The sequence below is a fragment of the Platichthys flesus genome, chromosome 18, assembly GCF_949316205.1.
Source record: "Platichthys flesus chromosome 18, fPlaFle2.1, whole genome shotgun sequence".
In the NCBI taxonomy this organism is placed as follows: Eukaryota; Metazoa; Chordata; class Actinopteri; order Pleuronectiformes; family Pleuronectidae; genus Platichthys; species Platichthys flesus.
The window spans coordinates 4,789,987-4,901,567 of record NC_084962.1 but is presented as its reverse complement, the minus strand read 5'-3'; the positions used below and the strand labels follow the sequence as shown (position 1 = coordinate 4,901,567).

General features: G+C 40.3%; 6 protein-coding genes, 2 long non-coding RNA genes and 1 other non-coding gene across 11 annotated transcripts; 5 read left to right on the top strand and 4 right to left on the bottom strand.

Moving 5' to 3' along the window:
- Positions 1-13,561: 13,561 nt before the first annotated feature.
- On the bottom strand, positions 13,562-15,551 carry LOC133973698 (uncharacterized). Its single transcript, XR_009924594.1, has 4 exons — positions 15,398-15,551; positions 14,692-14,778; positions 13,848-13,995; positions 13,562-13,608 (listed from the first exon to the last, which is right to left on the bottom strand). It is a non-coding gene; the product is annotated as an uncharacterized LOC133973698 (long non-coding RNA).
- Positions 15,552-26,056: 10,505 nt separating this feature from the next.
- On the top strand, positions 26,057-29,449 carry si:ch73-91k6.2 (alpha-1,6-mannosyl-glycoprotein 2-beta-N-acetylglucosaminyltransferase). Its single transcript, XM_062411191.1, has 2 exons — positions 26,057-26,137; positions 26,247-29,449. Exon 2 carries the CDS (start codon positions 26,485-26,487, stop codon positions 27,721-27,723), a length of 1,239 nt encoding a protein of 412 aa, XP_062267175.1. The 5' UTR covers positions 26,057-26,137; positions 26,247-26,484; the 3' UTR covers positions 27,724-29,449.
- Positions 29,450-29,950: 501 nt separating this feature from the next.
- Positions 29,951-43,261, top strand: brox (BRO1 domain and CAAX motif containing). The gene is made up of 13 exons (XM_062410907.1): positions 29,951-30,028; positions 30,537-30,638; positions 30,927-31,033; positions 32,068-32,164; positions 35,421-35,516; positions 35,658-35,730; positions 36,351-36,456; positions 37,145-37,234; positions 37,411-37,496; positions 37,596-37,677; positions 38,026-38,176; positions 38,480-38,639; positions 38,729-43,261. The coding sequence occupies exons 2-13, from the start codon at positions 30,538-30,540 to the stop codon at positions 38,810-38,812; spliced, it is 1,233 nt and encodes a 410-aa protein (XP_062266891.1). The 5' UTR covers positions 29,951-30,028; position 30,537; the 3' UTR covers positions 38,813-43,261.
- Positions 43,262-43,684: 423 nt separating this feature from the next.
- LOC133973199 (protein FAM177A1) lies at positions 43,685-46,871 on the top strand. The gene is made up of 5 exons (XM_062410908.1): positions 43,685-44,443; positions 44,675-44,833; positions 45,115-45,169; positions 45,285-45,379; positions 45,973-46,871. The coding sequence occupies exons 1-5, from the start codon at positions 44,420-44,422 to the stop codon at positions 46,177-46,179; spliced, it is 540 nt and encodes a 179-aa protein (XP_062266892.1). The 5' UTR covers positions 43,685-44,419; the 3' UTR covers positions 46,180-46,871.
- A 304-nt stretch (positions 46,872-47,175) lies between these two features.
- trnas-gcu (transfer RNA serine (anticodon GCU)) lies at positions 47,176-47,257 on the bottom strand. Its single transcript has one exon. It is a non-coding gene; the product is annotated as a tRNA-Ser (tRNA).
- Positions 47,258-49,774: 2,517 nt separating this feature from the next.
- mep1a.1 (meprin A, alpha (PABA peptide hydrolase), tandem duplicate 1) lies at positions 49,775-54,949 on the top strand. Of its 3 annotated transcripts, none has more exons than XM_062412059.1 (13): positions 49,775-49,942; positions 50,032-50,056; positions 50,147-50,191; positions 50,322-50,362; positions 50,614-50,689; positions 51,003-51,120; positions 51,409-51,584; positions 51,769-51,990; positions 52,092-52,238; positions 52,358-52,573; positions 52,866-53,330; positions 54,235-54,408; positions 54,543-54,949. In XM_062412059.1, the coding sequence occupies exons 1-13, from the start codon at positions 49,790-49,792 to the stop codon at positions 54,590-54,592; spliced, it is 1,908 nt and encodes a 635-aa protein (XP_062268043.1). In that variant the 5' UTR covers positions 49,775-49,789; the 3' UTR covers positions 54,593-54,949. The 3 variants fall into 3 exon arrangements, with proteins under 3 accessions (XP_062268043.1, XP_062268044.1, XP_062268045.1); XM_062412060.1 differs by having other exon boundaries at positions 49,832-49,942; positions 52,869-53,330; XM_062412061.1 differs by lacking the exons at positions 49,775-49,942; positions 50,032-50,056; positions 50,147-50,191; positions 50,322-50,362; positions 50,614-50,689 and having other exon boundaries at positions 50,737-51,120.
- Positions 54,950-60,980: 6,031 nt separating this feature from the next.
- mep1a.2 (meprin A, alpha (PABA peptide hydrolase), tandem duplicate 2) lies at positions 60,981-69,408 on the top strand. Its single transcript, XM_062411970.1, has 14 exons — positions 60,981-61,113; positions 61,212-61,236; positions 61,325-61,378; positions 61,481-61,518; positions 61,601-61,676; positions 61,764-61,881; positions 62,050-62,225; positions 63,748-63,969; positions 64,541-64,687; positions 64,969-65,184; positions 65,295-65,741; positions 66,807-66,980; positions 67,232-67,436; positions 68,960-69,408. Exons 1-14 carry the CDS (start codon positions 61,051-61,053, stop codon positions 69,108-69,110), a joined length of 2,112 nt encoding a protein of 703 aa, XP_062267954.1. The 5' UTR covers positions 60,981-61,050; the 3' UTR covers positions 69,111-69,408.
- A 122-nt stretch (positions 69,409-69,530) lies between these two features.
- Positions 69,531-71,207, bottom strand: LOC133973890 (uncharacterized). The gene is made up of 3 exons (XR_009924619.1): positions 71,179-71,207; positions 71,023-71,093; positions 69,531-69,764 (listed from the first exon to the last, which is right to left on the bottom strand). It is a non-coding gene; the product is annotated as an uncharacterized LOC133973890 (long non-coding RNA).
- A 2,301-nt stretch (positions 71,208-73,508) lies between these two features.
- LOC133973904 (adhesion G protein-coupled receptor F5-like) lies at positions 73,509-88,620 on the bottom strand. The gene is made up of 12 exons (XM_062411981.1): positions 88,567-88,620; positions 88,246-88,258; positions 87,371-87,517; positions 85,973-86,125; positions 85,707-85,768; positions 85,545-85,606; positions 85,293-85,411; positions 84,113-84,343; positions 81,673-81,906; positions 81,106-81,290; positions 79,252-79,431; positions 73,509-74,876 (listed from the first exon to the last, which is right to left on the bottom strand). The coding sequence occupies exons 1-12, from the start codon at positions 88,618-88,620 to the stop codon at positions 73,509-73,511; spliced, it is 2,808 nt and encodes a 935-aa protein (XP_062267965.1).
- Between the last annotated feature and the right edge of the window lie 22,961 nt (positions 88,621-111,581).

The following is a 111,581-nucleotide window of genomic DNA, read 5'->3' as shown; positions in this document are numbered from 1 at the left end:
GGTACAGGAGTTTCATTAACGTCAATAACTTGGACCGAACACTTTGTTTTGCTTGATGAAGAGCAGGAAGGGCAGCCTGGAGAGAAAGAGAAGCCGGGTTGAGCCCACTACCATCATGTAACAGTCCTTTACAGATCTGGGACTCAGCTGCAGAAAAGAAGCACGAGAAGCAAAATAAAGTATAAAAAAATAAAACTTTACTTCAAAAGTCCATTCAGGGATAAGGCAAAATCCAAAGTCATAGATCCAGGCAGAGTCAAAAAGCCGGTTGTCCAAAACACGAATGAAAGAGCTGGAGAGCATGCACACACGGTGGCGACAATGACAATCTGGCAGAGGGTGAGGGGAAACACAGGGTACAAATAGAGAGTGCTTAATGAGAAACAAGGTACAGGTGTGTGGGGAAACAAACAGGAAGTAAAGCTAGACACAGGACACAAGAACCCGGACAACAAAATAAAACAGGAAGTGGATACCAACAAACAGACTGCACAGATGTTACAGTACCTCCCCCTCAAGGGACGGCTCCAGACGTCCCCGGTTGGTCCGGGTGACGCTTGTGGAAATCTCGAATCAAAGTCTTAGCAAAAATGTCCCTAGAAGGAACCCAGGACCTCTCCTCGGGCCCATAACCCTCCCAGTCCACGAGGTACTGCAGTCCACGGCCCCTGCGGCGGACCACCAGAAGACGCCTTACGGCGTATGTTGGCCCCCCATCAATGACCTGGGGGGGGTGGAGGGGGTCTGGTGGAGGGAGCCAGCGGACTGGTCCTGACAGGTTTGACCTTGGACACATGGAAGGTCGGATGGACCCTCATTGTCCTGGGGAGCTTGAGCTGCACTGCAACAGGGTTTACCACCTTGGTGATGGTGAACGGACCAACGAATCTGGGAGCTAACTTGCGGGACTCCAAGCGGAGAGGAAGGTCCTGGGTGGACAGCCAGACTCTCTGGCCAACCCTGTAGTGCGGAGCTTGTGAACGGTTCTTGTCAGCCACACGCTTGTACCGACTGGAGGTGCGGAGGAGAGCCGCCCGTGCTCTTCTCCAAGTAAGATGGCAGCGGCGCACCAAGGCCTGAGCAGATGGCACCGAAATCTCCTCCTCTAGCTCAGGAAACAGGGGTGGTTGATACCCATAATCACACTGGAACGGGGAAAGTCCTGTGGCTGAGACAGGGAGAGAATTATGAGCATACTCAATCCATATTAACTTTTTGCTCCAAAGAGAAGGATCTTGTGAAACTACACAGCGGAGTCGTGTCTCCAGCTCCTGGTTGTAGCGTTCCGTCTGGCCGTTTGACTGGGGGTGAAAACCAGAGGAGAGGCTGGCTGTGGCACCAATGAGCCTACAAAATTCCTTCCAAAACCTGGAGGCAAACTGGGGTCCCCGGTCCGACACCACATCCTGAGAGAGTCCATGTAAACGCAAAACATGAGACAACATAACCTCTGCCGTCTCTTTGGCAGAGGGATGCTTCGGCAGAGGGACAAAATGAGCCATCTTAGAAAATCGGTCAACAATAGTTAGTACGACTGTGTTACCCTCAGAAGGAGGCAGTCCAGTTACAAAGTCGATAGAGATGTGCGACCAGGGTCGCCGGGGAATAGGCAAAGGGTGGAGCAAACCGTGGGGCCGCTGGCGAGAGGTCTTATTCTGGGCGCAGACTGGGCATGCAGCGACGAACTCCTGGACATCCTCCTTCAGTGTGGGCCACCAGAAACGTTGTCGGAGGAGACTTATGGAGCGAGCCACCCCTGGACGCCCCCTGCAGTGCCTGTCTGACCTTATCCGTAATGCCCCATGTCACAGCTCCAATGACGCACGCTGAAGGCAGGATGGTGGCATGGGTTCCGGGGGTGTTCTCCAGCTCAAATTGGCGGGACAGAGCATCAGCCTTGACGTTCCTGGAGCCAGGGCGATAGGACAGTGTAAAGTCAAAGCGGTTAAAAAACAGTGCCCACCTGGCTTGACGAGAGTTTAGTCTTTTAGCAGTCCTTATATACTCCAGGTTCTTGTGGTCGGTCCACACCAAAAATGGCTGTTCAGCCCCCTCCAGCCAGTGCCTCCACTCCTCTAGAGCCAACTTCACAGCCAGCAGCTCCCTGTTGCCCACATCATAGTTCCTCTCAGCAGGAGAAAGCTTCCTGGAAAAGAAAGCACAGGGGTGAACCTTGTTGTCCTTGGAACAGCGCTGGGAGAGGACTGCCCCCGCCCCCACCCCAGAGGCGTCGACCTTGACGATAAACTGCAGCTTCGGGTCTGGCAAGGTGAGGATGGGTGCAGAAGAGAACCGCTGCTTAAGAGACTGAAAGGCCTCTTCTGCCTGGAGACTCCATGAAAACCTGGTTCCTGGGGACGTGAGGACATGGAGAGGGGCTGCAACAGAGCTGTAGTTCCTGATGAAACGTCTGTAGAAATTTGCAAAGCCCAAGAACCTCTGCAGCTGCTTCCTGTCTGTGGGAACAGGCCAATCCAAAACTCCACTGACCTTACCAGGGTCCATCTGGATGCTGCCGGGTGCCACAATGAACCCCAGGAAGCTAACAGTTCGCTGATGAAATTCACATTTTTCAGCCTTAACGAAAAGCTGATTCTCCAGCAGCCGCTGAAGAACCCGTCGGACATGCTGCACATGCTCCTCCTCTGACTTGGAAAAAATCAAGATGTCATCCAGGTAAATAAACACAAACTTATTTAACATGTCCCTCATAACGTCATTGACCAATGCCTGAAAAACTGCTGGGGCGTTTGTTAAACCAAATGGCATGACCAAATATTCATAGTGGCCGCTAGGGGTGTTAAAGGCCGTTTTCCATTCGTCCCCCTCCCGTATGCAGACTAAATGATAAGCATTTCTTAAATCCAGTTTAGAAAAAATGGATGCCCCTTTTAATAGTTCAAAAGCAGAAGATATGAGTGGAAGAGGGTACCTGTTTTTGACCATGACATTGTTCAGACCTCTGTAGTCAATGCAAGGATGCAGGGATTTGTCCTTCTTACTGACAAAAAAAAATCCAGAACCAGTGGGAGACGATGAGGGACGGATAATCCCAGTAGCCAGGGAGCCTTGAATGTATTTATTCATGGCATCCGTCTCAGGAGCAGACAAGGAGTAAAGACGACCCTTCGGAAGCGAGGCACCAGGGAGGAGGTCGATAGTACAGTCATAGGGCCGATGGGGGGGTAAGGACGTAGCGCGGGATTTGTTGAAAACCTCCTTCAAATCCAGGTAGACGGGTGGGACCTCCGAGAGATCAGGAAAATCTGGGGAAGAGTCAGAGTTCTGGGGACAACAACTAACCGAGGCAGACACAAGGCAGGATGAGAGGCAAAATTCACTCCATCCTAAAATCAACCCAGTTGACCAGTCAATGTGAGGGATGTGTCTTTTGAGCCAAGGCAGGCCCAAAACAAACGGCACCTGAGGTGAGTCAATGAGCAAAAAGGATATCATCTCAGCGCGGTTACCTGAGATCGTGAGACTCAAAGCAGGAGTACGGTGAGTAACATGACATAACAGGCGGCCATCCAGGGCGTTGGCCTCCCGGGGAACAGGGAGTGGTTCTGGGATCAGCTTGAGCTGCTTAGCTAACTCCCGATCCAGGAAGTTCTCATCGGCCCCAGAATCCACAAACACAGCCAGTTCCAGGGAAACATCAGGAGATCTCAGACAGGCATGGGTTAATGGTCTGAAGGGACTAGAGGAAGTTGAGGTTTGGCTCACCAATACACCTCTCCTTATTGATGAGCCCGGTCTTTTAACGGACAAGCCGCCAAGAAATGGCCCAGCTTTCCGCAGTAGAGGCATCTTCCCTCCCTACGGCGGCGCTGACGTTCCTCAGAAGAGAGGGGAGTGCGCCCGAGTTGCATGGGTTCCTCCTTCCCACAGGGAGACACTGAGGCACTGTCCGCTGGCCTCACTGGAACAGAAGAAGGTGCAGGAAACCGGAATGGCGAAGGCTGCCCCCATTGGGCCGGCGGTCTATCGTTGCATCGAGCCTTCTCCATCCTCCTCTCATGGAGTAGATTATCAATCTTTATAGCCAGGGCGACCAGAGAATCGAATTTGGATGGCAGATCGAGTGGGGCCAGGTGGTCTTTAATGTCCTCGGATAGACTGTGCAGGAAAGTGTCACACAATGAATTCTCTCCCCACTCACTCTCCGACGCCAGGGTGCGGAAGCGTATAGCATGATCGGCGACTCGACTGCTTCCCTGTCGCAAGTCCAACAGTCCACGAGCCGCCTCTCTGCCTGGTGTGTGATGATCGAAAACTTTGCGGAGGGCTTCCGCGAAACTCCTCGCTGAAACACAAGTTAACGACTTCTTGTCCCACTCTGTGGTAGCCCACTCTCGGGCCCTTCCAGAAAGGTGAGTAATCATAAACGCCACCCGAGAGCTCTCTGAGGGGTAAGAGTGAGGCTGCAGTTCAAAAGTCATTGAGCAGAGTGACAGGAAGGAGCGACAAGTAGACGGATCACCATCATACCTCTCGATACTAGGGAGACGGGGGTCTGGGTGAACAACAGGATGAGCCTCCCTAGGCTGAGGAGCAGGCTGAGCAGGTGGATCCGAAGCAGTGGTTCTCAGGCTAGCGAGCATCTGTTGCATCTGGTTGGAAAGATCTTGGAACTGAACTGACAGGGAAGTTTGAAACGCATCCTGTCTGGCTTGCAATTGCTGTACGCCACCCACCAGAGAAGACAGCTGCTGCTCATGATCGTGAAGCAAACTCCCTTGTGCACGGAGAGCCGAGCGAAAAACGTCTTCCTCTGCTGAGTCTGTCATGGCCAGATTGTACTGTAACAGTCCTTTACAGATCTGGGACTCAGTAGCAGAAAAGAAGCACGAGAAGCAAAATAAAGTATAAAAAAATAAAACTTTACTTCAAAAGTCCATTCAGGGATAAGGCAAAATCCAAAGTCATAGATCCAGGCAGAGTCAAAAAGCCGGTTGTCCAAAACACGAATGAAAGAGCTGGGGCCTCATGTACTAAGGTTGCGTACGCAGAAAAACGTGGCGTACGTCCTTTTCCACGCTCACGTTCAGATGTACAAAACGTGAAATGACCGTAAAAATGTGCGGTCCCCACGCCAGCTCCAGAGCTGTCGTACGCACGTTTCTACAGCTATTGTTCCTTTGGCGACACTTAGAGGTGACGCTGGGAAACTGGGAAAAAAGGTGAAAACAATGACTCATCAGAGTGATTTGCAAATCAGAGACACACTAATGAACAATTAACACACCTTGCAATTATATGGGTGGCTATAAAAGCATGCGCAATGGATGAAGAAAATAGTTTTAACAATGGCTGTGTTAGCATTGTTAGAGGACATCGCAAATGGTCACATTAAAGCGCAATTTGCAGCAACAGCCGGTTTCCCTAATGTAATTGGAGCTGTTGACTGCACACATATTGCCCTAAAAGCACCATCACAGGATGAATTTGTTTACGTTAACAGGAAACACTTTCATTCTATCAATGTCCAAGTGATATGTGATGCGCAAATGCAGCTCCTTAACATCGTGGCAAGGTGGCCTGGTTCAACACACGATTCATTCATTCTGACCAAGCGGTGACGCTGGAGACGCCGGGGCCGACGGAGGAGACGCCGGGGCCGACGGAGCAATCCGTGCCCTCTCCTTGCTTGTCTATTCAAAAATAAAAGATTTAAGTTAATAAACACGAGTCAAAGTCTTTAATATCCTGGCATCTTTACGCACGACTTATGTGTATTGTAAGCAGCCAATTGTATGACCAGTATAATTACAGCATTTATGAATTCAGCATATTTACCTTGGGGATGATCGGTGTCCCCTTCATGGGCTCCCACCACTCCGGTGAGAGCTGTGTCACCGATCAAAGCGGCCACTCTCAAATCGAAGGGGGAGAGTTCCCCCACTCCCGTCCCCCCACCTGTTGTGGTCACGCTTCGGCGGTGGGCAGAAACCCTCCGCTTCACCTCCACCTTGTGGTCTGACCACTTTTTTTTAATTTCAGAGTGTGTGCGCTGCTGAGACCCCACTGCATTGACGGCCTCGCAAACACGCTCCCACTCATTTGTCTTTTGTTTAGCATTTATCCCTGTTGACAGGGTACCAAATAACATATGCTTGCGCATTTCTACCTCGTGGAGCAAAATCTCGAGCTCGGACTCCGTGAAGTTGCGTTTTTTAACTCTGTTCATGGTGCCAGGTGATCGGATTAAGAGGTGAATCTCAGGTCCAGGGGCCTATTTAAATGAAATTGCATATTTAAATGAGGGCGTGGACAGGGAGGAGTTTGGCACGTCGGCATGTGCGCTCAATTCCACGTTGATTGAGAAGTACAAAAGAAACGTGCTTGGATCCATGCGTTCGCACACTTTGATACATCTGAATTTATTTGTGCGTAAGACAGTTTCTGGGTTTTGGCGTACGCCAAGTTTCAGTATGAAATCCACGCAAGTCTTAGTACATGAGGCCCCTGGAGAGCATGCACACACGGTGGCGACAATGACAATCTGGCAGAGGGTGAGGGGAAACACAGGGTACAAATAGAGAGTGCTTAATGAGAAACAAGGTACAGGTGTGTGGGGAAACAAACAGGAAGTAAAGCTAGACACAGGACACAAGAACCCGGACAACAAAATAAAACAGGAAGTGGATACCAACAAACAGACTGCACAGATGTTACACATCATCCACGTACCACGAGGAAGATGAGGGAGAGAAATGATCCTACCATTAAAGAGGTACTTTTAAGTTACATACCAGAAACACCATTTTATATAATATGCCAAATATACATTTTTATAAAATCCCCAAAGTACGCTTGCTGACATACAAGTTAATATCACACTGAAAGAATTTTGATCAATCATGCTTCCCTGCTGTGATTGTTTAACTGGGAAAACAACTTTTTCCACAGGAAGGCAAGTCAATTTAAGGAATACATGTTCAAAGTTTTCCTCTGTTATGTATAATGATGACCCCCATCAAACATAATGTTAGCAATCTTTACACCTTTTAATTTATTCTGATTATTTCTGTCTACATGTGTGAATTTGCCTTCATTAGTTTCAGAAAAGAGCGATGATGTATCGGTCAGTGGGCGGCAGCACGAGACTCCGCAAACTAGTCTGTAAGCAAAGTAGACGAAGGCATCAAGGTTGCGGCCTGCCATCATTGTTATTTTGCTTAAGGGACTGAATGTGTATCATGTAGAAATATTAGCATTTCCCTTATATCTACCAAAACTGCTTGTTTCACAGACTGCAGTTTTGTTTTGGTCCGATGTGGTGTGCAAATACAACCGTATCTGCAATGGGTTGTTGGGCATTAACATTTGTAACTCTAATTTTGTTTTGACAGACTGTGAAAAGAGCGTTGAGAACATCACCACTCTACAGGAAGACACAGTCCAGTAATGGGTGTCAGAAGTTCAGTAGTGAACGACAGGTACTGTGGAAAAATGTGTGTCATTGTTGTACAATGTCCTTTGACTCTGTTTACACAAGGTTAACACAAAAAGGTTTGATTGTAAACTGATATTGGTATGAATTCATGTTATTCTCCTCTTCACAAGAAACAAACAATCCAAATTACCTGCAGAACGCCCTTGATGGAGGCTTCAGCTGCATCGTCAGATTGGCGAGACAGCAAGATGCTGTGATGGCAGATTTTATATTTAGTTATGTTTCATGCAAGGAATGACAGTTATAGATGGGAATGTTATTCTGATGTATTTCTGTGTGTTTAAGACTGAAAACATGTGGGGTCAGCTTGGAAGACTCAGATGTGTATTCGTTGGAGATTCCTTTGTGCCTCTGATGAAACAAAAGGTCTTAACAGCAGGGTCCATCCTACTGTCTGCGATAGAGTGCATAGGTGTTACAGTCAGAGACAGGGGTCTCTGGGAAAACAGGTTTTAACACTTGGAGTCTAAGCAGATGCCTGATGTTGATGTGTAGTGAGACCTTCGAAGGGGTCCTTCATTCAGATTGGAGGTGACCAAATCTAAGCCTGAAGACAACACGCAGAGAGCTGATTGGATAAACATTCTACCTCTTTGAAAGGAGGGACTTATTTAGTATAAATCAAATGTGATTCCATTGTTCTGTGCCATTGACCCCAGTCTGACTAAGTGACAGGGTGCTCTGGTCCCTAGCTGCAGCTAGGTAGAATTGTATGAACCAGAATTGATAATTGTCTTTGCTGTGAAATGTAATAAAATGTGCCATTACATTTGGCGTTGTTGGCAGGGTCCATCATATAGTGAACTCTGGCTCTTGGAGCTGACGGTAAGTAACTGCATCGGGGCAGTACGTCTCGGACTAAACCTTCATTTTACAGAGGGCCTGATGTCCTGAGAGCGAGGAGTGCTCACTAAGATGACCGAAAGAACCGAGGGGGATTGGCAAGCAATTTCGTTCTGGTGAGTAAAATTCTGATTTCGAAAAATAAACTGGGTTTATAAGGGTTAAGAGATTCACTCATTTGTCAAAGTGAGGAGCAGACGTGCTTACATGGCAAGGTTTTGGAAACCGGTGTAGAATCCAAGAAGCTTCAAGGTTTGGAACCAATAAAAGTTAAACTGGGTTTAACAAAGTCAGGGTTTGGAACCACTGCAAAATAAAAGTTAACTGGGTTAACAAAGTCAGGGTTTGGAACCACTGCAAAAAAAAAAAAAAAAAAACAAGTTAACTGGGTTTAACAAAGTCAGGGTTTGGAACCACTGCAAAAAAAAAACAAAGCTCAACTGAGTCAAACGAAATAGATATAGATATATGGAGTGTTTATTAATTTAAACACAACTTTAAGATTGAGCTCTGACGTCGAGTTTCATGATAATTATAACTATTTTCATAAAATAGTAATAGCATTCTCAAGTATTTAGTACCTGGAGGCGTATAACTGGAGAGAAGTGTGTGTGTAGAGATTTGAATGATATTTCTCTAAAGGTATTAGGATGCACTAAGGGTATTTTTTCTCATTGTCTCTTAGGGGAGTGTTTTTTTTTTTTTAGATTGGTTGAAGGTATAAGGTTACAATAAACGTTACACAAGTGTTGCTGGTTTGATTACGAGTGTCTGTACAAGTAACCTGTAAAATTTGATGAGACCAGTCTGAGAATTTACAGCTGACAAAGAAAAAGAGAGGAGTGAGAGGAGTTCTTGAAATTCTCAACACTGGAACAAGGTGAGTATATGTGTTACTTTGAAATAAGACTTTACTAGTGTCATATGCTGTAACAATGATATTGCTTGAGAAAAAATGATCACTTTTCAACAGCTAGGTGGTTCAGCTAGGATACAGTATTGTTTTTTAGATGATAGACATTACTATTATAGATAGAAAGTGTTTAACTAGGAAACTCTTAGCTACATCAGTAGAAGAGGTTTTAGACTAAACTAAAGCTTTTCTCCTGAATTAGGATTTAAATGGTAATCAAGCTGATAAATGTAAACGTGAAGTGTTTTGTGACTGTTTCAGCTTCAAAGGTTTCCGCAGTGTGATAACAAAGTGGGTTACGACTGTGGGACACAGAGGAAAATCAACCCCCTTCACATTATATGCATTGACCAAAGAGATGCAAATATGCTAGAGACGAGAGTGTCAAGATTTACACTGGTTGCAGGGTTGCATGGGGTTTTGCATGTGAGGGGGGGCGGAATAGACATTCATGAACTTAACTTTAACACCATTGTTTTGGCTTGACTGTGGTATTTGTGTTTTGCAAGCAGTATGCAGTTGGCCGAGAACATGGTTTACGGTTTGAAGATTTGAATATTGACATTTAATATGGCTTATAGGAGCTGTAAGCAAAGTTACATAGGAACTTAAATTTTTTAGAATTTAGACTTAATACATTTAGGAATTAAGTAGTTTTGATTAACGGGAGTTTATTTGGTTGTTGATTAGTTTAAATGTGGGTCATAAAGATGATTTTGATAGTTTCATTTTGAATATGTTTCTTCATTAGGTTGGATTGACACAAGACTGGTGTCTAAGTGTCAAAAGGGAGGAGTTACATATGAAATGAAATTAGATATAGGTATATTGAGTGTACAGACAATACACACTTAATAATATTCACTAAAACTTTTTAACTTTTTAGAAGAGTTGTGTGACTTGAGTTACAAAATGAAGAGGTAAAACAATCTGGATTCCACAAGGTGAACATCCACCTCCAAATAAACAACTTGATCATTCATAAAGAGATTTGATAAAGATAAAAATTAAGTAAGTTAGGGAAATGAATAAATACTTTTTTATTTTCATTGAAATGTTTTCTATGCAAGCAGAAGTTTCCCAACATCTAAACAGGATTCTTCAGCAGTGAAGGAGTCACTGCTCGGGAGAACTTATCCATGATGGGAGAGTCTAAAAGGATGTCCACTGATAATTGTACCCAATTTGTAAGCGCAGCATTAAGGATGCTGGCAGATGAAGGAGAATCTATTGGAAATCCATGGAAAGGGAGCTGCATGCGAAGGAACCAGGAGACTGGATTGTACTGAAGGACGTGAGGAGAAAAGATTGGAAGAGGGCGTCGATGGAACGAGTGCAAGCCAAATGCCTCTCACCAGACGGATGACAAGTGAAGGTTGCTGAGAGGGCAACCTGGAGACATGCGGGCCAACGCAGGAGGATTTCGATAGCCACGGGTGGATTCTACAGGACGGATAGTGCTTTGTGCCAGTGTGTGAGCCTTCAATTGATGGGTGTTGCAATGTGAGGAAAACACATTGAAGAGGGTCACTGCTGTCACAACCGCACAGACAGGGGAACAACGACAGATGATTTGGACGACTGAGGAGCAGTTCAGGGAAAAATGGTTTCCCTACTACGGATGCTTTTATCATCGTCTAGCCACCAACATGTTAAATGTGTTACTTTGGCAGGAGGAATAATACATATTCCTGAGCATCTATGGTCAGAGCAAATAGAGCTTATGTTTAACTTTCCTGATGAACTGATAGAGCCTGGAGAGCTTCATGGTAGGCGACCATGATGATAACAGACAAGATTCAACTCATTGTGTGCGAGATAAGCATTCCACAGTGTGGGAGTCTCCACAATGAATGGTTTGGAGAGCTTGTCCCATGGGGGGGCACTGTGAAGAGCACACACACAGATGAGCTGGCTCTAAGAGTTAGTTCAAGGACATTAGGAAATTAAACTTTGCATCTACAGGAAGCTCGGAAACAAGATGTTCGTCAGCTGAAGGAGGACTTCGACACATATGAAGTGTGGCACAGTGAACAATTCGATAATATGGTGCATATTGTTAAATGTAAGGTAAAATGATCTATTGTCCAGAGAGAGAACAAGGACATATTCCTGATGGGTGGGAGTTAAGGGTCATGGTTTCTTTTTAATAATTGCTAAATATGTTATTGATTTGTTGAGACAGATTCTGATTTTTACAAGTGTTACAAACTGTTATATTGTTTTTTTGTTAAGACTGTGGTTACTTCCTTAACCAAGTCCATGATTGGACAAAATGTTCGATTTCTTGAAACTCATGTATCCTGGACTCTTTCTAAATATAATGATAAGATGTTATGGAGATGTTTGAGACAATAGTCTCAAAAGGGAGGATTGTGATGGCAGATTTTATATTTAGTTATGTTTCATGCAAGGAATGACAGTTATAGATGGGAATGTTATTCTGATATGTATTTCTGTGTGTTTAAGACTGAAAACATGTGGGGTCAGCTTGGAAGACTCAGATGTGTATTCGTTGGAGATTCCTTTGTGCCTCTGATGAAACAAAAGGTCTTAACAGCAGGGTCCATCCTACTGTCTGCGATAGAGTGCATAGGTGTTACAGTCAGAGACAGGGGTCTCTGGGAAAACAGGTTTTAACACTTGGAGTCTAAGCAGATGCCTGATGTTGATGTGTAGTGAGACCTTCGAAGGGGTCCTTCATTCAGATTGGAGGTGACCAAATCTAAGCCTGAAGACAACACGCAGAGAGCTGATTGGATAAACATTCTACCTCTTTGAAAGGAGGGACTTATTTAGTATAAATCAAATGTGATTCCATTGTTCTGTGCCATTGACCCCAGTCTGACTAAGTGACAGGGTGCTCTGGTCCCTAGCTGCAGCTAGGTAGAATTGTATGAACCAGAATTGATAATTGTCTTTGCTGTGAAATGTAATAAAATGTGCCATTACAATGCCAACTTTAATGCCAATTTATTTGTGTAACATTCTGTGACCAAATGTATAGATTACTTTTTGTAGATTGTAAAAAAAGAGAACCGATTTATTAAAAAAAAAACTACACTAGAATTACCGCACTGCGTTGTATGACTCCGCTAACCAGCGCAGTGTCCGTCTACATATTTCTACATATTTTCTCTCGTATAAATGACACTGTGTCTCTTGACAACTGAAACCATAAGATGAGGTCAGTGTGGCCTTGACCTTTTGACTTTAACACAAATACACAGTTAGACAATCCGAAAACATACAGTTATGCCAACATATCTTTGGTTTCACATACTAGATGGCATAAGCAGAGACTTCAACTCAGGAAAAATATTTCTGTAGAAAAGAAAGCCCTGTACGTGTGTATGTATACATCAATCATGCTTCCCTGGAAGCATACGTGTGTATGTATACAAACGCACTATTGAGACGTTTTGTTTTTGATCATATATTCTCAGGAAGGACTGATGCATGTACTGAGACGGGACGTGAGGGCCTACTCTGCGTGCTCAGAGTTCAAGCCCAGCAGGCTGCAGCGGGCCTGACATATTCCGGAACAGCAGCACAGTCTTTGGATGACTCCTCTGAAGGTGAAAACATGGCGAGGTACTTCTCCACTGATGAAGAACAGTGAGGGCTGTGATTAGCTACACTCTCTTGCTACAAGGCTACTCTTGCTACTCCCTGGCAGCCTTAGGAAGGCATTAGCTTGCTGTTGGGTAGCTGTTAGCTGTAGTATTAATGTGTTTGAATAAGTCAGGCTGCTGATCATTTCTTTAATGTTAAGAATGTTTCTCATAAGACCTTATCAGATGCATTGTGAAACATCTGGGTCACCTAAATTTAGTGTAAACAAGAGTGAACTCTTGACTAATGATGGTATGTATTTTGCACTGATACACAAACTTGATGTTACACATCTTAAACAATATGATATGGGTGTCCCTAGACAACCGGACCTGTATGCTTTCCTGTGACTATAATGAATGGAACCTCAGATAAAGAAATTTATTTTCTGACTTCAATAACTGAGGAATTCTCTACAGAATGTAATGTGCCCATTCTACTTCAGATCCATTGCATTCACTGCTTTAATGTAATCAGCATCTTATCTGACAATATCATGGTGTAGAAGTGCAAGGAAATACCAATATGTTATGATCAATGTCATTTATTGTTCACAAACATTACATTAAGGCATCTGCTGGAAATGTTATGATCAACAATTCTCATGCAAATAAGACTTTAAAAACGCCACAAATAGTGTTTTGGAGAGGGGGGTTTCAGAGGGAGGGGGCAGCTCTGGAGAAAGGTCTGTCACTCCAAGTCTGCTGCTTGGTGTGATGGAGACATGAGAAGGGACCGTGGAGCTGAGGCACACCTGTACTGCTTCTCTTGAGAAGAACTGAAGGACACACAAACAAACCATAGTGTTAAATTATGAGGATGGTCCCCTCAGATTTTTTTTTTTAAACATAAACGTCAGACAGGCCGCTAAAAACAAGCTAAAAATGCTGAAGCTAACAGCTACCCAACAGCAAGCTAATGCCTTCCTAAGGCTGCCAGGGAGTAGCAAGAGTAGCCTTGTAGCAAGAGAGTGTAGCTAATCACAGCCCTCACTGTTCTTCATCAGTGGAGAAGTACCTCGCCATGTTTTCATCTTCAGAGGAGTCATCCAAAGACTGTGCTGCTGTTCCGGAATATGTCAGGCCCGCTGCAGCCTGCTGGGCTTGAACTCTGAGCACGCAGAGTAGGCCCTCACGTCCCGTCTCAGTACATGCATCAGTCCTTCCTGAGAATATATGATCAAATCAAAACGTCTCAATAGTGCGTTTGTATACATACACACGTATGCTTCCAGGGAAGCATGATTGATGTATACATACACACGTACAGGGCTTTCTTTTCTACAGAAATATTTTTCCTGAGTTGAAGTCTCTGCTTATGCCATCTAGTATGTGAAACCAAAGATATGTTGGCATAACTGTATGTTTTCGGATTGTCTAACTGTGTATTTGTGTTAAAGTCAAAAGGTCAAGGCCACACTGACCTCATCTTATGGTTTCAGTTGTCAAGAGACACAGTGTCATTTATACGAGAGAAAATATGTAGAAATATGTAGACGGACACTGCGCTGGTTAGCGGAGTCATACAACGCAGTGCGGTAATTCTAGTGTAGTTTTTTTTTAATAAATGGGTTCTCTTTTTTTACAATCTACAAAAAGTAATCTATACATTTGGTCACAGAATGTTACACAAATAAATTGGCATTAAAGTTGGCATCTTGCTGTCTCGCCAATCTGACGATGCAGCTGAAGCCTCCATCAAGGGCGTTCTGCAGGTAATTTGGATTGTTTGTTTCTTGTGAAGAGGAGAATAACATGAATTCATACCAATATCAGTTTACAATCAAACCTTTTTGTGTTAACCTTGTGTAAACAGAGTCAAAGGACATTGTACAACAATGACACACATTTTTCCACAGTACCTGTCGTTCACTACTGAACTTCTGACACCCATTACTGGACTGTGTCTTCCTGTAGAGTGGTGATGTTCTCAACGCTCTTTTCACAGTCTGTCAAAACAAAATTAGAGTTACAAATGTTAATGCCCAACAACCCATTGCAGATACGGTTGTATTTGCACACCACATCGGACCAAAACAAAACTGCAGTCTGTGAAACAAGCAGTTTTGGTAGATATAAGGGAAATGCTAATATTTCTACATGATACACATTCAGTCCCTTAAGCAAAATAACAATGATGGCAGGCCGCAACCTTGATGCCTTCGTCTACTTTGCTTACAGACTAGTTTGCGGAGTCTCGTGCTGCCGCCCACTGACCGATACATCATCGCTCTTTTCTGAAACTAATGAAGGCAAATTCACACATGTAGACAGAAATAATCAGAATAAATTAAAAGGTGTAAAGATTGCTAACATTATGTTTGATGGGGGTCATCATTATACATAACAGAGGAAAACTTTGAACATGTATTCCTTAAATTGACTTGCCTTCCTGTGGAAAAAGTTGTTTTCCCAGTTAAACAATCACAGCAGGGAAGCATGATTGATCAAAATTCTTTCAGTGTGATATTAACTTGTATGTCAGCAAGCGTACTTTGGGGATTTTATAAAAATGTATATTTGGCATATTATATAAAATGGTGTTTCTGGTATGTAACTTAAAAGTACCTCTTTAATGGTAGGATCATTTCTCTCCCTCATCTTCCTCGTGGTACGTGGATTATGGTAGTGGGCTCAACCCGGCTTCTCTTTCTCTCCAGGCTGCCCTTCCTGCTCTTCATCAAGCAAAACAAAGTGTTCGGTCCAAGTTATTGACGTTAATGAAACTCCTGTCACTTGGATCTTTCTTGATTAAAAAACAGAACATAGGAATTGTTTTATAAAATGAATTGCAACTCCATAACATGGAAACATTATTGTCATATTGCATACTATACATTAAACCAAATTGATCTGATATTTTGGAATAATGGTAGAGAAATACACTCCTTATTAATCTAAAGCATTCATAAATCAAATTCATGTTTATATTTATATTGTAGCGTCCCTCAATGATGAGCTAAGCGTCTTGAACTGGTTTCAACAACCATGTATTCACCTCCCAGGTAGCACAGGCTATGGTGGGCTGTAGCATGTGGCTAACAATGGCGTATTAGCTGAAGATTAGCATTGTGTGTATCAACGGACTCCGCATCCGCTGTCTCAGCACTCGGACTGTAAACCTAGATCGTAACGATCTTTAAAAACAATAAACTACTCACCTGACAGAAGGAAGATGACATCGTTTGTCTTCCAAGAGCTCGGTGGCTATTACGCAGCCCAGAGTTAAAGGTCCGGATGTTTACTAAAAGCCACACGTCAGTTCCGCTCACCCAGTCGGTCCGTGGCGCAGTCGGTCCCCCTTCGGGATGAACGGTCTTGCAGGATCCTTCGCATTAGAGGTGTAATCTAGCCTCAAATATTAATATTATATAACGTGAATAACATTCACGATCACTGAAGGACACTACGCAGGGACGGTGATTTTAACAGCACGCTGCGCCGTGCTGGCATGGCAGCGTCATAGCAACCCTCATAGCAACGATAAAAACATTCGTGATAACTATTAAAATATTTATCATAAGCACGAACTGGGTGAAGACTGTGGAAGCAAAGAACACATTTCTCGCTAGAAATGGTGTCAGAATGTATTTTTATGCCCAAACTAAGTTACAAAACTATATTTTTATCTGCGAAAACAAGGAATATCCGCCATGTTTTCCTCTCAGCAGACGGGAGCTTGTGAGTCAGGTGACGTGAGAACACGCAAATGCAAAACAATGGGCTGACAAAATGTTACCATCTCACACTCTGAGAGGCCAGAATGTGAGATGGTAACGTCGTTCCAAGTGGACCAACGTTGCCACTGAACGTTTTCTGATGAGACTGGGTTGTCCTTCTGGATGCTGCCTTGAACAATGAATCATGATGGGAAAATGTTTTAAATCACTGAAAAGATATCAAATCTGCTTGAATATAAATATGATTTAATTAAATGCATCCATAACTAAACTATTCTCAAAAAAATATAGTGACCCATTTAAATGATAAATGTATTAATAAACTCATACACATGTTCTGATTGTTTTCTATTGATACGAAAGTAAACTTTGTGAGCAGGAGCAATCATCCCACTGTCAAATCAATAACATTTCTTATTTCATCAATGATTTTTGCCTCAGCAATTCTACAGCTTTACGGTTGCCTGCTGTAATGTTGGTTTATGGGTGTTTGATTATTGAGACCAGAGTAATTTCACAACCTCGTCCGGGATGTATTGGTGATCTGCTTCATCTGGAGTACACAGGAATGTGTTCATTCATGGCCCAATAGAAAATATCCTGTCCTTGAGGGAAGTATCCATCATGACATTATGACATTTTCATCATCTGTATAATGTGGGTAGATGTTGTGTAAGCTGGAGAAAATCTATCATGGTTTTTCCTGCCAAGAGAAGAGGAAGACTTTTCATCTTCCATTCAAATGGAATAATCAGAAAACAGGAAAACCTGTGGCTGTTGCTGGAGCAGAACTTGACATATGAAATAAAATTTGCTTTAAAGCACAACAGTTGTGTATGAGAAGGAAATACATTTAAAAGCATTGTAACATTTTAATTGGAAATCTACTGAAAAAACTCATCATGTCATTGTTGCACATTCACTAACTACTAATAAAGTGAATCAGTCCTGACTTCAGTTATTAAATCCTGAATCTAGTTCTTCTTTTAAATCGCTACGTATTGCTACTGCTGCATAGCCAACATGAAGATTAACACAAACATGTTGCAGATTCAGCTTCAAACTTAATTTCTTCATTCACCCAGCTGTCTCCAGATACAGAAAGAAACACAAATGTTGCTTCAGATTCACAAAAAAGTGACCTTCCTAGGCCTGGCTCATCATTTTCCAATAATGAGTATGCTAACTTTCATCTATAACCATCATGCACCCAGCAAATAAACATGCTATGCATATAGCTACTTAATTGGATTTGTAACCATGGAGATCTACAAAAATAATTGTCAGCACCCAAATCAACGCCTCCCATCCGAGGTCAATACAGACCCACTGACTCCAACAAAAACCTTACCCTATATCACCATACACAGATTTATAGATCCCTGAGGCTTCTAAGTAACAACCATTTTCCTAGGTGGAATTGTCAGCGCACAAGCCTATGTTCAAACCCCAAAGATGTTTAATTAACAGTGATGTAAATCAGAAAACAGCAAATCTATCATTTGATTCACAAATATCACTTAAAGTATATAAACTATGGGGCACAGTTGGTTTTACCAAAACAGAAACTTGCAGGAAGCCTGTTTGATTGTTTCTGTATTTTGGATTTGTCTGCTTTCATTTTAGATTTGTCATTAAAAGTGTTGGATAGTTTAACGAAAGGTTTCTGTATCTGCTACTCTCGTTGACCTGAACTCCCCTTTTTCTTACTTCTATGAGCAGCATGAAGAGAATTATAACTTCCTTTCCCAACAAACCAGCCAGGGCTGCTTTAATTGGTTCTGAACACAGAAACCAACACAAGTACATGATCCAAAAATGATTTCAACACACACATACTGTTTTTTCTTTATTTTCCATCCGAAGTTTATTACAGTCATGTGGTAGAATTTCTCTCTGCAGCAGAAGGAAATATGTGCAACAGGATAAGTGTTCTCTTGTTCATGGGGGCATTACGTCCAGTTTACCTGAGGGCTCATTGCAACAATTACAGAGGCCTGTGTCTTAAACAATGTAGAGGATGTATGGTAACTCTTCTAAGACTGTTGAAAATGCACATTGCTCAAACAGGCTGTCATAACAGTTGGATCCAGAATGATTACTTATTTTGGGATGGCCTGTGAGAGGACGCCTTCTCAGACCCCGTTTTTCCTCCAGATGTGGGAACTGTTTTTTCTGTTCAACGTGTTTACTTACAGCTGCATTATACATTCGACCAAAGGATTGAAATCCTAAAATACAAAAATGCGTCTAAAGAGGGTCTTTTCAGCTGCCTCCTTCATGAAAGTCAAGTGTCCTTATACCTCCCAGGATGATGCACATGTGGAGCATTTCAACAATGTCATATGGTAAACCACACTTACATGTGGCCAAGGGGTAACATAAGAGGATAATCCACTAAATGTACAAATGGATATTGGTTTACGCATCATGAGGAGCACCACCCAGCCTGTTTGACATCATCTGTGGCTCGGGAGGAAGCTTTCTGAAGAAAATAATCCCAACTACGTAATCCTTGTTTATACCTGACCCCATGACACAGACATGCAAGACTCTCACTCCTTCGTTTTATACAGACAAGACGCCTGCATGAGTTGAATTTCTTTACTCAACTGTCATTTTGTCTCCTGGTCAGATACATTTTCTCACTTTGTAGTTGTTTTGCTTCTCATTTTGAACAAATCTTATTCGTCTTTTAATGTTTGCACTTGCTGTATTTTGGTTCTTTATGTCCATTATTGGTCACCTTACGTCTCTTTTTAGTTGTATTTCAGATCTGAAGTAATTTTGTGTCCCTTTAAATCGTTATGCATCTCTTTTTATTTTTAAAGTGTCTATTTGTGGTTATTTTTTATCTCCCTTTTAATTATTTTGTAACTTATGTCTTAGTCAAGATTATCGTTTTTGTTTTTACATCTCTCTTTAGTTATTACAGGGACATTTTGCAGGTGAGGCTTGGGGCTGAATTGCAGAACTGTGTTTTGCTAACACTTGACATGAAGAGGATGTCTGAAGCCCTCTACCACTGTAGATCTACAATTAAAGTCTTCAAGACTGTTTTACAAATTTCCCTGTATTTGAATGAAATGTAGTTTATATGCTGCAGCTGTAATATGAAGGAAACAAAAATCTACTCAAACAAACATGGGATTGGATTTTTTGCCAGCTACTTTGCCAGCTAATATTAAAAGGTAAAAATAAGGACACTGTATTTCATTTTACTCACAATATATCTAGAAAAAACCTACAAATAAACTTATACCTGATAATTGCACATTTTGTGTAATCTTGCTGACTAACAATCAAATGTATACAAAAACACATAAACTCCATGGCAGAGGGAACCATTTTGTGTATTGAGGGGTTTTACAAGTTATTAAAATACTTTATCATCCTATACAAATGTGAGAGTGTTTACCCTCTAAACCTAGCTTCATGTAAATCATGGGTGTTTTATGGAAGAAAAAGATAGAGGCCATCAACTGGGGGAACACCCCTGACTAAACCGTCTATACAGTAGTTTCACTGCGCATTCAAAAGTGGGGGGTTGTGTATTTGCCAAAAAATACACCAGAGATCAAAGCAGAACATTTGATTGAAATTGTATTCACATGAATGAAACCATATATTTGAGGTAATCATAATACAAAAGGATGACTTATAAAAAAGTATTTTGAGTCTAACCCATGACCAATGGCTCATTTCCTCACTTAACTGCACAGAAAGAAAACTGATGCCATCTACTGCTGAGCTCCAGTCTCTTGTTGCGTGTGAGAACATAGTGTACTTTTTAAACATGCAGAATACAGATAGAAGCTTCCCCTGCATTAGAGATATATTGATGATGTACTGTAGGGCCATCAGTATCGTCTGTGCCCCTCCAGATAAGTGTTTTTTAAATGTACGCTGACTCTCGGCCTCATGCTGAACCTCTTGAAATGCAGCCATCTGCAACTCACAAGGAAGGACTCACTGGGCTTGTTGGATGAGACTGCTCCAGAATTTCAGACTGGAAAAAGCTGTTGCGTGAGGAATGTATTAGAGGCTCACAGGGACCTTCAGTCTTTTTTAGTATCCTTGCCTGTGTGCAGAAGGCAAACTTTCAGTGTCCAAATGTGGACACAAAAACGAAGGAAAGTACACAAAGATGGATGACTTGTCCGCACTTCCTGCCAATGTCCAGGAATGAAGCAAAAATATAATGAATATGAACGCTGCCATGTTGCAGCAAAGACGCTATTTGGACTCTGCATAGCAACGATTGGGGGAATGGAGCTGGGTGTGTTGTTAAACATGCTCGTACAATTGTGAGTCAGTCTCAGCTGTCATGAAATTTCACCCTGTTGTTATGGCATAAAATAACAAATTAAAACCAAACTTACTGAATAAAAAATACACTTATCCGTGATAAGAACTACAAATTTCTTTAAGACAAATTTCGAGTTGAATATGAATGTCGGGGGTGTGGTCCCTTGGATGCCAACACACAAGCAGTTTTGAGGCAAGTCGTGTTTTTTTTCTGTTGTTTTATTACGTCTGAAGAAGATTTTACTTTGGCTGAAACACTGTTTACCCGTGAGACAAACACGTCATCCACCCCTTCATTGGCATAGTGGTGAGTAAATAATGGGTGAAAAATCCCTTTAAGTCTTATCTCTGGTCAACAACTAGATGAAAGGTACATGATGGAATGATCAAGTGTTCTGTACAAGACTGCTACCATCTAGTGGCTACAATCAAAAACTGCAAATGGATGACTCATTCATTTGGAGCGTGTGACTCATGTCCACTTCCTCAGTTAATGGTGTTTATCTGCTTGTAATTAACCTGCTTTATCCAGACAGCTTCTCACAATAAACCCAGTTCACAGTTTTATATGAAGTGAAAGATACAAAGCTTTATGTCATGTCTCATCCTTTGCAGCTTCTGTCGCGTCAGGATTAAGTTGGAGGGAGAATGAGCTGAAGAAGTCTGGCACATTTCTTCAATCAGATGTAATCAACATGTGGAAGTAAGATGGCGTGCGGTAACATTTTCCATTGAACTGATCTGAGAATAATTTAACTGTGATTAGTGAGAGACTGGTCAAAATACGCATGAGATTACATTATAATGATCAGTGCATAAACATGGACCCTTTTGAAATGCGATTCTCAGCAGGGCTGTTACCGGATCCACACGACGGAGATTTACCAATCCGAATGTATGCCTCTAAAAAATAAAATAAAAAAAACGGAACATTGTTCACCATCATCTCAAGTAGAGGAATGGTCATTAATATGTCACACAAGTGTCAAATAGAAGAAAGAATAAAGCTCAAGTGGCTGCCTGACTCATTCTAACCAAGCTACAAAAGCAGATAAACAAGATTCTCTCCTATATTTAAAATACCTATCAGTTGAGTAAATCCATAACAAAATTACAAGTCAAAGTGAAAAGTACAGCACACGGTCTACTGTGTCATGGCATAGGTGTGGTTGATAATTTGAATATTCACATTCTCCTCATTCCCTTTAGGTGAGTCTGCTCCAGCACTCCAGCTGGAGCATCAAGAAGAAGCATGAACCTGTTGAATTGCACCAGACAACACACTGAATCACTGCTTTGGGTTTACCGTTTGAGTGTTGGTGGAAGATGACCCTGTTCATCCTACATGAATGTCCACATGTAGCGTATTGCTTTACAAACTCGGAAGGTTGTAGTATCTTATGCTTCTTAGATGCTATAAACAATTTTCACTGTTAAAAAGGAGGAGAAGAACCACACAGTTATTTTTAGACCACAGCTGGAGAGGCAGAACAAGAAGTGCAAGCTGCATCTTAAAGCAGGAACATGGGGGTAAGCGGATTTTTAAAAATGAAGCATACTTAAGACGAATAATGAAAACAACTCGCTGCAAGTGGATCTGGAGACTTAGGATTCTTACATATCACACACTGTACTATTTGCAGACTATCAACACAGACTGAAACCAAACTGAAACAGACATGATTTTACTTGGTCCCTACTGCACTACTATACATGTGTGTGTATGTGTTTGCGTTTAAACATTGTACATTCTATCGAATGGTGAAGACACCGCACAGAATGTGTCCCACCCCATTTGTGTCTGTGAATCACCCCTGTGCACGTGTTTCATGCTCGCTCAGCTGTGACACAGTCTCCTCACTGTCCACCATCATCTGTACCACAGATGAGAACTGAACTTCACTTCTTGGAATAGCAGAAACCTGATAAACGGTATTTTATTTGACTGGAATCTGGGCAGGGTGAGGAAATATCATTTGATGTACAAGATGAAATAAATAAAACAAAATAGTGATTGAGTCTATAAATGTACAAGATATGCCAAACGTCTTGTGGATCTGGCAGCTGTTGTGAGTAACTGGAAGGGAAAGGAGTGTGGGAAGTTTCCCTGGTAGAGGCTCAGCAGCCTGATGATGCTACACAAGGGGCTCAAAACAAGCCATGAGAAACCCAGTGGGACTGGAAAGAACTGAAGCCTGGGAAATACAGACATTGTGACAACAAAGATTAATTGTCATTTAAAATTGCATTATGTTGCATTGATTTGTAGATTTAAAAAACACACAACTTACTTACTGTGTAATAGTAAAGGTGTTAGGTGGGGCTGCAGCTCTCAGGGCCACCATATGACACCATTCAAGTGAACTTATATAATATGATATAATATTGTTCCTTTCATAGGGAGTCACATATCAAACCTTCAAGAGGTACTGTGGTCCTTTTACAAAATAACAGCAGAATATCACAGAAAAAGGCTAAGTCTTGAATAGAAATCACTAATTAGAGGTAACCATATACTCTCATTATGATTTATGTTATAAACATGAGAAGACATGTCTTTATAAACTGTCTTTATTTGAGTTCTGTAAGCACATAAGGGAAACCTTGTTTTTTCTTTGGTAAAACATGCACTACACCAGGTCATTCAATGACATTTACTTGATAATACATTCTGGTCTATTTTAGCCTTTCATGAAGATACATAATAGGAGGACAGGCAGGATATGTACAGGACATGACATGCAACAAAACTCCCCTCCTGTAAATGAAAAGGATGTGTAGCAGTTTCGATGGGAGCCAGCCAGGAAATGAACCCATTGAACATTTTGTCTACTTCACTTCATAAAATATATGAAATAATTTTTTTCTGAAAACCCTCTGAAGAATTTTTAGTTATGTGTCACTTCCTTTGTAGGAAAGCATGAGGAAACAATGGGACTTATTATAGTAATGTTGGCAATTGTTTCTTATTTTCCTAGTGCATTCTTGAATAGACTTTAGACCCAGTGATACACTTGGAAAAAACAAGTGTTGATTAAATAGGGATTGATTTTAAAATGTTGTGTAATTTGGAATCTGCAGTTTAAATAAAACATTCCATTCAAGATATTTCCTCTATTCTTGTCGATGTCCTCACACGTCCTGTTTAGATAGAACAGATTGATGTGGCGCTCTAACAGCATTCTCACATTAGCCATGGGGTTGGCCGTACTCCTGAGGTCATGCAGGTTTGTCTATGGCAACTTCTCTCTGTTGCTCATCTGAAATCATTGTGATTGCCCAACAATGCAGGAGACAAAATATCTCAAGATGGAAACACAGGTGCAAAGACACACAGTGAGCCATCTCACATTATCTTGATACAAATGTAAACAACTAAATCAAACACAAGCAACCAATTCATATCATTAGTCAAAAGAGATAGGAATTGAATGTATGTAATGTGTTGCATATCTACTACAGTATCTTCGAGGGTCAGACAATATGATGATAAATACCATGAGATTATAAAAGGTAATGAAAGTATCATGATTTATCAGGTATTTACCTCCACTGGAAACATCAAAAAGAGACCTTCCTTTCTAGATCTTTTATTCCAATGTTTTGTTTTATTCTCATTTGATTTCCCAAAGGATTTAATATTTGATTTGACAGAAGATTGCTCCATGTCAGCACCCTCTGAAATCGCTCTATCAATAAGTAGAAAAGAAAACCACTGACCTTTTTGTTTCATCATTTTTTATGTAATCTCGACTGACTCGCTGAATTGTAGAGCAGATAGGGGATCTTTTTTTTTCTCTTCACTGTTTCCAAGTGTTTTCTCAAGGTAGTAGGTATTGGGTTTCTCTTTACATTTTTTCCAGGTCATGACTTAAGTGCTTTGAGATGATATATTTCTGGTTTGAAGGTATAAAAATCACATTTCACTGATATTTAACTCTCCAACAATGCAATGTCCCGTTTAAGTATAATTATTTCCATATATCAGATATACCAGATCCAGTTCCATGGCCTCTTGTAAAGTCCCCTCTATAGGGGTATCAAGTTTTCCAGTCTTGTGGTTTTTCAGGTATAACATCCCCTACCTTTTTGTTATGTGTCTGGGAGAGACCTTGAACAGCAGAACTGATTCAGCCAGTCAAACCTGAACAGGTAAGGTCAGGAGGGAAATAGGTTTACCTTCAGAGCTGAGCACTTCCTGGACAGGACCAGTGAAAAATGTATCCTTTACCTAGTTAATGTAAGACCAGAGTGTGAAAAACTTATTGTAAATAAATGTCTTCCATTCAAAATGCTACTTGGGTAAACTATTTGTGATGTGTTTACGTTACTAATTTTACATAATGTTTGAGAAATCATGATATAATATAATCTGTATGTGTCTCATGTCCTGCAAAAACATACCTGGACAGACAACACTTGGATCTGTTCCCCACTGTCTAAGTGCCTACCCCACCCCACTGTCTAAGTGCCCCTGAATAAGGCACCTTACTCCCCCAACACCTGCTCCCCGGGCGCTGTGCATGGCTGCCCACTGCTCTGTGTGTCCTCCTGTGTTCACCAGATGGGACAAAAGCAGAGAGCAAATTTCCCCCATTTGCATGTCATGTGTGTGGGACCAATAAATGTATCTTATCTCTTATCTCTAAAAAGTTACTATACATTCACCAATGATTTACAGGCTATGTTTTTAACATAACTACGGTGCAATATAAAATAAATAATACTACATTAAAAAGAAATGCTTTATATAATCAAACATAAAAACTGTGTAGTAAAGAATAAAAGTGCAATATAAAAATAAAAGACAACACAAAAAACAGTGAAATATTAAATAAAAAAAAATGCTGTATAAAACAAAATACAACATAAAACAGTGCAATACAATATCAGCAAATAAAATCAAAATAAAAAACAAGAACAACAAACTTTAACGCGGATGGCCGGAGTTTTCGGGTGCTGTATAAAAACCATACCTAAACTCAGTCAAATGAATATATAGATAAATAATGAATAGATTAAAATATGAATGTGTTATAAGTAATAATATTGATTATAAGGTTACAGCAGTATATACGTAATGTTTTATTTAAGCCATGTTTTATATAAGTCATGTTTCTGAAGTAAAGAAGTTTTCCAGTTGACACCTCACGCTACGCTCTCATGTTACGCAGCTGGAGGCGGCTCCGTGATTCGCTGAGCAGCAGCTCGCGCGCCCTCCCGTTGGCTGCACTGTACACGTCAGCGTTCAACAAGTTTCAGCCCAGATGTTGGAGCCTCTTCCTGGTGTGAGCGTGTTGACACATCGCTCGTCGTCCGGGTGAGTTCAGGTCCAAAGTGAAGCCTGCCGCTAACTAGTCCTTTGTTTCAATGTCAAACCAGCACGTCACCCACTCACTTCGCCCGGTTCTTCCTGCTGTGCTCCACAGGTGCCGAGAACCAGCCGCGGAAGCTCGCTCCGATGACACGGTGTCCGAGTGAGGAAGAGGACCCGCCGTCACAAACACAAACTTCTGCCATTCGGTTGAAGAAGCGGCTCACGTGACGTCGGACGGTGATCTTCAGTGCACGAGGAAGTGATGTCGCCAACGAGCTCACAGCTAAGAAAAAGGTGAATCAAAGCCACTTTCCCCTCTGCCTTTCAAGTCAGTTTCCACCGGGAGAAAAATGAGGGCTCGAATGTTCAGGAGGAGCCTGCTGCCACTGCTGCTCCTCTTCTTCGTAGTTCTGTCTGTGACGGTTTTATTATTACTCTTCGGCAATGATGAAAGTGGAACCGATCACGTGGCTCAGGGAAATGAGGAGGAAAAGGTGATGTTTAACTTTGGTTCTCCGTCAGACTTGACTCAGTCCGTTTACAACGCAAATTTCAAGCAGTATATTCAGAATTCGGACAAGTTTGTTGGGGAGCCTCAGCTGGTGCTGGTCGTGCAGGTCCACAACAGGCCTGAATACCTCAAGCTGCTCATCAAGTCGTTGAAGGAAATCAAAGAGACTTACGGCTTCCTTTTGATCTTCAGTCATGACTATTTTACAGAGGAAATAAACACGATAGTGCAGGGGATAACTTTCTGCAGGGTACTGCAAATTTATTTCCCTTTCAGCATTCAGCTGTATCCCAATGAGTTTCCCGGTCAGGATCCACGAGACTGCCCCCGAGACATGTCCAAGGACAACGCTGTGAAAACAGGATGCCTGAACGCACAACACCCTGACTCCTATGGGCACTACAGGGAAGCCCTCATCACTCAAACCAAACACCACTGGTGGTGGAAAATGCACTTTGTGTGGGAGCGAGTGCAGGTGATGCAGGGCTACAGTGGGTTTGTAGTGTTTCTGGAGGAGGACAACTACATCTTACCGGACTTTTTCCACTTCTATAAGTCAATGGTAGAGTTCAGCAAGAACAACTGCCCGGATTGCGACATGCTGGCTCTGGGTAACCACAATGGCGTGACTGATTTTGTTAAACTGTCCAATAAGGTTTTGACCACTGGGTGGATGTCCACAAAACACAACATAGGTATGGCCCTCTCCAGGGAGGTGTACTACAAATTGATGGGCTGCAGCCACGAGTTCTGCACCTATGACGACTACAACTGGGACTGGACTTTCCAGCACTTGTCAGGAACATGCATACCAAAGCCCCTCAAAGTGCTTGTAGCGCAGGGCTCCCGGGTTCTTCACACAGGAGACTGTGGCCTTCACCAGAAGGAAGGGTGCAGGCCAGAATTGGCTTCACAGAGGGCAGAGGAAGGGCTTCAGAGCGCCAAGCATGGTTTATTTCCTTCATCCCTTGTCCTTAATGGTGCAGAAGCAGTAGAGCACAAGGCACACATGAAGAATGGAGGATGGGGAGACACCCGTGACCATAGTCTATGCAATAACTATGCTAAGCGACTTTGAACTGTACCTTTTTCTCAAAAGTAGAGTTTGGTATTCTGCGAATGAGCAATCACACATCACTTTTCAGGGCTTTAAGGCTATAATGGTAAAATGCTATAAAGAAATATAAGTAAACATGGTGCATGCACACAGCTAGTTTATTTTTTGTAATCACCAAAGCTGCACTAATGCCAAAGACATTATGGAGTTTGTGCATTGTGCGTTTTTAATGCATGCACATTCCAACAAGCTGCTCAGTTTCATTTCATCATGTTTTTTTTATCTCTGGGTGTCTCACAAGCCAAAACATCAGGTTAGATTTATTGCACAGTGATGGTGAATTAGAATAAGAAACACACACATACACACAGAGCATCACATCATGATGTTTATTCACAAGAGGTTCAGTTTGCCTGTGTGTTGCTTTTTATGGACCATTCAGTTGTAAGGATTTTTACACCTTTTCATGGTACGGATTTTATATGCAACACCAAAAAGAATGTTCATGTTATGTACATACATACGTGTAATCAAATGTGCGTGACTGTCTTCAATGTTAGATGCTCTGATTAATTGAGCAGCTCTGTCTTCGGAGTTTAACTTTGTGTTACTTGAAGTCTCTCTGCTCTTACCAGAGGTCTTTTTCTGAGGGGAGGTCGACAGACACCACTTGACTTAATCTGTCTCATACTACCCAGTGTTTTGGTCCCATGTTACAACATGCGAGAGGTTGATAATGATTTATTTTTTGGTTCTCTGTGTGCATTTGCTTTCTGATTGGAGCAAAGTGACCTTTTGGAGCCTGGTTCAAGATTCTGATAATGCAAACGTCAGGGTCGTCTGTGATTCTGCATTTCCAGATTAGCACCTTCATGGTCAGAATTGATACTGGGAAATAAAAACAATGAATTGCATTGGGATTAGATGTAGAGAGAAAGACAGATTTTTTTTTTCTTTACAGGCATTCATTCATTAGATAAAAAATATCTCACTGGAGATAAACTCTCCCTTTTACATTATAAAAGAATGAGGAAACATGATCATAATGATGCTGTTGATTGCTTCAAAATCACCAAACGTGCCTTTTTTATAGTTCCTGTGCCCATGCCTGTTTTAAAGAGATTTTTAAAAGTGCACTGATAACATTGGAATTCACCTTTTACTTTGCATTGTATTTACCAATTCTTGTGACTTATAATTGCTGATGGTTATTATTTGATAGTGTCTATATTTACAAGATTTTTAGGGGAAACAAGAGGAAATTAATTTCACAAAAGAAATCCTTAGTATACAGTTAGGTAAAATGATGCCTCACGGTGGAATATTGCTTGTACAGAAGATAGTTGCCCCAAATAAGTGCCCTAACCTGATATAAGGGCATCACAGTGTGCCTTAGGGAGATTCAATAAATCTGCAATGAATGTGATAATGGATAGATTATATTCTGTTCATGTTGAAAAGCACAATACATTTTAAAGAATGTAGAAAAGACACCCAAATTTACATATAATAATGAATTTCTATGTATTTGCATTCTTTTTGTGTGTATTTCGACTGTTTTTGTGTATGTGGGATGTTTGATGATCTCTTAATCAGTGAGATGGTGTACAGTTTCATGAAATGAATCCAACCTTTATTGTTGCCATTTTTGCTTGTTCTATTGTTTCTCTATGACCATCACTTGAAATTGCTGATTATTGTTCACTTAATGTTTTGCCAAATGGAAAATAAAAGACATTGAATGTTGGCCTGGTCATTGTTTTTTTTAAATATATAATAACTTGTAACGCTTTGAGATTATATCAATCGCTACCTTGAGTCATACAGTGTGTGACACAGCAAGTTAAATGAGCATTAAAAAATTATTTTTTAAAGGAAATGTTTCTTATAGTCATCAATTGCTAATGTATATATCTGTATTTATATAGCACTCTTCTTATCAAGGTTACAAAGAGCTTGTAAAATAAAATGGGAATTTATTCAGAAATAAGATTAAAAACTTGAAACAAACTAATCTTAAAATAAGTTTGAAAACATTGTCTCTGTCTTGGCAATAACACATTGATAAATCATCCAGATTGAGAAACATTGACTGCTCTGTAAAAAATAAAAAATATTATGACAAGTTCAAATCTCTTTGAGCAGCTGAGCCTTGAAAGAAAAGAGAAGCCGAAGGCAACTCGGAGGTTCTTCCGGGTACACGTCACGTGATTGACGCGTCTGGTTTCATTGGCCGACTTCTGCTCGTTGTTTATTTCCGGAAGTAAGTTATCAGTGTCACACTTTCCATCAGGACTATCAAACATCTCCAACGACGCAACAACAGGTACAAGATAAATCCGTATTAAAACAAGTGAAGTCCTTTTATTTAGCTGTTGAACTAATAAGTCAGTTGTCTCGTCGCTTCAGCGAATCATGCTTACATTTGTGGATGTAGCCAGTGTTAGCCGTTAGCTCTCCGTAGCGTAGCTTACGCAATGTACTTTGTCTTCAAAAGAGAGAAAGACAATTTTTCCAAAACCATATTAATGGCACTCTGAAGTAATGTCTGAGTCTTCGTGTCAAGATTTCACATACTTTGCCCTGTTAGTGAGTCAACACGGCCGCGGGTGAGGAGGTGAAGCGACCGTTTCGATAAACTGATGTTAGCCATGATTACACATTAGCTAGCTTGTTAATGATGCCCATTCGATAAATGCCTCACACATATGTACTGGCTATTCAGGAGAAGGTCGATTCACTTTACCATAAGTGTGTTAACTCCAGAAATGGAAGTGGTTCATTAAGTTCCTGTCATGGTTTATGTTTCACCCTCTTTGTGTCCTCTTCCACAGGATGGCACATTGGTTTCACAGGAACCCACTGAAGGCAACAGCGCCTGTGTCCTTTAATTTTTATGGTGTGGCAGGGAGCCCCTCTGCCAATAAGATATGCAAGTAAGTCTTATCCCCACTTAATAAACTGTCAAGGGTATTATAACAATGGACTTTGACTACGAAAAATACCCAATACAGATATACCTTTTGTGTGGTCCTCTTAACTGTCCTCATGATGATCTAATGACCATCATTGTGATGCTAATGTCACAGTCCTGGGATCAATTCCATTTATTTAACTAATTGGGTATAATAGCCTTGTTGGATACAATCTATATGAATGATGGAATGATTATGATAGATGTTGGACATCAGTTGATGGCAGTTTCTATTTTGTGACACGTTCAGTGACCTAAGGACAACCAGGGCGAGACTGCTGGAGATGTTCACTGATGTCACCTGCAACCCAGAGATCATGAAAAATGCCACAGATGCATATTTCTCCCTCTTACAAGGTTTGTTTACACTGCAGAAAAAATGAATCTCCTCTCCTCCATCTGTCCTGCTTACATCAGTGTTTTGTCAGGAGCGGTGCTGTTCTGTACCAGTCTGTGAGCTGACTGTTATATATTTGCAATGGTAGAGGAAGAAAAAGGAATATTCAGTATAAATCTGATTTTTCATAGTGACCTTGTTAGTGTTTTGATTTACTCGGGGTGTTTGAAACTTGAAAGGTTTCACAGGCCCAGATTATAGCCAGTAGTAACGAATGATGAAGAATAAGGTTTTTGCTGAGAGGAGACAGGCGGAGGAATTGAGAGGAGATGTCTCCTGTCGTATCTCTTTACAAACTAATGCTATACAGTATTATAGTGCTGCATAATCAGCTGAATTCACACACAAGAGTGGGTTAAACCTATAAATGAGAAACTCAACACTTTCCTCAAAATGACAGATAATAACAAGCATTGAGTAGATGTCAGCAGATGATATCAATTACACATACAAAATTGTTTTGTTTCTTCATTGAGGCAGATCTCATTTTGTGTGAGGGACACTGGCATACAAAAGCTTTCAATCACAAAGACAACCGGTGGATCCCTTTACAGAGACATTAACATGTTGTTACAAGTTTGGATATAATCAAAAAATTGTAAATTAAAGTTATTTCATCATAAAATGAATCATATTCTGAGAACCATTGTTGCGCTGCTTAGTGGTGATGTCTGTGTCTTCATATTCAGGTGTGTGTAGGGTACCCCTACTTTCATACCAGCACTGGTCAGCTGCGTGTAGTGTAGAAAGCACCAGTTGCAGGTTACATTTTGAAGTAAATATCAATGAACCATGTGAAATTTCAGCAATGATAATGCAGGTGGTCAGTCAGTCTTAGCTGCTCAGTTAAACCCACTGTTCAAACCAACAGAGCTGTATCTTAACTCTAGTGGCAAATCCAAGTTTGACATTAAAATGTGTTTATCTTTGTCTTTTGTCGCTTTGCACCTGACCAGCTGCTTCTCTGTTTTTAAACATCGGTTTAACCCAATAGGCTTCATCTCATCCTTGGATGGAACTACACAGGAGAACAAGATGAGGTTCATTCAGAACTTCAAGTGGACTGACACCTTACAAGGAAACACACCAAGGTAGAACGATAGGAGAAACTCGTACAACCAGTCTTGTAGTATGTGGAGGGACTCGCCTTCTTTTTCACATCTGAACGATGGCGTGATATACTTGCCAAGACCTAGTAAGGATCGTTCTAAACATAGTGTTAATATCTGTTAACCGTGGGTGCTGGAAGGTAAAGGAATTGTAAAATTAGCAATTTTGGGCATAATTGATCGTCACACACACACATACACACTTTCATACACACGGTTATACATGGCAAAAGTTTTTGGTTATTCCAGAGGTTAACAGCTACAGTAAGTTTCTGTTTGGCGCTGATTTTGAATGTTGGCAATACTAACATGTTTGCATGTGTATTTTGGATTATTATTATTATTGTATGTTACATTATTATTTAATGATATACAAAATACAACAGCTATGATTATGTTATTCAGTTTAGTTGACAATCTCAAAAATGTGTACACGTAATGATAATCAATCAATCAATCAAATTTTATTTGTATAGCCCATATTCACAAATTACAATTCATCTCATAGGGCTTTAACAGGGTGTGACATCCTCTGTCCTTAACCCTCAGCAAGAGTAAGGAAAAAAAAAAAAAAAAACCCTTTTAACAGGGTAAAAATATGTAGAAACCTCAGAGAGAGCCACATGTGAGGGATCCCTCTCCCAGGACGGACAGAAGTGCAATAGATGCCACGTGCAGGACAACATCATCAATAATCAAAGTCTCTAGCAGCATTGATGAGGGTAGACATCCCGAAGGACAACCCCAACATGACATGCCAAGCAGTCCCGCTGCAAGCACAGTCCATGCTCAGCAACCATCTAGACCACGATCCACCATCCAGACCAGACGCCACTCCAGTCCTCAGTCACCGTCCATCGCCGCCCACCAGGAGGACCCATCACAAGCCACCACCGCGGTCCTGGTCCACCGCCCGTGCCCAATGCCAACGCGACACAGGGTCCGCCACCAGCACCACGATCAGCCCACATGACTCAGAATCCGCCACACTGGATCCAACACCGCGACCCCCGGTGCGCGATCCACAAACCGTAATCCATGGTGCGGCCACAGAGGCCCTGGATCTGCGGGTGATAAAGCAAAGGGATTCCGGGGAAGGGGGATAGGGATGGAGAAGAGGAAGGAGAAGCTGGAAAGAGAAGCTCCGTGTGTCATGTGTCACAAAATAGAACAAGTAACGTTCTGGCGCACTAATTAGCTCTAACTATAAGCTTTATCAAAAAGGAAGGTTTTGAGCCTACTTTTAAACGAACAGATGGTGACTGCCTCCCGAACTGAAGGTGGTAGATTATTCCACAGCCGAGGGGCTTGATGGCTAAAAGCTCTGGCTCCTACTCTACTTTTAGAGAATTTAGGGACCACAAGTAGGCTTGAATTCTGGGAGCGGAGTGCTCTAGTGGGTTTATAAGGTATTAACACCTCTTTAAGGTATAAAGGCGCTATATTATTAAGGGCCTTGAAGGTGAGGAGGAGAATTTTAAATTCTATTCTAGATTTAACTGGAAGCCAGTGTAGCGATGCTAATATTGGAGAAATGTGCTCTCTTCTCTTTGTTCTCGTCAGGACACGTGCTGCGGCATTTTGGACAAGCTGTAGAGTCTTTAACGACTTCCTGCTGGAGCCTGATAATAATGAATTACAATAGTCCAGTCTCGATGTAACAAAGGCGTGGACTAGTTTTTCTGCATCTTTTTGTGAAAGGACATGTCTAATTTTTGAAATATTACGCAAGTGGAAAAAAGCGGTCCTAGAAATTTGTTTTAAGTGACTATTAAAGGATAAATCAGGATCGAAGATCACTCCCAAGTTCCTGACTGTTTCATTGGAAGCAAGGGCAATGTCGTCTAGCGCAGCTATATCATTAGATAATGCATCTCTAAGGTGTTTGGGGCCAAGTATTATAACCTCTGTTTTGTCTGAGTTTAATAAGAGAAAATTGCGGGTCATCCAGGTTTTTATGTCCTTGAGACATGTTCAAAGTTTAGTTAATTGATTACTTTGTTCAGGTTTTATTGACAAATATAACTGGGTGTCATCCGCATAGCAGTGAAATTTACCGAGTGTGTCCTGATAATGTTTCCTAGTGGAAGCATATATAATGAGAATAAAATTGGGCCGAGCACAGAGCCATGTGGAACACCATGATTAACTTTGGTGCGCACAGATGACTCATCATTAATTTGCACAAATTGGGAGCGATCAGAAAAATACGATTTAAACCAGTTAAGGGCGGTTCCATTAATGTTAATTAACTGTTTCAGTCTTTGTAATAAAATTTGATGGTCAATTGTGTCGAATGCTGCACTGAGATCTAACAGAACGAGGACAGACACAAGTCCCTGATCTGAGGCTATTAAAAGGTCATTAGTGACTTTTGCCAAGGCTGTCTCTGTACTGTGATTGGCTCTAAACCCCGATTGAAAGTCTTCATATATATTATTTTCCTGGAGAAACTCACACAGCTGATTGGCTACCACTTTTTCTAAGATTTTAGAAATGAAGGGGAGGTTAGATATTGGTCTGTAATTGGCTAAAACATCTGGGTCTAGGGTGGTTTTTTTGAGTAGGTATTGATAAGGTATGTTCAATACCATGATTAAAGATGTTGTCTTAGTGGACTGCATTAAACTGAAGGGTGGTTCTATTTATACATTTTCCTTACATTAGGGATCATAATAATAGAGACACCTCATAGTATTGCAGCTCAGCACAAAACCACCCTTAACTATTGCATCAGACCTAAAGTGTGTAATTTGATTAATACCTCAATCACAGTATTGACAAAAGTGAAAGACACATACAAGTATAGCAGAGCAGTTGTATTCAGGCTGTACAGGTTTAAGTGGACACAGACCTAGGTTAAGTGCAGCACTGAATGCACCCAAATCCGTCCTCAATGGGACCGCAGATCCCATTACTCCTAGGTTAAGTGCAGCACTGAATGCACCAAAATCCGTCCTCAATGGGACCGCAGATCCCATTACTGCGACCACACTTGGAAGTCATCTGGGATCCATATGGCTAAATTATTTTTGCTTTCTGAGCACATACTGTACATCCTGAGCAACATATGATGGACCACATGTTTCCAAAATACAAATGAAGTACATGCGTATTTGCATTATGAACAGGTGAACTTAATGCTGGACACCAGTGATCGGACCTTTCATTGCGGATGTTGATGCCAGGTGTGTGCAGAGCCTATATAACCCACTGTCTCTGGTTTCTCTCCTCCCAGTGCCCAGCAGGATGCAGTGTTTGAAATGGTCTCCATGGCCTTCAATGTAGCCGTCTGGTACACCAAGTTTGCCTCACGACTAGCAGGCAAAGAAAAGTATGTGGTCATTTTGTTTATATTCGTCAGTTAATTTGTGTGAAATCAGTCATATACTAAATAACAAATCAAAGATTTTAAAAATTTGTCTTGGTTTGTTCCCATACTATACATTTTTACTGTCATGATTGTGTCTTATAGCATAACAGAGCCTGAGGCAAAAGAGGTTCACCGGAGCCTGAAGGTTTCTGCTGGAATGTTCAAAAACCTCAAGGTGAGTCTCATCAACACAAGTCTTCAGCCTAAATTATGGCAGAGCTGGGAAGCACTTTTTTCTGGAGGGTTCCTTACAGTACATATTATTTTTAACTCCCCTTGTAACCACAACATTCACATTTTCCTGTTTATAAATGACATACTGTTCATAGGTGTAAAAACTTAGAACAATGGGATTTTGCCAAACACCCTGAGAAAAAATAAATTAACAAAAAGCGGAGAGGCGGTGGATTAGTGGCAGAATAACACCCAGATCTGTTCCAAAGTCCAAAGAGCACTCTACCCCCACTGTCTATGTGCCCCTGCGCAAGGCACCTTACTCCCCCAACATCTGCTCCCCGGGCGCTGTGCATGGCTGCCCACTGCTCTGTGTGTCCTGTGATGTTAACCAGCTGGGACAAGAAGCAGAAGACAAATTTCCCTACTCTGCATGTCGTGTGATTGTGCATGTGTTTGGGATCAATAAATGTATCTTATCTTATCTTATCTTACAACAGCACACCCTTTACTTTTCGCATTGGTTAAGAGTACATTCATAAATTAATATATTTGGGGGGGGGGGGGGTGTGTGTTTTTTTTTTTTTTTTAAATAACAATTATCTGGCACGTTTCCTGCAGGATGTTCACATCCCTCGCCTCATCACCCCGGCTGAAAAGGGCAGAGACCTGGAGCCCCGAGTGATGGATGCATACATCATCCAGTGCCAAGCAGAAGCACAAGAAGGTACAGTAGCTCAATTACAGCACTGCACTTGTCACTAAGAATGTTTATAAACATGAACTCATTTCTAACCATTGCTGGAGCCAGCTGTGTGTCAGAACTCTTGTTCCTGCCTCCATGAACAGAGAAATAATTTTCTGTTAGAAAGTTTTAATCTACCATTCTGAAAAAGGCTTTTCATGTGTATTTATTACTTTTACTTGCTATGTAACCATCATGAGCTGGGATGGTAAACTGAGCTCGGACGTGACAAATGTGATATATGCATCTAATTTCTGTATAAATTGCATCGAATATGACTTGATTTGTTTGTCAAAGTTTGTTTGAGAATGATTCTTATAAAGTTGTCTTTTCCATTGTGTCATGAGCTGAAATAATAGGAGGCGAAAGAACGAAAATAAAAATTGTAATTATTCTTAACTCTGCAAGTGTGTTATTTAGAAACGCACTTTTCCTTAAATTAATAAATAGGTAGATAAACTGACAACGAGAGAGGGTTTCAGATCAAGTCGTATGTTTATGGAAACATTTATGGAAGGGTCTTCCCCGACCAAGCTCAAAGCCTGCCGACAGCAGATATGAAGTAATGGGACTTGTTAATATAAAAATAATCTATTATCATATTCATGTTATTTTCCATTTTGTTCATTATACTTGAGTTATTTTATCATAAAGTCAATTTTTCTTACAGTGACAATTGCCAGGGCGATTGAACTGAAGCACAACGCCACTCTCATCGCAGCGCTGGCATTTGAAACAGCAAACTTCTATCAAAAAGCTGGTCAGTATTTTTCTGCATCTGGTTTAGAAAACCCAAGTCAACACAGTACAGCAACTATTCAGATGTTTACAATTGTTTTTCCTACTTAACGCAATGTTTGTTCATATATAATCTGAAAACTGGACCTGGTTAGTTACGTAGACCCGGGTATTAAAGGTAAATTTCCCTTTTTGTAGACCACACACTGAACACATTGGAGCCAGAGTGCAGCAGCAAGTGGAGGAAGTATTTTCAGCTGAAGTGGCACTTTTACATGGCTTATGTGAGTTCATGCGTATCCTGGTGTTCCCTGTGGATTTTAAAACCAAAATACCAACATGTCTTTAAACTTATATTTACCTGTCTTTCATTGTGTTTGCAGGCATACTGTTATCATGGGCAGACACTGCTGGCAAGTGACAAGTGTGGTGAGGCCATAAGATCTCTCCAGGAAGCAGAAAAGTGTACGTTTGTATTGAGCTGACGTGTAATCAACTAGTTGCAGATGCAGTAGGTCATGACACAGGTGCTTCCTGTGTGTGTTTCCTGTGTTGCTGCTGTATTTTTGTGAACATTTGTCATAATGCCTGCTCCTTGGCAGGGGAGGTGAGCAAAAACACAACTTCACTACATCGGAATCAGGTTGATTGCCAAGTAGGTTTACAGCAATTCCATGTATGTGTTAACCTACTTGGCAATAAACACTATTTTGATTATGATTGTAATATAGGGAATGTGGGTTTTTGTTCATCTATCCTGCCAAAATGGCCAAAAATCTTTTTTTGTATTAACACAAGCATGTTTCTGTTTAGGTTACTCCCGTGCTGAGGCGCTGTGTAAAGAGTATCGTCAGACCAAAGGCCCGGGCACCACAGCTAAACCATCAGAGCAACTGTTCTTCCTCAAACTGGGCGGCCTCATTAAAATCACACTGGAGAAGTGCCAGAGAGAAAATGGATTTATGTGAGTCAATGCATACCATCCCCAAAAGAGTCTTACTGAGACAGTAAGATGATTTACTTTGTTTATTAAAGTATATTAACTTATCAGAAAACCTTCTTATCATACTGTCAATAGTTAAGTAACAGTTGCCAATAGTATCTCTTTGCAGTTTAAGCAGCTGCTTAGTTATTCCTGTTTATATCCAGTTTGGCTGGTAAATAGTGCACCACTCAAACCTGAACCGACAGAGTTTGAAATTTTCACAATACCTCAAGTTTTTAAGTCTTTCACCTTTAAATTGTACCTCTGAACATATTCCCTCAGATACTTCCATAAGGTCCCAGCTGAGGCCCCCCTGCTGGAGCTGAAGGCGAGTTACGGCCTGGCTGAGCCGGTCACATTTGAGCTGCCGCCTCTCAGCGAGCTGTGCACTCCTGAGGTTTACGCCACCTTCGATCTGACTAAAGGAGCCAAAAATGGAAAGGTACTGCCGCTGGCCGCACACACAATCTCCAGATCAAAAAGCCAACACGGGTATGATTCTGAGCTCTGTTGTCTTTATTCTAACTTTAGGCAAAACCCAAGGAGGAGGAGGTGAAACCAGTGAAGGAGCCAGATTTGAAGCCTCAGACGGACACAGGCTGTGTCATCTCCTAAACCCCCCAAACACTTCATGTACAGCATCATGCTTCACCTCCATCGACCGTACTGATGGCATCTATATTTCCTTCCAAGTATACATCCATAGGAAATGTTTTTTTTAATTAATCCATGACGTTTTACATATATGCTAAAACATGTGTATTGTATTTGGGTATGACTGCCGTTGTTGTTGCATTTAAACCAGAGGGAGTTAAACATCATAGCTCACATGTTTGGAGTTTAATTAGGGCCCGAGCACCGACAATGCTTTCGCTTGATTGTTCAGGAAAATTAGTCGTATTTTTGACGGCTTAAACATACTCAAAAACTCTCGAAACTTTGATGGCGTATAAGGCATGATGAAAATGTATGTATTCTGGAGTAATCTAAATGGGCTTGCCCAAATGGCTCAACGGTGCCCCCTCAAACACAACAGGAGGTCGGCCATCTTTGATTTTGTGGTCATTTGGGCTGTTTTACATGCGTATTTTTAACAAACTCCTAGAGCTTTCATCAGATCCTTCTCAAACCAAACCTCAAACCTCTTTCACACAATCGCAGTCCCGCTCTTAACAGATCCATATTTCAATATTGACTCATCGTCAGTGCGCCTACTGCTAGGGACAGGAAGTGACAAGTTTTATACTTTGACGCTTTGAGTATGTTCATGCCGTCAAATCAGCCGTCAGCCTTGCTTTGACCTCATTGGATCTCACCTGAGGTTTTCTCCAGTCAGTCTGTAACCTCAGCAGAGTCTTCTTTGTTTCGCAGAGCTGGATATTGAGGTCAGCACTGAAACTCTTCTCCTGTACCAGCAATTCAAAGAGCTCCAGATATTGATATGCCACCTTTTTCTTCTTTTTTTACTTTCGCCCCCTTCCCCACTGGGCTCCCGATAGTCATCGTACATGATGAACATTTCTTTCATCCTCTGCAGTTCTTCTCTGCTCTTCTCATCATTCTCCTTTTCCCTCAGTTCTGCAAGGTTCAGGGGGAAATTGATCAGCTGTAGGTCACTCATCTTCTGTGCCATTATGGTCTTCTCCTCATTTAACGTCACTGCTGAGTTTAGTTGTTCAGATGATTACACAGAATATCTTAACCCTTTGATACACAAGCTATGCAAACCCCTTCTAATGCACAACATGGGTCAAAGATGACCCGTATTCATTTCCTGTGTTAATTCATGCATGGCTGGGTGTTTCTTTGCTATATTCATTCATAAGTTCTATATAGAAGAAAGCTTCTTCATTTAGGAGAAGTCATCAAAGCAGCCTACTTCATTTAGGAGAGCTGGAGTCCAAGACGCACCCACAATTCCAACTCCATCTTTATGACCATTATACCGTGAGTCTAAAATGATAGCGACTAGCCAACAATCTGGATAAAGAGAATCAAAAGCATATTTTCAGATGCATATGAATCAGTCTATTAAGTATATACTGTTATATTTCGTGCTTTATTTTGTGGATCTAGCTATGGTTTGGCAGTGAGAAAAGAAGCTAGCTACCTAACTGCTAGTTAGTATTATACATATTTCTCTTTCTCACTATTAATGATTAGTGAGAAAGAAAATAAGACTTACACGCATCAGTTCGGCAAAAGCAGCTGCCTGAAATTAATAGTAGGTGTTCCGTAATGAAAACATACTGTATGGGTCATTTTTGACCGATGTGTTATAGTGATGTACAAATACAAAATGTACTTTTGTTCATAAAGTAAGAAAAAGGATAAATGAAAAATAATGATTTGTAATCAAAAACAAGATATTTAATGAATATTTAGAATATTTATAGATAAAATACTTTCATTTTAAACATATAGCAAAGAAACACTCATGCATGAAATGACCCAAGAAGTGAATACGGGTCCTTTTTGACCCATGTTGTACATTAGAAGGGTATTTATACAATCAATATTTTTATTGAAAAAGTAACAAAGGAAATATTTAAATTAGGATTCAAATAAATATTTGTGGATATCTTTATCATCACAAATCTTTAATACATTTTTCTCCAATCCAAGTTAATTGTGGAATACCTGAAAGACAGAATGATGAAATTCATTCACTGCTTGGATATAGATCAAAACAGAGCTGGGTCACTTTGTTGTATATCAAAGGGTTAAGCTGAAAGAATAACACTTGTTTGTGACTTACAATAGTAACTCCACCCAGGCTTTATAAAAATCGAACACTTCAAAGGATTCATCAGGGCAAATAATTCTTTGTCATATTGCTTTAATGTTACAGTGTCAGTTGTCATAGATTCCTAAGATGTCTTAGACTGTTGTTAAAGGAAACATTGTATCAATCTGAAGAGAAACTTGTGTTTTTGCCCTGAACGGATTTATTAGTCTGACAGTGATATCACCACTTATTTACCAAAAGGGAGGTAAGCCTCATTTTACATTAATTCGATTTAAATAACATTCTCAACAAATGGACAGGTCTTCTAGGCCTTGGTTAGGATAACTTTTGAAAGATTTCTTTAAATTAGGATATTTATACTGATAAAAAAGCCTTATGGGCAATGCAGTTATATGAATGGTGCCTTTGCCTGCATTAACCTGTTCACTGTTTCCTCTTATAAGTGTCTGGGTGTTAAACTCTTAACCGCTTTATTGCTCTGGCCTGTTGATAGACAATTTAAAAAAGGCACATCGGTCTATTAAACTTAATAAATGGTTACATATTGAGTATAGATCCAAAGCTTTTAAAATGAAATATTTAACACTACATAGACTATGATGAAAGAATCTGCAAGAGTAAATGTAGGATTTGCATTCACACAACCACCCTGTAAACGAAAGTACTTTTCAGATGGCTAGAATACTCTATTCAGAACCTACACAGAGACAAAATTAACAACTGCATATGCTATTGCTTTGTTAAGCTGTAGCAGTTTACAATCACAACTTTTAATATAGATCACATGACGTCTGTACTGTAGTTATTCTTTGTACATTAGATTACAAAGGCAATTTTTTACTTTGACTGTGGATTTAAAGAAGCTTCATTACCAGATATATTTGAATCATTAGTAATGGTGTCCTGTCAGGGAAATTATCCCCTTTAGGTATTTAATTTATTTCTATTGTTATGTAATGATAGTTTAGTTGACAACATAACACACTTAGCGACAGTATACAGTTGTGTGTAATTTGAATCATGTTTTTTGTGATTGATTTTGGTTGAATGATATTCATTGTTTCAGTGGATACATCAGAATAGTCACTGACGTAGACAACGCTAACTCCTGTATACCTGAACAGAGTCTGTGCATCCAATGTTATTACTGTATTTCATTTTAGGGCAAAGGTCAAACCATTGTAAGGGCTTGGCGCCACATATGCGAATCCGAATAGAGTATTGCGGGTCAGAGTTCCCCAGAGTTGAGTTTCACACAGTCACTCTGGGATTTGCCCCACAGGAAGTGAATGCATTCGCCTCCTCACTTGCACAGATTGAGGCGAAGGTTTGCCACCTATAGATTCACATATGTGTGACCGGGCCCTACTGGTAAACACACCGGAGCTTGAGGATCAACTGGACATTAGTGTCTAAGATTATTTTCTGTGCTAGTTCAGGGGCAGTACAGGAGCTGCTTCTGATGTCAAAAACTCTTCCAATTAATACGGTCACATCTGATGATACAAGATTATCAACTGCTAAAAACTTGTATAAATTATAAAATACCGCCCAAACATACTCCTCCATGTCCCTACTTGTATATTAACTTACATGAGCTAGACTGCTGCTGAAAAAGCAGACGAGATTCTCACTAAATTTCCTCATTGCACATTGTCATAAGCTGTGCAGGGATGTCTATCGTTTGAGACGCGTTTCCCCTTGTGGTCTGGTTTGGTTTGAATATAAATGTTGGTTTGATAAACTTGGATCAGTGGGTTTAACTGGGAAGCATACATCTGAGCAGAGCTGTTTATTAACAAAGAGTGTGTGGAATCATCATTGCAGTGTAATACTCCTGTAGCCCTCTAATGGTGTCTTTCACGTAAAATATATTCCAGATGGTGTCAATTCATTCATTGAACCACATTCGTCTGTGTCTGCTGTTTGTATACGACAACACTTTATTGAGTTGTCAGTTCAAGATACACTTGAGCATTATCCTGTCTGTTGTTGTGCAGAATGAGCTTGTAAATGAGAATGAACAATGGTCAGAATTATCAGGGACAAGAACAGCTGAGATTGTAGAAACACACTTGAGAAGCTTAGTCACTCCTGAAATAAACAGCCCCAGTGATGACATCATCAAATGAGGATCTTGCACATGTGTATCAAGGAGCTTATGTTGTTCGATAACATCCAGAACCATCTCTACATCTTGGGGCCCTCAGCAAAATACAGGATAAGTTTAAGGCACTGTCTAAATCTTTGTAATTAAATCAAACATAAGATCAATTTCTTTAAACAATAAACATAAAATACATTTTTGTCCTGTACTCTCATGCAATAGATTGTGTTCATTTTCACCATAATACCTTAGTGACAGGTGGGATCAACACAAAAAAACTTTTCAAAAGTGCATAATTTAAAAAACAATCATTTTGTCGCTCGATATATTTCAATACATTTACATGAATTCACAAATAAAAATAATTTTTTTCACCATCAAACCTGGAAATTGTTCAGTAATTTAGGGAGGCTGTGTTATATATGTACTAATGTCATTCTTTCCAGTTTTGGATCAAACCTACATGGTGATCCTCATTAGTGGCCCTATCTTACAGTGGATAGGGCCAGAGTACATCATTAGCAACTTTAATTCAGTGAATGATGACTTTGGGGGCCCCCTGGTGGCTGCAGAACCCTTATTAGCTGCCTAGTTGGCTTATAGGAAGGGCCGGCTCAGGTCCATACCAGTGTATTTACCAAACATAGTAGTCTGCCTTACCACTTATATCAATAAAACATACACACCCCATTGAGGTTACATGTTTCTGCTAAGCAATATTCCAAAGTCCTGATTTTCTGATTTACTTTGAAGTTCAATATTTCTCACAATCCTCTCAATACAGTGTTATATTTTAACATGCCAGTTCTTCTTAACCAATTTGCCTCGATGTCTATCCAACTACAAGAACATTGAGTATAAAGGTTAAAGGTTTGAATAAATCTTAAATTCCTCTAAAGGTTACATGGCACCAAATGTGTTTGAGTTTGAAGAAAAGATCCATTAAATGGGCTTTCCTCTATTCCAGTATTTCACTTTGATATTCGGTCAAGTGCTGAAAGATGAAGATAAATGTAAATATATGTAGATGTCAGATATTAAGCTGTCTGTAACAAATGATTTGAGTGATTTTCAGGTCAATTTAGGGACATATATCCTGGAAACATTGAGGTTCATATATAATGAAATTGGCAACAAGCCTTGACATTCTACACACTGACTACTATAAGTCCAGCCCCTTCAGGACAAGAATGAAACTGATTGCATTACAGTGGTAGCTCTGTGATAAGGTTTGCACTGTTGTATTTGACTTCTCAGGTTTCACGGCGAATCCTGTATCCTGTAGCGTGTTTTTCTACAGGAGTAGAAAAACTTAGTCAACACATTTGCAGGAGAGCGCTAGAGAAAGAATTATAATTTCGGAAGAATGAACAACAGCCTCCAGCAGGAGGTAAGTGTTTTAACAATGGAGCAAGACAAACAGAAATGTTAGCTAAGGCTGGATTCAGTGACACTGTAACAGAGGTGTAAGTGTTGGCTTTCAGGAGCTGTTTGTGACCAGCCACAGGTGAATCTTCAGTCTTAGATGCTCTAGTCAGTAGTAGAATATGTAATGACAACATGCTGTACATAAAGATAACAATCATAACAGGTATAAGTTTAGACCTGTCCGATCTTTCAGGTTATAGTCATCCAGGAAACAGAGTTTGCCGGTTCAACCCAGAGCAAACAGAACATGATCATCCACTTCACCAGCGGTGAAACTATGGAGGTAGAAGATATTGAGGAGGAAGCGGCACAGCCCTCGAATGGTTCTCCGTTGAGAGAACCAATGCAGAGGGTGAGAAACGGTCCTTTTAAATACAATTCTCAAAAAGTCCCAAGAACCATCAGTAAATGAAGTCGTAAAAAAAACAAAAGACAGCTGGTGTCTGTGGCCCTCGCCGGTCTGTAAAAAGCACAATCATTTAATTGGTTCCAATCCTTTTCCAGGATTATCAACCCTAGCTTTAAGCTGGCCTAAGAATAATACTGTTTATATACGTAGCCCAAAGGAGAATTTGTATTGCTTGTTAATCATTATCATCATCAATTCAGTTGTTTTTTTTTCTGTCTCCTCAGAATTGGTTCTCATTCAAGAATGTGGGCATTCTAGTTGGGAGGATTTCACTGCATGGTATGTAACACCACAATTAAACTTATTCAAAGTGGACTGAATAAACACTGCGGCGGATTTTAGTTCTGTATGAAAATCTCATTGAGTTTCAATATATTTTTGTGTCCAACATTAGCTTGTGATTTTCTTGGAGAGAGACTAGCCAGTGCACTTGGACTGAATTCACCCAAATACCAGTCTCTTATAGATCGACATCAGCGTGATCACAAGGTAAAGTCAAATTCAAAACGTATGAATGCAGATATGAACATGTAAGTTAAAAAACTTGCCATTTTTGAATTTTATGTTATATCAAGTTCTATATTTTTGGTTGTATTTGTTATTTATTTTTCTTTACATTTTTTTAGAATAAAGTTTATAGTTAAGCTGTAAAGCAAATCAAGCCTCAATTATAATTCGTTATCATATGGGTTTGATAACGACATCTTAGGAATCATTGCCATTTTTTTAATATATATGCATGTGTGTGTGTGTATTTATGCTGATATCGGTGTGGGGAATTATTTCAGCAACATGAACAACAACTTTATTATTATTATTATTATTATTATTATCATTATTGCCAATTTACTGCTACTACTACTAATAATAATTATTATTATAATAATTCACATCAGTTACCAAAATACCATGATCCATATTAGCCACGATCTAATGACAGGTATAATGCAGAGACTTTTTGTGATATAAAAATGTGACGTGTCCGGGCTGAGAACGTGATGAAACTGCAGTTACCAGTTCATTTGTAGGAACATGAGTGGGGTGTTCCTTGTGTTTGACTCTGTTCCCTCGGTCTCGCTCAGGAACCGAGCAGCCAGGCCTTCGGTGGCCTCAAGCAGGAGCAAGTAGAGATGACCCGCTTCTCTCAAATGTTTGATAGTCAATACGGAGCTACAGGAGACACAAGTAGGCCCGCTGATCTCCAGGGGAGCCATGATGGGAAATATGTGAGCAGCAAAGATGGATACCACAACAGAAGCTATCAAGCAGATGAGGATTATTGGAAATAAAAGAAAAAGAAGTAAAGAAGCAGTAACAGTTAAGATTTGATGTGCAATCAGTGACGACAGAGAAAGTATGGTGGGACTCTGTATATAGTATGGTAATGTTACAAGATAACGTGAAGGATAAAAACACTGACACAGTGAAGATGTCAGTGAGTGTACGGAAGCGTATTGCATTCACTTGAAAAAACAACAACTCTGTTTTTCTGAGATTATTGTAATCTGGTATTTTGATGAAGTTACATTTTGCATAAAAGGACACGAGAGATGGTTATTGAATCGGAACATCATACCCGTTTATTTTCCTTCACACTTCAAAACTTCTCTATTGACAAAATCCTCTTCCGTTAGAAACCCCTTTCAAAACAAGAGTCCCAACCAACATCCTGCTTATAACAGGAACTACACTTAAACCTTCCATAATAAAGCCACTAAATAAAATAGCTTACACTAACAAACGAAATATTTGAATTATGGACATAAATGAAAACTATCCTATATCTATCTTTAGCCTACCTGAAAGACGGTCGAGACGTTCAACTGATGTTTTCAGGATTATTTAAAACTTCCCTAAACAACAGCGTAAGAGCTTGTGCCTCTTTCGTGGGGTCGCAAAAACACAACACTTTTCCTTTGTGAAGTTACAGATTCCTAACAGTAAGTCCTTGTCTAGACAGGAACTTAACTTTCAAAATAAAAGCATATCACACAACTCTGTTTTTCTCTGATAATTCTTTTTTCAAGTGATGCAGTACGCTTCCGTAACTGTGTGACTATCAGTGTAAAATAAGAATAATTATTAATCATGTGGTTAACAATAACTTAAGCTAAAAAAAAAACAGAGAACACGAGAGACTGGTCTTAATTATGTCGAGGGAGGAGAAGCTCATCGCGAACGGTTGATTGTTCTACGGATTTGGGGCAGAGACAGAAAATAAATCATCATAGTACAATTTCTTTAATATAGAATATAATAAGTGTAAACAAATAAGAAAAGAAATCCGACGAGGATGGGATTCGAACCCACGCGTGCAGAGCACAATGGATTAGCAGTCCATCGCCTTAACCACTCGGCCACCTCGTCGACATGGACCCAATGCTATATCACTTCTTCTTTATATGTTAATTTAAGCATAATAATTACATATTTGTTGTTCAGTGACTCGCATTTAGCTACATTAGCCCAACATATTGCAAACAGCTGGTCTTATGTTACACTTCATGTCTTTGAGCCGAACGGCCATAGCTAGTTAGCAACGCTAATGTGCTAACAAGATGAGCTAATCTCAACAACGTGAAAGTTGTCGGCTGACTGCAGTCATGTGATCCATGGGTTGTGAAAACCTGAAAACCCCCTCACGCCACCTGCAGCTGGATTAATGAAGTTTTAAGTGTTAAGGTAAAGGTGCGGCTTTAATAAATTCAATTCAGCATTGTTTCATTGCATCATGTACATTTGCATTGAAAACTACTAACTACTTTGCAGTGCAGATGACAAAGATGACAATGTGTCCACTAGATGGCAATATATGACAAGGATTGTTCTTTTAGGCTGCATGTTTTACAGTATTTGTTGAAAGTTACAAGTACTGTACTTCAGTACAATTTGTAGGTATTTGTACTTTACCTGAAATTTTCCATTTCATGCTACTTTATACTTCTAGGGTAATACATCTCAGAGGAAATGTTGTACTTTTTACTTCATTTGATAACCTACAAGTTACTAGTTACTTTTCAGATACAGATTTTGTAACGTGATAAGAAATCAGTATACCAATAGTATATAGATGATTGAGCTCCCCCTGGACAAACTATAACAGCAAAAATGTTACTTGTCATTGCATCAAATGCCATTTATACTGATTACTACGAAGACTGAGCGGTATTTCTTTAAGCGAGACGAACGAGTCGCTCCTCTCGTTAGGTATGTTGATCTTGAACGTGACAGTGACAAGATCACAGGCTGATGTGATTAGACCACCAAAGTGCAGGTGCAACAGCTTACATATGACTGAAACACGTTACTGCGAGCACTGGAAGCTATAGAGATTCCATTGCATTGCTTGCAGTGTGAAAAGAAAAGTCTATCAATGAAAGTCTTTGAGAGCGTTGTGTGCGATTTTCAATCAGGCTGAAATCGCCCCGTGCTCTATTGAACAGGGCTTGACGTTGCAGCCGATTGGACTATGATATTCAGACGCAGCAGGCTGGAAATTTGTCTTAAGAATTTGCATAATTGTATACATTTTACATATAATAATGATGATTGTAATGATGATTGACTAAATGTATCACCATCATCTTTTTTTCTTTTGGAAGCGGGCGACCTATAGGCCTCTATTGGCCGGCCGCCCCTGGAGTACAGAGGACTGACGCTGTCACGGTTTGGTATTTTCAAGTGTTTAGGTTTAAGTGTTTTTTGTTTATTGATACATCCCGCTATTATGTCTCTTTGAGTTGTTTCTGGGTTTCATGTTTTCACAGTCCGTGTTTCTGTTTTCTGTTTTATTTTTGTAGTCTCTGTTCCTTGTGTGTTTTCTATCTTCACTTCCTGTCGGTGATTGTCTGCAACAGTCCGCATGTGTTACATCTGTGTCCAATTGCCCCTGCCTTCCCTGTGTCTGTATATAAGTCTCTGTGCTCCCCTTTGTCGGATCGTTGTCTAACCCTCGTTATGTCCTGTCCTGCTGTCCTGTCCTGCTCTCCAGGCCTGCTGTCCTGTCCTGCTCTTGTTTCCTGCTCTCCATGCCTGCGGTCCTGTCCTGCTCTCCTGTGTTTTTTGTATCCCGTGTCTCCTGAGCCTCTGCATCTCCCGTATAATCCTCCAGAGTTTTCCCATTAGTGTTTATAGTTGTTTTGTCTGTTAAAGACTCTTTGTTCATTAAAATTACACCCATTGTTAATACTCTGGGTCCAAATGCTTCACCACACTATGACAGACGCAGGACTTTGTGGACTGGTGCCAGTGGAACTGCCTCCAGATCAATGCGGGACAATTGAAGAGGTGGTGGTATATTTCTGCAGGCAGAGACACTCCTCCCTGACACTGATGAACATCCAGGGATTGGATATCGAGACAGTGACTTCTTATCAGTACCTGGGTGCTCACCTGCACAACACCTGGACTGGACTGATCATGCCAGTGCATTCTTTAAGTTTGGAAGGTTTCAAGATATTTTGCTCCAGAAATGTTAAGAAAAATTAAAGGGAAAATTGACAATCTTAATTTTACAACAAAAAGTGTCCAACAGTTTCAGGGTTGTTGCTTGAGCATGCATGTATAAAATGTCACCATAATTGCCATCAGGGCAAATTCTCAACGTAATAGTTGTCAACGACATTGTTTTCAGTGTTCACTATTTTTTAACAGGAGTGAATGCTGTTTAAAGAGATACGTGCAGCAAAAAGATTCCCAATAACCCCCCACAGACTGTAACATTAGCGGTGAGCTTGCACAAACGTTTGAATTAATTAATCAACGGTTTTTATCTGATGTCTCAGCAGAATCAGTTATAAGCCGATAACAGATGTATTGTAAAAATATAGTGCAGGTGCACGTGTACAAACATCCTTTACTCAGTTATAATTTGGAGTCAAAGTCCCTCGGTTACTCTTTATGACTGACATAAAATTCAGGGTCCAACGTCATATTCCTTGGTCAAGGAGCACTTTTAAACCAAAGCCGCAACATCTGCTTGTGACATTCAGCAGGATGGTGGACAGAGTGCTGTTATGGTTCGGACTGGTGGCTCTGGCCACCTCATATACTGTAAGTCTTTATTAATCAATTATTGATAGTGAGTGTGATGTTGTTGTTTATTTAGTGATAACTTGCACTTTGTTATAATTTTTTTGCAGATACCAGTCTCCCCTAAGGTACATGGTACGTACATTAATGATATTTAAAACGAGAAATAAAAGTTGTTCAGAGTAACATCAGAAGACTGAACCATGTCTGTGTTTTTATTTACAGAGGTATACGAGCATGGTGAGGATGAGAACCCCATCCTAAACCCGGGTGAGCAACAGCACATCACAGTAGTTCTTAGGACCATAATCCGTACATCAGTAAAGACCCTGAGTTTACAGGAATAATATGTGAAAACAACTTTGTATTTATTGATGTGTCGTTTGTCCCTGTGTTGTAGGTTCAGATGCTAACCTCTTTGAAGGGGACATTTTACTTCCAGTGAGTTGAATATTTTCCTAATTTTAAAATGATTTAAGAGAATTGCTGATTACTGCTCATCATTCATTGGTGTATGTGATCACATGATTGGCTGTTGGGACAGTTGGTCCTTTGGCTCTTGAGTAATTACAATGCAATATCAGATAACAAACAGGGCATATGAGAGGCCATGTGTTTTTTAAATGATTTTTATTAACCTCCAATAAGTTTATTGTCATAATATATATTTAAACACCTTGTTTATGCTGCAGGAAGGAAAAAATGCCCTGATTGACCAAAAATACAGATGGAAATTTCCAATCCCTTACATTCTGGGTGATGACTTAGGTGAGTCCTTTTTCTAATTTTAATTGTCCTGATATTTACCGTATAACGAATGCTGCATTTTTAAATGATAAAGTCTGTTTTCTATACATATAGTCTGTAGCTGCACTATTGCTGCGGCAGGCAATAGGGCCAGTGACAAGTTATGGTACCAGGCAGAAAGGGAATATAATCTTAGAGAAAGTCTGTATAGGGGTATATATTCCCATCTACCATTTACATGTATATGTGTGGTCTGTGGATAAATGATAATTTGTCAATTAATCTATACAGATAGTACGGCATACTCCAGTTCCCTGTTTCTCTCCCTCCTCAGATCTGAACGCCAAGGGCTGCGTCCACCAGGCCTTTGAAATGTATCGGCTCAAGTCTTGCATTGACTTCAAGCCTTACGAAGGAGAGAAGACCTTCATCAAGTTTGAAAAGAGAGGGGGGTATGGCTCTGACTTTCTGACTTTTCTCAACTCCGTCCACTGAATTAATCTTGACTCAGGTGCTCAAGCTCAAGCGACTTGACTGGAGTTGATTTAAATTCACCCCTGTGTGCAAAGCTTAAACTGAGCTAGAATTTAAAGTAGTGGCCACAATTTAAGTGAGTTAATAACCTTTGCAGGGTGAGCCTCAGACTTGTTACGTTGAATTTTTTAATTTTTATTTTTAATTATGGGAAGAAGGGGATCGATACTCAGGGTAAATTAAACCTGTCATTTTTTTTGTCACAGATGTTTCTCCAGCGTTGGTGACCAGCAGACCGGTCAGATTCTATCTTTGGGCTCAGGCTGTGACCACAAAGCAGTGATAGAACATGAGCTTCTCCATGCTCTGGGATTCTACCATGAACAGTCCCGCGGGGACAGGGATGACTATGTCAACATCTGGCTGAATCAGGTTCTACCAGGTATGGTTACATATTGTCATGGTCTTTCTTCTATGATTCATGTTCTATTAAACCAATTTTTGTTAAACTATTTACATACATTTATTATGTAGACCTTTAAATATGCATTAATTTCTAAAATTTGCAGTTTTCATCCTTTATTATGACATTTTGTGAGACTTAAAGAACTTCAAATTTCCTGCAGGACTTGAACACAACTTCAACAAATACGATGACGACTTCATTACCGATCAAAACACAGCATATGACTATGAGTCCATCATGCACTACAGGCCCTTCTCCTTCAATAAGAACGACTCCATTCCCACAATCACCACCAAAATTCCAGAGTTCTACAACATCATAGGCCAGTACCTCGACTTCAGCAAGATGGACACTCTCAGGCTTAACAGGATGTACAACTGCTGTATGTTACAATGGGAATTTCTGATTTGATTTTCTTAGTTTCTTAAGGTCGACAAAACTTTAAAAGTAAGTATACATGTCCTCTACCCTCCTCCTCCCCAGCTGGTCCCCTCACCCTGCTGGACCAGTGTGCATTTGAGTATGCCAGCATCTGTGGGATGATCCAGGCCTCCTCTGATGATGCAGACTGGGTTCATACCCAGAGCACAGTTGGGGCAGAGGATCACACACTCCTGGGAAAATGCAGAGGTCCGAAATCTGCATAATATTTCTTTTTAAAATTTCAAACCCTGTTTATTGGCAGCTCAGACAACAGAAAAGAAGTGAGTAAACTTAAATTGACGCAAACATTTTGTCTAATCTTTTAGATAGTGGGTATTACATGCACTTCAGCACAATGAGTGGGGCGCCTGAGGAGTCTGCCCTGCTGGAATCCAGAATCCTCTATCCCAAGAGGAAGCTCCAGTGTCTGCAGTTCTTCTACAAGATGACTGGAAGTCCAAAGGACAGGCTGGTGATCTGGGTCAAGATTGACGATGGCACGGGCACTGTTCGAAGAATGAGGAAAATACATACTTTTAATGGTATTTGATGATTTATACGTTATTATGTTTTCTTGCATGACCTTACACATCCATCAGGGGATAGAGCCTGGCTATCCACCCACTGGCTGTAGATGGTAAAGTAAAGGGACAATTATAAGGGTGGTGTAAATCTTATTTTTGTAAATCTAACTGTCAAGCTGTTCTTTTACAGTAAATACAGTAAGGGAGAGAGACAAATGTTCAACAAAATGTTTCTACCCAGTAACTTTATACATGGATATTACCACAAATAGTAAGATTTGCCATCTTGACCTTGTCCCTGTTACACCAGCAGATTCTGACCAAACATGGAAGATCGCACACGTCCCTCTGGAGGTAGGTGAGAAATTCCGCTATGCATTCCAGGCCATTCGTGGGGACCCCTCAGCGTCCTCTGGGGGCATCTACATCGACGACATCAGCCTGACGGAAACCCGCTGCCCCAATGCCGTGTGGAGAATCCAGAACTTCTCACAAATCATGGAGAGGGCTGACACCAACACAGTAATCGACAGCCCTCGCTTCTATAGCCCTGAAGGCTATGGTTACGGTGTGCGCATCTTTCCTCGGTCCAGTTACACTGATTACACAGGGAACTACGCTGGGCTGTACTTCCACCTGGCCAGCGGGGATAATGATGCGGTGATGCAGTGGCCAGCCATAAATAGACAGGCCACCTTGGTGGTGATGGACCAAGACCCTGACGCTAAGATGAGGATGTCCTCTGCTCGCAGCCTCACTACTGACATGAGGACAAGTAAGTTCTCCCTATCCGGTGTCCTGTACTGCCACAATAATTTACACATGAACAGGAAGTACAGTAATAGTTATACACTTGCTTGGGGTGTGGTTCGTGTCACAGCTTTAGGAAACTGCAATTAGACAGCAAAACCTTACTTATTGATTTCTGCTATAAAGGTCCATATGCTAAAAGTACTTTCAAAGCATGAGGTAAAGGGTAAAAAAGAGATGCATTTAAAATGTTAACATTTGGGGGTTTCTCACATCACAGCTAGAAGGCTATATATATATTCAACATTTTGTTGAACATTTGTCTCTCTCCCTTACTGTATTTACTGTAAAAGAACAGCTTGACAGTTAGATTTACAAAAATAAGATTTACACCACCCTTATAATTGTCCCTTTACTTTACCATCTACAGCCAGTGGGTGGATAGCCAGGCTCTATCCCCTGATGGATGTGTAAGGTCATGCAAGAAAACATAATAACGTATAAATCATCAAATACCATATATATATATGTGTATATGTGATTATTTTTTTCTTATAGTCAAGAAATCCCACAAACAAACCAAAAACATCACTGTATTGGTCTCGGTAGCTTCCAAAGCCTTCTTGAAGCTGTCAGCCCTGAACCCACTTGTTCCAATAAGATTAGACAATTAGATCATAAATATATTGCTTGAAAATTACTTGATACTTTTCCGGATTAGCAGGTTGTTATTTATGGTAAAATACTGCAAACACACTTTGGTAACAAATTACCACCATTCATTGAGTCCTCCGTCAAAATGACTTAACATTTATACCAAACCCAATTTAGACACTGGTTCCTCAGGTTCAACAAACTGTTCTTGGTTCCCCATGGACAGTTCCTGCCCCTACATCAGACAGGTGATTCTGTGTTTTTCTGTCTCTTAGCATCAAATGGACAATTGTTCTGGGACAATCCATCCAAGGTGGGCTGGTATGACTCGTCCTGTGAATGCTTCAGAGGTGAATCATGGGGCTGGAGAAACTTTATCAAGCACTTTGACCTCCGGCGTCGTAGTTACCTCAAGAACGATGACCTCATCATCCTCATCAACTTTGACGGTTTGTGATCTGTGTTGAATATTCATGTATGGAAATGACTGATACTGTGCACATTAAAAACCATCCTGAAATGATTGCCATGTGTGATGTTCAGCATATCAAGAAGCAGAAATGATGAGTGTTTTTATCCACAGACATCACATCACTGATCAAAACAGAAGTTCCCATTGAGCCGAAGGAGTAAAGGCACATTTGCTGTTTTACCACAATGAACTGAAGGTGAGATATTTTGATCTCACCTGTGAACATTATATCACACTTGTAGGTTATTATGATAATGAGAAAATACAATAATTGTGTTTCTTGTGTTTAAAATGACTGGAAATGATTGAAATATTCCTGCTATGACACAATATCATAATTAGACACAATGAATAAAATGTAATGGTCATATCTGGTATGTAATCTGTGTGGAAAAGTTCAACACATATATAAAACAGGTTTTGAAGTGCATCATTTTACAATTATGTTATATAAGATTCTTGCTATATTGACATGATGTCTCAATAAAAGCTATGAGAGAAACCCTGTGGTATGTTAATTTAATTTGTGCTTTATTTATGAAAATAAGCCCATGAAAATTTAGGAAATCACACATGAATCACTAACCTTGTATTTACATTTAAGAAAAAATATATAAATATAAAACAACAAACGTCTATGTGATCTAATGTTGCTATTAATTTCCCCCAGAAGTAGAGAACATCCTCCACCGCAGCAACATTAGCACTGGTACAATAACTAGACTGGCATTCAGTAGAGCACATATCTCCACTAAGGTCAAACAGACCCGATAAAATAAGAATTATTATTGATCCCCAGCTGGTTGACAGCAGCCCAAATAGAGAATAATGACAGGTAAGAAGAATAGAATAGAACTACACAGGAACAAAGACACAAAAAAATTAACAGGTATACCCACTAGTGATATGATTGAGCGAGTGGTGTAAACCACCTGAAAGTAGCAAAGTGAAATTCAATCAAACTGCACCAAATATCACACACTCACCAGTTCCATAAACATGTCAGATTTTCTTTTTATCAACTTCAATGAATTATGCTTACGGGAAAATGCTGAAAATGTCGAAAAACGTCAACTTACAATATTGAAAAAAGTAGAAAACAATTCATGGAAATCAGTTATGTTGTTTTTGTGTAATCTTGCTAACACAAATCGAAACCAACACACAAACATACATAAAGTCCTTAGCGAACTTAGTAAGGATAAAATGTTAAGTGAATATGGAAACTATTTTTCAGTTTTCTGAAACGACAGTGGACTATGTGGTATCAAAGTTGATAAGACGTTTGAAGTGGGGAGTTCGGTTGTTGTTCCATTGTAAGAAATGTGTGTGTGTTTTTTCTTTCATATTTTGTGATGTGAAGGATATTATGATTTTTTTAAATCCAAAATTCCAAAAACTTGCCCAGTGAAGATACATTTCAAATGTTCTTTTTTGTTCCATCTATTTACTGTATTGGTAGCATCATAAAACATATGATTAGAATCTGATTCAGGAAACCAAAAAATATTGATTAATGAATTAATCAAATGTTTTGTCCCCATTCATATGAATGGTTTTTACAAATGAATTTGAGAAATTTACTTTTATTTACTTGTCCCATGGATGATGTTATTGCCTGTGATCCTTGACTATGTTCTGTTGGGACATGGTTATTGTGAAACCAAAGTTCAGCCACATGCAGACAAAGCCTGATGCCGCATGTTCTGTGTTCTGGAGAAAGCCTCCCGAACTCAGTCTCCCAGAAGGCTGCATGTCCCTTTGCTTCGGAAAACTTCACACAGAGATGTGTAAAGCCACAAGGGTCACCTCCTATTGGTCACTCTGGCCAATATAAGGCCCGACTCTATCTCTCTTTCCACAACTCTTCCCAGGAGGAAGGCTACCGGCCTCTCTTCCTGCATTGCCGAGGGAGAACCCTGGATGCTTCAGCTCACATCTTCTCTTCCCATCCAACGAGAGCAGCGCAAGGGTGCAGCTTCCAGCTCATCTCATCAATGAAACCTCCTCTCAAACCAAGCTCTACCAAACTCCTAGCATCGACTCGATGCCTGCAGGTAAAATTCCACCAGCATCTGAGCTGAACAGCTCAACAGAACCGCTAAGGTAAAATCCTTACGACCAGCAAGAAGACTTCACAGAACTGCCAAAGACACTGCGACTTCCTTTTCCCTTTCCAAGGACTGGTAACACAACCTTGGCTTAATAATTATGCTAGGCTAAGCAAGACTTTTTATTCGATTCTGTGTGATGCTGCTTATAAGTTTGATATGCGTTGTGATATTGTGGTTACAAGTTATTTGAAAGTTAATGTTAGTTATGCCCTTCACAGGCTTTCTTTGCATATCTCTCTGACACTTTCATTCTCTGATTCAACATCTACACAGACACACGCATAGTCTTCACCTCGTTTAAATCTTTCCCCGCTACCCGTCATAAACCACTTCTGAAGGAAGGGTGGGCCTTTAACTAGAGGGGGGGGCAGTGACCATTTTGAAATCATGCTGAGGAAGGTGTGAACTTTTGGTCAGCCATTTTGGGAAGCACTCCAATTTACATAGGCACACGCATTCACATACACATCTTTGTTTAATAATTTGTGTTTTTATAATCTATTGTATTCATAATAAATGTTTTTCTTTCACAAATGTTCTTTCATCAATGTTGCATAAGTGAATTTTGACAACCTCTACACTGTCAAGAACTCATTATATAACCTTTAATAGTAAATATTGAGATTTCTAATTGAACTAGATCTAAATGAGACTGATCCTTACAGATTGACTGTTAGTCCCTGTTACCAGGATGGTGCCCCGTCGTTTCTAAATTATAATTACAAATTGTATTATTCTTAATTGATAACTGTACTATTTTTAACAAAAATAATCTCAGGTTCTAAACCAACAACCTGTATCTTAGTTCCGATTCCGACAAAATTACTTACAGACATTCTGTCCCTTATTGATAGATCGTTACTTAACACAATCAATTTGTCATTATCATCAGGTTATGTTCCACAGTCTTTTAAAATAGCTGTTATCAAACCCCTTCTCAAAAAAAACATCCTAGACTCAGAGGTTTTAGCCAATTACAAACCAATATCTAATCTCCCCTTCATGTCTAAAATCTTAGAAAAAGTTGTAGCCAATCAGCTATGTGAGTTTCTCCAGGAAAATAATAACTATGAAGACTTTCAGTCTGGGTTCAGAGCTAATCACAGCACAGAGACAGCCTTAGCAAATGTCACTAATAACCTTCTAATAGCCTCAGATCAGGGACTTGTGTCTGTCCTCGTTCTGTTAGATCTCAGTGCAGCATTCAACACAATTGAAGATCAAATTTTATTACAAAGACTTAAACAGTTAATTAACATTAATGGAACCGCCCTTAACTGGTTTAAATCTTATTTTTGTGATCAAACAAAATGCTGCAGCACGTGTCCTGACGAGAACAAAGAGAAGAGAGCACATTTCTCCAGTATTAGCATCGCTACACTGGCTTCCAGTTAAATCTAGAATAGAATTTAAAATTCTCTTCCTCACCTTCAAGTTCCTGAATAATATGTCGCCATTTTACCATAAAGAGCTGTTAGTACCCTATCAACCCACTAGAGCACTCCGCTCCCAGTATTCAGGCTTCCTTGTTGTCCCTGAAGTCTCTAAAAGTAGAGTAGGCTTTTAGCAATCAAGCCCCCTGCTGTGGAATAATCTCTCACTTTCAGTTCGGGAGGCAGTCACCATCTGTTCGTTTAAAAGTAGGCTCAAAACCTTCCTTTTTGATAAAGCTTATAGTTAGAGCTAATTAGTGCGCCAGAACGTTACTTGTTCTATTTTATGACACATGACACACGGAGCTTCTCTTTCCAGCTTCTCCTTCCTCTTCTCCATCCCTATCCCCCTTCCCCGGAATCCCTTTGCTTTATCACCTGCAGATCCAGGGCCTCTGTGGCCGCACCATGGATTGCGGTTTGTGGATCGCGCACCGGGGGTCGCGGTGTTGGATCCGGTGTGGCGGATTCTGAGTCATGTGGGCTGATCGTGGTGCTGGTGGCGGACCCTGTGTCGCGTTGGCATTGGGCACGGGCGGTGGACCAGGACCGCGGTGGTGGCTTGTGATGGGTCCTCCTGGTGGGCGGCGGTGGACGGTGACTGAGGACTGGAGTGGCGTCTGGTCTGGATGGTGGATCGTGGTCTAGATGGTTGCTGAGCATGGACTGTGCTTGCAGCGGGACTGCTTGGCATGTCATGTTGGGGTTGTCCTTCGGGATGTCTACCCTCATCAATGCTGCTAGAGACTTTGATTACTGATGATGTTCTCCTGCACGTGGCATCTATTGCACTTCTGTCCGTCCTGGGAGAGGGATCCCTCACATGTGGCTCTCTCTGAGGTTTCTACATATTTTTACCCTCTTAAAAGGGTTTTTTGTAGTTTTTCCTTACTCTTGCTGAGGGTTTAGGACAGAGGATGTCACACCCTGTTAAAGCCCTATGAGATGAATTGTAATTTGTGAATATGGGCTATACAAATAAAATTTGATTGATTGATTGATTGATTGAGACTGATAGAAGCAGTGCACAACATACATGACTATACAGCCAAAGCTAATTTCCAATACCAGTCTTTGAGGGGTCCAACGTTTATTCGTGACAGTTTGAAGCAATTGAAAGTATTTGTTCATAGAAAATGAAGGCATACAGTCATAAAACAAGATAGCCATAATTTACGACAACACACAACAGACAAAACAAAGCTTCACAGACAGTTTTTACAATCTGTCGCCTGTGAGTCCCTGAACTTTATGGAAGTACAATAATACATTGATAAAGTGATAAATTTGATATCAGTTATATCAGCTCTGTTGACATCTGATATCTAATATGTCAATGTCAATTTAAATGTTATTTATATAGCACATATAAAACAACTTGGTTGACCAAAGTGATTCACAAGTACAAGGTACAACAAGAAGACAGTAACACGCATTACATAATAATACAAGTAGTAAAATAATATAAGATAGAAAGAAGAAGAATACAAAATTAAATTAAAACAACTACAGTATAAGATGTACAATAATAAAATAAAATCAGCTGGGGAAAAAGAAAAGTTCTAAACTCGAAGACAATGCCAAGAAGAACAGATGTGTATCTAGTAATAATTTGAAGGGTGCAAGAGAGGGGGCGGATCTAATGTGGAGTGGTAATCTGTTCCTCAAGTTTGGGGCCGCTACTGCAAAGGAATGATCACCTTTGGTTATGAGCCTCATTTTAGGTAAATCCAGGGGAAGTTCAGTCAAGTAAGGCGGTGCCAGTCCATTTAGAGACTTAAAAGGTAACAATACGTTCGAAATCTATCCTGTAACGAACAGGAAGCAATTAGAGGGAGCGCAACACAGGTGTAACATGGTCACTCTTTTTCTTCCTAGTCAGGACACAAGCAGTAGGATTTGGACAAGCTGCCGGCATTTCATAGACAACTGGTCTAAGCCTACAAACAGGGGATTGCATTAGTCAAGACTAGAGGTTATCAAGGCATGGATCACCCTCTCTACATCCTTTTGTGGGAAATGGGCCTTTAACTTGGCTATGAGTCTCAGTTGAAAGAAGCTACACATGACCACAGAGGAAACTTGATTGTCGAATCCCCTGTAAAATGTAATCCCCAGACTCTTCACAGAGGAGTGAATATTAGCAGCCAAAGGGCCAAGGGTGCTCACATCCAGCAGTTTAGGGTGTCCAAACACAATAACCTCAGTCTTATTTTCGTTTAGTGGGGGGAAGTTTAGGTTAATCCATGATTTGATGTAATTTACATTACATTACATTTAGCTGACGCTTTTGTCCAAAGCGACTAACATTTTTAGTACAATCAACATTTTGTGAGGGGTCATTTAGGGGTTCGGTATCTTGCCAAAGACACTTAGGCATGCAGATGGGAAAGAGTGATTCGAACCAGCAACCCTCTTGTTGCAGAACACCCGCTCTATCCCCTAGGCCACGCTCCCCCCCAGGCAGTCAAACAGGGGCTGCAAGGAACTCATGGTTTTAAAATTCAGGGGAAAGTATATTTGAATATCACACGCAAAGCCCACGAAAGAGACATCATATTTTTCAAAAATGTGTGCTTGGGTCAGCATAAATAGAAAAGTAGGATAGGGCCTAAAACGGATCCAAGAGGAGTAATCATTCAGGTGGATAGAGAAAAACTGTCAATCTGTTAAGTATGACTGAAATCACTTGAGTGCTACACCTTTAATCCCTACAGAGTTCTCCAAACACGACGACAGGATTGCATGATTGACGGTGTCGAAAGTACAATAACTGAAACATAAGGGCATTTAGTTAACCATAAATGGCATAACTGTCTGTTTAATTGGCTGTAAAAATCCACCCGTGTCAACATGTGTTGTACCCAGCTGCCTGTGTTCAGGGTCGGTAGTTTACTGCTGCCACTGGCTGAGCTTCTGACAACAGGTCAGCCGCTTGAGCGACGACAAGGACACGTGTGAAACGCCTGTTACTCATTAAACACTATAATCCTGATCAAAGTTCCTCTGCAGCTGCTGTCTTCATGGACGTGTTGACATCAGGGAGACACGCTGCCTTCAGAAAACATCGACATGGCCTATGGAGACAATTTGTGGACGATTGCTGCGCTGATTAGTATCTTGGCAGTTTTGACGGTAGAGAATTTTATAATTGTAATGCACCTTCAAACAGAAATTTAACGGTTTTCTCTGTGGATGTTTAAAAGCAAGATGTATCTCTCTTTGACCCCTAGGTGAAAGCTGCTCCGACCTTTACAGGTTAGCTCTAATTTATTTATTGATCAATTACACATAAAGAAGCTCTTTGTTTATCTTTAGCTTTAACAAAAGTACATGTCAATTCCAGGTGATAATGCTGATGCAGGTGAACTGAGGGATGACATACCTGACATCAACAGAGGTATATATTCAAAGCCTGTCTGCGATAATGCACTTTGTTCAAATATATATTTATATATACAGAATTTCCGATCTCTGACAGTGGTTTTGTTCCATTTTTTAGCGTTAAAACACCTGTTTGAGGGAGACATTGCTGGTAATGTAAGTATACACACTGTGTGGAGATTATGTTTAGCAAGAACATAACCTGTCACATCCTGAGAGTCTCCCACTTGTCGTGCAGCCCAGCAGAAATGCAATCCTCGATGAAACAAGAAGATGGAAGTTTCCCATCCCTTACATTTTAACTGATTCTCTAGGTACACTATGCATCATTTCTATCAACATGTAATCTGATGCAGAGGTTAAACATGTGCTGACTAGGAAATTAATTTCCATATCTGTAGAACTGAATGCCAAAGGTGTGATCCTCCAGGCGTTTGAGGAATACCGCTTGAGATCTTGTGTGGACTTCAAGCCATACGCGGGAGAGAGCAGCTACATCTCCTTCACCAAGCTGTCAGGGTGAGCTGCATTGTGCTGGTTTGTTGCACAACTTTATCGGCCATGCTGTAAAGTCATAAAACTTGAGGAATTAAGAACCAAAGATAAGACACTGCTGATGTGAGAAAATAATACTTAAAGCTCATGATACAGTAAGACTGCTGATTCATTTCATTTTCATCACTACAGATGCTGGTCTTACGTTGGCGATGATAAAAAAGGACAGAACGTGTCCATTGGGGCCAGATGTGACACTAAAGCCATTGTGCAGCATGAGCTCCTCCACGCTCTGGGATTTTATCACGAACAGTCTCGCTCGGATAGAGACAACTATGTTAAGATCTGGTGGGACCAGATTGAAGAAGGTGTGTGAAAAAGTACTTCATCTGTGTTTCTTTCAGGGACAGTTTGAGAGATACTCGGTACACCCAGCAAAATCCTCACCCAAACTTGAACATTTACGGGTTTGTAAAAGAAAGTCTGAACAACCATGATAGCAGCTCCACACCACAGCCTTATATTAAATTACGCTGTATTGATGTTCTGCTGATACAAATGCTCAACCAAAACCAAACTTACTGGAAACATGAACACTTGAACAAAAAGTGTGAAAAGAGCGACCGGAAATAACAGGAGCCATCTTTGAGAAAAAGGGATTCATCTACATTAAATGTCATTTGGCTGACGCTTTTGTCCAAAGCGACTTACAATTAGTACACTCAACATTCATGAGGGGCCATTTAAGGGTTCAATATCTTGCCAAGGACACTTCGGCATGCAGATGGTCGAGAGTGGGTTGCGAACCAGCAAACTTCTTGTTGGAGGACCATCACTCTAACCACTAGGCCACACCGCTGACATACGTTTGCTGTCATTGAAAAAGTGTCGCACTAGCACAAGCTTCCCAGACCAAAACAAATGCGTCATCAGCCACACCTCCTCCCTCACTTTGTTTTCTATAGAGTCTTTGGGTGTTCCAGAGTCCGGTGAAATCAGTGCAATAGGCCTGTAGCCATCATGCATTATAAATGTGGGTAGGGCCAAGGGTTACACAAAGAGGGACTCACAGGCATGCACAAACACATGCCCTAACTATGTGCGGCCATGGCTATGTCTGAAATCTCCCACTCATTCACGACCCAATACAATATAGTGAGCTGTTTGGCAAAAGAAAAATAAATACTTTTAGACACAACTGTACATTTTCTCTGCGCCTCTAATGCCACAGGATCATGACGTTCAACAACAACATTGTACGCCAGTGGAAAAGCACATTGAATTCCCATGTTTAAATTGATAAATAAACTTGTGTGCCATACCCCGTGCTGCGGTGCACTGCTCTGCTCTTATTACATATTTTACCACCACAATTTTCATATTTGTCTTGTGCTGGTCATATAAAAAACAGTGGTATCGAAAATATTAGAGAAATATGCTAAAACAGACAGTTTTAAAATCGGTTTGCCCAAGTCTATCTTTATCCTCATGATGTCTAAGATATTTTTGACAAGAATAAGTAGAATCCCCAGAGAGAGAGGGCTGAGACATGAGGCCCTCTCTCCTCTTGAGCACAAAGCATGATGGTGTATATTGCTCGGTTACTGACTATTGGACCAATTATTCACCAAAAAAAAAACCTTACACATGCCAAACTCTATAATGGACTTTTTAGGGATTATTGAGTGATTTCTGACCCAGACCATTTTTATGTTAGTGCCCAGAATGTGAGAACAGACTCAGAGACTACAAAGCTTACACCTAGGGAGTGACTCTCTGCTCAGGATGCCATTACTCCATAGAATATAGTTGTTGGCTGCTTTATTTTTGTTAAAATCATATATGTTTAACTTTGAGGTTGTCAGTGACAAGGTTACTCTCCCCTTACAGGAATGGAGCACAATTTCAAAAAGTACGAGGATGACTTCATCTCAGATCTGAACACGCCATATGATTACGAGTCCATCATGCACTACAGGCCTCTGTCTTTCAACAAGAACGAGAGCGTACCCACCATCACCACCACCATACCGTACTTTAACGACGTCATTGGCCAGCGGCTGGACTTCAGCGCTGTTGACATCACCAGGCTCAACCGCATGTACGACTGTGGTGAGTGTCTCCATACTGCTGGTTCTAGTGTGTTTTAAAATATCTGCATCATTGCTTAAAAAGTCACAGGATATTTACCCGGTGACCATGGAAACAGTTCTCGGCTTCCTGGTTTGTATTGGAGCTGCTGGAACTAATTTACATTTACATTCTTATTTTGCATCATTCAATATTTTTGGATTAATGATCTATGAAAGGTAAAATATAAATAGAAGAACAGCACCTCTAACACTTTTGAACGTCCGTGTCACACTGCACTGCCCCGCCCCCAATGACTGCTCCAATGTATGATATGTCAAAATCGCACTAATAAAATACTGTAAAATTTTTTTCTATAATATCAATAAAGTGCATCTAGTAAATGTGCACTGCTGATCATTATAGCCAATGTAGCCACATCACTCCACCTGCTACATTGAATAAGTTACTGGGATATGGATGTTTTAATTTACAGCTAGATCTACACGCACAAATGTAAACATTACTGTCTTTGCTAAGGTACATCCATATTTACATAGATGGGTGGTGCTTAACCAGCGTAGGTTGACTGTTGATAATCTTTCTGTTGCAGCCAACACACACACCCTCCTGGACCAGTGCTCGTTTGAGCTCATCAACATCTGTGGAATGATCCAGAATGAGGATGAGAACGCAGACTGGGTGCAGACGCTGAGCAGTCCAGCCGACACTGATCACACCCTGGCAGGGCGCTGCAGAGGTGCTAAGCATATATACTGTCTCCAGTGTTGCCACAGTTACTTTGAAAAAGTAACTTAGTTACTTTACAGATTACTTGATTTTAAAAGTAACTAAGTTAGAGTACCAGTTACTTTATTAGTTACATTCAGCAGCTGCCGACAACACCCCCGCCGCCTCAACATAAAAATGACAACCGGTTTTGCCAACACTCACTTTATTAGAAACCGCCAGAGGCCCGCCTCATTTAAATGACATTAAGGCTCATTAACAAAACATGTACTGACCACTTCTTTCCTTTAGATTCTGGGTACTTCATGAAGTTTGACACAGCTTCAGGTGTGATTAGCAACAGTGCCTTGCTCGAGTCCCGTATCCTCTACCCCAAAAGAGATGAACAGTGTCTGCAGTTCTTCTACAAGATGAGCGGACGGGCTGGGGATATACTGGTGATATGGATCAGGACTGATGATGGGACAGGGACTGTGCAGAGTGTCAGGAAAATCCACACCATCACTGGTATTTTCTCATCCATTTGTGCACTTCCAAACACGTTTAAGGTTTCTTGCTTTTCTGTGTTGTGGTTGGGCTTATTGCACAAGTTTGTTTTTGTGCTTTTTGTATCGCAGGTGATGGAAATGATGCTTGGAAAGTAGCCCATGTGACCCTCAAGGTGACAGAGAAGTTCCGTTATTTCTTCCAAGGCATCAGGGGTTCATCCAATTCATCGGGCGCCATCTTGATTGATGACATCACTCTCACAGAGACCAATTGCCCCAATGCCGTCTGGCAGCTTCAGAATTTCACCGGGCTCCTCACCACCACTTCTCCTGGCAGCGTCCTCAAAAGCACTTGTTTCTACAACTCAGAGGGCTACTCATTCGGCATCAGTGTTTATCCAAATGGAAAAGACCCTGCCTATCCAGACTATGTTGGCATGACCTTGCACCTCTGCAGCGGAGAAAATGATGGGGTGATGCAGTGGCCAGTGGCAAACAGGCAAGCGACCATCGTTGCCATGGATCAGGATCCTGATGTCAAACTGAGGATGTCTTCAACAAGAAGTTTCACCACAGGTAGACCGACATCACAGGCAGCCGAGACACGCAAAGTTGACAAGCAGTGATAGTTTCGGCTCATGATTTTCTGCTTCCTCCAAAAGGATTGGAAGCGAATGGAATTCAGTCAGTTGAGTTCACAACATTTGAAAATGACAAGATTTCTTTTCAGAAACTGTTGAATGTTTTGCAGGGACTATAGATACAAGTCCCAATGACAATGAGGTCTGTGAAATGACCTGTTTTGCCCACATGAGATTTTACATAAACTAATAATAACAACAATAATAATAATAATAGTAATAATAATAAAAATGACAATAATAATAATAATAAAAGTATCGTAGTTGTACAAGTGTATTTAGGCAACTAGACTTGCTTGTGTTTCTTGAAGACAATTCACTTAACATCCAAAAAGGCTGCTTAAGTTCTAAGGTTTCAGAGCAAATCAAAATAAGCAGATGTACTTTATCACTGGTCCTCACCTGTGGACACAGACAGCAGGGAATTTCCCCTCTTAATATATTTACTTCAGCTCCATCTCCATATGTCAAATGACAAATCTTTAGTCAACCTAACGTAGATCATGTCGATTCAGCTGGAGAGCAAAGACGAGGGACACTGAATATTGGACTTTAAGAAACATAACTATAAAATGAATGCAGTTGCTTGTATGCTCAATGTCAACCGATAGTAAGATATGTTTAATAAGATAACTCCTACTTGAATGTGTCAGCAACCCATCTTGAAGTATAGGCCATCGACAAGGGACCTACATGGATAAGGTGACTACATGTCAATGTTTATTATATTATATTATATTATATGATACCTTGCTTTACTGCTCACAAGTGCCATCCAAATCAGTTTATATAATATATATTGAATGAATAAGTCACTATGAATAACCGCTTCAATGTGTGAACAATTCAAGTCTTAAATTCTTGCTCACCCTAACATCTAGTTTTAACAACAAATATGTAAATTGAAAAGAAGAGCAGTTTCCTTGCGAGATCCAATTAGATGTTGACGTGAATGAAGAATGATTGATGAACCTTTTTTTCTCGCCTTCTTTCTTCTGAGACTCCGACGCTCGCTGGAATAAGCCAACCAATACTTCAGGGGCCGAGTGGGATGCCAGCTGCAGGTGCTACCGCGGCCCAGACGTTGGCTGGAGTACGTTCATGTCTCACAATCATCTGCACAGAAGGAGCTTCCTCAAGAACAATGACCTCATCATTACTGCTGATTTCAATGGTGAGCATGTAAAATATCAGCTCTTTTATATTTATAGATATAAAGAGAGAGAGAGAGAGAGAGAGATGTGTGTGATTCACAGTCTGTCAAGGTAGATTGGAAATTTCATTTTTTCCCACAGATTCTACTATTAATAATGGCACAATTCACATTACTCAGAAATCATTTTTTTAATTAGCAATTGAAATCGTGTCATACAGTTTGTATATGTCTTTATTATTGAGCATCATATTAACCTGTTGTTTTGATAGATTTGACCTACCTGATCAAGTCCGAGGTGCCTGTCAAACTGGCATCACAAGCAACTGACATTACAGATGAGAAGCCAATCGGTGACAAGGAAGTGAGAGCGCAGGCTCCAAAGCACAGAGAGGCACGTGCAGCCAACCCCTGTCATCCCAACCCGTGTTTTAATGGAGGCGTGTGTGTGGAGAGTGAAGGAAAAGCCTCATGCAGGTGTGTGCTTCTTTGCTTCAGGGGTTGGTATTTATTAAGGTGTGACTACATTTGAGAAAAAACCTTGGACAGTTTAGCTGGTGCTCCAGCCCCTTCATTAAAACTCCAGATAGTTTGGGTCTGTTGATGACGTGTCGAACACACTGTAACTTATTTAAGCTGATGCCAGAAGACACGCCTGGCTTCTCACTGCCTTCATCCTAATGTCTACCCTACTTCCACTGTAATAGTATTTTACTGAGGGGCCTTGTGAGTAAAATAATATTTCTAGCTACCCCTATTCACAGCAGCTCTCCTCTCATGATTAGTGCACTTGGTAGGTGCTTGGAAAGTATTAGTGGCTTTGTAAGCCCCAAGAATCTGTTGTAATATTTGACTAGAGTAACATTTAAGAATCAGTAAGTTGTTCTAAAACATACAACATCCCAATTTACTGTCACTCTGAAAGCATAAATCTAATGTCCACAACTTCTTAATTAAATCAGAATTTTCTTTTTTATTACATGCAATTAGCAAAAGTACATTTTTAACGAAAAGAGTAATAAGTTAAAATAATAAAAAGTGTAATAATAGAGTAATAAGTCACAACTTATAAAAGAAGTAAAAGACAAAATGTAATAAAATGAGAAGAAAAAGTGTAATAAGAGAGTAAAAAGTAAAGATTCACACAAGAAGTAAAGCATGCAAATGTTTGAATGAATGTGATTAAATATATATACACTGCTGATTTCAGAGAACTTATATAAATTTAGTGAGAAGAAATGAATGCCAGCACCGCTTTATCCGAAACTCGTTTCCTACTAGAAATTTGATTTCTGTTAAAAATTCAAAACTCCTTACAAAGTCTAAAAATCTTCTTTAAAAAGTCAATGTCTTTTTATGGCAGATTGGTCGCAGTGTTTCTTCAGAATCCAACTGAAATCTTCAGCTGGTTGGCTATTTCTCTATTTTAAAGGTTTCTTCTCCTCAGTGCATATTTTCCAATTTGTATATTTCTTCTGTGGAAACTTTCTCTAAGTTGAGAAGTGTCCGTTTTTATCCATTCTTCTGATTCTAGGCTGAGGAGGGGGTTCCTTGTTCCGTTTTGTGTATAGGATCAATAGAAGATTCTGATTACATTTTTCAACTTTTTCATCTCTAACATGATATGTTACTGTGTTAAACGCATGCTACTTTAAACATTATAGAGGTTACATAAGCAAACCAGAGGAGTAATTCTACATGTTACTTTATGCTCTTTGCTCATATTTCAGCGGTGAGATCTCGATTATTCTGAACGTGATCTAACCTATGAAATAAATCAAGTGAGCAAGTTTTTTATTGTCAAACTGTCCCATAAAACTCAATAATAAAAATCAATCAACCTACTCTTGCTAGCCTGGTGACACAGCTTAGTGCATCAGGACTATTGCAAATACATACTTGGGACGTGCATTCATGTGAAACCTGAAGTTCATAGCAATTTTTGTTGTATATCATTTTTTAAATGATTAAAACAGATGTGTGTGACTGCTGCTTTTCAGGTGTGCCACAACCCAGGCCAGCTACAACACTGGAAAAAGATGTGAGGAAGTGAACACACACAGCGGCATTCTGGGAGCTCTGATTGGTGGTGCAGCCGGGGCGGTAGTTCTGACAATAGCCATCATCACCGTCATCAGGAGAGTTCAGTGAAACACCCTGTGGAGGATGAACTCGTCCACTACATCATTCAACAGTGAAATCACACTAAATGGAAACTCAATATTGTGGAGAAATATGCAAATTTATCTTGGGCCTTTCTTTGATACCTCCCCATATTTAAAATAAAATTGTTTATTGAGACAGACCTAAAGGCTTTCCAAATATAGAACCCAGAATCAGCACTACTATGTCCTGAGTGTGGTTTATTTGTATGATAAAAGTAAGTGTTTTCTGCTACATTATTTCTGTTGTGAATAACACAAGACTGGAAATAAATATTGAAATCACACCTAGTGTATCCGAAACCCTTTCTTTTCCATGTCTTTATTCTTATGTCTTACTAGTTTTGAGATACATATAGTGGTAATGCAAATATAGCATACAGGCTATGTTATTCATGCAACATAATTTCAATCTATAGACATTCCTTTTGAATAAAATTGTCCTAGAAATTTTTCTATGTGTATACAACATTTAAAAACACCAGATTATATCATACACCTTACTTAATAATTAAACGTGTTTTTAGGGTAAACATTGACACCTTTATACGTGTTCAGGAAGTATAATATACCACAAATTAAACTCTAAGTCATTTTCTCTTCATGTACTGAACATGTGAGTTGCTGTTTCTCTTGGCACCACCTGAAACACAGAAATTACATTTATTCTCAAATGATGTACTGAATATTTTTTGCTGAAAAGTGGCACAAAACCGATTTCTTGGTATTTACACTGACAGACTCAGTTCACGTAACTTATCAAAGCCTGATGGGCGGATTACTTCTATGGACATTAGAGCACCATTTTTCTCCACATTGTATGCAGCAAACATCACAACATTCTCATCACCACAGCATAAAACAGAAGCCAGATGGAATACACAAAACTGCTGAAAAGGAGAGCCCCGTGGCATGGTCAACTGCCACACTAGCATTGTCACTTTCCTTTTCTAAGTTGCGTTAGATTCACCGAAATGCCAAGATTATAAGTTTTGACTTCGTTAGATTATAAAATCTCTGCCGCAACTAGAAAGAAAATATTTGCATCAGCAATGACACACAAAGTTGAAATACTTAAAACTGGTGGCCATAACAACTCTTTAGGAGAGACATATTTGGGGTCCCTTATTTTTATATATAAAGTAACATTTAAGATAACAAAACGAAAATTTGGAAGTAGGAATATTATAGGGCTCCCTCCCAGATCCCACCTCAATTGTATGGATTACCATCAAATTTGGTACAGACTTATAACCCTAATGATTATAACCAAAAACAAATATCAATACACAATATAGATCTTGATATTGTGAAATCGTCTCTATATCCCTGTACAAATAATCCCCTAAATGCACCTCGACGGAAGATATCTGTGGACATTTAGGCTTAAAACACGATGTAAATGACCTTGTTTCGAGTCAAATAAAAATGTAGTTGTTTCTGATCATAAAGCAGCTGTGGAATATAGAATAAACTCTGTGTTTTCACTGTTTGCTTCCACTGTTTTTCAACAAAGTCACTGACTGGCTGCTTCACTTGAACACACCTTGCATTCGATATATTGATATATATCGGCCTCACCTAATTTGAATGCTTTTGTGATTCCTTAAACTTTCAATCTAATGTCATTATCATGTCAGAATTCTAACTGTCCAGTGCTTCATGATCAAATACCTAGAAACTACAGACATAAATAATTTTGCAACTCAATGCTAACACTATAAACTAAGATTGTAAACATTGTAAAAAATTCTACCCACGGACCAGCATAGTAGTTGCGACAGAAATCAGCCTTACAGCCTAAGTGGATCTATATGCCTGAAATTTTATGTTTGCATCTCTGAAGATGGAGCGAATACATCAACACATAAGGAGACAATAAATGACAACATAAGACCGACCTTTGCTTTCATCTTTCTTTGGTGTTTGAGGCTGAGGTTGAATTCTTCATGGTGTCATATTTTCCTTTATCCTGCAAGTAGAAGCAAACAGAAAAATTATGCACATGTCTGTCATGTTGTGGTGTAATTATGAAATGAATATCTTGGCAAACCTACCATTCGCTTTAACAGTTCTTGACGCACCTGTTAATAATAAAACAAATAACAAATAATTTTAATAACTGGAAGCATTATTGGGTTCTATAATGCATTTTGTGTCGGTTCCACAGGCAGTGTTGTAGTTTTTGCATATTATAAAAACATAATGAACATATTGAAACAGATGGAGCATGAACAGCAAAGGTAAAATGACAAAAATACCTTTGGCTCTGCAAAAACCCCTGTTAACATCACGAAAAGGCCCTGTAGGAGAAGAAATATGTCAAAGATACTGCACTTTTCACATTTCATAATAAGTAATGCATTTCTTCGCAAAGGGCAATACAAATTACAGCAGGAGGTTGTTTGACGTTTGTAAATGTGCCTTATGCAATGGTGGAGCAAATAGTAATAAAAAAACTACTGCTAAACATTTGAAAATGGCATTTGAAAAACATAACATCTCTTTTAAGTTTATTCCAAACTCACATTGCCATACACATGAACTGTTCACAGGAAGTACATTACCCTGCAGCTGCCGGTTTTAGAAAATACTAAGAACAAAGAGCAGCAATGGTAAAAAGTAGGAGAAGTGATTTCAAGGTCAAAGCTGATGTCCTGTCTTTTCTTAGCTGCATTGTAATTACAATGCATCTCAAACTGTTATTAAGTTTGCCAGAAATTTTTGTTTGTTATGTTTTATATTTAGTCTTAAACCAAAATTGCCTCAAGCAGAAATTAGGAGCAGTTCACAGGCATCTGGAATCTTCATGTCTTTCTAATGCTACAACTCCAACTCCATTTTCTCACCCAACTGACTCAAATTAGACTCTTAGACTTGACACAACTCCATCTGGAGCCACAAAAGTCAATCCCTTGTTACCTTTCATAAAAATGGTCCACTGTGTTCCATGGTCTGGAATAAATGCCGGTAAAGTTGCCAGACGAACTTAGCCCCGCCCACAACATTTGAGGTCGGGAAGTTCGGTCTGGAGTCACTCCGTTGGGGAGAAATTATGCCCGGTTCGAAATCATCCGGACCAATCAGATTGTCAGGGCGGGTTTTATACGATGATGGACAGATGATCAACGGTAACGTAATCAACCACGTCATCAAAGTGCCCTTGGGTTGAATTCGTTTTCAACAAACATGCCTGCCGCTCGAGAGCTGAGATGTGTAGATGCTGCCATTGAGTCTGTTTTAGAAGACATCGACAGCGCATTCATTTTGAAAGAGGAACAGAGAATGCGGAGGCGACGCCAATGCACCACGCTAATCCCTATCGCGCCGGCGCTTGGCTGTTCACACCGGACACTGAAGCGACGCTGAACCGCCGGGCAGCGCTAATAATATCACCCGTTGATCCAGTAGATTAAAAGCATATACTTACTTGTTGCTCCAACATTAAGCAACAGCGTCCCAACATTTGTCTTTCTTGGTGTTGTCTTTATACAACATGTTCTGAGGATCATACAACTCACTGCACTTCTCCACTTCAATTATTAATTTAATGTCATCCATGTTGAAGAGCTGTTTGCTCCGTTAAATGTCGGGTGTTGAGGGTAAATTACGTATTCTCCACTCAAGCCTATGTGGAGAATACGTAGTCCCCCCCTCTCTCTCTTTTTATCTGTATCACTGCTTGTGTGGCTGTAGTGGATGGGCAGAGGGAGACATTTAATAATGTCATTGGTCAAATTAAAACTGCAGGACAACAGAAGGGGATGCATATTTGATCATTTATATTATATAAAATATGTCATCAATATAGTTTAAGATCGATTTTCAGTGTGTTTCCTGGTGCGATACACTCGCGTCAAGCGCAATAAATAGACTCGACGCCGAAACGATCGCTGCACGGCGCGAGGCAGCCTTGGCGCAGGGCGACGTTTCAGCCTCCGGTGTGACCCGCACAAAGTTTTAACATGGGAGTGGATGGGAGCCAGCTGTTATTTAAGGCTTGACGCTGCTCTGAAGGGTCGCTTCGGCATCGCTTCAGCATCCGGTGTGAACCCGGCGTTAGTAAATAACTCACAATGCGTTGCTTAACATACGTTACATACTACGTTGCTCTGATTGGTTGTAGGTCTATCCAATTGAGCGAAGAGGAATTTTATTTCCTGGTCAGTTGAAACACGCCCCATAATCACAGCCCAATGGAGCGGTCTCAGACTCACATTCTGACTAGAATTGTGAGTATGACAACGTCAGGCTAGGAAAAGAGAGCACTGATGCCAGATTGAACATCGGATACACAATACTCTGAGTTGTAGAACAGGCATTAAGTAAGAAAAGGAGGATCAAAGCACAGCTAATGTCAACATTATGTTTGGTGTGTATGCTCTGCTCAAATTACCTGGAAGGTATTGAGGATGGTGGAACTGTACAGAAGAAAAGGATATGCCTCGTGGTCCTTATTTAATATTTGCAGAAGGAAGCCAATACCCCATGTTACTCCGAAAACTGGTGTGAGAAAGATCACCACTTTAATGATGCTCTTAAATGTCTCCTTCTCATCCGACTTGCTGCCATCAGGGGCGGAGGACTTCAACAGAGTAAAAATGACGACCGCCATTGAAAAAAGATTTGTGAAAATAACAGTTCCCACAGGGATGAGGAAAGCAAACAACGAGCCATCCAAGGTTCCATCAAAAACTAGCCAGCATGTTTTCTTGTTATAGTATTCCTTCTCGTTGTATCTGCAATAGACATAGCTGATTCCCACAATGAGAACTGGGCAACCATAGCCTACGATACTGGATAGGAACATGAAGACTCTTTTCCTTAGCGGGTTGAAGACAAAGATGAGCCGGTGGGTGAGCATGACGCTCATGCACAGCATCCAGCTGAACATGGCCAAATAAAATAGGTGTCTGCATAAGGTCAAAATTAGGCACCATTGATCACTGAGGTTCTCAGGTGACATAGATGCCAAAAAACTGCAGTCAGCGAGCAAGAGGAACACGGCGATGTTCACCAGTGCTGTGTGACGGAAATATGAGAGATCAGTCTTGACCACAACTGACCACACGAGAGCCTCAATGATGAGGAGGATCACCAGAGAGCAGATGGATACTGCCAGGCCAACATAGGTAATGATCTCTAGGATGACGTTAGATTTGTCGTTGTTAGGTGTATTGCACTTGGACATGAGGACAGCGAATGAAGTCAGGTGGGTGCACTTGCAGACTGTGTGATTACTATCAATTTGATTACTATCACTGTGATTACTATCACTGTGATTACTATCACGTTCAACTCTGCAACCTGTGTCTGACCAGGTCATGTTTTTGGTGTCCCAGAAGACACAGTGTAGTTCAGTGTCGTTCAGCTGCTTGATGGGGAAGTCCATTGTAATCTCGGTGGATGAACTGCCGTTCTTTGTGACTATCAGCATAAGGTTATGCGGAGCTGTTGATGTTGGTTTAAACCTGTTGTTTAATTTTTCCATCAGATTTCTCACACCAACAGTTTTGAACTGTCCGCCAGTCTCGTTGAGTTGAACAGTCACATCAAACACCGAGATATTACAGTCCCCTTTTGAGACTTTGAGGTCCAAGTTTGGTTTGGAGATATTCAAAGTGTTGTTCACTTGGATGTTCTTCACCAGATTCTCCACACCGTCAAGGTATTGTAATGACATATCATTTGTTATAGATTCGTTGACTCCTGTCCAGTTGTTGGCCAATAAATTGCTCGCTGCATTAAGAAAATCCTGAAAAAGAAACATTAAAGAAAAAAAAAGTGAACAGGCACGTTTCAAACAGACGATGAATAGATAAACATTATGTACAGTTTTGGAAGACTCTGAGTTTGTGAGCCATTTCAAACACAAATTTTTGTGAACTGAAACATTTAACCCAACCCTCCATCAGAATAGGTTTGAGTAGTCAATGTGTGAATTTTAATTTTTCCGTGGATTATCCCTCTATGGTAATATTCTGCGTTTAGGAGATTATTGAGAATTTACTACAATTTAAGAGTCTAATGGAAGATATTGTTCATTTGAATCGTTCCCAAAGTGATCTCTTGACTTTCCATAGAAGCAGTCAGTAATGTTTCATGAAATGGTTTTAATAATTTCGACCTCGGTCATCACAGGTCAAACTTAAAACACTGTTTTTATCAGCCTTCACATGAACACAGGCATCTGTAGCATCTTCGAAATATTTACAATTGAACTTGAATGCTTGAACCCCATATGACCACTTGTTATCCAACCATTCATCTATTATCATCTATAATGCTTATCCTTTGATGGGTGGGGGGCACTGGAGCCAATTCCAGCTGTGTGAGAGGTAGGGCACATCCTGGACATTAGGGATGAGCGAGTACAGCATTATCTGTATCCGTATCCGTACTCGGAGTGGGTGGGGCCTAACCCGGAAGTGGGTGTGATTTAACCCGGGAGTGTGTGTGTGAGTGTGTGTATGAGTGAGTAAGAGAGAGACAGAGAGAGAGAGGGGGAGTGTGTGTGTGTGTGTGTAGCTTAATTTGTAATATTTTTTATACCACTACTACCTAGAATGTGTCAGACAGTCAGTGCGTGAAGTAAAATAAAACTGGTTAGAGCCAACTTAATCGAATGGGCCGGATCAGGCCCGCTTATGGGTTTAATCCGGCCCGCGGGATGATTTTGCCATGCATAAAAATGAACCAGAAACTGCTGTTCTGAATGTGTCCACTGGATGGCGCAATAGCAATTCTGTTAAGCAAGCAAACTGTTTATACCGGGGGTTAGCAAGAAGGCTACAGGTAGTCCGGAGCTAGCTTGCCATTCTGCCTGCCCGACTTAACCATTACGTGACAAAATGTCTCTGTCAAGAAAGAGAAAAGTGGACGCAGAGTGCAGACTGTTCCAAGAAAAATGGTCATCCTCCTATTTATTCACGGAATCGAATGGGAAAGCTGTGTGTTTGGTGTGTTTACAGCAAGTCTCAGTGCTGAAAGAATATAACGTTCGCCGCCACTATGAGACTCTTCATGCCGACAAATACAACAACTTTCAAAGACAACAGAGAAGAGAGAAGGTGAATGAATTGTTGGCGGGTCTGAAGAAACAGCAGTCTGTGTTTACTCATAGCCGAGAAATCAGTGACGCTGCAGTGAAAGCCAGCTACATTATTGCTAATGAAATTGCAGTGGCTTCAAAGCCATTTAGCGAGGGGGAATTTGTGAAAACATGCATGCTGAACCCTGCGGAGATTGTGTGCCCTGAAAAGCGCCAGGCTTTTGCAAATATCAGCCTGACAAGAAACACAGTTGCAGACAGGATTTCTGATCTTTCTGTGGATTTGGACAGCCAATTGAAGCGCAGAGTAAAGTCATTTATTGCGTTTTCAGTTGCAATTGACGAAAGCACGGACATTACAGATGTTGCGCAACTGGCCATATTCATCCGCGGAGTTGATGACACTTTGACCGTCACCGAGGAGTTCGTGGAGTTGGTGCCAATGATGGATACTACAACAGCAGCTGATATTTTCACCGCACTCGTCGGCGCCCTGGACAGGATCGGAGTGGACTGGTCCCGCGCTGTCAGCCTGGCTAGAGATGGTGCGCCCTCAATGATCGGGAGAAAAGCAGGTGTAGTGACAAAGTTCAGAGAGAAAGTGCAGACTGTAAATGGAGGACGTGATTTTTGGACTTTTTACTGTATTTTGCATCAGGAGGCTTTGTGTTGCAAGTCATTAAAGATGGATAACGTCATGAAGGTGGTCATCCAAACTGTTAATTTCATCCGATCCAGAGGCCTGAATCACCGTCAGTTTGACAGCCTTCTCAGAGAGAAAGACCACAACTATGGGCTGCCATACCACACCGAGGTAAGATGGTTAAGCCGAGGTGCTGTGCTGTGGCGTTTCTTTGAATTACGAGAGGAAATTGAACAGTTCATGGAAAAAAAGGGCAAACCAGTGTTGGAATTTCAGTCCACAGAATGGATGCAGGACCTTGCATTTATGGTAGATGTTACAGAGCATTTGAATAACTTGAACAAATTGCTGCAACGGCGCAACAAAGTTGTCACTCAGTATTATGACGGCATATGTCCGTTCAAGTTGAAGCTGTCATTATGGGAGACGCAACTCGCAGGTGGTGATGCAGCTCACTTTCCTTGTCTGAAAGATGTGTGCGCGACCGAACATGCCGCAGACATGAAGCGGTTTAAAGATAAAATAACGGGACTATTGCGGGAGTTTGAGCAACGCTTTCAGATTTTTGGTGAACTGGAGAAAGACTTCAAAGTTTGTTGCTCGCCATTCACCGCGAATGCCTCTGATCTTCCCGTCAACATCCAACTTGAAATAATAGACTTGCAGTGTGACTCAGATTTGAAGGGCAAATTTGCCGCAGCTGGCTTGGACACATTTTATCAGTATCTCTTGCCACGTTACCCCAACTTGACAGCCCTTGCTGCAAAAGTGTTGCATGTTTGGAACCACATATCTTTGTGAGCAAGTTTTCTCTGTAATGAGCATCAATAAAACAAAGCTGCGCTCAAGGCTCACGCACAAGCACTTGAATAACATCCTGAAATTGGCTGCCACTCAAGATGTGACGCCTGATATTGATGCACTTGTGAAAGCTAAAAGATGCCTCGTTTCAGGAGTGAAATAAACTATGTGTAAACCCACTTAAAATGCTGCATGAGACACTGCACCCTGATATAATTCTGTGAAAATGATTGTCTTCTGTGGAAATTTAAAGAAAGTGAACAGTGTGTGATTTACTGTAATAATGTCAGTCACTTCAGTTCATAAGTTTGGTTTGTTGAAATTGTTCATGCAATGCACAGCTTTTATTTTTCTATCAATAAATAGTTTAGCCTACAAGGCAGGGAGTAACTCAACCCTCTTGAATAGTTTCTACCTCAGTTTGTATGGTTTGTCAAGTTTGCACAGGATTAATATGTGGAAATGACAAATGAGGTATTTGATACCTAGAAGAGTTGTTTTATTTATTTATTCATTATTTATTTTTATTTTGTTCAATCCCAGGAAGGCTGTGACTTAAAGTTAAATTTGTTTGTAGCTACACTGAGACGAAGTCTAAGTTCCATCACTAAGGCATTGTGTTCTTGAAATTGCACCAATTTTTTCCAAAGAATTTTCAACTAGCTTGAAGAGTTTTGTCAAGAGGATCATTTGTGATGTGTACATTTTCAGAATGTGCTTGTCCTATTTTGGACCAAAATAAACAAAGAAAACAATCTGAAGTTGTCATTATTTTTAGGTTATTATGCCATGATTTTACCGGCCCGGCCCACTTGAGAATAGATTTTCCTCCATGTGGCCCCTGAGCTAAAATGAGTTTGACACCCCTGCGCTAGAGAGTAGTCAGACACTCAATGCGTGAAGTCAAACAAAAAAACTGTTTAAAAAAAAAAAAAAAAATCCGACAGGCAGAGACGCAACGCGAGTCGCTTTCTACCAGCACCACGTCTGAACGAACCCACGTTTAACGGACCTCTACTGGTTAATACGTAAGTACAAACTGAAATAAAAACAAACTTAAAGACCCGCGAACCTGAGTGACTGAGAGACAGAGAGCTGTTCTGTGAGTGAGTGAGCAGAGCGGTGTGTGAAGGGGAGGAGCGCTGTGACGCTGTTAGGATTTTCATTCAGTCCGAGCACAGATATTGACTCGTATTACTCGTATAATACTCGTGCTCGGCAAAAGTGCTTTATCCGTACCGGATACTCGTTTCAGCCGAGTATCCGGCTCATCTCTACTGGACATGTCACCAATCCATCCAGAATACAGAGAGAGAGAGAGAGAGAGAGAGAAACTTCCTGATTAATACTTGAGACCCGGGGAGAACACTTGCACGGTTGGCCTCAGCCATGCTGGGATTGGAACCTCTTTCACCACTGTGCCACCCCCGTTTGTTAAGACATGAATTTTGAACTGAGGTTTAAAACAACTATCACCATGACAACTAGGCCACTCTGTCTGCTGAAGAAGGCAAAACGATGTGAGTTAAAGTTTTTGAAAAAACATCAACCCCAGTTCTTTGTGTTGGGAATGTTATGCAGCTCAATACTATACATCAATTACAGGAAGAGTAGTAATGACCAACAGTGACTTACATCAAAGACTTCTTCCTTCAAGGTGATGCTTTCTGATCCAGTGGCCATTACTTTCATTATGCTGATAGAAGCACTGATTCCAGCAGGGTCATTACTAGAAGTAGATGTAGTGGTGTCCTTAAGCGATTCAAAGATCCCCATGGCTGCTTCCTGTGTAGCCCCTATGCCCGTCTTGAAGTCCTAGAAACAAAAACTAAATATCTCAGAGTAACAGTCTACAAAAGAACACAAACAACATCACCTTGACCCTAATGAAAATGGAGTCTAAACAGCTTTGACCTTGGAATTATAATATTCCATAATTTCTGTGCGTGGCTTTGAGAGTTTTTTTGTAATTAACATTTTTGAGCTAGAGGTTGAGATTGGTGGCTGATGGAAGAATCTGCTTTTCGTCTAGCTTTAATATATACATAGCCTTCCATGCAAAGTTGCAATACAAGGTGCTACAAATGAACTCAAAATACAAGAATGTATATACATGTTTATAAGTAGGTGACCTGATAAACTGATCAGGGAACTGATAGGTCATCTTGTGTGCATTCTGATCAGTGATTGGTGCTTGGCATGTGTAACTTCATTAGTTAGTGATTTTCAACCAGCGTGCCGCGGCACACTAGTGTGCCGTTAGAGATCGTCAGGTGTGCCGTCGGAAATTATCTAATATCTAGTGTTGCACCGATGTATCGGCCGAACATCGGCAGCGGCCGATACTGCCTCGTTTACCGACATCGGCACGTCGGTAATAAACTTGACTTTCACCGATATCATTGGCCGATGTTCATAAGTATTTGTGGTTAAACCACTGGGCACGTGCCGCGGCTGGGGGAGCAGTCGCCCTCCTCTCCATGGTGCCGGAGGCTCGTTGTGCTGCACGCACCGATATTTTTTTGGGGGGGGGGGGGGGGGGTCCTCGTCCGTAGTGCTTCACGGCGTCGCTGATGCGGGGGCTTTCTTTGGCGGGGACCGGTTGGAGGGGACCAGGTACGGCGGTCAGCAGCTGCGACTCTGGATGCGTGTCGGGCCCTTCCCTCCGGCGGTGCGCCTCGGCTGGCGCCTAGCAGCTGACTTAGAACCGGTGTGGACCAGGGGAATCCGACTGTTTAATTAAAACAAAGCATCGCGAAGGCCCACGGTGGGTGTTGACGCAATGTGATTTCTGCCCAGTGCTCTGAATGTCAAAGTGAAGAAATTCAATGAAGAGCGGGTAAACGGCGGGAGTAACTATTGGCACTCAAAACAGGTCAATCTGAGGAGGGCTGTTTTAGACAGGGTTAAAAGGTCCTGTTTTAAATGGTCCTTGTGGTATTTTGACCGAAATATGTTACAGACATTTCATTAAGAAACCAAGGAACCATATCAACAGTGATAAAATAGGCATAATATGTCTGCGTTAAATAAAGTTTAGTTAATCAAAGATTGTTTCATAAATCTGATTCAATTTGTGCTCATTAAAAGTTAAGAGTAATAAAGGGCTGAAATAATTTAAAATAGTTATTTTTAATACATTTATAAACTATATTACTAACTATATGTATTATATGTACTGTGTTAGGCCATAGAGTGTCGTTTTGTGTCATTTTGGTTGGGTGTGTGCCCCAGGATTTTGTAAATGTAAAAAATGTGCCGTGGCTCAAAATAGGTTGAAAAACACTGCATTAGACCATGATAGAGAGTGAATTTGGTAATTTCATCCAGGGCCGTTTGTGCACAAATGTCACATAACTGCTAAAATTTTTAAAAAATGTATAAATAAGGTTCAAATATTACTATGTACATAATTCATTTTGACAAAACATCAGGATTTAACTTTTCTGAGTCCAGGGAGAGCTACACGAGCTATAATGCAACACTTACCTCTGCTGCATTTATAACTTTCTTCAACTCTGCGCTGATGCAGGAGGAGAACACTGTCTTCCACTCGCCATCTTTACAAGTACGAGACCTGTAACCAGTCTTGCCATTTTCACACTGATTAATCACTGTACCTCCTTCTGGGGTTTTTGGCCAATCTTCATGTAAATCACAAAATTTGTCCGATGCTAGAAAAAAATGCAGCACACCATTAGATGGTTAGAGAAAAGAAATATAAAACACTGTATAATTTAACCTTATAAATAAATTATACCAAAGACGGTTAGGATATCCACACTTTCATTTTTCGTCTGTCCTTTTTGGTTTTTAAAAGTGACTTCCCATTTTGTTGGGGTAGTTTTGTTGCATGGAAACTTTGACTTGACAGAATAGACCAGGATATTTCCAGGAGCTGCAACAAAAAACAGATGCTAGTTTCAGGGCTCCATTTGTGGTTCTAGATTTTGAATGCATTTAAGTGCATGTAAGTTAATTTAAATCTATGTTGATATCATCATGTATTCTGGACCTGCAGCTCACAGAAGGAAATATATTGTAGGTTTGTCTTACCTGGTCCGGATCCTCTACTTAGCTTCGCTCCAGGGAATTGCCATGAAACGTTGTAGCTCTCATTGCTATTTTGGATGGTGGCAGTCACAGTCACTTCTAAGTTACTGCTGTTTGAACAGTCTGCTACAGGTGGATCGATTTTCATGGTGATCTCTTCAGGCAGGAGTGACACTTTCAGCTCTGCCTTGGCTGTGTGTGTGACTGACCCAAAAGTGAATCGACACTCATATGTACCTGTGGAAAAAATGCCGGTAAATTACCTTCTACAGCTGAAAACAGAATGAATTAGACTTTTTGGTCTAAAAGATGACTTGGATCACCAACTTGTCTGATATGCTTTTGCTCAAACCAAAATTTGAATCACTTTTTGCACAAGTAGATGCCAGCACTTCAGTTTTTCGCTGATGAAACGTCATAAGGTACAAATATATCGTGACGGGCACACAAACATAGAAACCCCCAATTCAGACATGATTGAATGCAGTATATGCAGTGTTAACCCTAACCCTAACTCCAGAGACATCTATAGGCTACTCAGTTATCTATATAAACTTAGTAAAAAAGTTTGTACCAGATGGTTGGCAGTTTGATCACAACAAGAAGTGCCCTTGTGAAGTGATTATCAAATACCCCTTTCACCCCAGCCATAAACCTTTTTGCCTGCTGCCATCTGGCCGACGGTACCGCAGCATCCGGTCCCGCACCACCAGGCTCAGAGAAAGCTTCATCCCCCAGGCCATACGACTTTTAAACTCCTCTCCATGACATATCTGCATATTTGCACTTTTGTTGTTTATTTTCTTCTCAGCTGTTTATATATATTTAGATATATATACATTATTTCTATTTTAAATTGTGATATTCTATTTTATACTATTTCTATTTTATTTGATTGTATAGGTTGTAATTACTTGAGCATTGTTAGAAGAGAGCCTGAGACTCAAGCATTTCACTGCCAGCGACTGCTTAATGTTATTGTTGTGCATTTGACAATAAAAATCTTGAATCTTGAATCTTGGGCAAAATACTGAACAAAATGCCTCCGTCAGATGTGTGGCAGTGTTGGATTAATGTATGATAGAAGGACTGCACAAAATTAGGGTGGATGGCAAAACCGTACTATGAAGCACTTTGAGTGCAAGACTAGAAATGCATTATATACCTTGAATACAGACCATTTACCATAGACAGAAGGAGGGTCACTTGTGTAATTATCATATAAATAGATTGTCAACACACACAGGACCAAGTAGTCCTTTGATAACAATCACACGTGATTTGAATCACAACATTTAGTACAATGATGTAAAGCAATAAATATTTCAAAGATGGCAAATGACAAAGGGATATTACAAATTAATGTAAAGTATAAAGGCTGAAAATTTGTTCTGAAAAATGATCAGATTACGAGTGTACTGTGCAATCTCTCATCGAGAGTGTGGGATAACAGGTTGGTTTTAGACAACCCTTTTGATGCACAAATCTGGGATTCATCAACATGTTCTGACCTAAATTTGTTCGTGCTCTGCGAACAAATGTAGAACTTCCTCAGACCAAGCATACCTGCTCTCTTCATGACAAACGGATGGCGGTATACAAATTGCTGAGAGCGGACACGTGCCTGTCGATTTAGAATGATTCTGATTCACAAACATACGCATGGAGGTGAGAGCAAAATTTGCTGGTGCGCACGTGTCATGAATCCGGCGGCGATTTTACGCACGCACTTGTTTTGTGCGGAGAATGATAACATTTCTGTGCACATGTTAGTAAATGAGGCCCATTGTTTTCTGGAGACTCTTTGTGCAGCTGAATAATGAAAACTGCAGTAAGAGAAAAATATCTTGACTGATCCAAGAGCAGGAGACATTAATGTTTTGCTCAATCTCATTTATTCAAATGAAAAGAGGAAGTGAGGTTTCCAATTAATGAAAAATGTATCTATCAATCAATTAGATTTTATTTGAAAAGTACAAAGTCATGAATCACAACTTGCCTCATAAGGCTTACAAGGTGTGATATCCTCTGCAATTAACCCCCACATTGCAAAATTGTTTTGACCCACATCAAACATTGTCAGCTGGCCCACATAGTGCAAGGAATGATGGCACTTGGGTGTTGAACTCCTTTTTGCAGGGTCTGGGCCAAAAGTAGGCCATCGCAATACCGCTAATAAAGCAAAGGTGCCATAGGTGGCCTGCATTTGTTTTGTGGTATTGTGGCCATAATAAACATTTACCATACGGTTCACTTTGAGTGGTCATCAAGACTAGAAAAGTGCTTTATAAATACAAAACACTTTTTAACCATTTACTTTGGGCTCACATCCAGATAAGATCCTGCCAAAAAAGGACATTCACTGGAAAACACTCATGTCAGGCATTTTATCGCAGCAGTAGAAACTTAACAACATTTTTCAATGTGGAACGATTCTACTTGCCTGATCCGTAGCCAGTCACTTTGTTGAGTGTAACTGCAATACAGGAACTGTATTTCGGATCGCTACTGCAGTCTGTGACAGTCACCACAGTACCACTCGTGAGCTCCAAAGGCTTTTGTTCCCTGATCAACTTCCAGCCAGTGCTGTGTACTGCCCCCTCAAATGTGCATTTCAGTGTTGGGCTGGACTTGTAGGCCACGATATCCTCTGGAGCTGTGATGTTGACCATTCCTAGTTGAAGAGGGCAACATGGATACAAAGCCATACAGTGGATGTCAGACATGCACTCCAAAGAACGACTGCGTAATGGGCTCCTGACTTTCTCCAGAGTTTGCGTTTCACACATGACCAACGCAGCAGGAGATTCTCTGCTCAGAAGTGTTCAAAGCAATGCTGTGTTCTCAAATAGGCTCATTCAGACATTATCCTGAGTTTTCTTCAGGGTTCTAGGAGGACAAACTCATGTCTGAAAGCATCAAATTTCCACTGGTTTGTGTGAACTGTCATTCATCTATCTGTCCCAGTATTTCGTCCACAGCAACATACCTTGGCACCTCCTGTCTAAATCACCCTTACATACTCACATGCCCCAGTGGATGATTGGAAACTTTGACCTTTTATGTTGCTCCCATGGTATAAACATAAACATATTTGTATGAAATGTATCTTTTAATTTACAATGCAATGGTGATTTAACAACCCAGTCATTCTTCCATCATAAGGCGAGGGATTAGGGAGGAATCCAATACTGACCTCCTACAGATTTACAGTAACCAGGTTACAACAGTGCATGCAAATGTTAGATTACCATTTGGCACGGCCGATGCTCGGCTTCATACCAAAGATTCCTGGCATTTAGTTGAGAACATTAGGGTTATGGTTACTTTATTCTAGGCTACTTTTATTACAAAGAAAATACAATAGCCATACCAGACACCTAAGGTAGCAGCTCTGCAGAAGGCACACACAAACGGTCCTTGTGTGAACAACAGACATGCATGTGATACAGCAGATGTACGATGCAATCGTCATGCACTGACCACACACATATTGCAACCCCCACTACATATATATATTTAATATTTTCTCAGAGTGCAATATATAGATAGTAGACTATAGGGGACTTGCAATACATCTTCTACAACATTGTGATTTAAATGAATGACCCATTTTCACTGACCTACATTGTCGACCCGAACCTTAGCTGAGAGATTGGCCATCAGATCCTCCAGCAATTGATTAAGTACAGAGGTCTTTAGTTTGATGCAGACGACTGCCTTGAAGTCAGCAGTTTCGGCGCTTTGGAAAGAACAAATAAATATATTGGTTAATGACATAGCAAAGTGTACATTTAGGTAAGGATATGGAAGTTGTTTTCTGTTATTTTGTCTCAAAAGCCTATCAAAAACATTTGCCAAGCAAGTTACATTACCTGCTACCAGTTATGTTCAGGGACTCATAGCCATTCAATCGAGATCTGAAAGCACTCTTCAGCTTTGAAAAGAAAGAGGGTTAAATAATGTATATCTGACTTGTGTTTTTTAGAGACAAACACTCTCTGGTATTATAAGCCTGTTACAAGAGCAAAATGTACCTTTGTAGTTTTGTCAGCATCCCAGAATCCAGACGTCAGCGTAACAGATCCATTAATGGAAACTGTAGATTGTAAATATTATCGTTAGTTTTAGTTTTGCTCTCTACAGTTTGTATATATATTATTAAATATATTCAAACACTGTTGTTGTTTTAATGACCTTTGCTATATTATGCCACAGAGATCTTTTCAAAATACTATAAATTATCAAGAGAAAATACTAGTAAAAATACTACAAATATGGGGTCATATATCATGACTGGTACCTTGGACTTTGGCCACGCAGAGTGGTTCGATGTGGGCCACGTTTTGTGTGCAAGTTGTTTCGGTGCAGCATGAGGAATTGTAGCACACTTCGTTGCTCCAACTGTACCCGACAGAGCAATTGCAACTGGTTGTGTCTCCAATCAGAAAGCATTCTAGAAAGTGAAGCCCAATCGTCAGATTCCTCAAACTCAGTTTGAAATCTAAATTTGTTTTTGTAACATTAAATGCATGACTACATTCTTATTAATCAAGGGTGAATCTGAATGAAAAATCTAAAGTTACTGTGACTGTAGGTGTGGTTGAATTCAATAAATGATAATTAGCTGATGAAGAAAATAGGTATACCGATTTTATCCTCATAATGTCGATTGAGTGACATTATGATTCTGAATTATTTTTTAAAATATAATACTTTTACATAAAAACAGCCTTTCTAAAGAATAACTGTCCTTTGTCTTAACAAACTGATGTAGCTAATTAATTGAACAATTCATTATATTGTGATGGCAAAAATGTTTTATCCCATAGATTGTAGTCAGAGACTGGGGTTTGCATCATAAGACCCATCTGTGGTTAGATTTAGGCAACAATAAGATAATTATCTCTGAAATTCCGACTCATGACTCAAGTTTTCCAGTGACAGTGAAGATACATTGACACTTACATCCCGCTCTGTAAGCCAGAGCAGGATCAGCGGTGGCTTTGCGCATGCGTGATTCATTTGCAGTCTGGAGGACACGGAGTGGGACTGCTGCGCAAGGCTACTGGGAGACTGAGCACCTGTGAGTGTGTTTGGACGGCGGAGGGGCTCAAGGGGGCACCCGATGCTCGTTGAGAACAGTCACTCAGGTCAGTCTCCAAAACACCAGAAAGTCTCTAATATCACCAGAAAAGTCGCTAGATTTGTCGCTAGTAACTTTTGACAAAAGAAATCGCCATAAGGGTTGGAAAGTCACCAGATTTAGCGACAAAGTCGCTAAGTTAGCAACACCGGTTGTAGCGGCTATCCTCCAAAAACATTATATTAATGCACTCTGTATCTGTAACATTAAAGTGATATTAAATTTCGTCTGAGAGGTTCATGCAGTTAGATAAATTGCAAATAATTGTTAATTTGCGGAGACAGGTTTTTTTTGGGGGAATTTTAGGAAGTGCTAGCTTTACTGGTTTGTCAAAATAAAGTGTTAATTTGCCAGTTTTGGGTTTAGTGATGCTATACATGGAAAAGTCTGAATAATTCAAATATATTTCATGAAACAGCCAGCAGTTTGTATGCATGTGAAATAAATCAAATACAATTTTCATTTTAGCAGTGCATCCTGCTTCCCAACTCCCTCTCATTCCCCTGTCGCAGTGTGAAATAACCACAGAAAGAAGAAAGTGCTCCTGCAAGATACCTGAAACCAGTTTGATTTCTGAAATCATCACGTTGACGTAAACCGCTTGCTCCACCTGGATTGACACTGACATGTTCAGACCTGACAAGATAGTCTGGGTCTTCATCGTGATGTTATTATCCACTTCCAGCTCAGCAAAGCCACAGTCTACAAAAAAATAGTTTGTGTGTTATCTTTTTGGATTCATAGCAAGCAGTTGAACTTAAATAATCTGATACATAAGAGAGTGTAGCCCTATACTCTTCATCATTAACATACATACAGTTTTTGTGATTTTGGAATTGGCCTCACCTGCTGGGAGCAAGCTGGCAGCAGTAAGACCTCTCCCTCTCTCTCCCTCCTGATAAAAGCTTTTTGGGTTTGGTTCTGTTTTGTTTGTTTTTAGTTTAGCTATCGTTACAGATCGTTTATGTTAAATGTTCAGTGTGTAAGATTCCGGTAAAAGGGATTTATTGGCAGAAATTAAATATGAAAAATTCTTGTGATGTTGTCACATGTGGATCATGTAAATCGTATGATTATTGATTTCTTTACTCTAGAATTGGCCCTTTATATTTCAGATACTTTATATTTACATCCGGAGCGGGTCCTCTCTACGGATGCCACAACGTTTTTGCAGTAGCTCAAACTGGACAAACTAAATACCTTTGAGTTTTCATGACAATTGAAGGCTACCACAGGTACTCTTTCATGTTTGAAAGAGGCAAGGGGCAGGCGAGGGGTATCTGCTAACAGTTAAATTGTAATGTATCTAAAATTCGACACAATTTGGCCTATTTATATAATGGTGAACTCAGCCCCTTAATTCTTGTCCAATTTACGGAGGTTTCTGAAAAATATTATTTAATGTATGACAATGTTGCCAAACGACTCACCTAATGCGTTGACCTGCAATGACAAGAACAGGTAAACAACAGATTTATACTTTCTATCAGGATTCAGACTTATGTCAAATTAAAATATATAAATGTTAATATACCTGCAGAGCAAAAATGATGAACAACACTGTACTGTAAAGTTCTATTTTATCTTTTAAATATTTAGTCAATTAATGTTATTATATATGCAAGACTTAATTGATTGAACAAAAATATAATAAGAGTATTAAGATAGAATTACAGTGGGTACATTCAAAACATGCACTTGATTATATTTCCGTCTTAAAGTATTTAACCCAGACGGAGAAGCATATTTACCTGATAGTAGATGTACGCAGCTCCGATCAGAATCAGACTTACTCTGGAAAACATTGTTACTCTGGGGGGAAAACATATCAGATGAGAATAACGATGAATTGCCTCATGAATGCACAATCACAAACCCTCTTGATTATTTTGTTCTGTGTGTTCTGATCATGTGTTCATGATTAAAGATGTTGAATTTAATGCGGCTATAAATAGGCCCTGTTTTTTTTTAAGGGGGAGGGGAATTGGGGGTGCGTGAAACCGGTCGGGATGTAAAAGGGGTGCGTGGTCCAAAAAATTGGGAACCGCTGCTCTTTGGCAAACGTGTGGTGCGCTTTTGTATGGCTCTGTCAACCAGCATCACCACTTCCAGTAGTTGACATTTAGGCTAAACACACGGTGTAAATGACGCTGTTTTAAGGCGAATATGAAAGTTTGGGCTTGTGAACACTTGGATAATGAGGAATTTTTGACCAACCTCACACATTACATCTGTACACCCTTAGGAGAATAGAGCAAAGAAAAGAGAATAGAACACATACTCTATTCTGTACTAGCAAGACACAAGATCAGGTTATTACGGTGGCCCTGAAAGCTCAACGAACAGCAACTTATGAATACACATGCAAGTTGACATAACACAAACAAAGTAAGAAAACATCTCCAACACAGCAACACGTTACAGAAACGCGCAGCAAATAGGCAAACGCACAGCAAATAGAGAAACGCGCTGCAAATAGAGAAACGCTCTGCAAATAGAGGAGAAACTACAATGGAAGTGTTTCCAGAGCACAGCTAAAAGTGATGGACACTGCTGCCACAGGAGACACAAAAACGTCCAATACATCATACAAATTCAGTTCTACACAGGGAGCCGAATGCGGCTCTTCAGCCCCTCTGCAGCGCCTGTACAGTGTTTTGCAAACACACACACACACACACTCCTGGTATTTCATTATGACCTGATACAATGAGGATTTAAAAAATGAACATAACGTTAACTCATGTTCATCGTTACGTTCACGTTATTAATATGAAAACTGATTAGTTAAGTTCAATGTTCGCGAAAATGATGAACAACACTGTACTGTACAGCCACTGCAGAGGGGCTGAATAGCCGCGTTCGGCCACAGAGCAGCGGGTGGACGAACCATGTGTAGAACTGAATTTGTATGATGTTTTTGACGTTTTTGTGTCTCCTGTGGCAGCAGTGTCCATCACTTTTAGCTGTCCTCTGGAAACACTTCCGTTGTGGTTTCTCCTCTCCTTGCAGCACGTTTCTTTATTTGCAGCGCGTTTCTCTATTTGCTGCGCGTTTGTCTATTTGCTGCGCGTATCTGAAACGTGTTGTGTTGTGAAATTGATGAAGATGTTTTCTTACTTTGCTTGTGTTTTGTCAACTTGCATGTGTTTTCTAAAGTTGCTGTTCGTTGAGCTCTCAGGGCCACCGTAGGTTATAGATAAAGGGCCAACAAAGAGTACATTGTAGTATCTATGCTCACAGACTTGTATGATTTCAAATCAAATATGGCTTAAAAATTGTAATGACAAACATTGCAGTACAATAAATACTTAATACTAAGGCTTGTTGTCAAATACTGAAGTGGTCTGGATTTGTTATTTACTGTCTCAACACCCTCTGATCTTTATTTGTTTTGATATATATATTTTTTTATGCTCTTATAAGCGCCTTTCTGTGTTTCCTTACAAACTATGTGGAGCTCATATGCTTTAATAAGGGTTATTATTTCTATTGCTTTGCATTTGAGCTATGGACACAAACAAGGAGCTGGTGGTTTTCACTGCTAACTGTTCACTCCTGCCCACAGATGGTTCAGGGCCTGCTGATGTGTCGCAGTCCATGCCCACCTTTTCCATTCAAGTGACTGCAACATGAGTCATAGGTCTGTTACTTTGGCTACTATTTGAAATTCACACATTGATTCAAAGTTGGGGGAAAAACAAACCTGTACGAATGCAAAATATAGACTTGAAGCTCATCAGACCGTCTGAAGTGATCCAGAAGAGGCGATCACAGTCAGCTCGACCGATTTCCTGCACTCCTGTCCTATAAATGAAGTCAGTCAAAAATGTTATATTGTTTTGAAACGAAAATGTACACAAATACATACAGGGTCCATTAAAATTATGGGGAAATATCACACATAATAAATAACTATTTTAAGCTTTTATTTTTATTTTCAACTCTTATTTACTGTATTTTATTTAAAATACACATTAACTCAGTTTTCAATTTCCAGGACCAAAAGATTTACAAAGCCCTAGAAAAACTTTCTTCAGCACCAGCTTTCCATTTATCACTAAATTATAGTCTAAATCTGCCAAGAAGGTCACTAAGTGTATTCTCCAATAAAGGTTACCTCAATCTGATCACTGAAACTGTTTAGTTCTCTGTTGTTCTCGCTGGAACAAAGCTAGTATGCTTAATTTTTCGCTTTGTCAGGAAAAGGATTTCGGTTTTGACTTGACCACAAGGGTGAGGGTTTTACATGCAGAAACTAGAATGACCCGAAGACCCGGCATGGCCCGAAAGTCCCCTGAAGTTCAGTCAAGTTCCATCGAATTGCACACAATCAGTTCCATAAATGCGCCTGATTCCCCCCCCATCGAGATCCATGAATTATTCCCTGGGAAAAGAGTATAACAAATTGAAAAACACCTGTTTTGCAATGTTAAAGAAAAAAGAAAAAACTAAATCTCCCCCTGAATAAAATCTGCACCAACTGTACTGGCTTCTTCCTTGAACCATATTATACCCTTTTCTCATGGAAATCATGTATTTTGTGTAAAATTGCTTACAAACAAACAAATGGACAGGTAAACATAACCTCTTTAGTAACAAATATGTGGATGACAGGAATCAAGGAGATGGTTGTTAAAAAACGTTTTAAAATCCTTCCTGACATGACTTCATCGTGATGCATTAGTATCTTTATTCTCTCACAAAGATAAAAGCAAAGAGATGAAAAGCTCTTACCTTGGCTTTACACAGAAGATGAACACATCTTTGCTGAAATTAGCCAACACAAATCCAACTGTGCTTCATGGCAAACAGGAGCACACCAATATTAGAGTGAAGGTAAGTGGGCACATAGATCAGAGGGGCTGGGTTAGACTGGACAGTGTGTGTGCATGTTTGCGTGTTTTGGGGTGGGGCTATGTTTTGGGAAAGCATGATTTCGAGGTTTTGTGTTCAAAAACCATTTGCATTGATGGCATGTCTCCATGTCAGCTGAAGCAGTCAGCACATGCACAGAGCCTCTTAATTTCCATGGATATATGTATAATCAAATTGAGTTCTCTGCTTCAGGCGGTCAGACAGTAGATGCCTGTTGCATGTAGCCAGTCCTGTTCAGTGCTGAATCCACAGGATGAGGAACCTTCGCCATCACGAAGAACTCACTAAAGATTTTATGATTTGCGGCCACTACAGGATCACTTGAAAATGTCAAAATGTAATGACAGACCTGCCTCTGCAAGGTTTTTCCTTTCAATACATTTGATAATACTTGGTTTTCATCTCATCATGGTGACTTTTCATAGTTTAGGCATAAGGTTGCAACATACAACCCCAAATCAGAAAAAGTTGTGACGGTTTGTTACACTTAAAATTAAAAGCCCATTATGTGAAGTTTGACCTCATAAATGTTATTTTTTCAAAATAGACAATTTGATTTTGAATCTTGTAACATATTTCTAAAAGAATTGGGACAGTAAAGCATTTACCACTTTGTAATGTTGCCATTCCTTTTCACATCACTTTAAAGCTGTTAAGGACCGTAGAGGAGGAAATATCCAAATCCCTTCCTATCCTTCTTTAAGGAACACTGTTTTCAAAAATTTCAATTATTTTCTCACACATTTGTTGGCAATCTGCCGATCATCTGCCTATCTTTGCTCCTAAAGAGCTAGGCCTTTACCTGGATGCTGCTTTTGTACCAAATCATGATTACAATCACCTGTTGACATCACCTATTTCAAATCTGTCATTTTTTTATCATTGTACCGCGTTACTTTTGCCCTAAATTGCCCTTGTCCCAACTTTTATGGGAATGTGTTGCAGGCTTGAATGTCAGGAATGGATATATATTTACAAGTTATATCCATTTAGTTATCTTATCTTATGTTCATAGTGTTTGCTATGCAATACAAGTCAAATTAAATGTAGAAATCACTGCTTTCTTTTTTTACTAACTTTCCATACCATCCCAACTTTTTCTTGGTTGGGGTTGTAAAATGGGAAAGGGAGTTAGTCTAAATATACTGTAAGATCAGTGGTGTAAAGTAACTCAATATTTGTAATGTACTTGAATATGATTTAGAGGTACACAAACTTCACCTGAGAATTTAGATTGCATGTAAAGCTATACTTTAAGAAGACTCAAATTCAAATAATTTATTATCATTACACTCAGGTAAAATAACATTGTACAAGGATTCTCTCACAAATCTATAGTGTACAAATAAAGAGAAATATAAGCATGAAAAATAGCAGCAAATAACGTTATACAGAAGATAGAATAAGACATTCTTACAATTAGTAAAAGCATGATTTTTAAGTTGCAGTCCCTTTGTGGGCTGTGCATTGTGTTATTTTCAATCCATAATGTGTGTCACAGTGCTTGATGTGTTTGTTATAAGAGTTCCACAAAAACAGATAGCCAGAAAAGAAGAGTCGAGCCGCTGCGTCTGTATATGCTTTTACGCAGAATAATGTAATTTAAATTGTGGTCTTGCTATTTTTAGTTTAGCAAAAGAGAACCACTGTTCATGAAAGGTCATAAAAAAAGTACTGAAGTGTGTGGTTGTTGCAGCAACTTAAGTACAATGATGTGAAAAATTAATTAATCTCTGAAAAACATAATTTCTCATGACTTCTCTTCTCATATTAGCCATGCAACAAAGAGGATCCAGTGAATGGAGAGCTGAGTATAGAAACTGAAATTTATTTCTTTATTTACTTTAGCAAAACGAGCACTGTGTATTTGCAGAGACACAAAGATGATATAATGATCCTTGCTTTGGCCTCTGCTACAGACAGTTGTGTCTGTAAGTGTTTTATTAGTTTATTCCCACTGTAAACTGTTCAATAGAACAGTAATGACTTTCATATAAAAAAACTCTTTAGACATTTTAAAGCATCCCCCATTAAGAAGTTACATTTCAAGACTGACTACTGTGACAGGCTTATACCTAAAATAATAGATAATAGTTGTATTCTGAGCAGAGTAGCAATTCTTATGTGTTATTGTTGCTCTTCATTGTTAACCCTGTTGGGAAAATTGACAATAATAGGCTACGCACATGACTCCACAGGCTCATTAGATTAGGTATTTGTTTATTTTGAACATCTTACAACATAAAACATATATGTAAGTAAGAAAAAGGGGCACTGGAATTTTTTTTGTGAAATGCTACAATATTCCCTCTTTCATCATAGACAGCTCAAACTCAATCACCAAAAATAAACATTCAAGACACAGCGATTGTAGATAAACAAAATTTAGGCAAATCAAGTTTTTTACATATCCTATTCCGTCCTGCTGTGCTACTTCCCCTTCAAAATTTAATTCAAATTTATAACTTGTTGGACATGTTTTCATATTGCCATCACAGCCGTTCCATAGAGTCAGGGTAGTTAGGGGGCAGTAACTACCAGGAGCATTTGAAAACAATTTCGGGCACCTTTTGAAACATTTGAAATAACATTTAACCTTTATTCAAAAATAATAAATAACATTATATAAGCTTACAGTATATGAGCAATTGCCAACAAATGGCAATAATAATACTATTAGACAGTAATCTTCAGATTCAAAGTGTTTTCTTAGATTTTTTTACAATCATATCAAATTTTTATTTCTTTGTTGTCATTTTTTGATATTATAATTTTTTTTTCTGAAAATGTCATTTCAGAAAATTAAAAAGGACATATTAAGTAATATGTACAGTGGAGAAAAATCATATGACGGAGACTGTGTTTGCTGATCCTCATCATTTCTCCTCACACTCGTAGAAGTCACAGGTCTTATTATGAAGGGTTCCAATTTTTTATGTTTTTTAGAATGTTCGGTTCTTCACGCACACGCAACATCAATCAAGGCAAAAATCTAAAACATTCTATGGCAACTGGACCGGGTCATACAGGCTATGATGTTTTTTGACAAGTTCATTAATTATAATTATTTTAAGATGAAATTGTAAATAACCCAACACATGTTATTTTTTATTTCGGCAGAAGTGTCTTTCTGTAATTTTTATTGTGAAATAAATGTTACATACTTTTCATGAAACGGTTCCGGGAGAGACGCAGACTTCCTGTCATGACGGTAAGTTCGCTACGAAAAAGGCTCAAGTTTTTAGCGATCCTCCGAAGAGGCACAAGTTCTTAAGGTTGATTTAAGGTGTTTAAGGCCAATGTCCTAAAATGTGTGGTATAGACTATATTATTGTGGAAGGAAACTAGTCGATCCAAACATATTTACAAAGCTGGCAGTGGTGTGTAAGTTTAATCAGAATTTAGGTTTTTGAGTTTGCTGCTGTTGCTAACAAAACAGTTTTCCTATTTAACTACATGCAACCTAATACTGATAGCCTGGATGCCAGACGAACTTCGCCCCGCCCACAACATTTGAGGTCGGGAAGTTCGGTCTGGATGCTCCGTTGGGGAGAAATTATGCCCGGTTTGAAATCATCCGGACCATTCAGATTGTCAGGGCGGACTTTATACGATGATGGACAGATGATCAACGGAAACGTAATCAACCACGTCATCAAAGTGCCCTTGGGTTGAATTCGTTTTCAACAAACATGCCTGCCGCTGGAGAGCTGAGATGTGTAGATGCTGCCATTGAGTCTGTTTTAGAAGAAATCAACAGCGCATTCATTTTGAAAGAGGAACACAGAACGCGGAGGCGACGCCAAAGCACCGTGCTTATCCCTATCGCGCCGGCACTTGGCTGTTCACACCGGACACTGAAGCGACGCTTTATACGAGGATCATACAATTCACTGTACTTCTCCACTTCAATTATTAATTTAATGTCATCCATGTTGAAAACTTCGCTGTTTGCTCCGTTAAATGTCGGGTGTCGGGGGTAAATTACGTATTCTCCACTCAAGCCTATGTGGAGAATACGTAGCCCCCTCTCTCTCTCTTTTTATCTGTATCACTGCTTGTGTGGCTGTAGTGGATGGGCAGAGGGGGACATTTAATAATGTCATTGGTCAAACTAAAACTCCAGGACAACAGAAGGGGACTTCAAAGTATGGGATGCATATTTGATCATTTATATCATATAAGATATGTCATCAATATAGTTTAAAATCATTTTTCAGTGTGTTTCCTGGTGCGATACACTCGGGTCAAGCGCAAAAAATAGACTCGACGCCGAAACAATCGCTGCACGGAGCGAGGCAGCCTTGGCGCAGCGCGGCGCTTAAGCCTCCGGTGTGACCCGCACAAAGTTTTAACATGGGAGTGGATGGGAGCCAGGTGTTATTTAGGGTTGGCGCTGCGCTGAAGCGTCGCTTCGGCATCACTTCAGCGTCCGGTGTGAACCCGGCGTTAGTAAATAACTCACAATGCGTTGCTTAACATATGTCACATACTAAGTTGCTCTGATTGGTTGTAGGTCTATCCAATTGAGCGAAGAGGAATTTTATTTCCTGGTCAGTTGAAACACGCCCCATAATCACAGCCCAATAGAGCGGTCTCAGACTCACATTCTGACTAGAATTGTGAGTCTGACAACTTCAGGCTATAATACTGACTGTCAGTACAGGGGTTAACTGTGCTGGTTATGGCCGTGAGGAGAGAGCTCTGGATTGCCTGTTTCGTTTGCGCAGGGCTGTAGCTCTCTGCGGAGCCATACTCTAAGTGGACTTCAGAGGCTCTGTCACTGTGTGCTCGGTCATAACCATATTTTGAACTTTACTCAGAGATGCTGTCGTCATCTTCTGAGTAGTGGTAATTTGTCTGGGCCAAAACATCACTGCCTGTCTTCACCCCCCCCCTCGTTTTGTTGTGAGGGGGGCGTTTTGAGGCTGTGGATAAATTTGACACCTTGGTGATGGTTCTGACAGGGTCGGTTGCACTGACTGTAGCCTTGAGAGTGACAACAGTTTCCCAAGCCACCTGTGACATCTTTCTGATCCGCTGCATCGAAGGCTTTCCTTCCTGTGTCATCAGTACAACATGTGTGCATATACATTGATGTAAGTTACGTACGAACATTGCCTTGAAGGTGGGATTTTCTTCTAGGCCTGGTTCGTTCCTTCCCTGAAATTAAACATGCCTTAAACGTCGGATTTCATTGACGTGAATGTTTTATATGGGTTGCTGTAAAAATTGATGTTATCTCATCAGCAGTAGAAGAGAATTCCTTGACTTGTGCTTGATGGAGCTCTGTGTAGTTACTTACGACACTGGAAGGAAGTGACTGAATAAACTTGTGAACAGCTTTAGAGCTGGTTCCCAACACAAGTCTAACGTTCTCTCTTTCAGTTGCATTTGGCACATCACTTAAGCTGAGATGTAGTTCTCTAAAGTAATTATCAATATTGTTATCACAGTTGTCTGGATCAAATTGTTCAATATCTTTAGCTAGAAACTCAAGCAACTCAAAGCGCAGACACTGTGAGGTCCGGGTGCGTGTATCTCCTGCTACAGTCTCTCTCGTTGAGGGGGAGGTGCTAAAACATTTTTGAATGTTGAAGTCCCCCCTTTCGAGAGTTGTGCACAGAGAAATGTGTAATGAGTCAGTGGATGAGAAGTATATGAGGCACAATGTGTTCATGAAGATAAACTACATATGTCATTAATGTCAGTCTCAGAGTCAGAAAGATGGAAAGTTAGGAAGCTGTTACCTCTTTCTGTCAGTGGAGGATCAGAAGGTGACTTAATTCCCAAAGACTTCCGGTCGGATGGGATTCTGTCCTATCTTGGAAGTGAAGAGGGATTTAACCGTACACTACTGGAGGAATTGGAATCGTAATAACCAGAATCACATTGGTTGAGAAACTGATTTGAGGCCGCGCCTTTTGATGTAAGTTTTAACAATTCCTCCTTGTGTGAATATAGCTATGACTATGCTGAGTGCAGGTCTTCCAAAGAGTGCAGCGCTTTCTTACTAGCAGTCTGAACCTCCTGGAGGAGAAGAGCATTTTGTGCTCTAAGGGCATTTACCTCATGCTCCATGGCTGCTTTTGTCACACCGCGGTGAGGGTTGTCTTGAAATCCTACCTCTCCTCTCGTTTCAGGTCACTTGCCCTTCCTCATGTGTCACTGATACTGGATGTTTCCACCTGTTCCCTTCACCCTCATGGGCTTATAGTCTGCGTCTTCCCTTTGTCTTGTGCTGAAGTATTTCGTTCTTGCTCGTGCACCTAAGCCCTTGTCCACAGCCAGTCGTGTTTTGTCTTGATCTTTGCTACGCCACGTAAGATGTTTTCTGTTTCCTCCTTGAGAGTGATTTTTGGTTTGTTAAAGTTTTCTAGTTGAGCTTCGTTTTGTGTTGGTAATCTGTTTTTCTTCCTCCCTTTTGGAGTGATTTATGTTTAGAGAGTTGTTTATTGAGCCTCCTTTTTAGGTGAGCCTTTTCTTTTGTCCCGTTTTCATAATTTGGTTTTCCTCCTTCGAGAGCGCTTTTGATTTCTTGCTCTAGCCTTTTGTTTGACATCCTTCGGGAGTGATTTATGTTTTAAAACCTCCTTTTTCTAGTGAGTGTTTTGAATAGATTAAGTGAGTTTTTTCATAGCACTTTCTTTTGTCACTCTGCATAGAGGAACTGATTTCAATAAAGGGTGCTGGCACGTGAATCCTCTGCATCTGAGTCCTCATTCTAGTCCAGGCCTGACAGCTTTGCTCTGACAGGCAAGGTTGATTTGCCTGTAGAAATTTAGAATCATACATCTCAACAATGGACTCTTTGATGCTGTTTGTGCATCACAACTGTCATTAAGTAGAGAATCTATTTCTTTATTACACTCAAGTTCAACTTGCTGATGAATTCAGGATAGCCAGGGGTCAGGCCCGGTGCTAGGGAAGAAACTAATTGTTATACACAGGGATTCTCCATTGTTGGATATGAAATTTAAGGGTTAGATTTAAGTTTATAAATTAAAACTCAGTGTGGTTGACTTTGGTGTTGCGATGGCAGACACCTTGTAGTGTGGATTTGATCGTACCAAACCCCACTCTCTCCCATCTGCATGCCGAAGTGTCCTTGGCGTCAGCCAAATGGCACGTAATGTAATGTAATAATGTTAAACAGTTAACCAAACTTTTATTCACGCTAACTCATATGCAGGGCAGTAACAGTTAGGGTTCTATAAATTCACAGGGCTGGAAGCAAACTGTTGCTCTTTCTCAGGTTCTCTTATCCAACTTTGGCTGATATGCTTGGCAGTAACAGCAGGGTTCTAGCTCTGTTACATTGGGCCGGTGGCACGCTATTTCTTAATTCAAAAGCATTTAACAGTTACAGGCAATTTTTGCAGCTTGAACAATTAACATTAAATATGTGATATTAAAATGTTAATATAAATTCTTAAAATTTCAACAAAGATCATTCAACTAGAATTATTAACAACAATAGCCATCTTTTAGGGTAACACTATGAGGACTTAAAACAGTAATTCTTAATAATTAATCATTAATAAACATATAATTTATAAGTAAATTAAATTTCAACACAATGCACTTGCTTGTAAATACGATTGAATGTCTACTCCGGTGGCAGACTAGTGGAATTGAATTCAAACCTTTGACCTGACTGAAAATTCAAAATTCACTTATTTCTGGCGTTGGCCAAAAATGAAAAACACGTTTACATTGCATAAGTATGAATTTCTGCCAACTGTACTCTCCCTCACACGGGGCACCATAAATGTTGTGCAATAATGCTTAAAAAGTGATACCATAGAATGATGTGCCTTTAGGCAATCAATAAATTTGGTTATCAAAATAAAATATGAAATATGAATATTAAAAATTGTAATATTATATCATAACTTCAGTTGGTTAAAGTTCTCTCGGGGCACCACCCTTCAAAGGAAGGGAGAAAATCGCCAATTTATTGATTAAGATCAGTCTCATTTAGATCTAGTTCAAATAGAAATCTCAATATTTACTATTAAATATTATATAATGAACAGTGAAGGTTATGGAGTTCCTGACAGTGTAACGGTTGGCAAAGTTCACTTATGCAACATATAATGAAAAAATCATTTGTGAAAGAATAACATTTATTATGAATATAATAAAGTTTAAAAACACAAATTACTAATAAACGTACTGACTAAACCAAGATGTGTACGTGAGTGTGTGTGTGTATGTGAATTCGGGTGCTTCGAAAAGGGTGGCTTGCCGAAAGAGTAACACCTTCCTGTTTGCTTTTAAGATGGATGCTGAACCCCGAAGATAGCAGCCCACCCCTTCTTTTCTGAGGTTGCTTTAAGACTGATAGCGGGGGAAGGTTTAACTAGGTGTAGATATATGCTTGTGTCTGTGTTGATGTTAAACAGATAATGAGAGAGTCAGAGAGAAAGCCTGTGGCAAGCCTACCTAGCCTTAACCAACATTTAACTTATAACTACAACATCACAGCATATATCAAACTTATAAACACCATACAGAATCAAATAGGCATTCTTGCTTAGTCCAGTGTCATTATTAAGCCCAGATTATGTAACCAGTCCAGAGGGAATGGGAAAAAGAAGTTGCAGTCAAGTTCGCAATTCGGTGAAAACTCTGGTTGGTTGTAATGTTTCTGCATCCGCGGTTCTGTGTTGCTTGTTGAATTTCTTACCTGCAGGACATTGAGCTGTGCTAGGAGTTTGGAAGAGCTTGATTTGAGAAGAGGTTTCCTTGAAGAGATGAGTTGGAAGCTGCATCTCTGACCTCCGGTTGTTGGGTGGGAAGAGGAGATTTGAACTGGAGCAGCCCGGCCGCCCCCCGGCGAATGCAGGAGAAAAGGGCTGGCTACCTGCTGTCCTTGGAGGGTGGATGGAAAGAGAGAGAATTTAGGGAGATCTTGGTCTAATATAGGCCCGGTGACCTCACAGGTCATGGGGCCAATAGGAGGTGAGCCTTATGGCTTTTCACACCTCTATGTGAGGTTGTCTGGATCGATGGAACCTGTTGCCCCCTGGGAGACTGAGTTCTTTGGCTTTTTCAGAACAATGGGCGGTTGAGTTCGGGTGGCTTGCCTCTGCTCAAAGACCATGTGGTTTCAGGTTTTGACCACACATATAGGCCGAAAAGGAGGCCTGTGGTTCCAAAAAGACATTTCCAAACAATTGGTAAGAGCAGTTTATGATTTATTTTCAGTAAAAAAATGACACAAGATTAGTTAGGGAGAAAAAAAATGCACAATTCAAAGCCTCCCACCACACGTTCCATCAAACGAAAAAAGTGCAATCTGCATTCGTATGAGGCACCACCAGGACCAGCTTGGCGACGGCAGCAAGCCTCTCAAATTCTTTGGCTCCTGTCACCTATGGAAAATGAACTAGGTACAAAATGGAAAAAACATATTTTTATTAATACTGTAAGTAAACTGTAACAAAGTTCAGATACAAGATGCATAGTTTGCATCATGTATGACAATATATACACGCATCAATAAAAGCAACAGATGTAGCCAAGCCACACCTGCCAAAAATAAATTTATTTCTTATGTCTAAGTGTTGCCATTTCAGCCCAGAAGCTTTCCATCTCAGTTTCGTCCTGAAGGGAGGTTTTTGGCATGGTCTGATAATTCAGAAACTACTCACCCAGGTGGTCATGCTCCTCTGGCCCATGGTATGGGAGGAGATGGGGAAACCTATTTATGAAAGTAGAGTTAAAGGTTGTTAGGTTATAGGTATATTGTCATCAACCAGCAGAGGTTCATACAAATCTTTGAGGAAAAGCCATATAAGAATAAGTCATGTGCAGTTTAGGAGTGAACATACCTCATCATAAGCATTTTAGCTAAGATGATAGACAATAATCTAAGAAAAAAACTACCCTTTCAACAAAGTACAGGACATCTTCAATGACACTTTCAGCCCTCTGTCGCACATCTATAAAATTTTGCGTGTTTGATCAGTGGCTCTTCCAGTGGCAGCTTCTTAAGTGCATAGCCCACAGCACTTGTTAGGAAACTCAACACAGCTTCATGGAATGAATCCACCTGCCGTGGTGTGATGTCACCATCATCAAGATATCTGTTAAGTTTAGCCCTGGCTGTGAACCCAATGTTCAACTTTTTCCCTGTACAGATACAGCATATCAGGTTAACATAAATGGTTTAACATACTGATGCAGCAATACCCGCTCGACACATAGGGCAAGAAATCCAACCAGAAGCTCACTGTTGGAAGGACTACCACAAACCTTAGGTTTCTACTGATGAAGTGACAAAAGGCTAGGTACAAGGCTAAATATCATTTTTTATATATCATATATCACAGTGTACGATCATAATAATAGTCAAACACTAACCTGGCAAATGGTTTGCCTTCTCTTTATAGGCAATTTCACAAGGCTTCTCGTGGCATTTCAGAGCTGTTGGAACCATAAAATTGGAACCAAGCTTGCGTATGAATTTCACCATCTATGAGAGACATTTACAAAAATAGTGTTAAATCCCTGCAGATATCAGCAAGAAACACAGAATGTAAAAAACAACAAGATCGAAAATGAAAATTTATGACCATACTAGCAGATTTGAAGTGGCTCGCGAGAGGTTGGTAAAGCCTCAGGATTGTGGTCACACAACGTTCAAGGCTTAGCCAACGAACTGAGATGTGCAGGGGGACCTCCATGTACTCATTTTCATGCAGCTCACAAAACTATGTTTCATAGTTACTTCCATTTCATATTCCATATCATGTATTTTCTTAAGCTCTGCATTTCAATATTACACTTAATAGTATCAAACATGCATACTTGTCAGGTATCCTTTCTGATTTGTGCTACCTTTGAACCAGTAACCGATGTCCACTACCATGTCCTCCAAATCAAACCAGACACCTGCAATGCATTAATAAAATCATAACATTCAGTCAATGCATGCAATTAGGATACAAATTTAAAGTTACATGTAGAGATAAATCAGGCCTTAACTCACTTAAAAAAATCCCCCTCCTGCAGCTTTGGCGGTGTTATGTGCCACATGACAAGGACAACCATGAATATAGGTGTTGGGGTGTTTCTGGAGCGCCCTACAGGCGATGGAATTGCGTTGTCCGATGTTCACAGCTGCAATGTCAACTGAGAGAGCAACGCAGTTCTCCCAAGGGATACCATGCTCCTCTAGGGTGGAGTTAATCTTGACGAAGATCTCGCTTGCTGTCCAACATGTCTTCCCACTTGTTGTGCACATGCTCAAAAATTGGTGGACAACTTTGCTTCCAATGAAAACCCGGACAGTAAGTGGGTTCATTTTTTGCACTCCTATAATGGCCAGTTAGAATTATACAAATGTACATGTTGTTCGATGTTTACATAAAGCAAATGTTTTGCAAAAAAGATAACTAGTTTGGGAAATACCTGTTTCTTTTGACCCATTTGTAACAAGGATGTATGGGCTGTTTTTGAGCTCCTTCACAAGCTCTTTGTGAGAGAAGGCGCCAGCGCTTCGTTAGTAATGCAGGATGACTTAGTCCTGGCACACCTGTAGTCCTGCGCCGTCTTCGAATCTCTAAAACAGTCTTTTAGGTGAGGCCCCAGGTGGTCCGCAAAGGCTAGAGGAACGTTATGAACTACCGACCCAGCAGTCATTTGGACCTCAATCCTTCTTGTCTGTAAGAAATTAAAAATTATTAATCCTCCCAACAGACCATAGTTTATTTCAAATTGACACCTGTGATAATAGGGCACAGGTAAAAAAAAACACATTCAGCAACTAAGATCTCGAATTAAGAAAATTGGACTGTAATACACTGAAATACAAACCACAAATAAGTCAAATCTATCAACCATGACTTTACCGCGATCAACTAAAACACAAAACTCTTGACTGAACCTTGACAGGCCTATTACACATATCATACCTTAACATCTTATGCAGACATCCCTCCAACAGAGGGAACGGGCATTGCATTTTGGGATATTGTTGCTGTGGACTGAAGAGCTCGTTGCTTTTCTTTATGGCCTTTGGTTTTTATATGGCGCACTACATCTGCCACACCCTGGTGGCAACATGAGTTTTCAATACGGCAGACTGTACACCAGTAGTGCGTGTTGAGGCTCCCTCTTGTTATAAATGGCCATGTAGAGGTCCACTCATTTTGGAAAAGGGTTATATATGTGGCTGCTCCAGCCAGGGCATTGGGGGAGTCTCTTCCGTCTGTCCCTCTGTGTCTTCTTCCATTTGCACTGTTGGTTGTTCTATTTGTCCTGTCTGTTGCTCTTCTGCATGTGCTTCTATCGGTCCTGTCTGTTGCTCCTCTACATGTTTGTCTATCTGTCGTGTCTGTTGCTCTCTCTGTCCTGTGTGTTGCTCCTCTGTCTGTTGCCCTGTTGTTTCTATAATTTGTTCTGACTGTTCTGGCTGTTCTGTCAGTGTGTTTTCTTTCTTTTCTGACTTGGCTGGTATTAAATAATATAATAGATTTCCCTTTTGTCCTGGGCCTGGCAAAGGTCTTTTACGAGACATCTTTGCTACCTTAAAGAATTTAAATGTTTTTTAATAACACTAAATAATGCTTAATTCTATTGCACAAATTTCCTGTCTTTATGTTAAATTCTTTGGAATACATCGACTTACCTGTTCAAAGTGCTGTTTGGAAAAGTCTTCAGAGTGAGTCCTTTTTCTTTGGCCTGTTGATAAAAAGATAAATGCTATGTGAGCAGCCTAAATAAACAATGCTATGATGTTTTGAGCATGCAGTATACCACAAGGTTAACAAGGTCCTCTCCTGCTGCTTGTTATGACAGCTGAGTTTACATTCACCACACAAAATCAGGTTCACACGCACAAACGAATAATTTCTTTCAAGATTTAAAGTTTAAGAGAGTGAGTACTTAATTGAACCACATGTCAGTAACATACCTAGTCTCTGCTCAGATGGAGTTGAAGATTTTCTTCAGCGATAGAATCTCTTTCCGAGTTTCTCCTGCTGTTGTCTTTGTAACTTTTCTTCTGTCGCTAATTTCGTGACTCCTATTCTCTTTGAGGTAAATTGGATATCTATGCAGCAAATAGGTTAACAGATGCGTTCCTTTGCGCCATCTACCGTCGGGGAGGAACGAACGCGTCTCGGCCCAAAATCTGAAAACATGCAAAAGCGTATGTCACACAGCGAAAGCGTGAGAGTTGGCAGCTTTGATACTCAGCTCTCCATACACTAGATCCTCTATGTTGCATCATTGTACTTAAGTTGCTGCAACAACCCCAAACTGTTCAGTACTTTCTTTATGACCTTTCATGAACAATGGTTCTCTTTCGCTAAACTAAAAATAGCAAGACCACAATTTTAATTAATTTATTCTGCGTAAAAGCATATACAGACGCAGCGGCTCGCCTCTCTTCTCTTCTGTCTTTCTGTTTTTGTGGACCACTCATAAAAAACACATCAAGCACTGTGACACACAACATGAATTGAAAATAACCCACAATGCACAGCCCTCACAAGGACTGCAACTTAAAAATCATGCTTGTACTATTTGTAAGAACGTCTTATTCTATCTTCTGTATAACATTATTTGCCGCTATTTTTCATGCTTATATTTCTCTATATTTGTACACTATAGATTTGTGAGAGAAGCCTTATACAATTTTATTTTACCTGAGCATAATGAACAGAACAAATACTTAGTTACTTTACACCACTGATCATATAGTACATTTAAACTCACTCCCTTACACATTTTACAACCCAAACTCAGAAAAAGTTGGGATGGTATGGAAAGTTAGTAAAAAAAGAAAGCAGTGATTTCTACATTTAATTTGACTTGTTTTGCAAAGCAGACACTATGAACATAAAACAGGAACTTCATTTTATTAGTAAATATATATCCATTCCTGACATTCAAGCCTGCAACACATTCCTATAAAAGTTGGGACATGGATTTTTTAGGGCCACTAACGAGGTACAATGTCTAAAAAATGAAGTGATTTGAAATAGGTGATGTCAACAGGTGATTGTAATCATGATTCGGTACAAAAGCAGCATCCAGGAAAGAGCTAGCTCTTTAGGGGCAAAGTAGGGCAGAGGATCGGCAGTTTGCCAACAAATGTGCTAGAAAATAATTGAAACAGTGTTCCTCAAAGAAGGATAGGAAGGCATTTGGATATTTCCTCCTCTACGGTCCTTAAACGGCTTTAAAGTGTCGTGAAAAGGAATGGCAACATTACAAAGTGGTAAATGCTATATGAGGTCAAACTTCACATAATATGCTTTTAATTTTAAGAGTCACATACCGTCCCAACTTTTTCTGATTTGGGGTTGTATGTTGCAACCTTATGCCTAAACTATTAAAAGTCACCATGACTAGATGAAAACCAAGTATTATCAACTGTATTTAAAGGAAAAACATTGCAGAGGCAGGTCTGTCATTATATTTTGACATTTTCAAGTGATCCTGTAGTGGCTGCAAATCATAAAATCTTTAGTGAGTTCATCTTGATGGCGAAGGTTCCTCATCCTGTGGATTCAGCACTGAACAGGACTGGCTACATGCAACAGGCATCTACTGTCTGACCGCCTGAAGCAGAGCACTCGATTTGATTATACATCCATCCATGGAAATTAAGAGGCTCTGTGCATGTGCTGACTGCTCCAGCTGACGTGGCAACATGCCATCAATGCCATCACATAGCCCCACCCCAAAACACTTACCTTCACTCTAATATTGGTGGGCACCAATATTTTGTTTGCTAATTTCAGCAAAGATGTGTTCATCTTCGGTGTTATGCCATGGTAAGAGTTTTTCATGTCTGCGTTTTTTATCTTTGTGACAGTTTTGATCTGAACAGAACCTATTCATTATTTGAACTAGAGAGAATTAAGATACTAATGCAACACCATGAAGTCATGTCGGGAAGGATTTTAAAATGTTTTTTAACAACCATCTCCTTAATTCCTCTCATCCCCATTTTTGTAGCCGCCACTAAAGAGGTTATGTTTACCTGTCCATTTGTTTGTTTGTAAGCAATTTTACACAAAATACATGATTTCCATGAGAAAAGGGTGTGGCATGGGTCAAGGAAGTAGCCAGTACAGTTGGTGCAGATTTTATTCAGGGGGAGATGTAGGCTTTTTTCTTCCTTTAACATTGCAAGAGGGTGTTTTTCAACTTTTTATGCTCTTTCTCCAGGGAATAATTCATGGGGGGGAAAAAATCAGGCGCATATATGGAACTGAGTGTGTGCAATTCGGTGGAACTTGACTGAATTTAAGGGGACTGTCGGGCCAGGCCGGGTCTACGGGTAAAGCTAGTTTCTGCATGTAAAACCCTCACCCTTATGGTCAAGTCAAAACCGAAATCCTTTTCCTGACAAAGTGAAACATTTAGCATACTAGCTTTGTTCCAGCGGCCAAACAACAGAGAACTAAGCAGCTTCAGTGATCACATTGAGGTAACCTTTATTGGAGAAGAGACTTAAGGCCAATTTATTCTTCTCCGAGTCCGTTACGGACGGACAGACGGACGGAACAGACAGACACTTTTTGAGTCATAGTTCTCTGTTGCTGAAAACAATTGGGCGCCAGAACAGAAGGTGGCGCAACGGAAGACGAGCTTAGAGTAGCCTACCTCATGAGTTCTCAGAAGAAGTCAATGTTCATTATTTACCTGCTCCCGGCTTTTCACACACACAGTCTACGATGGCAACTCAATAAAATAAAGTGACATCCAGCGGGTCATAATGCTTATGTTATCGTTTCTTAGCGCAGCAGTTCCCCGGTCTTGTTACCGAACTGCGTTGCTAATTCAACAGCTTGAAGCTGGTGGGGCAGCTAGCCTCCCCACCAGCTTCCACACACAGTCAGCAGGGACTCCCGAATTAAAGTCGTGACAGCGGGTTTTTGCACAGCAGTTAGCATGGTGGCTAGGACGCTAGCGCCGTTATGAAAGTTCGTTATAACCGTGTGTGACCATACACACATGCCGTCAGGGCTCTAACCAGCCACCGTCAGCAGGGCAACTCCGCCGGGCAACTCCGCTGGCTTTCCCCATAATTTTAAGGGCCATGAGATGACCCTGTATGTATTTGTGTACATACAAACAGCCAAGTGTATATTCATTCACAAGGGGGGGTTGTCTGAGCCAGAGATTTGCGTTAAACTGAATAAACAGCCCTAAGAAGCAAGCCCCTGTTTGTGAGGCAATGTATTGTCCATATTGTGCAGGGGTAGGCAACCTTTACTATCAAAAGAGGCATTTTGGCCCCTCTTCTGCGCTCCGATCTCACTGTGTGTCTCCGAACGAGTGGGCGGGGTCGGAGCCCCGCTGCCGATGTGTGTGCGCGCTGTCTGGGAGCGTGCACACACACACAGTCGCCCGCTCCTGGTATTTCATGTTGGCCTCATACGATGATGATTAAAGAAATCAACGTGACGTTCACTCACGTTCATCGTGACGCAATAATAATATGAAAACTGATTATTTAAGTTCACCGTTCGCGTAAAATATGCACAACACTATACTGTAGAACCGAATTTGTATGATTATTGGACATTTTTGTGTCTCCTGTGGTAACAGTGTCCATCCCTTTTAGGAGTCCTCTGGAAACACGTCCGATGTCGTTTTCTCTATTCGCTGTGCGTTTCTGTATTTGCTGCACATTTCTGTATTTGCTGCGCGTTTCTGTAATTGCTGCGCATTTCTGTAATTGCTGCGCATTTCTGTAATTGCTGCGCATTTCTGTAATGTGTTGTGTTGTGAAATTGATGAAGATGTTTTCTTACTTTGCTTGTGTTTTGTCCACTTGCATGTGTTTTCTTAAGTTGCTGTGCAATGAGCTCTCAGGGCCACCGTAATAAGGTTTCTTCACTTCTAAGGTTTCAGAGCAAATCAAAATAAGCAGGTCTTATCATCAAGATTGTACTTGTACTTTATCACTGGTCCTCACGTGTGGACACAGACAGCAGGGAATTTCTCCTCTTAATATTTAGTTCAGCTCCATCTCCATATGTCAAATGCAATACAAAGGGACACTAAATATTAGACTCTAAAAAACATAACTACAAATCAATGCAAATGTTGCCTGTATGCTCAATATCAAACGCTTAGTAAGATATGTTTAATAAGAAAACTTGAATGTCTGCAACCCAACTTGAAGTACAGGCCATCGACAAGGGACCTACATGGATAAGGGAACTACATGTCAATGTTTATTTTATTATATTATATTATATGATACCTTGCTGTACTGCTCACTAGTGCCAAAATCGGTTTTAGTTAGTTTAAAATGCCTTGTACCTTGTGTTGTGTTTTTCATATGAAAATATAATTCCTTAATTAAATAAAATGATCTGTATAACATATATATTGAATGAATTTGTCACTATGACTAACCGCTTAAATACACAAAGTCACTCGATCCATCGTTAATATAAAAATGTTCCAGTCTTGAATTCTGGCTCAGCCTCACATCTATTTTTAACAACAAATATGTAAATTGAAAAGATGTGCAGTTTCCTTGCAAGATCCAATTAGATGTTGATGTGAATGAAGAATGATTGATGAACCTTTTTTTCTCGTCTTCTTTCTTCTGAGACTCCGACGCTCGCTGGAACAAGCCAACCAATGCTTCAGGGGCCGAGTGGGATGCCAGCTGCAGGTGCTACTGCGGCCCAGACGTTGGCTGGAGCACGTTCATGTCTCACAATCATCTGCACAGAAGGAGCTTCCTCAAGAACAATGACCTCATCATTACTGCTGATTTCAATGGTGAGAATATAAAATATCAGCTCTTTTATATCTACTAGTAAATAATGACACAATTAAAATAACTCAGAAATCTGTTTTTTTTTATTACCAATTGAAATCTTGCCATACAGTTTGTATATGTTTTTTATTATTGAGCATCATATTAACCTGTTGTTTTGATAGATTTGACCTACCTGAACAAGTCTGAGGTGCCTGTCAAACTGGCATCACCAGCAACTGACATTACAGATGAGAAGCCAATCTGTGACGTGGGAGTGAGAGCGCAGGCTCCAAAGCACAGAGAGGCATGTGCAGCCCACCCGTGTTTTAATGGAGTTGTGTGTGTGGAGAGTGAAGGAAAAGCTTCATTCAGGTGTGTGTTTCTTTGTTTCAGGGGTTGATATATATGAAGGTGTGACTATTTTTGAGAAAAAACATGGACAGTTTAGCTGGTCATCACTTGCAGGTACCTAAATATAATAATAACTAGGGCTGGTGCTCCTGTGCCCATTTTTGGGAATAAACTGCCTCTCCTCTCCTCCTCGGTGGTTGGAGAAGAATCTTAAAATTACGACTGGAGTCAAGTGAAACAGTTCTTAATGCCAGATCAAATTCCAAGCATTAAAAAAAAGCTGGTATTACAGTTGTTTGCAATGAGGTGTCAATAACCGTAGTCCTTTCTAGGTAGATAGTCGCCCTCCGTACCACGGCATTCAAGGAAAGATCTGACAGGCTGAAACTGTCCTACATCAGCAGAATCTTCCCTCTAGGAATTTACCCTATTAGAGTTTCACTGTTACTTATTTAAGCTGATGCTTGGCACGCCTGACTTCTAACTGCCTTCATCCTAATGTAACCCAGATCTCCTGGGCTTGAGTTCGTAAACACAAAACATTAATATGATCTCAGAAGAATATCTGAAACGAAACTTATCTTTTGTTTAAATTCCTCTAATTAAAATTAAAGACCACCACAACTGTATTTTAAAAGTCAAAACCTTCACAGGTGTTTATTAACAATATGAAATAAATGAAATGGTTGTGAGCTCCTCTCTCAGGAAGTAAAATATTTACAAAATAAAATAAATGCACAACAGCTATATGAAATATTACATTAGAATTTTCTCAGATGCACAAAATAAAATACAGTCTCTTTAAATGTTTTAACCAATTCCTATGAATTCTCAATTCACCCTTTAATAAATAAAATCTTTACCTTTCACAGGTCTCTGAAATCAAAACAAAACAATTCCTATCAACTTTAAATTAACTCACAAACATCACATGTGGGCCCACTCCAGAAATTATAAACTCAAGACTCAGTTGCAGGCCTGTAGTGATGCTCGGGTTCGGTGAGGCCTGAAAACTATTATGGCCACTTCACTCAGTCAAGAGCATAAAATAAAAGCACGTGCATTGTCACATCAGTTCAATACTCACAGGTCCAAACGAGGAGCAATAGGGCAATGACAGTCACAGATAGGGGTGATGGCAGTCACAATCCAAACACAGGCAGCCAGAGCCGGATTAACGCAAAGGCAAACTAGGCACGTGCCTAGGGCCTGATTGGCAGGGAGGGGCCCAGACAGAGGGACCAAAAAAAAAAAAAATAAATAAAATAAAATAAAAATATACAAATATCCTATCTACAATTTATTTTTAAAAGAACTGGACATTGATTTGATGGACTGTCGTGGACAGAGCTATGACAATGCAAGTAATATGGCAGGGAAATATTCTGGACTGCAGGCAAGAATAAAAAATAAAAATCCAAATGCTGACTTCATACCATGTTCTGCACATTCTCTTAATTTAGTTGGTGCATGTGCAGCAGAATGTTGCCTAGAAGCAGTTTCATTTTTTGGCTTCATTCAAAATCTCTACAACTTTTTCTCAGCTTCAACTCGGCGGTGGGAGATTTTAACAGCCCACCTCACAAAATGCGAGCGAGGTCTGACACTGAAGAGCCTTTCCGGCACAAGGTGGTCTGCGAGAGCTGATGCAACAAAAGCTCTGAGATTTGGCTACAAAGCTATTCAAGATGCTTTGAATGAAATCAAAGTTGACCATGGAACCCCCAGAGCTGCTCAATATGAGGCGTGTCAATTAATAACAGTGATGGACACCCTTGAAACTGCAGT

Bases quoted from the DNA above. Each gene is read 5' to 3' on its own strand.
- si:ch73-91k6.2 (XM_062411191.1), top strand. From the start codon at position 26,485: ATGAGGGCTCGAATGTTCAGGAGGAGCCTGCTGCCACTGCTGCTCCTC.
- brox (XM_062410907.1), top strand. From the start codon at position 30,538: ATGGCACATTGGTTTCACAGGAACCCACTGAAGGCAACAGCGCCTGTG. The intron at 35,517-35,657 runs GTATGTGGTCAT...TGTGTCTTATAG, and splicing joins CGACTAGCAGGCAAAGAAAA to CATAACAGAGCCTGAGGCAA. The intron at 38,177-38,479 runs GTGAGTCAATGC...ATATTCCCTCAG, and splicing joins CAGAGAGAAAATGGATTTAT to ATACTTCCATAAGGTCCCAG.
- LOC133973199 (XM_062410908.1), top strand. From the start codon at position 44,420: ATGAACAACAGCCTCCAGCAGGAG. The intron at 44,834-45,114 runs GTGAGAAACGGT...CTGTCTCCTCAG, and splicing joins TGAGAGAACCAATGCAGAGG to AATTGGTTCTCATTCAAGAA. The intron at 45,380-45,972 runs GTAAAGTCAAAT...GGTCTCGCTCAG, and splicing joins GACATCAGCGTGATCACAAG to GAACCGAGCAGCCAGGCCTT.
- mep1a.1 (XM_062412059.1), top strand. From the start codon at position 49,790: ATGACTGACATAAAATTCAGGGTCCAACGTCATATTCCTTGGTCAAGG. The intron at 50,057-50,146 runs GTACGTACATTA...TTTTATTTACAG, and splicing joins AGTCTCCCCTAAGGTACATG to AGGTATACGAGCATGGTGAG. The intron at 50,690-51,002 runs GTGAGTCCTTTT...CTCCCTCCTCAG, and splicing joins CATTCTGGGTGATGACTTAG to ATCTGAACGCCAAGGGCTGC.
- mep1a.2 (XM_062411970.1), top strand. From the start codon at position 61,051: ATGGCCTATGGAGACAATTTGTGGACGATTGCTGCGCTGATTAGTATC. The intron at 61,237-61,324 runs GTTAGCTCTAAT...TGTCAATTCCAG, and splicing joins AGCTGCTCCGACCTTTACAG to GTGATAATGCTGATGCAGGT. The intron at 63,970-64,540 runs GTGAGTGTCTCC...TTTCTGTTGCAG, and splicing joins CAACCGCATGTACGACTGTG to CCAACACACACACCCTCCTG.
- LOC133973904 (XM_062411981.1), bottom strand. From the start codon at position 88,620: ATGTTTTCCAGAGTAAGTCTGATTCTGATCGGAGCTGCGTACATCTAC. The intron at 84,344-85,292 runs GTCAGTGAAAAT...CTCTTCAACTAG, and splicing joins GGTTCGGGTCGACAATGTAG to GAATGGTCAACATCACAGCT. The intron at 74,877-79,251 runs GTAAGTCACTGT...TTTCTTTTTCAG, and splicing joins TGAAGGAAGAAGTCTTTGAT to GATTTTCTTAATGCAGCGAG.